Below are 119,679 nucleotides of genomic sequence, written 5' to 3' on the forward strand. Positions count from 1 at the left end.
TTATTATTGCAAAACATGCACGGAACGATAAAGTGTGCTTTTATATATTTATAATGCTCAAAAGCATGATTTTATCGTTTGCCCTTAAATTTAATTTAAAAATGTAATGACATTTTTCTTTTGAATATGTCACTATATTTATGAATGTTTGTTATATTTATTAAACTTATTACTTTGCTTTTGTAGAGAAATTATGCAGACTGCAATATTAATTGTTATAATTACGCACCAGAATATTGTAGATCAATTATATAAGGTACATCTTTTTATCTCAAATAACACTTTGATATCTGATTTGTTTAACACAGTAAATTTTGCTCTCAAATTGTAATACCGAGAGAATGTAAATTTATTGATATTGTCGAAATATTTTGTTCTAGGTACTTGAATTCGTGAAATATGATCTGACAGAAAAAGTTGATGCTGTTAAGAAAAAGATAGAATTACGAAAGTTGGAATGCGGAAAAAAAATCAGTGACTACGGACTCTCTTTTGAACGTTAGTTAATCTAGTTTAGTTAATATTTATTTAATTTAGTTATTATTTTTTATACTGCAAATTTTTGTTAGAACAAATATTTGCATTCTTTGATTAACAATAAATTGTACAAAATTATTTGATAACTACAAATGCTTATAATTCGCACTCAAAAAGGAATTGAAAACTCTGAAGTACAAAGTATGTCTGGGAAGGTGTAATATAATTTGCAAGATAATAATTTTCACGCCAATTACTTACGTTTTATTCTAGTATTAAGCCTAGAGAAAAGAGCTGTAACTATGATTCTTGTCAAATTTTTGTATAGTTTAATACTAATCTTTTAATTCTGTTTCATTAAATTACAACGCAAAAAAAACTCTAAATTGTTTAGTGTCCATTATGAAGTTTATAATATATTAGTACTTGATTAATTGCATTTCATATTTATTTTTTATATAAAATCTTTGTTGATATAAATTTGCTTATTTTTATGTACACTTGGCGTTTTTTTTATCTTTGTAAGATTTTTTTGTATGATCTCACTGTGTTTTTGTCGAAATTATAAAAGTAAAAAGATTTAATTTCTTATGAAAGAATCAAATGTGAATAAGGAACATTAACATATAATAGCACAATTATTGTAACAATACAGTTAATATCTACTATTTTCATAATTAAAATGTACATTTTTCTTTAACATTGCACATTGAATATTAATTGCATTATATTTGTTTTGCAAAAAATATATATACATTTTTAGCATTTCAAGCAAACTGAAGTTCTCTACTTTTTAATTATTAATATCTATTCTGTGCCTTTAATTTAAATTTTCGAGCTTACGAGGTTTCTTTGTTAATTCTAATTGTAAAATAAATGCAAATAGCGATATTGAGGAACAATAAGCATTTTACAAACTTAAATTATTTTTTAAAACTTTTTTCTGATGTATTAATTATATACAATTATATATACTTAAAATGCAGTTCTAATAGTTAACAAAAATTTTCTTCTTGTGCAACACAAGCGTGTTACTTTCTGTTGGAAATTCAGGAGTTTAACTTATATCCTGTGAATATCTGTCCACAGTAAGATTCTTACCTGCTGTGAATAAAATAGAATAATCAGGACGATATAAAAGTATTTTATTTTTATCGTATTACTTTTTAATAATAAATTCTGTGACAAATTTTTGTTAGCAAAGATATTGAAATATTAGTAATTTTCGAAATATTAAAAAAAAAAAAGTTTTTACAAATAAAATTTTCAAAGTAATATATAATGAGTAATGTATAATAAATAACAAATTTACACTTTTTATCTAATTTTATAGTTTATTTTAATAGAGTTTTAATGAGGGAAACTTAGACAAGAATGTATTATATGTTTAAAAGAAATAAAATAGTTACGATAAATAATCTTTTTTCTCACAATTATACTACTTTGATATAAATTGATTAGAAAATCAACATTAAAGGCTGATGCTGAAGCGAAACAATCTGCTAAAACTTTATCATATTTGAGAAATATTATATCTACATCATATTTATATAATTATATATTATATTAAAAATAATAATATTAAAATTCTGTTTATAACATATGAAGGAAACAAACGTTCTTGCACGAGTAAGAAAAAAGTACTTTATCTGATCTTTATTTCTCTTTGACATACTTGATATAATCACTAACAATATATTCGCAGTTGATTAAAATTAATCGAAACACTACATTATTTAGGACGGATCGATACTATTCGATACTTTAATATCTATGCGCAATGATATTTCTTCGATTAATCATCGCGCTTACGTTTAGCATCGACGAACGAATCATACGTCGACAATCTTATCCGCGATCACGCGTAAACTCGGAAGAGCGTTTTTGCGTGCAATGCGTAATGCGAAATTTTGCGTAGATGAAGTCGAGTCAAATAGCGGTGGTCTGCGGCGCGGGTGGTGGCGTCAACGGCGTCCAAGCGTTCGGCTGCTCATCAGCAATTTCCGTATCCTGTCGAGGATGATTGTGATGATGGTGATGATGATGATGATGATGATGGTTAGGATGACGGTCGACAATAGTCAAGTATCTTCTGTCATCGTTTGACTGCACTTCGCTCAAAGCGTCCGTAGTTTGCTCGGCGTAGGCCATCGGGATGTGATGGGGATGCTCCTTAGGCGGGCTGTCGTACTCCACACTGACCGGCGAAGAAGTTTCCGTCTGCGGTAGAGCTTGCAAGTGCAACATTTGCGCTTGGGAATGATGCTGCGGCTGTTGGTGACGATGCTGATCGGGGGTGGTTGATTGCACTGGCGACGCGTGATGGTATTCGTGAACATACTCGCTCGCGTCCGCCGGAGCAATGGGCTCTCCGCTCTGCGGATGCAAACCGTGATGCAGCCCTGTGTGCGGAACGGAGCCGTAAGAAGACATCTGATGATGCAGATGAAGATTTAAGTTCAGATAGGACTGCTGTTGCTGTTGGTGCTGCTGCTGCTGCTGTTGCTGCTGCTGTTGATCTAGCGCGGTAGGATGAATCCAAGAAGATTCAGCGCAATGCCCGCCCTGTTGTTCCTGGGACGGCAAATTTGATGGTACGTACAGGGCGCATCCGGTGATGGTGGTTGCAGTGGACGCGGTGCCGACCACTGCCCTACCCAGTACCGCGTGTGCTGACGACGTCGGCGACGGTGACGGCGATGTCGGCCACTCCTGCGGCGCGGTTGGCGGTAAGCACGTGGAATTGAGATTTTGCAAAGATTCTGGACTACGCGGTGACCAAGCCGGAGCTGTCACGTAAGCCGTGGAATGCAGAAGCGGCATCGGCGTATACGCGTCCGCATGTTGTTCTGGTGGACAGAAAATAATTCAGCTTATCTCTTCTAAATTTTTTTGTTTCGTAGATACACTATATCTTTTTTTTTTTTAAATAACATGTATGTATAATAGAATATTGTATGTTTTCTGTGACATTGTCGCAGATATTAAAATTAGTAATTTATGTTGAAAATATCTTCTTATATAATAGCTATAGAATTTTTAATTGATAAAAATTTCAAAGTTGAATTAAGATTTCAATTAGAAGAAAAAATGGAATTATTTTATTTACCATCCTGAACATATTTGTGTCTCAAGGTGTAAGGCGTTGCTCTGCAGGTGCTTCTGTGTCCGGACGGTGTCGTAACGGTGCACGAATTCGAAAAGTGATTGCTAACGCAAGCCGACACTTGATTTTGCGCCGCGGCTATCGCCGACGCAGTGTTGTATTCGTATCCCATTGTAGGTTGCGGCAGAAACAGCGTACTTGCGTCTGCAAAATGCTATTCGTATTATCAAAAAACACTTGATTCAGTATCTTAAAATTTAATTGTTTATTTGCATCTTTTCACCACCGTAATCACAATCTCCTGCTTTTGTTCTTCTCACTCGTATGCCTGTATTATGTATGCGCCTTACTTACATTGTGGATAAGCTTGTGAATCGGTAGGCCTCTCCTTGGCATCCAGAAATGCCTTTGCGAAAGGATTATATTTGATCTTCAGACTCGTAACTTCCTCGTTCTGATAAGCTGTCACCGCGATGAATTGTGTTTCAGGGAAACGGTACGTGAGAACCTACACGAACAATGAAGTAATCGCAGTTTGCGATAAGGAGAATAATTAAGCAGAATAAAGAGCCATTGCATTCAAAATAATGATACCAGTGACACAAAGAAAGAAGAAGTAACGAAGAAATAACGTACCGTTCTCTGTTCTTCGGCACCCACTCGGACCAAATGAACACGTGGCTCGTACTTGTGCAACGAGTTCAGCATGATCTGCCCGTTGCCGTTCGACTTATTTGTTAGTTTGACTTTGGCGAACGATACTGCCTCCTTCATCCAATGCGCCCCAAAATTCGGACTCTCCGGGTGTATGTAAATCGGATTAGGCGGGGCCACTTCCGCCTTTCCACCTGGCACCCATTCTCCGTTGACGTATTTCCACCTGACATTAATTCGATTAAAGACAAATCATTTCCGCATTTACGCATGATTTATGTGAACGCGAGGAAATGTGTGCATACCAGATACGTTTAGGAAAATTGCACGAACCAATACGGCGAAAAAAAATTCCGCGACTGACAGGAATCGTCCTTTGCGTTCTTTTTCGATCATCTTCCGAGATTGTTTTGCGAAAGCTATTGTGAGCTCTCGAATACCTCTCGCGGTTCGTTCAACAACGATGACGAATCGCCAGTGAGTTAAAAATAACGCTCTAACAAGTTTAGAATCGGCTTTAGCGATGTTACGTGATGCTTGAACGAAAGGGGTACGGTAATTACGACCTGTTAGTGTCCTTTGCGCCCCCCGTTCCTGCTGCTTGCGAGATAAATCAGCGCAAATCGGTAACGCGTCCATCCGTGCATTGCCTGCGCAATATTTCGACGCTGTTCCCTTTATACTCTACTTCAGCTTTGCAGCTTGCACAATGTTATGTTAATTGATTAAGAAGTAATGGAAATTTTCGCCGAATTATTCGAGATTTATACTTTTAAAATTGTAAAAGTGTAAAATGAGAAGAATATTGAGATATATTTGTACACAAGACTCGTGAAACGAAGATTTTATATATGAGTGTTTTTATAATACTATCATTTACTAAATATTCATAAATATCATTTACTTCATAAGTATATATTATAAATTGAAAATAAGGTGTAAAAATTTATTCTACAATACGTAAAGATTAAAAATTGACCTGATCTCAAGCACGGAGCATTTGCTGCAAAGTTTTGTGTTTATGACGTAAGTTTTTTATTTATTACATGAAAAATTGTTCTATTTTGTTAACTTAATTTTTATATTTTCAGAAAAAAGATCTCTTTTATAAAACTCTTAACTTTCGCGAAGGACTTTAAATTATTCGCCTTTTTATCGCTATTTTTTCGTTAACGAAGGATGCAATTGTTTCGTTACCTGTGAGGATCGATTTGGACAAATTCCAGTAGCAGGGTGTACATAGCTGCTGGTTCCAAACCACGTGCAATGACCTTCACCACGGGAAACATCCTCCTGCGGACGAAAGTGACATGTCAAAAACGCATGTCAAACACCAATCGTAAAACTCCAAGATCTGTTGCGCGCTTGGGAAAGATCGACAATCCTCACGGCGTGGATCAAAAGACCGTCTCGCGGACAGTGTGTCTACAGCGCGACTACATTTACGAGGTATGCATTAATAAAAGCGATTACGGTTTGTCGACTGTTGTGCGGATGTGCAGGTAAAAGTGCTTGCTCACAGGCATCAGCACGGCAGGAGAACATTTTACAAGAGGCATCGTGAGCCTCATAAAGTTTTATTGCCGACGGCTGAATCTTCCCACAATAATCTCAGGAAACTCCGTCTTTCTACGGAGATCGAACCTTTATCATTCATTTTGATATCTTAATTGCATGTTTTAGCTACATATACGTACTCTTTTATGCGGGAAATAAATATATTGCGGAGTTTCATGGATTTTATGTGCCAAATGTAAGTTACTTCAAGTTTGATGTTCACATTAACTATATTATGGCTCGATCTATTTCTTTGCAACAAATAATCACAGCTAATGATATTTGGATAATTAAGATAATACAGAAGAGATATTTTACGACTTTTTCAAACTGGCATTCCGAAACTTAGGTATAAAGAAAAAGGTGTTGCAACATTTTTGTCTACACAATAAAATGGACTTTTGACGTTAAGTATTTGTTTAAGTATTTGTTTATGCTTTGTCATTTTTCGAAAATATTTCTGATCGTAAAATCGGCCAACAAGCCTGATTTAGTCTTTGTTTTTTTTGACCGCAGGATTTTCGATCGCAGAACAATGATTATTATTGAATTCTTAACTCCAACTGAGAGAAACGTAATATTAAGACAGCAGAAAAAGCAAGAATTATATAAGATTTATATTTACATTTCTTTTACATATTATCGCTGCAATATTTTAACTTTAATGGCATTTTTTATAACTTTGTTTGCAACATATCAATATGCTACCAATAAGTATACAAATGAGAGACTCCCGTCGGACCGTTATTGCTAAACGCGAAGTATTGATCGGAGTATAAAAATTTCTTTTTTATAGAGATAAAAAAACATAAAAAAATGCTGTTTCAAAGTAAAAATTTAATGACAAAATTTAGGCACTTAATTCTGAAATATTTCTCTTTTGTTAAATCTAATGGCAACATTTCTTGCTATAACAATATGAAAAATTCTCGGAATTAAAAATTATCGAAAAAGATGATACGAGACATCACAAATATTCAGGCAACATTATTTAAATACAAACATAAATTGTTTAATTTCAGTTTCTGAAAATACAGTACATTTCGATCTTTTTTTTTTGGATCTTTTTCAGCTTACGAACTACAAATTAAATTTTGACAAATATATTTTGAATAAAGTGTGTTTATGATAAATTCTTTTTACCAAACATCGGCGATCTAGCTTGTATCTGTCTTCATTGCAAATTTGATTAAGTTATTCTTATCACAAATATTAATAATAATACTAAGGCTCCATTAAATTAACAATTAATATTAGGAGAAAAAGGCGAAAAGAGCCGTTGCTAGTTGTTTGTGCAATATATTATATTATAAAATTACAAAGACAAACGTTTCTGCCTATGTTAGACCCTCATCAGTGTCGTTACAAATAAAAATCATAATAAACGGTTTCACATGTGTCAAAGAGCCTTACAAACAAATAAGACGATATACGTAAGATATTCTTAAACTTTTTGTTGACAAATAATTTCAACAAAAAAACTTTTTTCCATATAGCAAGATTGTTAATTAGCATTGTTTTTTAAGCCGAAACTGTATGTCCAATACCGAACCATGGAAAAGTCAGAGATAAAAAATGTTTCAACAGAATGCCTTTATAATGCACATGGAGAGTTTCTTAAAAATCGTAGAGTCCATGATTAAAACTGAATATATAGTTAAATTAAGTCGGATGGTTAAAATGATATTGTAATAAAATGTAATAATTTGTCTTTATAATTTTTATAACATAATACATTGCACGATCAACTAGCAACGGCTCTTTTAGCCTTTTTCTCCTAATATTAATTCTTATCACTTGTCCGATTAACACATATGTGTACCTTCCGTTTTTCGTGACGATCATCTCATTCGTAATGCACTGGAATCTGGTCCAGAGCTCGCGGTCTTCCAGGGACAAGGACAGCGGCAATCCTTGATTTCCCGAGATCGCGACAGGTGGTCCGAGGCTCTGTCTCGTGATCGCACCCCGCTCTTCACGATCATCCCGATCCTCTTCCGGGCTCATCCGACTTTGCCTTCCGCCGCGCTCCCGTTCGCGATCGCGTTCTTGCTCGCGTTCCCTCTCGCGCTCCCGATCGCGCTCGTGACATCGCGTCGGAGAGCCCGGCGTTCGCGAACCGTTCGCCGGCTGCATCTTCAGCGTTCTCCACCACGTCACTTTTAACTATTTTGCTCTTTCGCTATGTCCAACCGAAACTTTGATGTGTTCAAAACCTTGATGCTTGATCAAAAATCATTAATCGCGAAATATATGTGTTCTCCAAACAAAAAGGCTTTCACAACCGCGAGAGGGTAAAGGTTTTGTTTTTCGGGATTGTTTTTCCTATTAATGGCACGATCGATTCGCGAGTCGAATTTGCGAGGTGTCGCGAGAAAAACGGGCGCGATCACGCGGCGGGGCAGCGACAGAGGGGGGAAAGGAAAATCGTCGGCACCAGGCAGTTTTCGTCAGGATGTAGCCGCGATCGCGAGGAAGCCGCGTCGCGTGGCCGTAGGCTCGTAACACTTGGGCGCGATATTTCACACTAGTCGGTGAAGACTCGCCGAAGACTGACCGGCGGTATATCTGCTTCTTTGTCGTCGCTTCACGCGCCTCTCTCTCTCCGTTTCTCGTGCGAGACGCACCGGTCCGCGTCCGTCGTTCGCGCTCGCCGGGTGCTAATTACTCGCTAAATTAGGAGCTCACGGGTGCAGCATGGCGGTGCCGTGAACGGTGTCCATTGGTCGGGTACGATTTCATCGGTCGTCCGATCGCCTTGACGTCGGGTGACGCCTTCAACAACTTTCCTCGACCAATCGACAGACGAGTCGATTTCACACTTGTACGACGGTTGGTGGGTTCGAAAGTGAACACGACGTTCACCAGTCCGCCCACGCGTGGGTTTCGCCCAGGTTCTCGATTAGTCCTCGCGGACGACGTACGCGGACCCGCACGTGGTGGTTCCGAAACCGAATCGCGTCGCGAGCTTTGATCGACGTCGATGTCGATCGATCGTGATTTTGTCTCGATCGGAAAAAAACGTTGTTATCGATGGAAAAAAACCCGTCTACCAAGGTCGCAGGGAAGTGTTCCTCTTCGTGGACCGAAATCGCGTGATCGCGAAACCGGATCTAGCCGCAGCCGACATGTCACCTCTCCGAGTTAATATTTGCGTCTGTTACGCTCAGGAAAGTATGCATGTTTGTTCCTCGCGAGATAAGTGTTGCTCTCGTTGTCGAGGCGCGACGTATCCGCCAAAAATTCGAGAAACCGTTTCCTCTGTCAGTTTATTTTTATTTGAATGTTTGCCTTCAATCTAGATTGTTCCATTGTAAAAATTGGGCACAAGAATCCTTTATTTGCGAAAGAAAAGAAAATGATATCTTCATATTACTATTGTTTGAAATATAATATTTTGTTATTGTTACTTCGCGTTTAATTGCGCTTTATTTGCATTTTCTGTATTTTCTATCTCTTTTTTGCAATTTAGATGTAGCAAACATTTTGCAAAAATCTCAATAATTTGCTCAGAACATCACCGCTTCTCGTCTTCGTGTCTAAGATCCAAGAGATTGGTTCTTCGCGGTAATTACGATATTTGTCGTTTATGAAAATGGAGTCTCTAACCTATCACGAGACGATCAGAAGGAGACGGGACCATGTTGGTCGTCTGCAGTCAAATGACAAAAATCAACAGAACGCCGTTCGACTGGCCGCGCGACGCATCGCGAGTAGATATTTGAGCAGGACCGTTTCTTGTTTGCCATCGCGCACAGTTTCGGACGGCAACCGGTCGCGGATACGAGACGTCTCGCAACCCCATATCAGTTATTTGTGCTAGCAATTTCGTGTAGAGAACACGTAGCCACGATCGTCCTGATGCGACGTCGCCGGAGGCCAAGCGGAGCCATCTTTATTGAACGAAGGCGGCTGCCGAGGTTGTCGAAGGTAATTACAATTTTCAATGCGCGACTGAACCCACGATTATTTGCAAAAACACTGGCGTCGGTCCTTGAGACGAAAACTGCACGATGACATAAACCGCGCGAGATCTTTTCGAAAGTGCGGAGTTGTCGAAAACGAAAGTGTTGCAGAGTCCTTGAGAGAAGTATTTTATAATCCCGCTCGTTAAAAAGAAAGACATAAAAGAAAATCTTTAGGTCATATAACTGTCATATTATTGAATGTAAGCTTTCTATTAGGGACAGCGACAAATATGACTTCTTCAAATTTGAGGTTAATTGTTTTTAAAGCTAATAACACAAGCAAGAGATTAGATTTTTCTTCCTTAACTACCTGCGATTTTCATCAATACATCATATTTTTGTGTTTATTTACAACTTAAATTTTCTTTATATCTAAAATTAAACTAAAAATCATCCAAATGTCTTTCTCTAACACAAGCATCCTTTTCTTATCTATAGATGGTCTTCGGTATAGCATATATTGGTGCAATTAAGATACATCCATCTTGTCTCTCAATTCCTTTTGTACGAGTTGGAAATTACAGTCATACGACAAGGAAATTAAAAGATTTCCACAAAGAAAAGTTGCCGCCCGTTCGCTACACGGTGGCGTATCATAAACATTTTTTCCTTAGACATCCCGCGCAACCTGCAGCACTGCAGAGGCGTTTATGATACGGACATTTCTTGATTATTGCTACCTGCGGCTAGGTAAGATAGTTTCTAGACAGGAGTCGGAAGGTCTTGGGCATTCATTTACCGCGTTTGAAGGATGCCGCCGCAGTTACGATCGCTTTGATAAACAGCCCCAGCCTTTCGGCTTTTTGTTCGTTTATTTACAGACTGTACAACAGACTATACCTATCGAAAATTCTAAAAAAAGTTATTCATTTTAATCGTCGCGGCAGTAGCTTTTTAATAAAAAATATCTTTAACGGAGATCTTAAATTGTCCTTTAAAGTCAAGGATAAACAATAAGTGAACAATAAGGAAAATTAACATTAACTTACGCACGTGTGACTATTATAAAAAAATTTGTGATTTAATTTAGAAATTATTTATTACGCATTGATCCAAAATAATTTTCTTCAAGAAAAAGTCAACCTATACTAGAAAATAAAGAGCTGGGGTAAAATAAAGAGGGTAGAAGGAAAAAAACTGAGGTAAAATAATAAGAATGTCTAAGAATAAAAATGAGAGAATTTCTGGAAATTATATTTGCGTAAATCACTGTGTCAACTCAATACTTGTATAATAAATAAAATGTTTAAATATTTTGAAAAAATCGCTAGCTACTGACGAAAATATAAACTGTTAATAGTCTTCAATCCTTTCTCTCGCTAGATTCATGCGTGCTCGAACCAACGAGTAAATTCTGATCCCGATCAATCTTCAGATTGACAGCTTCGTTTCCGGATTCTCGCAACGCATCGCGATTTTCAGTTTCATCTGCGATGACATAATTTCGTCGTGCGCGATTGCTGATAATTCTTTCGCAGTCCACATTTTGATTATCAAGTAACGCTAACAATTCCATTGGATGTCCAACCGTCGCTTTCTGCCGAATTCTTTCTCTCTCGCTCGAATGATCCGAATAATCCAGTAAAGCTGCGCAAGTCTGCATCAATTTATCATAGATTCAATTAAAGTTTTCAAAACTCCGAATATATTTAAAAACGTAAGAATTAATATGTTATCTGAACATTAAATTATTTCAAAAGTAATTGCATACAAGTCGTATAATTTTACTTTGATGTATCTTTATATTTGATTTTTGTTTTACTTTTATTAAAAATTATCTAATAACGATTTTTATATAAATTTACAGATGTTTAAGCAATCAATATGTTCCGAATGCCTGCTTCAACGTATTCAATATTCTGCACACTAAATTTAACTGTTAATTTTATTCGAGATTATATTCAATTTTCGTAATATATTTATATATTCAAATCGATATTCTTACCATAAGTTCATCAGGAATCCTGGTTATAGCATGCCCGATTTGCGCGAGCCAACAACATTCGTTAGGCAAAATGCGCGATACTAGCCGTCCGTCCTCTCTGATTCCATGAATGGCATTATTTCCTAGGATATTTCGGGATGTTGATAGGAAAGGGAACAGCATGGGAGTCGTCAGATAGCTTTCCGGAATCAACTGGGAAAAATAAGACACACTAAAGACAAGTTTCATTTTTTTTTCTTTTTTACTGTCGCATAGACATCCGTTTATTCTTGTCATACTGCTCGCGATCGTCCCAATCGAATGACTTTTGTCGACCTCGTATCACAGGACAATTATACCACAAATGCCAATTTATCCTCGTAGATTCTTTTTTTTTTCATTTTGAAAGCACACATTGCGTCTTTAATATTTTTCCGGCATCGAAAGCTTGACATTTGTGGTAACTATTTTATGTAGAACGCTGTAGGTCTGTTGTAGGTCGGTTTGTTTTATCTCTTTTAGCTACCGTTGCTTATGATATTGTATCACACAGTGTATATTTACGTTCTTCTGATTAATTAAACAGTATTCCCCATTTATATATAGAGATTATTTGCATCCCCCTCAGCATGCACAGTACATCGACGCTAAGAAGATTTCCTTACGTCGCATATATTTTATCGATACCTAGTTCATATTTCTTCGATCTTCGTCCTACGGATATAACGTCATTTGCTCGTTATGATATTTATGCGCTCTTTGATTTGACAACCGTTTAAATATGTTCTGCAAGTCGTCATTACGTCCCGTTGCGGGAATAGAAGAGAGAGAGAGTGGAATATATTTTCAATTATATTAATATACTTTCATGTCACTATTCTGTAGAATATATTCCACATGTCGGAGCGGAAATGCGGCGTTTTGCATTCACTCGCGAGCGATCGCGCGAACAGAATGAGGGAAGTTCTTTTTTTTTTTTTTCTTTTTCTTTTACGCGACCATACGTAGGACGCAAGCGCGACGGTGAACGCGACATAAAAGTTTTTCGTTTTAATTTGGTCCCAGCATAGGTACAGGGTGTCCGACACAAATTTATCCCGATTTAACTGGTCGCTAGACTAGACGCAAGTTATAGATATCGGTCGCGTGTTAAGAACCTGCCTGCAAAACGTCAAATGCATTTCATTGAACCTGTTAAGACAGAACGGAAAATGTAAAATAAATTTCTGTACAAAATTAATGCATTAAAAAATAGATATAAATTAAGCTTAAATGCAAACTATATTTAAACGTAATTAAATATAATTTAAGCACCAGACTTAATTGGCAATTAGCATTAATTATCTCAGTTTCACTGGCAATTTTATATAGACATACAGAGGACAAAGTTAATTAAACGTTTAAACGTAGATTCTTAACACGAACCACCGTGCATCTCCCTTCGCAATTATTTTCCAGAAGCGGAAGAGCGTTTACCTGTCGGCTTCTTGGCTTCCTACGCTCGCAGGCGTTCACTTTTATTTGATCGTTTCTCCGCGCGGCAATACGTACTCATCTAAGGAATCTACTAAGTAACTTACTCTCTTCGTCGCGCATATTCGTTCCATCATTACACAAGTATAATATATATATATATTTATATATATTTATATATATATGTATAATCGCTCTCATCGGCGTGTATAACACCGACGACATCTAACAACAATGATGGAAGGGTGCCGATCGAGTGCGGATTCCGTCTCGGCGTGATCTCTTTTGATTATATCTTCCTTTTGGCATACGAGACGCGGTGTATCGTGCTGCTTTGATTCTCGATAAGGCGAGAGAACTCGACGAGAATCCCCGACGCGTCCTCGATCCTCTGAAAGGCACAATCTCGACGAACGTTCGCAGTTTGTCGGGACGTTTCGTACGCCAACATCGATCCCCGACAGCTTTCGCTAATCGATGCACTTGCATTCGTTACGCATGACGCGCGTGTCCTGCTTTTCCTTTCCGAGCGGGCGCTGTGGCTTCCGACAGAGGTTTTTGTCACGGAAACAAATCCAGAAATTGAAACCGGTGCAATCCCGAGCTCATTTCTGACGTTAGATATAGCGAATAAATGTGGAAATTATTTTCGTGCGTCTTCGGCGTAAAAAATCAAATATTTCGGGATTACAGTGGTTTTAATTTCTGGAGAAATTTCCTGCTGGCATATGCAACATGAAGTACGGGCAGTTTCTTGTCATCGAAAATTTGCTACACATCAAAACTACCAATGTTACACTTGCAACTTTTTTCTATCGGAAATGCAATATTGCCGTTCAACCTCGTCGCAATCTGTCACGCGCCGGAAAGCTACGGGAACCGTTTTTAGCCTAAAGACAAGGACAACTGTCCTACTGCAGTCGATCTGTAGCGGTATTTTCTGTATCAACGACATTTGTCGGTATCTCAATTAATTAACCTCAAAAATGCCGCTTGCATTGACGACACAGTGATAAACGTGACTCTTTGCCATCCAATCGTTCTCAAAATATAAAATTCCATAAATTTTCTGCAAATAATACCTCTTGATTCTTCTTAATAGCAAAGACACCGGCAAATGTTGCAAAGAGCTACATGTACCGCGACTGACTGCTTAAATTTCGCTACCTATAGCACCTACGTGTGGACTGTGCCAGCGCGGCGCCGTCGGCTGTCCACAATACGCGCCGCCGACGGCACCTTCGCCGATGGCGAACGTCGCCTGGCTATCCTCGGCGTCGAAGGTCCTGCTGCCGGCGCCGGTCGTGCTGGCCGCAGTGACTGCCGCCGCGGTCGCTAATGTATCGGTTATCGCCGCCGTGGTTGCAGTCGCAGCTGTTATAACCGCTGCAGTAGCAGCCGCCGTCGCGGCGGTGCCGTCTGCCGTTTCGAGCAGCGGACGCTCCCTACTTACGTCGGCGCCGTCGCCGCTGTCGCCGGCATCGCCGACGTCGCTCGTACCGCCGCTTTCGCCCACCATATTCACAAAGAACTCCGGCCTGGAGAACTTGCCGATCTCCGTGGAGCCGAAGGCCTGGTGGAAACCCGGAAGCGGCTGCTTCGACACGGGCTTCTTCTTCGGCTCGAATCGCTCGCTCGAGTGTCGGGACTCGCGCTCTTTCTCGCGAGAAGCCGCACCCTCCTGCGATGGTAAAATTAGCGCGTTTTTAAGACTTTATAACCCCCTAAAAGGGTAATCTAATAAATGGAATCCAATTTTACGGCTGCTTTACCGTGGAAGTTGGCACGAGTTTGTCCAGAGACATGCCGGCGGTGACGGTATTCGGTTCCCATCTAGTCCTGTCCTCCTCCTCGCGCCGATTCATCGTTGTCGTCGAGTCTATGACAGGATCCACCGCTGATTCCAGCAGCCTTGGCATCTACATACAATTCCCTTATTAATTCTCGGCAAATGTCAGATTGACGTAATAGCTTTGCGGCGACTTCCCGCTATCCTCCATCGTTATAATTTATGATCTATTTGTCATACGAAACTTCTGTATATTAGCGAATCACCCGAACAGTGATGCAACGGCTATTTGAATACGTTGAATACCTGATGCTCCGGTGGCGGATAAGATGCACGGATGCTATCGACATTCAATTTGCTCGGAGCATAACCCATCTGCGACCCGTCCTCCGAGAATGCACAGTGTCTAGTCGGCGTGCGATCACGTAAGAAAACCGCGTGTCGCGGGCCTCGAATCGCCGCGTTACGAGCCACGGTCGGGATATCTAAAATATCGTTTGAATATTTTATAAATTATTTTGCAAGACATTAGATCTTCATATTGATATATTTGTGTATTTTTTTCACGTACTATAAGAATATAATCAACCGTGTCAGATAAAATCGGTATCTCTTTAAAATTGCACGATGCACGGTGGAACAAAATGTCGTAAAACTTACGTGGTAATACGCCGTGACAAAATTGGCCCCACGGACCGTGTGCATGTCCATGCGCGTTTGTATTCTGGACATTCGGGTGAAGAATGCCGCCTATTTGCGGTGACGGATGAGGCGTCCTCGGATGTGGATGAGGGCTTGCGCTACTCTGCAACCAGAAATGTCAGGCGATTTTCGCAAACATGGTAATCCAGTCAGAAAACTGCTCATTCATATTTTATTACATAAAACGTATTTTACGTTTAGAATAACAAAGTTTTAAACACGCCTACTTTCTCTACGAAGAGCAAGATTACACATAAAAGAAAGCAAAAATTTTTTTGAAACGATCGAGTAGTAGAATTTTTATTTGTAAAATTAATGAGCGATATTAAGGAGTAGAAATCAAACGTTTTCTCAGTCGGCTCGAAGAATCATTCTCTATATTACTTGATAAGGATGCCATTTCTGGCTGTCGACGAAGTCGGCGTATTCCGCCGCGGTTTCTTGTCGGCGGATTTCTCTCTCTGCCGCTGCGATATCCGGCGAGTAGCCGTTGGAGGAAAACGCCGCCGCGACGCACTCGGCCGCCTGACTTCGCTGGTCCTTGGTGGGCTTATCAATGTCGCGTTGCTGCTGATGCATCGCGCCCATCGCTTGCAGCCTTTCGATCGGATCGCCGCACACGCTTCCGTACCATTCGCCGATTCGCGGCGAGTGCGCGGATTTCAGGCGATGCGCCTGAAACCAGGGCTCAGTCGCTTGATGGGGGCTCACGCTTGGACCCATGGGCACGGGTGTGCAATCGAAACGGTGATGCTGGCTCAAGAAACCGCCGGCCACCGATGCGGAAACGGCGGACCCGCCGCCGATCGCGGCCGTGCGCGCATTTGCGTTCGCGATTGCGTTCTGCAGGATCGACCGCCGCGACAGCTCGCGAGTCTGCTCGCGCATCGCCTTCCGTAGCCTCGCCTCCTTCGGATTGTACACGTAATCTGCAGAAACGTACACACACGATCGTTATTAACGCAGAAATGCAAAATGGCATGCTACTTTCACGCTATTTTCGAATATTTATAATATGCGTATAGATATTTGGGATGAAAACTATTAATATTGACAAACTTTTAAAAGTTGATCGAACGGAGCAAAACAAATTTGCTTAGGAATTATCCAAAATGTGTAAAATTTTCAATATTATATCTACAGTAAGAACATATAGTATGTAAAATCGTATAATTTTTCTTGTAATTAAATTATCTTTTATTGTTAAGAAAAATAATATTAAATTGTCAAGTTACATGTACATAATAATGTGCAGATTTTCGCTAGAATTTTATTCGGACTGTTTTACTGCAAAAATTTTGTTTTATTAAAATAAAATATTTTTCTAATATTTATGTTCAAAACATGACTGCAGGATTCATGATTTAAATCGCGACACGTTCTTGACGATGATCTACCTGTCGGATACATGGATGGTATCGCCCCGTTGTATCGAGCGTTAATGTCGATCGCGTTGGAGATCGGCGCGGCGTCATAGCCGGCGTACACTGTACTGCCATTGTCGTAACAAAAGTACTGCTGCTGCTGTTGCTGCTGATAAAAGTGACCACCTGCCGCGTAAGCTTCGATGTAATTGCAGCAGTCCATCTCGGCGACTTTGCGCGAGTGGACGCCGCGCGTTCAATTCTTCACGTATCGATCTAGATCGTCCCCCACTGCTCAGGCTACGTCCCTTCCGTTGCGCGAGACCCGAATCTATCTCGGCCGCATATGTCATAGAGAAACACAGACTGAACTATGACGTTTCGATCGATAAACGCACTTTGCAGTTTGTCTCTTGAGTCATTTATTTTCCCTCGACGTTCTCCAAAATTGCTACTAATGCTTTTCATGATAGCGTGCGAGTCATCAAATTCTCGTCAGTCGGACTGGACTGTCTAGCTTCTGAATCAATCTCGATATCAATTTACACATATATATATATTTTTTTTTCTTTTCCATATTTTTAAAATCCGACTAAAACGCACGCGTGTCGCATGAATATTCGATGAATTACACTCTCGCTAATTCACAGACGCACATTTTATGAATGTAAATACCGGTGAAATTTTCAGCGCACTCCTTGCCAACCCTGACGCGATTGGCAAACTTTCAAGTCCACGTCACGCGTTTTTCACGCGGGCCAAAACACCGACAATGGTCAACGCGCGGGAAATGAGCGAGACGCGCGAATCTTCACTGAATCGCGGTCTCCAAATGAGAGAACAAGAGAAAGAGAGAGAGAGAGAGAGAGAGAGAAAGAGGGAAAGTCCGATCGATATCTCGATTTCGCGGGTCCACGTCTCGCGCTTCTCTCGCGAATGTAAACACCGCCCGCGCCGGATGACGACGCGCGTGCGACCGCGCAGTGCACCGGCGTTGTTGCTTCTCGTTTCCTCGCTCCGGAGACGAAAGCAGAGTGCGAGCGCGGAATTACCGCCGGCCCCTTCACCCTCGCTGCGAGGTCGCCGGACGCTTACGTGGGAGGAGGACAGCGCGATTGTCGGAGGATGCGTCGGCAAGCGTTCGATCGGGCCTCCCGCATTCCGACGGGAAGACCCAGTGTTCGCGGCTCCATCGCCGCTACCGGCGACGTCGATCTCGTTGTCGTCGTCGTCATGATTATTATCAGGATTATATCGTGGAAAGGATCGTCAGCCGGATCAATAACCGATCGTTGTCCAATTACGGTCGATCGTCCGCGTGTTCGTACGCGATCCGGCGTGTGCGGCGGGCCACGCCATGCTCGCTGCAGCCGCGGCGAGATCGATGACAGAAGCTGCGCTCCTGCTGCACCTGCTGCACGTCCTTCGCGTCTTTTCTCTCTGACGAACGAGTACGTCCTTCTCTTCCGTCGTGCCTTCGTTTATACAGCGTACTCCTACGCGACAAATTCGGTCCTCGCGGTTTTAATTTTCTTAGAATCAATTTTGATCGATAAATTATTTTTTTTTTTTTTTTGAGAAGAATTAATATTTTGTTGGACGATTCGGCGATAAGATGGGACGCAAAATTGTCGGGAAACTTTTCGATGTCACTCGGTTTACGCCCGCTTTAATTTGCCGTCGCTCTTGTTAATTAGTCACTTGACCTAGTCCACGCGACGCATCGATCAGTCAGTTCTAGGCGGTTCTTCCGTTTAATTTCTGCGCGTTTTTTCTCCCCGTGCAACGTCCCCTTTCTAAATGATCGTAATCGATTTTAAAGACACCGAATACTCCTTTTTCTCTCTTACATGTACCACTTATCTCTCCGATACATTTATCTACGTTACTATCACAACGATTTCACGCGCTTGCGTCTATTTACTCTAGGAATGAATGAACGATCGCACTCGGCCGAGTTTGCGTTTTTCGGAGCATTTCCGCGCGATCGTTCACGCAATTGCAATTGCAATGCAACCCTCGTTTTGGCACGCACAACGACCTATTTACTCGTTTATTTCTCACGTCGTCGTCTGATACCGTGTCGCGCTGCTTACTACTCGCGCGCGGACAGAGAGGAGAACGAACGTACGAACGATCAGGCGGGCGGACACGCGCGCGCGCGTGCCGCAAGCGGGAACGGCGGGCCGCACACGGGGAGACCCGCGTTCTACCCTCGCGGTGCACTCCGGTCGCACTGATTTCACCCGGCGGTAGCGGTGGTAGCAGTGGCGGCGGCGGCAGCGGCGGCGGCGGCGGCGGCGGCGGCGGCGGCGGCGGCGGCGGCGCCGCGACGAATTTACGTGCGTTTCGTCATCGACGAGCCGGAGTGGCGCGAAAGGGGGTGGACGAGCGTGGAGGGCGCTTTCCCCACTCTCTCTCTCGTCGCGAGGTGTGTCGGAGCAGGTGGAAGAGGCAGTGGCGGATTTATCGATAAACGGTCGTCTAGGACCCCGTAGAATCCCGAATTATCCTGTGCACTTGTAATTGTCCATTTTTTTTAGAAGTTTACAGTTATATATATTTCGCACGTATTTTTAAATCGTACACGCGTTAATAATAATAATCTGCAAATGACGTAAATGACATTTAAAATTTTTAATATGATTATAAGCTGTAATTAAGAAGATTCGCTTTAATTATGTATATTATAGGGTTGTTGGAATATATTGTTTCGCTTAGGGTGCTTTAAACTTTAAATCCGTTACTGAAGGGTGGTGGGAAAAGAGACGAAGAGTGCCGAGAGCAGAATTTTCCTCTTCTCTTCCACCGTCGTTGCCTTCTTCATCGGCTTCGAGCCGGAGTCCTTGTGCTATGGCTCCCTCGCATCGACGCAGTTTCGCAAGTGGCGTTCTCACCAACGAGTCGATAATTCATCTCTCTCTCTCTCTCTCTCTCTAGCGTTCTCTCGCCGGTTGCTGGATTTGAGGGAGCATCGCGACGGATCCGACTAGAACGCGGAGAATCGGCCTCGGTGCGCTTCCAGAACGGTCGAAGAGGATTAACTCGACCGAAAGAGCTATATTGCATTAGTCGGGCAGGTGCTTCGGCAAATGTGTCTTCCTGGTTCAATGTCTGTTTCGTCGCGAGAAATCATACTCGATTCGTTTCACGCAACTCTCTAATTATTCTCGTTTCTATTAATCCGACGAACAAGCTCGTACTCGACTCCCCGCTTTATCCGCGCGAGCAATTACGCGCGCGTCGGCGGTGCGGGCGCGACGATGCGTTTCGTTGCGTGCGCGACCGATTAATCGCGTCGCCGCGCGCGCGCGCGCGCGCTGCCGTCGATTAAATATTCTCCTATTAACGTCCGCTGATCTCACCGGCGCGCACCGAGGGCGAGATCCATGCATCGGCGAGCGAGACCACCCGGTTTCTCCCTCTTTCGCGCGCTTTCGCCCTTCCTCTCTCATTCCTCTTTTCCCTCGCATCCCTCTCTCTGCCATCGGCATGTCGGTGGATCGATGACCGGCGATCAGCCCGGTGCACACACCGCGACACTCCTCCGCGTACCATCGGCTCGTTCGTGCCGCCTGGATGCAGGGGCCTCGACATTTTGACGGCTTCTCTCGGCGCGACCTACTGCGCGCCAGACCCCCTCTCGCGCCTCCCCCTCGGCACCCTTTCACCTACCTCTTCCACCTAGCCACTCTTCCATCCCCGGTGCACGCGCGCAGATACACGTGAATTCGGTCGACGCGCCGCCGATGCTCGACGGCGCAGGGCGCATCGATGCGGTCCCGCCGCTTTCCCGGTGATCTTAATTGACCACTCGGGGACGCCCGGCCCCCGATAGAAATTAGCATCGATTACATTATCGGCGGACGGTTGAAAATGAGGACGGGGAAAACTGCGCCGGAGCCAGTTGTGAGTGGATATTTCGGAACCGAGATGTGATGAAATGTTACAATAGAGTACGCGGAAACTAAACAAATTTAATTTAACATTATTGCAGTAAGCTGCGAAGTAATAAAAATTCAAGAAGCAAGCTGTCGAGAAAAAATACGATCAAACATTAATTTTTAATTTAATTTGCGTTATATTAGAATGTAGTTAATTAATATTATATGTACTGCTCATTTAAATGCCAAAGTAAAATGATTTTATAGACGTATAGTTATTTAATATGAAACAATAACATAATAGAGTTGAAATTTATTTAAACTTTATGCTGAATTTTTTATATATATCTTTTGAAAAATTCAAACTGTTACACAATGTTTTATTTTTAGCGAGTATTAATTACGTGATTAACAAAGCATTACGTAGAAGCAAATCGTATTGTGCAAAAAATAAAATTACAAGTTTCTATTCTTGTAATTTACGTTTTAAATGTCCGCTAACCGCGTCTGTCGGTGAAACGGCAATTTGCGGTTTGCTCGAAGAAGCGAAGGATCCATCTGAACAGTACCGGCTGTGAGAGACACGGACAAAAATAATACGTATCGATCTAACGGGTTAACTATCTTCACTATCCCTCCAGCGACGCAGCTGTATAATCGGTTTAAAAAAATTGGTCACTTAAACTACTTTCTCGATAGCTTTTCCTTAAGAAAAATTTAGAACAGAAAAATACAAACACATACCTGCGTATCTTTTATTCTTTTGGCCGTAAAAAATGTTCAATTGAGAAAAAGTTGCGGTTTACAAAATTTCAAAGAGCAATTTTAATTAAATTAAATTTTAATTTAAGAAACTGTATTTTTTGCCAAAATTTGTTATAATGGCAATTTTCGCGAAACGTCGACGAGAAAAACGGATAATTGCCGAAGAAGGGAAAAGGCACGTGAAATCGACCGAAAGTCGGAAGCTAGGCGGCACCGTCGGCGACGAGCACACGCGGCGGGCGTGCGACGTTTCTCTCGCGCACGAATGCTCCGCAGCAACGCGGGATATACGAAGCGTAATCGCTCGCTCGCTCGCTCGCTCGCTCGCTCACTCGCTCGGCCTCTCGGGGTGGGTGTAGGTAGGTAGGTAGAGTCGGCGGGGGGTCGTGTATCGGGCAGGTTCCTAGAGTCGCGTCGCAATCAATACCTCCGGTCCCTCTCGCCGCCGTTCCCACCCGCGCGTTCTCCCCGCGTCACTCACCCGAGAATATTTCTCTCCGCTCGCCACCCTGTACCTCGACCCGCAAAACTCGCATCCTCCCTCGTGTCTACCCTCTCGCCGCCGTCGCGAGGATTGCTCACGCTCGTCGTCGCCGTCGCCGTCGTCGTCAACGGCGGCGGCGACCTACAATCGCGTCTTCGACATCTTCGATACCGCCTTTTTTTGCTTCTCCGATTAATATGGACCCCATGAGCTTTAATGAAAATTGACGCTTCAGTTATGACGCTCTATACAAGTCAAGAAGATGATAAGGAATTGTCCGATGATTGATCGATTCATCTTAATCGTATTAATTAGTGGTGGCAATAATAAATACAAATAGTATTTTTGTTTTGATACGAACAACATCACGTTGCGGAAACGTGACGTGATGGGACCAGATGATTCGCACAGTTGAATCAAGAACGATCGGGGGTGAGTTGTCAGTGCCGAGGTTGGCTTCCCGCTTTTCGTCGGCTGATAACGCGCGCCGACTTATCGCCGGCGATCGATATTATCTAATCCAGCCGGGCTATTTATAGACCGTGGCCCGACACTTCGGGACGTCGCGTTCACGCGGCGCAAAAGTAACAGGATTTTCTAATTTAAGCGACCTGTGCCGGCTCACGGTAGCCCGCAACACATTCCGGGCGTTTTTATCGAAATATTTTTCCTCTCTCGCCTGGATTCGCGCTATCCTTCACATCGGCCTGTCCTCGCGAGGATGCAATAACCCGTCACCTATTTGCGGAGCGCGCGTCATGCGCGTTCGGATAAATCGGAAAACTTTGACGGGGATTCGCGTGTAAATAGGGTCACGTTGAAGAAAAATTTTATTTCCTCAGGACATACCAGGATATTTCCTCTTATGCTCCTTGTCCACTTCACGCGCCAGTGCAAAATATTTTTCTTTCACGTCCTTCGACATGTTTTTCCAGAAGATACCTAGCCTAAAGTGATTAAGGAACAAAGCATTTTATTTTCAAAATACAATAGCAAAATATTTAAAAAGGTTATAATTTCACATAAATTTTATTTTTGAGAAAAATATATTACTGTAAAAAATAAGGCTAAACATTCATATTTTAATGTCTGAAATAACAAATAAAAAAATTTGCGATTTACAGAAACATTTGGTTAAATTTTACCTTTTACTTTTTCAAATTTAAGATTTAAAATAAAAAAATTCTTTGTCTAATTATTGAAATCGACATGATAGACATGTTTTTTTTAAGAAGAACTAGCCTGACACTGATGTCTTTATTGGACTCTCGTGGATTTTCAGCGGCGATCTTTCTTCGCCATTCATTGGCGAAAAGCATAAAAGCGTTTGCCGGCCTCGGGATCTTGCGTTTAACTCCGCCCGCCGTCGCCGCATCCGCGAGTCTGCCGCCGTCGATGCATAACAACGTCGGGATGCCGGCGCTTTTGCATCTCGGCGATCGATTCGCCCGTGTCCGCTGCTGTTGCTGCGGAAAAATCTTGTCCGCCTCGCGGTTGCCACGCGATAGCTTCGTCTCGCCGGGCACGCGCTTTTCTCTCGCATTCTTCTTATCGTCGTCATCATCATTCTTGAAATTTTTATCCGCGAGAGAACGTATGGAGGAAGTAACAATGTCATCATTAAGTTTCCTCTTTTTCAAATGCTCAGCGGAAGAGAATGGCTTTGTTTCCGCCGTTGATACCACGACGATGACTTTTCCGCGGTCAATGCAGTCGGCAGTGCAGCGCTTTTCTTCTCGAATTTTATTTCCTTCATCTACGCACAATTTTATTAACTTTTCAATTATACACATTTAACATTAATATTGTTAAAACGTTATTATTTGTTAAATTTTTTTCCACACACGACAAAATTGTTAAAATTTTACAGCATTGTTACGTTTAAATGCTTTGGATATTTTGAGGACATTTCTTACGCGAATGTTTCATATATTGCGCTATTCAACGCGCATTTGGTCGACAGGCGTATTATCATATCATGAAATATTTAGAAGCCAAACTCGGCTTCGCGTGCTTACCTTTTTCGGTAAAACTCGAGACACGTTCGCGAGTCTCCATAATAAAAATCTGACTTTCCTCTGGAAACGGCCGATCGTTGTACAGATTTATATTGTTATGCGCGTTTAATAATGCACCTGAGTCTCTTGATAATGGCGAAACGTGACACGCGAATGTAGGCACTCTTCCGTTGTCGTCGGCATCGCATCGGTTGTTGAAAACATGTAACGATGCGCCGATCGTCGTATTTCTGAGCTTTCTGTCATCTAATGACACGCGACGCCATGAAGGAAATAAAAGACACTCGCCGCAATGCTTGATTAAGTAAATGTCATTATTTGAAAAGACTTGCATAATTTCTTACCACCGCTGCTTTTCGGCATGCCTTCTCAAGCTTCAAAGACAGATCTCAATATAGATACATCGCTTAATAGATGCGCGTGCATTAATCGCAACGTAAATTATTACAAAGTATTGTCAGTAAGCAGGAATTGTAATGATATAGAAATTAAAGAGGCGTAAGAATAATCTTTTTTTAATAAGAATATGACCTCTACATAAATGTGGTGGTAAAGAGAGGAGAAATATGTCTTCTAATAAAATAGCGCGGTTATTTTTTTTTCAGATACCGACGATGCGCTACACGATACAACCCCGCGCGGCAAAAGAACGGAGGCGCCGAGGCGATTTTCGCCTTAGCAGCTGAAGCGTACGACGTGCTCTCAGATCCTCTTAGAAGGGCCGTGTATGATCAATACGGCGAAGAGGGTCTTAAAAATGGTGTGCCGAGACCAGAAGGATTTGTGAAGCCTTACGTTTATCACGGCGAGCCAATGCGAACTTTTAGGTGAAATCAAAAGTTTTTTATTCATTCCATTGAATCGCGCATTTATTTAATTTTATTGTGGCTTTATGATTAAAGTAAAATATTTAAGAAATTTCTTTTCTTGGAAGTAGCGCATTTTAAAAAATATATATTTATTATGCGTTTGGTAGATTGGACTTCTAAAATTAAGTTACTCAGTTGTTGATTCTTTACAAAGGATCTTTAAATTCCGGTATTTTAGAAGCTAATGCCCATCACGAATTTTCTCATCAGAGAATTTTTTGCGGCTGAAAGTCCGTACAACGATCTCCTGAATATTCTAACAGAGCCTCAACCTCTGCTCGAATTTCCCAAGAGTCGGAGCATAAAACAGAAGGAAAAGCCCTTGATCAAGACCTTGTATCTAACTCTTTCGGAGGTATACAACTGACTTATATCGGTTAATTATTTTTTTCATACTTCGGTTCTTCGGGTTTGGTTTTTTATTTTAAAATTCTTCAAAAATTGCAAGTTGCTTGCAAACAATTAATTTTCCTCGAAGGAATTTTATTGTGCAATCTAAAATTTCAAATTTTGTAAAAAATAATGAAAATTAAATTAAACACGAATTAAATATGCAATATATTCTTGAAACAACGGCGCTATGAAAAACGAAATAATCGCACTTTAAACAGCCTTCAAAAAATTTCATCGTAGATATTTTTCGGCGGAATAAAGAAAATGAAGATTCAAAGGTTGGTCTTAATCGGCGACGATAAGTCGACGACGGTGCCGATGGAGAAGATCTTGACGATACCCATTAAGCCGGGAATTCCAACGGGTATCAGAATAGTATTTCCAGAAGAGGGTGATCAGGGAGCTATGAAGATACCCGGTAAGCCCCTACATCGACTTCTTGATCTCCCCTTGAACTCGATTTTATGATAGTAACACTGCTGTCCGTCGCCTGATCATTACAATAATTGCTATAATAAAACAGATGGATTCTTTCTTTGTTCGCTAAAGTGGTTTACTCGCATGTTACCGCAATTTTTCACTTTTATTCTAATTGTAAAAATAAGCAATTGTCTCAGTATCAAAAACACGATATTGATACGCAATAATTTCTTACTTACGGCAGAAGTTTATAATAGAAAATACACCAAAATATTCTCTTCACGGTTTGAATTAATTTTTACATTGCAGAGATAAATTTTATTGTTCCATAATTTATAAAAAAAAAGTATTAATCATAGTTTTAACATTTTGTTCATTCTGTCAACATAAGTTGCCGAAAATATATTACGATGAGAATTCGTAATTGCTGATCAAACGAGATGATCAATTTACGGTCATATGACAATGCGGGCGTCCCGCAGAATAAGGGTTAAAGATTAATCGTAGCGAGGTAGGGTGATATCTTCACTAAGTCCAAGACACGTCAGCGTAGCGGATGTTATCTTCGTCACGGAGGATCGGCCTCACGAAACGTTCCGGCGGGAAGGCTCGGACTTGCACATGACGGTCGATATCTTTCTAAGGGAGGCGCTGACCGGAACGGTGATCACGGTTAACACCGTCGACGACAGAACTCTTCGGATCCCGATAACGTCGATTGTTACGTACGAAAATCTCTTTTTTTTTTATGAAAGCTAATATTACAAAACTGCATCCTGTTCCTTCTGTTTCAACAAAACGCGTTTTGTTGCATTTATATATTTCTCGCAAATTAATTATATTTGCTCTATAGCGAAAAATTATTTGAATAGTAATTTTGCATAAAAATAGCATGTAAGTATGTTAGATAAGATTTTATCAATGTTGATTTATTTTAATATTATTCAATTCCATTTATTTTGTCTTTATTCGAAATTGAGATTATACAACTGATTGTGTGTGTCATTTAAATCTCTCCTGACCTTTTCCAGACCAGATTACACGAAACGCATACCAGGCGAGGGTATGCCCTTTCCTGCAAATCCGAAGCAAAAGGGTGATCTGATATTAAAGTTTAACATCGAGTTTCCGATTTATCTGCCGTTATCCAACAAGAATCAAATTAAAAAAGCTTTCGAGGAGTTTTGTACAAGCATCGAGCGTGACGAGTACACTCTCATATTAACCAATAAAATGCGCAGAAATATCGACGATAACGTTCCATTTCGACGTGGCGATCGATTGGAATTTATATGTGAAACGTGATTTCGAAAATATCTCTTGTAAGATATTTTACGCGTTATTTGACATGCATATCGTATTCGATGTCGTAAATTTTTCGACATTGTAAACTCTACGAGAAATTATGTAAGAATGAAATCTGCTCGAAAATTGTCACCTTTGCGTGCAATTAATTATTTCATTGCAATGCGTAATTAATATTTATAGCTGAACTATTATAAAATGTAAATTATTTTAGACTTGTTATACAATTATTTTCTATGGTAATGTTCAAATGCAAATGTAGACGGTGGTCAAAACAATGTACGACACAGAAAAGTATTAAGTCATTCTTACATGTGTAAATTTAATTTTATATAACATTACATTAATGTTTTATGCATTTATTCTATAAATATTTATGCGCCTGCTTTATCCAAATGTGAAGCAGTTTTGTTGAAGAAAAATTATTTACATGATCGTAAATTGTAGAAGTAGTTCACATGGATCTCGGCTTCTGACGTCATAAGCCAAAATAGCTGATGCTGATATCACTGACCCTTAAATGTGTGATGTGAGCACATCAATATCAACGGACCCGTCGCGCTTTCAAAGCGACCGCTCACTTCTGCATAATGCAACGGGTGTCCCCATCTTACGGTGATCTACCGATGATCTAGCAGTTTTCTGTCGGTACTCCATGATCTATCTCGATCTCTCGCGAGATCTATAATTTCTCGCAGGGAAAAATCTGTATGTGAGAAAATTCATGCAACGGACATTGAAAAATTCTGAAATAATTCCAATGAAAATAACACGAATAAGTCCCCTCTTTTAAAGCGACGCTTAGTAAGAATAGCGGCCGGAAAGCGGCCTCGACCATCAGCCAGCGAGGCTGAGCTATTATCTCGGGCAATCATATGACTCCTCCGCACGTGACTTTATTTACAGTTGACTTTATACTCATGCGAACATGTATGGTGCAGTTACCGCGTGACATGATAGACCGCGAGACACGAGTCTGACGAGAGCAATGCGGTAACTATATAGACGTACGGGGCCGTGGCTTTGATGATGCCGTTGCTCGACAAGTTGCTGCCGTCGAGAAAGAGTAGTGACAGTGCCGAGAGCCCAGTGTCCGGTGCGCGAACAGCTGTGAACGATGGGTGAGCAAGAGATCGGCGTGGCTCCATTTCGGAGCGCGTTTTCCTTATCGCTCGATATTCATAGATGTTCCAAAACGGCTCGCACAGCGTTCGCTGCTGTTATGATAATATTTCTCGTACTGCTGCATTAATCTTTTACATAATTTCATTCCGTGATAACATTGAGAAAGAAGAAGTGCTACGTTTTGAGAAAAAATGGAACAACGAATTTTTTCCTCTGTCGCGCGCGCGCGGCGAGATAAAAATGACAATTGCGTTGAAGGAAAAATTATCAACGACTGATGGAGAACTTGAAATTATTTCGGATAGTCTGATACTTGAGCTGGTTCCTAACCTACTTCACTATTCTTACTCCTCACTTGGCTCCATTCTCTCGTGTCAGCGGCTGTTTTACCAACGCAACTTTGTGGCGGCAGCGCGTCGCGTCTACAACGCGCTTCGAGGCCTTTCCATTCGAGAAAGATATGAAAGCTTTATCGGATTTTACTATACAGGCTGATTCAATTTTTACGTTATAAAATAATTACCGGCTTTTGTTGCGCAATTTTTTAATTTTTGTTTTTAATTTTTCAGATATTTTTTATTTTAATTTAATTCAATCTTTTTTTTTATTACAATTCAATATATACACAGATTGCAACAAATTATTATTTAAATTAATGATACATTGTTACAGAAAAACTGTAACTTAATATAAAATTGTATATACACAGTGTACTGTAACGTAATTATTTAAAATATTTATGTTATTTTATTTTCATTATAAATTAATGTCGAGTTATTTTCGAAAATTAAATTTAATTCAAGAATAAAAGTACATTGCTACAGTAAATGGAATGCAATAATATAATAAATTCATACATTTATTAACTATATTACCTTATTTATCTAGCGTATAAATGAAAAAGTTTTTAAGTAAAAATGTGCATTTTGTGACGTTATTAGAGACTCCGTGTTGCATCTTGGAGCGAATCAAGTGCGGATTTTGCTATTTCGAGAATGCGAATGGCGCGGTAGGAAAGTTCTCTTCGATTCGATGACGGTGCAAAAGCACCGAAGTAAAAGCGAAACCGTGTGCACAGCGGTGAACAACAATGCGGAGGGAAAGTGCGAGGCGTCCTTTAACATAGGAACCACTCGCGATTTCGAGGTAATCGAATTTTGCACGCTAATGGCCATTATATAAAGCTTTTATCAAAATTACGTTATTGGCACTTATATTTTTAGTCTATAAATATTGAATATTGCTGAAGAAATGTAGCATTTATAATTTGTTAGCGAGATAAGACGATCGAGAATGATGTGAGCTTGCTAAGCGAAATGGTATTCGGTACAGTGGCAATGACGTACAGGGGATCATCGTTCAAGGTAAATCAATTTTAAAATAATCGCGTTTAAATCTTATCGCAATGTATACAAATGTATTTCATATTGATTTATTTTCGAAGGTTCATTCGATGAGTTCTCCGCCGTGCATTATGTGTACAAAAATTTTTCCTATGACAGAACACAACACATGCAAATCAAAGTGAGCTATTTTTGATTTTTTTTTTCAAAAACATTTACATCAAATTTTTGATGTATTTTTTTATTATATTACAGTGAAAGAGTTTCGGATGAAGGACTAGGACGATCTATGCACATGGATTCTGTCTCCAGCAACACTAATATGCGATCTCTTTGTAAGTATATCGACATTATTTTTGTTTGTTTCGAGAGATTTGTACATTGAAATACAAAATAAAACAAATAAAAATTAACCCTTTCAGCTTCTCAATTAAATTAAATACATTTTGCAAGAAAAAGAAATCTAAAAAAAGACTTTGCATATCATTTATGACTGATTAAATTACGTTGCTCAAACTATTGCGACATATATTTATTTTACACTTTGGCGATTGAACTATTTAATTATAAAGAATAAAAATAATTAATTAAAAACATTGAAAATGCTACAAGTAGTTGGAAGGGTTGTTAAAGATAGCGTCAGAATAAATTCTGATTAGGTCTCCATCGCAGTCTCCCGGCCAAGCTCTGGCAATCTGTCGGGCACCGATTTGCACGCCGGTCCACGGAAGAATTCAACGTGTTCGAGTATTGGCAGCGGCTGGGACATAGACATAACTCCGCCGACGGGCAGTAAGTTCACGCCAACGAATAGAGCGATTCATTGCCGGGCAAGACGGAGTATGTTCGTAGCTCACGTCGTAACGCGATGCTGATCCAGGTTTGCAATCGTTGGAGAGCAATGGATCGTCCGGCATCGGCAGCCTCACCAGCTTACGTAGAAGATGGCTGAGAGCAGTCTCGACCTCTCTCGGACGATCGGATTCCGACGACGTATTCGGGATGCAGCACTGGATCGAGAACGGAAGTGACGGGCGGTGCGATGGTCACGCGAAGCGTCACAAGACCAGGCTGGGTTTGACGATATTGGTGCGATTGACTCCGGGCCACGAAAGGTACAGAGCTATCTACCTCTTCGATAAAAACAAAAAATATATTTGTAAAAGATGAAGAAAGAGTAATCTAAAAATATATCTAAATATTTTTGCTAATTATTAAGAAAAGATAAAAAATAATTGTATATGATTGGAAAAATTGAAGGGAAAATTGGACATTAAGATTGTTAATCTCCGTTTTACAGCATATATAAAAAGATACACAAATTTTTTTGACACTGTAAAAAATAAATAACTATTAGATGAAAAATATTTGTGATTCACAGCCAGATGCAGACGCGCCTTTTAGAACACATGGCTCTGGTGGAAGGGATGTTGGATCGTTTGCGATACTTCTGCATCGAGAGCAGCAGCATCAATGGTTCAAATTGCAAGGGAATGCAACTGGCGGATAAGATGTGTAAGGCGACGTCTCGATTTGTTGTTTCGCCGTTGCACATACTTCTCAACGCCGACGTTGGCAATCGCACTCCTCTGCTATGGCACGAGGTTCTACTTAACTCCGTGACAGTGAAAGAGAAGACTAATACCTTGCACCGGAGTTTGCAACAGATGTGTCAGTTATTCGACGAGCTTGACACGAAGTCAACAAATTTGTAAGTGCAAGATTATAGATCTCGGACTGAGCGAGTGTCCCGATACTCATTTTAATATCTTTCAGCTTCCTAAGCACCGTGGTGACCGCTGTGTTGACATATCATCTCGGTTGGGTGTATACCGTGCTATCTCCGCATGATCGGCAGATGGTGAGCTTAGAAAATTATATAAAAGAGAAAGTTTCAAAATAGATAAAATATATGAAATTATATCGGATTAATTTTATTGCAAGCAAAAAAATCACACAAAACCAAACTAAACGGCCAGTAGAACGAAAAAAAGGTCGTCTATAATCGATGGAATAAAATTAATAAAATTTTTTAAACATTTATTAAAGACTATTATTTTGCGCGAGAATTTATTAAAACTTTTTCAATGCTTAATTTTTCCTTTCAGATCGAGAAGCTGGGCAGCTGGTATTCTTGCAATCCGCTGTGGGCGCAGCTTGGTGATCTGTACGGCGCGTTAGGCAACCCCGTGAAAGTGGCGCATACCGTAGTCGCGGGCGATTCCCGGAAAAGCGATCTAATTAATTCCGTGCTGTCGTTTCTGTCTTACTTTATTCGCAGCGGACTAATACGGAAGCACCGGGAGTACCGTTGCTCGTTACAGCAAGACGTGCAAAAAGCGACGAACATGCTGGAGCAGGCTCGCAGCAAGCGGCCGTACCTGTTCAACAACAAAAGGCCGACGTGCAATGATCGAGACGTCTCGATCCGCAGACGCGAATCGCGCGTTTTATTATCACGCAAGCCGACGCAATCGCCCGATGCCGGAAACGGTGGTGTTAACGAGCCGCGATGCGCTCCGCAATATCCCGCGGAACGGCCAAGGATCTCGCGATCCGTCAGCCCTCTGAAGCGTAGCGGCACCATGAAAGCCGGCCTTGACGCACTCATGACGAAATCGACCGAGGCGTCGATAGATTTCAAACTTCCGACGAAGGAATCTTCACCGCGCGAAAGTCACGAGAGCGAGAAATACGGGCAGGACAATCGATCGACTGAGAACGGCGAGAAGAATTTTGTGCCGGGCAAGGTGAAGATAATTGTCAGCGAAATCGATTCGCAGGAGGGTGTCACGCCGAAGGGTTATCAGCCGCAAAATTACTCGCAGTATCCCCTGCGAAGTTTTGAGAAGAAGCTGAACGCGCGCGATGCCGACGAGAGTCTCGCGAGCGGAAAGACCGAGCTGCATTCTCAATTAGACAATCACGTGGATCCGCTTAAAATGTACTACAACAGACCCGAATTGCCGCTCGACTTGAATCGCGGATTCGCCGATGAGCTTAAGGAATCGCAGGTCTTTTTCACTCTCGGAGGGGAAGATAAATTCGCGAAGCTGCCGTCGAGACCACGGCTCGGCAACAACTGTCAGTGCTCCCACACGTTCACGAGGGTGCCGAGTACGTCCGCGCAGCTCCCGGAAGGTGTGCTGCGAAAAATCATTCAGCGAAACTTCCCTGAATCGTCGAAAAGCATACAGCCACCTCCGGGAACGGCGTCCGGTATGGGCGCGCGGTCCATAGGCTTCTGTTTGAAGTGCAACGGTCAGGGATACGCGGCATCGCAGAATTACGACGGTAGCAAACAGGTGCTGGAAACGCCGACGAACGCGACGGAGGTGTTGCGTACGTGTGGAAGTTCCGAGGGGGGTAGAAGCACAAGACTGTCACGGTCGAATAGTCTTGAGGCTCTAATGGAAGCCAATAGCGTTGTGGAATTGCCGATGCCAAAGTGAGTCTATTATTGATACACTCACATTAATAACACAAATTTGCTTCTTTAATTTTGTTATTGTAAAATAAACTTTAAATTGGTTTTAAGTGCCCATCGATATGATTATGACTGAAGCAAATTCCTCATATTTGGGAACAAATTTATTTCTTTAAATCGTATTAGAATGGTATCAATACTTTCAATATTAAAAAAAATCTTTGTATTAATTTAAAGCTTCTTCTTGTGATAAAAAATTAAATTAAATTAATGAAAAGTTATGAAACCAATTTTTATATCATCATAATAAAATCGCTTTTCATTTTAACTCTACTGATTTTTGTTGAAAAAAAAAAATCTTTATTTTAATTAAACGTGACTACTGTTACAGGTCGAGAAAAGTTTCACCAAGCAAAGCTGGTTTAATCAAAGAAATGGGTTTCACGAAGACCCTCTTGCGAAATAAAATGACGAATGACGAGGCAAACGTTTTAGATACAAGTTATACTTGGGGCTTGGTATTACAAGGTGTGACCAAGAAAAAGAAGAGGAGAAAAAAGAAGAAGACTTCGGAGGGCGAGAGAGACAATACCGAGGCTGAACCGGAAGAAAAGTGGTGGTCGTGTATGCGGGAGGAAGTTATGGCCAGTGCTCGATTCCCGACGATCGATCAACCAGTCGCAGAAGCGCTCTGTGTGCTGGCCGACTTAGACACATGGCATGTCGGGATCTTGTCGAACAACGCGCCCTGCCAAAATCCACCCTTACCAGTCGGAATGTCGCGCTTAGTGTCGAATATGTTGGAATCTTTCGCCTATGTTTGGCGAAAATATCGCTCCGTTACTCACGTAAGTCCCTTTCCCAACAATTTAATTAATTCTTTATTTGTTTTTATAATCTTTTTCATAAATTGATAAATTTTACATGAAACTGATATTTTAGTGTATAGCAATTCTGGAGGCCAAACTGAGAGAACTGTGGCTGAGAAGCGAAGCTTTGGCAGGGATGATGATGTCCGTGAAAGAGTGCGACGCCAATATAAACAATTTAACCGACGCTCTTGATCTCGATGCAGCCGATATACCGCTCTTGCTCGCGGTCGCGACGACTCATTCTCCGGAAATAGCGCAACGATTTGGTCTTACGCTAACTTAGATATCTACTCGATTGTTCATACTGATTTCTATCTTTACGTTTTTCCATTAACAGGTACTTCTGAGTGACGTATCAATATGTGTAATTGATATTTAGATCGAAAGAAAACAATGATCTTTCGTCGAATACATAGTGCAATATTATGATTAAAATTATGAATAAATATAATAATACATATCTAATTGTAACTTAAATTATCAGAACAAAATATTAAGATTGACTTACGTATTCAACGCTATTACTCGTTTTACTTTTGTAGCGAATTGCGTAATATTCGTACGTACAATTTCAAGTGCGCGGTTGATTCTAACTAATGTAATATGTATTGTCTGTATTTGGTTTTTTACACGATGCTTGCAATTCTACACTCGATCAATAAAATCTGGGTGAGCTTTTTAATCTTGTATTTCCTAACAATTTCTCAATATTATAATTTTGTATCAATTATTTTATATTTAAATAAATTATTCACACACACACACACACACGCGCGCGCGCGCGCGCGCACGTCTGAGATGCGAATCAAATATTACAGATATACACATATGTAAAGATGAGCTTTAATAAAACGAATTTATCCGTTTACTATCGATATCGTCAAGTGATAACGTCACACAACTCGGCCGTTTAGTTTTTTTTCCACTATCCGAAATATCTTAAAATTATGACAATTTAATTAAATTTTTCTGCTGTATTTTGTTGTGATATTTAAAGTGAGACACCGGCACCGACGTAAAACTGTTTAAGAAATCATGGAGATCTGTCCCCCTGATCCGTGAGCTGACATCGCAATAATTCGTTGATTAAACTTCGGTTTTGACATTATACTTCTTATATTCAAAAATTTAATACTTATCTCTTTTAATCACTCATAAATTTTATCACTGCAGACCTAAACGAACGCGGCAGCCGTCGATTATCGAGGCAAAAAATAAAATTCGCGTGAGTTTTGATGTTGCAAAAGAAATTACCGTGACAATTGTATTTGATATACTAATATTTTTTTGCTCCATTCATATTCTACGTGTTCGCTTTTTCTGAAATACGCATTTTAGCTGGGCCATGATGCATGCTGCAACTGTTGCTGCTGTTGCACACCGCAGCCTACATGTTACGTAAGTGATACATTCCAATGTTTGTAGAATTTTATTTATTTATCTGAACTAAAAATTAGAAAACGAATAACTTTTACAGAAATATGTTCAGCCGGAGGTGCCAAAATCTTTCGCCCCCACTAGAGTAAGTAATTAAAAAAAATTTATGAAAAATATCATTATTTTTACTGATTTTCCGGAAACAGCACGATATTATTAATTTTCTGTACTTATATTTTAAAAAACTATTATTTAAAGAATATATCTCTGATTTATTGCATTCATAAATATATTTTTGCTGATATCATTAAAGCCTTCTCTTTTTAGTATTTTCTCCTAATTCCGCTTTAGTATTACTGGAGATCAAATGTGCCCATGGACAAAGATACGATATATCGACTGTCCTACTGGGAGGGTCCCAATACCATAATCGAACCCATTCGTCCCGAAGATAATCTGACTTGTGGCGACGCACCAATGTCTGACGAAACGACGCACAAAGTACAGCAATATTTCGAGTTTATGACAATTTGCCGATCGGTACTTGATTGCTCTTTCAGATGAGTTTTTTCGGCAACTGGTGCGTGAAACCAGATTCACCAATAACGCCTTGCGACAGACAGTGGCTGGGTAGAGGTCCGATGGAAGATGTTACGACACACAAACACGATTATTCGTGGAAATGCGTGGAGCGTGATGAACCTTTCAAGGCGCAGAATAATTTATATTCCCCCTGCGCTGCTTTGTCCGGTAATCCGTGTCAAAGAATGTATATTCTTTTATTTCATAATATGTTGTAATTTATCAAATACAACTTATATTTTGTGCTAATTCTGATGAAATTTACTGTATTAATTAATGTTTAATATATCGGGGGACAGACGATACGACGTATCGCTTGAGCTACTACAATTCTCCCTGCTTGCTTCCGGTACCTTCTTATGCGCCCGACAGAAAATATGTCAAATCGGATGTACCAATGGAAGATTGTACAACGTACAAACTCAGCTATTGGCCAAATGAGCCTCCTGTAAAAGTGAGTTTTGAGTAATCATTCTAAAACCTATTTATTTTATTCAATCTATTTTTTTTTTTTTTTTTTGAAGTTATTACAATCTGTGAATATTTTGATTAATTTTTAAATAATTTTTAACACTCTTTTAAACACTTGTTTTAAATATTTCTTATTTATTCTAAATATTCTAAATTTAAAAATATAAATAATTATTTAAAATATTTATTTTTTTAAGATTAGCTTAGTTATACAAAGATTTATAATAATATAATTATAATTCGTTGCTTAATATTTATTATATACGGTTTCTTACTTTCTAGGAGGAACAACCGTGGAGTCAAAAAAGAGAGTACTGTCGCCCGGTGACGCCGATAGACGGATGTACCACTTATAAACTGAGCTACTGGCCCCCCTGTGGCGAGAAGCCTCCCGCACCTTCCTACAACGAAGAGACCGACAACTTGCTGAACGCCGGCTGCTGTTTCGACGACAACACCACGTACCGGCTAAGCTATTTCGGGTGTGGCGGTGACAAGCCGCCGGATCCCATTCGCCAGCCTAGCAATATGATTTTCTCGCCGTGTCCGCTCTCCCACGACACCGTCAATCGAGTGAGCAAACGCAAAATCGCCATTTCTTCCACGGCGAATTTGATTCGAGGATGATACACTGATTTGGGTCGATAGTTACATCGCCGACTGCATTCTGCGATGATTACGAGGCGATTTTCTCGAATTGCCCAACGGTCGTTGCGTCGTCTCGCAGATTGATTCGATAGTTCTCTTTCTATCACGCTATAATGCTATTGTAGCAAGATGACAATAATGAATAATTCCGTAAAGATTGGAGACAGCGTTCGATTTTATCGTTTCAACATTGCAAATTTGCTTTGAAAATAATCGCTTTTAATTGTAGGAATTTTTATAAGTCAAATTGCTACTTTATTTCCCAATTTTATCCACATTCGAAATTTTTTGTCAGTCAATATCGCTCCCGTTACAGCTGAGTTTCTTGGGTAACTGGTGCGTCAAACCGGAAACACCTATTACGCCCTGCGATAGACAATTGTTAGGCAGAGGCCCGATGCAGGATAAAACTACTCAGAAGCGCGACTTCACCTGGAAACGCGTGATACCGCCGACAGAGCTTCGACCCGAGAACAATCTCACTTTCTCGCCCTTGCCTCTGGATTGTAAGTCTTCATCATAAAACGATTATATTACCATAATCTGCAACATTTGCATTTCTGATATTTCACAGCTGCATTCATTGATCAGGAAATAGCGCTACTTTTTACATTATTTCCATGTCCAGATCAGGTTTCTTCTTATTAAAAAATTTCAAAACGCATAAAAAAATTTTCTTTCAATTTTAGAAGTATCGGAGAAAAGTTTCTTTTGTAAAAAATCTCTTAAAAAGCAACATTATTTGACTTTTAATATTTATTGCATTTTACATTCTATTACTATGTCGTATCTCTATCATTATTTCGTAGTATATCTATTATTATGTGTAATATATGATTGTTGCAGCTTGTACGACTCATCGATTGTCTTACATACCGAACAATCGCGAGTGTCTGCTGCCCATTAAATCGTACGCGCCCATACGCAAGTATCAGACGTCCGATATTCCGATGGAATCCGAGACGACGATGCGACTGAGTTACCAGCTCGTGGAACCAACAGATCGTGTCGAGAAACCATGGGCTGCGATTGTGCCCTATTATCCACCCGTTGATTCCATGGAAGATAATACTACGTACAATTTAAGGTTTACTCCTTGTTCTCGTCCGATTATTTAGCTATATAGAATTTCGGAATTCACACTACACTTTATGTTTGTCTTTCATCAATTTAGGAGTTTACGATTTATCCTCTTCAAATTAATTTTTTAAAATTGTTTTCTTTATTTTTTTGTTTTAGTTACATTCCGCCAGGAACACTTGTCCCACTGTCGTCTTGTTCTGCTTCTTGTTCTTCTCCCAACAACTACGAAGGTAAGTTTTTAAAAATATTTCTTACTCTTTGTGTTATTTTCATAACATTTTTATCGTGTAATTTATTTTAGTGCCGCCGCAACAACCTTGGACCGCGTCGTGAATGGAAAGTAAGCAAATAAGATGTACAAAGTTGTGATAATATTGATACGTTAACATTTATTTTCTTACGATATTTTGCAGAAATTGCATCACGCAAAATTCCACATTCGAATGTAAACGTTTGTGATGTCCTGATAATATTTTTACTTCGATAATAAAGTGTTCTTGTGCACCACGATTTTTCAATATACTGTGTTCACCTACGCAAAAGATCGGCGAACAGTTAAACCAATTTTGCAACCGTATCTTTACAGTCATCGTAATCATGCACGGTCAGTAACGTGTAAAACTTTATTTTTCACTTAACCGCCGCATAATGAAGTAATGATTACGCAACGAGATGATACATTTAATGTATCCTTATTTGACGTAATAGCAACATAATAATTAATATTAAGTATTATGCATGACGATACGTCACGGTTGACATTCTGCGGTAATCGATGATTGGCTTCTCCGTGGCGATATCTTCCGCGAGAGAAACGTCAGAGTATACGTGCAAAAATCTGCATTATTACATCGATCCATGTTAATAAACCGTAGATAAATATAAATATTTAAAATGCCTCTAGACGTAAAAATGAGAATTTTATATGGCTTGGGAAATTAACAACTTCTCGCCAAGATTGCGTGAAAGTAGTTAACATATCTATTTGTTTGCGTAATAATCATGGGGTGTCTTCCTTATACGTCTTCGAAGCAGGAGCGACAATGTGCAGAAGAACCGGGAGAGAGCACATTTATAAGCTAATCCCACTCATATAAACGACCGAATTTTATTGTAGAATTAACTCCACGAATTGCAAAATTGTTTTTCAGAAAATTAGGTAATATATAATAATATATGGTTTTTTTTTTTTTTTTTTTTTGATTGGATGACTTATTCTCCCAATAATTAATATATGCGCGTAACGAATCTGATCAACTCTACTTTCACCAATTTTTATCTCCGCAGCGAAATCTTGATTAGTTAAGCACTGAAATCAAGTGAGTGAAAGAAAAATCAATCGTTAATTATTATTCTCAAAAATAGTGTGCAAATTATCAGAATATCATATCGTCGCTGCGGACGTTTTCATAGAAAGAAACCTTTAATTAAAGTTAAGTAAAATTTAATTAATTTTCTGCCACTTTTAAACTTCTTTAGATACCTTCTAGAAGTTTCGCGCACGAATATAATTATCGCTTAAAGCGCGAAAGATTCTTCTTCTTAATTGTTTTCTTGATAATTATATTTTCTTAATTCTTAACATAATTAATAAAGATACTTTTCGTAATAAAGTAGATAGAAACGCGGGAAAGCAATCCACGAAGGCCGCGAAAGAACAAGCGCATTGCGCTAATCGGAAGCGCAGTCCCAGGCCGTTGATCGTGGGTTGTTGCGATGGCATTATTGCGCGCATTCTGATGCATATGTAAGTATGCATATTAGAATGTGTTCCTCTCCCATTGTCTTGCTGGTCTCATAATTCGTAAAACTACGAAACTGTATGGATGTGGACCCGCGGCTGATCCGCACCCACGATTCTTCACCGGAAGCGATACGAAAGTTTCGAGCGCAGGCATCATTCGTCTGATGACGGTGCAAAAAAGCAACTGAGAAACTCTCTACTCGCTACATTTTATCTGTGAATAGGAATCATCAGTATACTTGATTTGTCATTGTATACACACGCGCAATTTTTTTGCAACACAATTATAATAGGTTCTTAATTGCGGAGAATAAAATTCTCTTCGCGAGGCATTTTAATGTTACCGCTCGATCGGCGCATAATGAACCACAACTGCACAATTTATTAATTAATTCAGTGCGCAGCCGTGGTTTTATTACGGCTAAAATCGAGCGTGACGCGTTTTTGCAAACAATGGAAGTCATTAGTAGACTATTGAGCAGAACAGCCCATAAATTTCAGCCAAGAGTAAGGTCGCGCATACGGCGACGAGATAATCGGAGCAAGACGCTTCTTGGCACCGCGATCTCGGGGAGGATCGCGACGCGATCGCTCGCGGAGGAAGCGACGATCCCACACACGCACTCACTTCGGTCGATATGTAGGCTCCTTGCTGTAAAGCACACGAAGCATCTTACGAGAGCCCATTGCCTCCTCCTCGAGTAGGGATAAAGTGAGAGTCGGTATAAAAGGGGATTTCTTTCCTCTCCTGGGATCGCAGTCGATCTTGTTCGTTTGCGACTATCTCCCGTGCGTTCGCATACAAACCGTCGCACGTTTACACCGATCTGTCTTGTTACGAGGTGCACGTTCTGTGAATCAAGATGAAATACTTGGTAAGTAATCACGAGAGTCGCTTTCCGGAACGTCAATCAAGCGTGAGTTCCGTTTCTTCGGGGTTGAAGAAATAATACGCGTGTTCTTCCATTATTCTCGATTGTATGTTTATCGCGTCGCCGGAATAAAAAAATATATCAGTAATTAGCTTAATCAAAGTTATTAATTGGCGAATAGCGTTAATTGCACTTTTTTATCTAGCTCATTCTTTCGTCTTTTCCTTTAAATTTTAATTAAAAAGTGAATAAAGTCTAAGAATTTAATTAGAAAAGAGATAAAGTTTTAATATAGATTTATTTTTTCCTATTGAAGACAATAATTGATAATTAAAATAAAGTTAACGTTAGCTGACGATGATAAATCCGGCTTTCAGAAATTTATTTTTAAACTGGTAAAGAATTTCAAAAAATATCAAGTAGTTGAAGAATTAAGACAATTAAATATTATTAAATATTAAGTCGGAAGAATTGATGAAAGAATTGATTCATGGAAGATACGGTAGCGAAACATGTGTTCTTTGAAGAATCTTAAGAAGTTGCCATTGTCATTCACATATTGCGGCAACCGGCATTTATTAATTTATATGCGCGAGATGCATCGCCAAAGTGATGAAACAAGAATCGTGTGGGATTAACATACCGAAGATTTGCATAATTCAAAAGATGACACAAGCCTTTATTCTTTGAAATCCTTTTTTTTAATGTCTTAAACAGTTTTATTCACGCCACAGTTTGTAAAAAAATGGTGCAAAAGTTAATTTTTTTTCTTTATTCTTACATATTTTAGTCTGATTTTGATGAAAAACGTAATAAAACGTAGAGTAAAACTAAAAGAAATATATATATATTATTATAAAAGTAATTTCACGATTAGATTAATCGGTAAACGATACCAAACGGAACAGGCAACGCGATATTAAGGAGGGGTTCTCGATAGATCGGGACAAAACGGGACGGGCCCGGTCTCCGAGTTTGCGGGTCAGGAGTTAAACGACCCGCGTTGGCATTTACTTCTCACTTTCACTCATCTCTTGAGAGCGCATCGTTCGATTTCGTAGCAGAGAAACCGATAAATCCACTTTCGGGATTTGTGTTACACTCTTCCGCATCTATTCTCGTCGATCATTCGATCCGCTAATCCGTCCAGTGGATTAGAAAGGGAATAAACTGACGTAATATCTGGACCTTAATGATATAACGTTTCTGCTTAATGACATAATTGCACATTTGCACCGATTGCATTGCTGCATTTTCTCAAGATAAATCTTAATCACGCATTTACCAGTCGGGATGGGAATGTAAAATTTGCAAAATTTTTCAGGCGTTAGCAGTGATTCTGGGACTGGCGGTGGCGCAGGATCCAAATTATCGCAATTATCAGCAGGACGACGGTCATCAGACTGACAGACGACCTACATCCACCACGCCCATCCCGATTCTGCACTGGAACAAACAACAGGAGCACGATGGAACTTATAAGACCAGGTACAATCATATTTTCCACAATTTAAGTCGAAGCGATTATTTCAAAAATGTCAAGAAATATTAGAAAAACAATTTCAGCTGACATTTTTGATAAAAGTAGTTATATAAAATTTCAGACACTTGGAAAAATTTTTTAAATTTCTTTTTTAACTTCATCGTTATACATTATGCGAGCAGAGAGCATTTCACCGATGATCTCACACGTTTGACATAATCGTGTCCGCCGAAACCTTCGTCACACGAAATTCACATAATCCGGTTCCGAAAGTACCCACGCAATACTTGACCGCGGTGTTACCTGAAGTTTCGAATCCGCGCGAGCTTCGCCGGCGCTCATTTCAGCGTTACGCAACGCGCGGGATCGATCGGCTTTCTGGGCCACACGTTTGCGCAATCGATTATTTAACGCACACCCCGTACGACTTGGATCCCCGCAGTTACGAAACGGGCAACAACATCATCGCTGAGGAGAGCGGCTACATTAAGACCATCGGCGAGGGTGAGGACCGGGCGGAGGCGATCGTGCAGCAGGGCACCTTTTCGTACACGAGTCCCGAGGGACAGCTGATCACCATTCACTACACCGCAGACGAGACCGGCTTTCACGCGCAGGGCGATCACATTCCCACGCCGCCGCCCGTCAGCGAGGAAATCCAGAAAGGCCTCGACCTGATCTACGCCGGCATTCGTCAGCAAGAGGTACGTGCACCCGCGACCTTTCCTCTTCCGTTCGATCCTCGCCGCTCCCGTCACTAAGATCCGCGGACGCTCCTTCTATATTTACTTCTATAGAAACCGCACTTTCCATTTCACATAATTCCACGATGCGGACTCCGATTAATTCTGATCAATCTTGCGGCGCATAAATTATGAATATTAATTCAGAATAGCGAGCAATGGAGGGCACTCAAAAATAAAATGTAAATATCTACAATATTCACGCAAGCTTTTAATTCGAGTAACTTGTCGCAAACTTCCATTATCTTGCATTATAACAGATATTAGCTTTTCAAATGGTACGAAACAAAATTATGTATGAGATTTATTATTGAAAGACATAAAAATTTCAAAAGCAAACTCATTCAGAATTCACGCGGCGAGGTAATAACGCGCAAAGTTCTACTACTGCGCTGCACTTTAAAGTCCATTCACAGTTTCTTGTCCTCAATTACCTCATTTACTTCTGCCTTCTCTCTCTCTCTTTCTTTTGCCGCTTCTTATCATCTCTGTGCGTGCTCACCTTTGTCGGAGATATTCTGCGCGATCTTATGGGAAGAACTCCTGTTTCGCCATAGCTGGCATAGGTCACGGTTTCCAAGCAGGCTTTGCGGAAAGCCATTCAGTTATTTGCAGACGATGAACACACTTGCGAGTTCATGATAGCAATCCATATCGATGCGAAGACTAAAGACCGCTGCATGATATGAATGACTTGCGCAAAGCGAAGAAAGAACTTGGTTACTTGCTATCGCATGCAGTTTCCTTTCGATTCTCGTTAATCATCGTGTCGCTACAACCATGCAGCAGCTACTAATTTTCTTCTACTTTTACTGCGTTGGAGTAGAAAACTACAACCTTATGCGCGCCGCAGAAAACACGATATCGATGTGTTCGTGCTGAGAAATCTACATGATTTAAGACTGTAATATACAAAGCTCTGTTACTATCAAGTAAATCCGTTGCGATTCAAATTAATTTTATCCTAAATAAGTAGCAATTTTTTAAATTAGATTGCAAAATAAATAGAGAAATAATAAAAATGCGATTGTTCAAGTGATACGGAGTTTATAATTGCAAATATTATTCAGATACGTGTTTTCTTCAGTATCTCACAATTTCCATTTTAATTCTAGCAGGTCTCACATATTAACATTAATTTTTTATATTAAAAAGCTTTTTTTCTTCAATTATTGTGACATCTGCTTTAAATAAGTCGCGTGACTTCCGACAACAACTATTCCCTTTCCAATGAGAATCAGATTTCTACTCAATCTCTTGAAATTAATTAAGCTTGATGGCAGAGGAACAATTTATAAAAATTCGATACGTTTTAGGAGGAGGATGCTCGCGCAGCGGCCCAAAAAGTACAGCAGCCATTGAACCAGCAAATCGACAGGCGGGACGAGTACAACAGAAAGTACTAACAACTTCCGTCGATGCTCCGGCAATACAGCGTATTCGCAACACTGTATCGTTATTAAGAAGTAGCAATTAAGTTGTTAAGTTACGTTACCCCCCCCCCCCCACTTGCGTCCCAAATACACTTTCTATTGTATGTATGTTTTATTAAGAGACATCGAGATTGGTAAGTCCGACTTTGTTCTACCGATTCCTCCATCACGCTGATCACGTCGATCCTTTCTCAACGTGAGATCCTGACATTCCCGATATGCACCATTAATGATTAATCTCCCTCTCCTTATCTATCTATATCTCTCTCTCTCCCTTGCGGCACCGCCATTGCCACCGTAATTGTGCTCTTCTGAGTGCTGGGAACTGACATTTCTCGTTGTGTGTCGCGATAAAGAAGAATGTCACGGGAGCAGCTCGTACCGGCGAAACTAATCCATCCGTGATTGTTTCTGCGTTTCATTCATGGTGCTATGACTTTTATATGTCGCCGTAGAACATTTCGTTTACAATGTATAAGAAGTTTTATAGTTTCTCCTTTTATATTATTATGCACAGCAAGAAAAAGAATTTTTCTAAAGCACCCTTTCTCTTTAACATTTTAACTGTATCAATTTTTTAACGTTCCGTTTTATACGTTATAATTTATTTAATGTCTAATCACTTTTTCACCTCTGAGTTACCATTGAAAAATGTATCTATGAGAGCATTAAATACAGTTTCGAGAAATGTTTCTCTTTTATAAATATATATCAGTGCAACGCAGCAGTAAGGAATAAAAACGAAAAAGAATTAATAATTGTCGGCGAAAGGAGTCAAATAATTTATCCTCTGAATAAATAAATCGAACTTCTCGCCGATCTCAGTCACACATATCTACGAATGTGTGAATGCGTTATCTCATGCATGTATAAATCTATACACAAGCATGCAGGCACTTAACGAACTTTCTGTGGAATAAAAAGTTATCACATTACGCGATCTATAAACATATATAATCAGCGTATGAGCGGCGAGAGATCTGCGGTTGATTTGCGCTTAATCGTGAAAGGAAAACATAGAATGGCGCCTGTTTAACGTAGCGAAGCGTTTTTATTGTTAGTTTCGCGTACACACAAATCTATAAGGGCGTCAGTCTTCGTGTTCGGAGAGGAGAGAAAGAGAGCGCACTCCGAGACCGGTGAAACTTCTCTCACGAGGTAGCGCGTCAAGGCCGGTGAAACTTTGAATGAGGTACGATAATTGGATAAGCGGATGCCGGTGCTCTTGGGATGCACTGTGCACTGCTATTACGGTTATGCGACATGAGATCGGCGTTCACGCTCCGCGGTTGCGCTGCGTGACGTGATGGATAAATCTGTTTTGTATTTAAATACGGCGCGCGATAATGCTATTCTCTCTGCAGTTGACAAAATATTATAATAATCGAGTACTTAAAATAGTTGACAATTGTTTGGAAATTATTATACAGAAAACTTGTGGATTTATAAAGCAAAAATAAGTGTTTTTCAAAATAAATTTATAAAAGTCATATCATTAAATGAAAATTGCTTTAAATTTTCTTGCAGTATTTTTTTACGGTGTTGCTCGTGGTATCTTCCTTGTAAAATAACATCTTTATGTTAAATATATGTTTTATTTATTTGATTTTTGTGTAAATTATACCATATGATATCACATATTTGACATTCCACGTGCGAACAGTCGTTCACTTTCGCGTTTGTTACACGTACGAAATAAGTTAAGCATAAAACGATATCTTATGCACAAATCATATTCCTTCACTCCTACGCAGATGTTAATGATAATTAATGTCGCTCACGGGGAACTTTAATCCGAAAATCGCAATTGACTACGCGCACAGAGCGGAACGGCACGGTTCTCATCGCCATAAAAGAACGGAAAGTGCGCGGTGTATCCGCTTTTACTTAACAATCAGCACCATTGTCGCGACGTTAACAAGACTTAACTTAACGATTAACTAACACTACGCGGCCTTTTCGTTGTTTGGCACAAGCGGGCGCATTCTGGCCGCGAGAAATTAGTAAAAAGTATATTCGGACACGCATTAATAATTATGAAAGAAGCTACATTATAGCGTCAATAGACTTGGCAATAGAAAGCTATCAAGATTCCCAGATCTGCGGCTCACATTGAGTTAACTCTACAGCGCAAAACAATGCATATTTGCATTGTAATCATTATCTTTGTACATCAGAAATCTTTAAGATGTAATTTGATGATAATATTAATCATCAGATGTTATCAAATTAAAAAAATAGCACATTGTAAAGTTAACGTCCGATCCGTTCATGCCAAAGTGCCGGCCGTTCTATTTTGATTCGGTAAGTGGGATCTCTTAACGCGGGTCAATATTCGCCAACAGTGCAAAAAATCATGGAGAAACATAAAAATGATAAAAGATGCAGAAATTTAAAAATTGTCGCGTAAAGCCGATACAAATAAAATATTTCTTCAAAATCTTGCCGTTAAAAAGTCATATTTTTTTCATTAAATCTCCAGTGAGAATGAATACTTTCTATTTCTAAAGAAAAATGTGGACTGAAAGAAGCTTACACACGATACAATAACGACCGACAGTCGCACGGGTTTGTAGATCGGTGACGCAACTGGAAAAGTTGGCAAACATTGTCCGACGCGATTCTACAGTTTTCTTTTCTTTCCAGGAAAGTCCCACCGCGCTTCCCTGAAAGTATAGTTCAACATGGCATCCTAACGTTGTCTCCTCGCGATATCCGATCATCTGCCCGCGATAATAACGTAACAAAGGCAGAACGATGAATCAGGAAGCCGCGCGCGACTGTTCTCGATGAACAGTCATTGTGTTCATCTTGCCTCTATGTGAACTTCTTTTTTCCCGTTGAGAGACTTCTTCACCCACTGCACTTCGACCATCTTCTGATTCAATCGATTCTCCTTCTTCGTAACACTACATCATCGCGAGTAATACTGGCAACCGTTAACGATGACGCAACGGAGTCGTAATCGGAGAAAAAAAGAGTCAGTCGTGGCACTTGGAGAAATGCTAAGCAACGTTGGTGATCGAGAATCCCCCGCGCCTCATCTTTCAGGCGCGGAAATAGCGATCTGTACGCTATTCTTCTTCCTCCCTTCAGCATTCGTCGATTTCATCGCGACCGGAAAATCGACCACCAACGGAGATTGCTTCGGAGAACATCAGCAACATCGGCGGCGATTCGATCCGACGAGCGGTCCCGCTGCCGAGATCATCGAGTCGAACCGAGGCCGTCCGCAGCGATTGGCAAGACCCAGCGTCGACGCGATATCGGATGATGAGCTGTTCGTGATAAAACGGTGCTACATGCGGCGGCGAAGCGATGAATAACTGAGGGAACTCGGTTACGTGGCGCTCGCAGGGGGGGCTCGCGAGATCCGCGCCCTCGACAGATCGGGTGGAAGCGGATCGTACGGCGTCGCGTTGAAGCCGACGTATCGATTGTTCTTCTTGTGCTGGAATCCGCCGGTGTGCGGATCCGTTCTGTAATATATCACCCGTCGGATGCCGAACGGATCGATGTAGCCGAACGAGCCGACATTGTTGCCGGCGGGTTCGCGCTCCTCCTCGTGATACTGCCGTCTCAAGTAGTACTGGAAACCGTTCGCCGTCGTGTGAGTGCCGTCGTAAGGCGGCAAATCGGCCGTATCGCTTCGCGAAATGGGAGATTGGTAGTTCGGCCTGACGGAGGAGTCTCCGACGGCGGGATCGTAGGGAGTCTCGAGGATCGGAGTCGGTCGCCGAGTTCCAGATCGGCGATAGTAAGCCTGTGGTCGAGGATACGCGTCTAGGCTCTGCAGCCCGGACGAGGAGTAGCTTGGTCGATTCGAATAATAATCGTTGCCCGCAATCGGCGTGTAAAATGGTCGAGGTCTGATGGTCGTCGGTGTGTAATAACCGGAAGTAATGTCGTTCCCGGACAGCGGCACGATAGCGTTGGGATCCGGTCGTCTGTATAGAAGACAATTGAAGGTTTTTAAAAGTTCTTGCAACACTTTTAACAAATTAGTTTTACTAGCAAATTACACTATACAGGTGATAAATAATTTTTTTATATACGTTGGAATAATTTAAATAGCTTCTGTTTCTTACCTGAAAGGATTGGGTGGCCTTCTGGGTCTGGCCAGGACTCCAGTCTGCGCCGGAACTTTCTTGCTTTCCGCCACTGCATCTTGAATGGGCCGATCTTTACCCACGTAAACCATTTTTGATCTGAAAAAATTCCGATAATAAATTCGTTGCTCGACCGTAATTAATGTTACCGGTTAATTTTATAATATTCCTCGTCGGACTACTTTAGTATCCGGAATCCCTCGTGGTCCGCAATGTAATCCTTCAGTCGTAAATATCCGAGAGGGTCCAGCCAGCCTTCGGTGCCGATCACCGTGCCATCGGCTAGCCTTTTTTCTTTCCTGTATTGACCGTTCGACGTTTGATAGCGAAAGAATCTCTCCGGGCCCTCGTCAGTTTGAATGTGATACTGCGTGTTGGGATTTAGGTTCCAGCCGCTCCTCTGTGCCTCGATCTCGTCCGCTGTCAGGCACAGCGCCGAAACCTGCAAAGTAAATCCGCTTTAAATCGTTTCCGCGTTGCGTCGATCACGTTACTGCTTCTTATGGAAAATCCAGGCATCTGGCATCTTATTAGAATTCCATAATACCTGCACGATGTATTTTGAATGGCATCGAGTTAATTTACATATATTACAAGTAAAAGTGGTCGGAGAATTTTGATTATAGATTATAAAATAGAATAACGCTATTTTTTGGGGGGCGCGGAATTAATTAAAGATTATAAATGTAGAACAAATTTATTTTTAATTTTTGCGTTTCTAATTTCAAAGCATAAAGTATATAAGATTTTTGTATTTTAGATAGATAATATATCTAAAATAAAGACTGGTAGATTAATTCATAAAAATTAGAACTTAGCTACGTGAAAAAAATTAAGTTATCTATTCACGTTGCAAAACATGAAAGTGAAACCTGCTGACCAGGTGTCATTACAAATCTAGATACAATCAACGGGTGATTTAGAGTCTACAAGCACGTACGCAAATCTGCAGTTTAACTAATGAGACAAGGACACATCGTGTTCAAGGGACGCGCCGACTACGTGGGGTGTTCCTCTGCGAAACGATTAGTCAGCATCATTTCTCGGACTATGAGAGAGGCCTATCTCTTTTCTTCTTTGCAAACCACACGGTCGTTTGTAGGCGCGGCACCGCATATTCCGCTGCGCCAGTCGGTCATAATCACTCCATTTACGGCGTTACGACCTGAAGACGATGAACGTTCCGTTTTAAGCGTGGTTTCGGACCGGAGCAGAGCTCGAAACGGCGTATTTTATTCCGTCGCATTTTTCACAGCGTTTGATAGCATTCTACACTCTCGCTATTCTCTCAGCTCTCTTCAATGAGCATATATCGCATCACAATGGAGAAAAGAGTAGTGATCGTTAAAAGTTGATTGCGATGCTTACATTCTTGCAAATTTAGATTGCATTTTTTGTAGAAAAATATCTTGTTCGTTGTACGCGTAAATTCTCATTAAAAATGCGTATCGTGTTGCTAATTTCTTCGTGACTTTTATCGAGCTCATGGTCGGTTAATAAGCAGATATAAAAAAAGAAAATATCTTGCAGGTAATTTTTTACAAAAGGAAACACGCGAGTATACGCAGCAAGGAGCTATGAATTCTGATTAAGTGGAACAATTTATCAATGACATCCCTGAGAAACATGACAATTACATTGAGATCGAAACCTTCTTCCTCCGTAATGCAAATTACTCGCAACGTTAACGCCGGCAACACGCATTGTGCGTATCGCGACTAAATTGCTATAAGGACAAAATTTCCATTTCGTTTTTTTTTTTTTTCACTCTTCCCCTCATCATTATCATCAAAGACTCGAAATACTTACGGTCTATGATATCATAATTATTTACGGTTTTCTGTTTTGGAATTAAATAAAAAGTCCGTAAAAAGCTGGGGACCGTGAAGAATTCCATTTTACGAAATGACATCCTAGACCTGGGCCTACTTCGTTATTACAACCAGAAATATACACCACAATGCACCACAATAATCCTGACTACGCGGGGAATGCAATATCTTCCACCGTAGTATCTTTCATAGCGGGGAACATTGCGTGCAAACACGGTGGTCACGTAAGAGATACTTATCCCTTCTATCGCGGATTTTGCGTGGGATTGACCAAGACCACGAGGCCCGCCTCTCGTCGGTCCATATTAAGAGATGTCGGCTTGGCGGTGCGTAAAACAGACGTATTACGCACTGGAGTATTACGTATAAAATAATGATAAACATAATAACAGAAGAAGAAAAAGAAGGAAATAATTATTTTGAGAAAAATAGCGGGAAAATTTGCGACACGAACACGCAAAATAAGAGTAAACCGTCTTCGTTGATTTTGAAATAACTTTCATTCTCGAAAAATTTTGTCTAATTTTTTTTTAACTTAATAGACTGAAAAGCTCGTTTGTCATCCGAGCTTTCTAATAAAATTAAAAACGTATAAGTACAAAGAAAAGTATTTAAAAATGCTGGGCGTGTTGGAAGAGAAAATATGATGTTCTTCTTAAGCGATAAATTTCAGGTCCATAAATTATTTTGCGAATGAAGTTATGTTTTATGGGGGACATGGCTAAGTCGAAGTATACCACAGTTAACCTTGGACCTCCCCATGTATCGCATGTAAGCTTAATTTCCATCGTGTTACTGCATCTCTTGCATCTCTTCGTTGGGAAGAGTTCACACTGAAGATTGCTTTGGTATCCTTGAAACTGGTTCACGGTGTTACACTGCTGCGAGGCGCTTTGACTTGAAAAATTATTGTAGGTGTCGGACTTCAATGTTAGGTCGATATCCTTGGAACGGGCGTACCTCGCATCCTTGAGAATCGCGACACTCTGCTTTTGCATATAAATACGCTCTGATAAAACATCTAACAATAAGCATTTTCTCGATCCACACAAAGCTGATCATGTTCTATTTATATTAGACAAAAAAAACGTACACAAGATGGTGAGTTAGAAAGTCTTTATTATAAAAATAATAGCTCGTTTTTCTGTAATGTAATTATCAAAATATTTCTGCACACTTATTTCAGTAGCTTGACTTTTCAATTTTGCGATAAAGATCTCTTGATCGGGAAATTGCTCATTGTCAGTTATGCTTTGTCAGTCGTATCGCAGCTGTTAGTCTATTATTATATTAGGAAATTCTATCAGCTCTCTTGATATGACGTGTTCGTACGTGCAGAACGCTTTTTTCTGCATTCCATTCTATGGAATTCGAGATAATAGATCAAGAGCCGTATCATAAACCGATGATAGTCGGTTTGCAATTTTGAGAACGAGAACAGATCGCGAAAGAGATAAACTCTGTGAGCCTCATGACGTAATTAATATAGCTTCTATACATAGAGAAGCTTTTCCTTCTCGGCATTCGCAGTTCGCTTTTGTTCTTGAGAGAGAGAGACCGCGGGCGCTTTTCCTCCTTTTGTCTCTGTCAAAATTATAGTGTTTGCAAGCGAGTATTAATTTTCTTCCGCCGGGGAAGTCTTCCTTCTTCAATAGCATCAAAGTGGGAGATCGGATACATATACGTTCAGTCAACAAAAATATCGAATTACTTGGTTCTGCAAGCGTAATAATAAAAGAACAACACAACGCACACATATTATTCACAAATGTATTATTTGTTATTCGCTCGCGGCAATTTTAACTTAAAAATTAAAGCCAGCCGTTCTCATAAACACTAATTATATTTAATTAACGATAACCGAAGCTCAACTGATTTTCCATCTCTCTCCCTCCCTCTCTTTTTTTTTTCAATATGCACAGAGGCTCGGCGCATATGAGAAAGTAATTTAATATCTCGAGATGAGAGAACAAAACGATCCTTGCTCGAATCGCGCCGCAATGAAAGAGTTATTCTAGAGATAATTGCGACCTCAGGCTCTCTGGGACCATAAACAATCGGAATAAGAAATAAATTGCGTTATGTATCAAGGACTCAACACAGTGGCACGAATTTCATTCACAGTCGCACAATAGCGCCGCGATTCTCAGCAGCTTCGGGAGTTCTTTTACGCGGCGCGTTTTTCACCGTGCATCACGCATCAATCTCCGGCCTCTCGAAGGAAAGTCATCGTTTCGGCCGGCGATTCTGCACGAGGTCGTTTCAAGCCGCGCGATTAACCCGCTAAATTATCATTGCACCGTCCATTGTCCGCCGGGTCTCGGGTCGGTCACGGTGATTTCACCTTTTGCACAGAAGCCGCTGTACGACTCCTTTCGCTCGCTTCCGCCGTTCTCCGCCGCGCGCGATTCTCTTCTCTCATTAAGAACACCCACGCTCCACGGTTTCCCACGTGCCTAATCACGTGATATAATCTGGGGATTATAATTAAGTTGCACCCGGGAAATTGGCGACATTGGGTAGCCGACAATGAATTCGTGGGGGTGCTTATGAAAGGAAAATGACTGCGCTAATTGCTCAGGTAATTAATTAGCGAAGTAAATTAATTAACGGGTCCCTCGGTTGATCACTCTCGAGATCGCTCGACAAATAATTAGCTTGGCATTGACATATTTTTATCACTTAATTAATCATGTAAATTTCAGAAGCTCAGTACACGCGACTCTTTATTTTACAGTAATGCGTGAAAGCATAGCGTACGCTTGAAGGAATTCCTTGAAATAAATAAATTAAAAAAAAATAGGACGAACGCAAAATAGCCAGTCACGATAAACACTATAATTTGAATTCCACACTTTTTATTTTGCTACTTAACTATCAGTTTACTACAGCAGCATCATGTTTCATAATGAGAGCTCTTTCTTTAATTCCTGTCAATTGAGCTTAAATTTGCTTCTTTTTACCATTTATTTCTTACTTTTTATATTTTTAATATCATTAAAATTCTATATAATTTTTTTCGGTAATGTGCATTATTGTTCGCGAGGAGTCTTTGAAATCTCAAAAGCGCTCGCGCACTGCGCGAGCGAAGGTGCAGCATCATCGCCGGCGGCGGCGTCTCGCCGTGCGATCCACACGTTGCGTCGCATACAATTGTAATATCGCGGATCGCGATTACAATCGTAGATCGTGTCTCCTGGTATGCGGCTAATGCGCGATCTCGTTTGCGGCTTCACTTGGCATGCGAGGAGCGTCGGTGTTTCATGAACGGCGCATCGCGGCCTTCGCACGAACACGCGCTTATTGATATTCGGAGCGCGCGATATTAATTATCATCGCGCAGTTTCGTCGCGGTATTCACGGCACAAGGATCGGATGAGCTACCCACAAATTCTTTTCAAATGCGGACACCGTGCGTGCGTACCATTTACCAGACCGTCAATTTCGTAACTCATAGCATATGCGGTTAGAGCTGACACTTTGATACCCGAAGTGTTTCAGGCTGCTTCTTCGCTTTCACGTCGTCTCGTCTCGGTATTTTTACTCTCGGAATTTAAGAGTCGGTATCTGCTCCAAATTCCATTGAAATGCAAATAACTTTTTAGGTATTTATTCAGTCGGCGATTACATGGTTAAATGAAATTAGAAATTGCACGCTTCAAGCTACGGCTTTGATAATCTCTAATTATTTAAACTGTTTAAGTTAACAGGGCTGTGCTCCTGCTGTGCTCGGCGTAAATGTGGGCTACAAGGCTGGTCACGCACGCATTCTTATTTGTATACCAGCCGATGCCCGGGAGAGAACGTCCTCCTCTGTTACACTTCTATTCACGCGAGCTTCACGGTACACGCGCTCGTGCGTCAAACTCTCCCGGAGTAGGAATAGAGCCGATGCCTCTCTTTTCACGAGCGCGCGTCCACGAGCGTCGACTTTCATGAACGCCTTCCACAAATCGTGCCGTGTCAGTTTTGATCGAGCGTACATTTTACGCGATGACGTGAACGTACACGTGATAAATTGCATCCGACTGGTGTTCGGGAACAATCAACAGCTTTACCAGCACGAATAATTACGCGAGTAGGCTTGAGCCGTCATCGTTAAATATATGCATAGGTATCATACGCTCTCTCGGCAATACGGACGTAAACACTTTCAGTTTTTAACATTCTGAAGCTGCAGTTATATTCTACATACTTGTACATAATTTATGTAAATTTATTTATTAGTACATTTTTAATAAGTATGCATAAATTGATTTGATCTGCAATCTAATTAAATTCAAATTAAGTTTACATTCATATATGATAATCAAATCTCAATTTTCCTCCACGCGAAATTAATACGGAAGAATTGAGATTTAATTGTCCAATGTCAATACCGTTTTACAGATTCCATTTTTGCGATTCTGAAAATAGTGAGATTACGTAGTTACAACTGTTTTGCCGATTCATTTGCCAGTTACTGCTGGATGATTTAAGAGACCGCGCGTAATCACCAGTTCGCGACCGGCGATTTACTCGACCGAGAAGCGTCAATATGGTATTTCAATGTCAATGCCAATTTATTAAACGCTCATAATATGCAAATCTATTGTAAGGTCAGTAACTGTTAAAGTGATTGTGATTCAAAAACATTTCTGCCAATTTCAATAGCAACATCAAATTTATCTTGGTAATTGCTTGAATATAATTCGCTTCAATAATGAAGTGAAGCATTCCAAATATGAATACACATAAATAATTATTTGTAAATAGTAAATTATTTACTCATAAATCTATATATTTTTGTTAAAAATAATTAAATATTTGAAAAGTAATTAGATATATTAAGTTGCATCCAATTATAATTTAATTAAAATTTATAATTTAATTATAATTTAAATATCCAGATACTTGAAAATTATCCAAAAGCATCTTTAAATATAAATACTTTCATTGAATATAAAATCAATATAATTGCTATATTATGTATCTTTGCAGATTAATCACAAGTCTAATTATGTATTGCAAATTTGTAAAGCCTACCGCTAAGAGATTGAGCCAAAGACAGGTTCGCAAAATCATGGTCACGCCGGTGCTTCGTGAGGTATAATGCAACCTTGCAATAAACGGTCCCCGTTTCCTCGTTGTCGTCTTGCAGTAGTCACCGGTAATCACCGCGAGCCGAAACGTTCCCTTATTTCTTAACCAATAATCGCCCGTTTACGTACATTACAGTCTCCACTGATAATTGCATAAAGAAACTTCTCTCGATCGAATGATCGGGACCTAAAACCCACAAACAGGTATCTTAATTGCAAAGCGAGAAACGAGATATGCAGATATACAATATATGCACCGATGATTCATTTAATTCATTTAATGAGGGAAAAACGCGCGATTAAGCCGTGTTTAAAGGGTCACGAGCGGTAAAAGGAAAAAAACGCGAAGCACCCACTTTCGCGGACCGGATGCCTGACGGAAGCGGAGGCGGAAGAGGCCAGCGTCGACGAGTCATCGGCTGTGTCGACGTCGTCGAGGCGGACCGGGAGGACGCGATACTGTGACTGAGAACCCGGCGGTGTCTCTGCTATTTTCAGATCCGCCGTACGATGGATCTACGCTCCTTCCCTCGCGACCGACCATCCCCCTCCGTAAGGAGCCGCGAGACCGTTTTTCCCGACGACCGAGACCGCGCCCGCCCACCATCGCGCACCGGTCCGACGCGAGTACTCCACATTCGCGTGATGTTCAAAGACGTGTAATCGTTGCACACACGTGATACCGTGATGATCTTCGCCGATGACGCAAAGGGGTTGTGGTTCGGTCCATATAAGCTCAGAACATCTTCAGAAATATTTCTACGATTTGTCACGGAAAGTGGCTTTAGATAGCAATTCTCTTAAAGATGAGTTTTTTATTCCTTAAACCACGGGAATATTAAATTATGGTAATTTATGATAGTCAAAAATCCAAATATAAATCTAGTAGAGTTTAACGGCGATGACGAAAAGTTTCAGAAAGGAAAGTGATAAACAAGCTAGAAAATCGTTTGACGTCATCCAGAAATATTCTATGTAAAATAAAATTTCTTCGCTTTAAACATCGTTCAGTTGTTAACATTGTGCTGGGCTTGGTTATGAGTCTTGCAATTTTAATTCGTCTCGCATGACTGATAACCGCTTACATCCATGCGTAATCGCCAATCACAAATAGCACGCGATCTTGGAGGAGCAACACATTAAGGAAGCTATAAACGGCAGGAAAATCTCACCGTAAGATTTATAGTTGTCTGCGCGAGAAGTTAGAGATCGAGGCCTGGTAAGATAAAGATTTTATCAGGAAGTGTATTACGGACCGTTACACCTTGATACATAATTATTGCTTGTGATAAGGTTACGTGATATGGATACTTTAATTTGCATAAAGTATTCTGAAAAATGATTTTATTAATTTGGTTTAATAGGCTTCTTTTGAATAATGTAAGACAATTAAACAGAGTGTTATTAATTTCACAATATTATAAAATTACATAACATAATTGCATCGCTATTTTTCATATTCAAAGACTTAATATTAAAATAATTTTAATGAAATTCTTTGAAGATTTTATCATAGATGATAATGTTCATTCATGCAAATATAATGAGCTGTGATTACACCAATTATAAATTTTTCAAGAATCCAGGATGTTACCATCAATTGAGTGTACTTTGCATATATTTTCTCAGCTATTAATTAACTTATGCGAGTTATATAGAATTTTAAAATCACACATACACACACACGCACACACACAATTTATACAGATTCTTATGTAAATTTTTCCGGAAAATCCCAAACAATATTGTTGCATTTTGACTAAATTAAATCTCCTTTACATTGAATTCTCACAATATATATTCTTGACATGGCATTTCCTAAGACCTCGACAGTAGCCGGAAGGAAGATAGTAGCTTTATGTCATCTTGCATATTTGCGTAATCTTTGTGTCAAGCAACGTGCCGTAATCATCGTTCGTATTACCCACAATCATCTGACGAAATGAATGCCGCAAACCTGACATTCCTTTTAGTCACCGGGAAAATTTGTCATTTGCGCTAAAAATTGCGTCTTCTCTAACTTCACGTCAATTCCAACAGTGACTAATCGTGTGTATGACGAGAGAGAGAGAGAGAGAAAAATGCATCTTCTTTACATAAGTAGAATGCTAATTATTAAAACCAAAATAGAACGCTATCATTCTTCTTATTTTGCACATTAATTTGCAAACAGCAGAAAGAACAATTTAATAAATCTGTTTTAATTAAATATGTTCCAAAACTAACTCTTATTTTTTTCATTCATAATAAAAAATAAAATGTAATATTTTTAAATAATTACACATGTATTTTAATAAATAGTAATCAAATTGAAATATAGAAGAGCAAAAAGAACTAATGCCAGTTGTTCGTGCGTTTAAATATTATTATTGACACCGAAGAAGATCTGATGACAGGCTGAAACATTTGTTTATTTCATTTCAATATATATTTTTGCAAAAACAACTGGCATTGGCTCTTTTTACTTCTTTATATTTCATATTGATATTTAATTATCGAAGCCTTTATGATTTGTATAAAAAATAATTTTTTTCACGAATTTCTTAGAAAATTCTGCGTGCATCGCATATAATTATAAATTCGTCTCTATTGCAATAATAAATTTTTTCGAATAATAAGTGTCAGTTGAATCGTCTCGGACGAGAAAGCGTAGAGCTTGTAAGAAGAACTGTAAAGTGTTTTTGCTGCCGATAAATAGATGGAAATTATTAACGCGAGGAAGTTGCGCGATAAATAAATGAAGTAAATGGAATTTTCCCTGCAAAATTAACGTCTGTTCAATGATTGCCGCGATCTGAATAAATAATTTTCAATGCGGCATGAAATCTGGTTTTGCCGGAGGTTCCGTTTTCCAGCAGTGAATGGCATTATGTTTAGATGTAAATAATAAAAAAAAATAGCCTAAAGCTCGATGCTCGACGCGTGACACTTTTGACTATTATATTTGTGATAGCTGTCAAATTTCATAAATCATCATGAAAGAAATCAAAAATACAGGTAGTGTATCCCATGCATCGAGAAAGCTCTAAAGTGTTGAGAAAAAGTGCGTGGGATGCAAAGACGTAATATACAATCGCCAGGAGAAATAATCGTTACGTCAGTTAAAACATCCCATAACTTTATCATAAATCTGCTGTCGTGCGATTTTTCTTTTTCATTCATTCGTTACATGACATTGCAAAATAACAAAGAGATCACTCGAAACATAAATGAAGATTACAACGTAGATATCCAATTGAAAAATGACATTGTTAAGATATTTCTACCTTTAATCTGCTTTGGATTAAAAGAATACAGAAGAAAGGACCATCATTAAACACGTTTCTCTCTTTCATCATCGGCAAATTGAAAATTCAGCACGTTTTATCGCGCTTCCTACTTTTAAAAACGTCATGCTGTCGGGACAGAGAGCGGCTGAGAGCGACAATGAGATCGCTCTCGCGATTGTCCGAGACGCGTGGGAGTGTGCCCCATTCCGCGTCCCTTCGAAACAAAGCCTTGAAGGAAGCGATTGGTCTTTTGATCAGAAACCTTTTATTTGTCTTTTATCCCGCCGTGTCCAGGCAAATAAAAAGAATAATTTCGAAAAATATTCTTCGCCAATCGAGCACTAAATAATTATTCGCGAAGAAATTGTTACAACTAAATTTTTCAAAGGGCCAAGTTTATATTCTGATATTTGACAGTTTAAGCATCAAAATATTAACAAATGTAGAATATTAAATAAAAAATTTTTTAAATATAACGGAGTGGTTTCCAAGCAAATTTAAATTTGCAAAGAAAGAAAGATCGAAAGAAAGATTGACTCCAAACTGATGAATAAGTCAGTAGATGAAATTTCATCATTAGTATTAAAGCACTTCCATTCAGAGTCCACTGCATTCCAGGCTGCTGTTTTCACGCCACGCTGGATCATCGATATCGAGACTACTCCACCATGCTCGCGAATACACGGCGAACGAGCCCGGTTCGGTTGTGCCTTCGATCTGACGCTCGAGCGAGCCTACCGCGTATTTTCTCCTTCGTTTGGCGCACTTACGACGCGGCGCTTTCACTTTTACGAGCCGAGAGCAGAGGCGGGCGTTGAATGGATAGGCGCCGGCGTGCGTGTGTACGTGTGTGATAGTCGATTTTTGACAGTGAAATTTCGGAACTGTTCAGCACAAAATTAGCGCCACAACACATACAAAACATTGATTGCTTTCACAATCATGTTTCTGCGATAAATTCGTCTGCGGAGAGATTGAAAAAGATTTGAAAAGAATCAATCAAGAATCAAAGTTTTTTCTATCTTTTAGTGGCTGAGAAGATAAAAAGAATTACAAAAAGCTTTTACATTATATATTTTAATAAGAGACATATAATTAATATTTATTCTGGAGATTAAAATTATTTCTGTAGAAATTTCACAATACAATTTTATATTTTACATCGCTTAATGAAATGTGGGAGTTTCGCACATCTCGTTAGACAATGTGTAAGAAAACGTTAAATTTCTTTTAATTATCATATCTCGGTTATTATATTTATACGTGCAAAGTAATCAAGCGTTATTAATTATTAGCGTCTTGCGTTATTAGCGATTAATACGCGAATAATACATTGGACAATTAAAAGAATTGCTTACGCAAATCACGGAGTGCAATGCATGCAATGAAGCGCGTACAAACGAACAGTTTTGTACTCTGCACGCGACGCAACAAAAAGCATTGTCGCAAAATAATATTCTCACGCTCGGCACACACGACTACACACGCAGATCTTACGCCAGGAAATTGATAAAATCAAACACTCGTAATCCCGATGCATATACGCGATACGTGTCTGACATTGCGCGTATCCGCTCGACATTCTCGTGTCTCCATGAGTGCTGTTTCCTCGTTATTTCCCTTTTTATTTCTTCTCGTCATTCGTCTTATCGGGTCACATTGCCACAAATTATCATTACGTAGGTGGAAAAACCTTGAATAATATTTCTCAGATTGGCGTTTTTATTCGATGATAATAAGCAAGCGCTTTTATTGCACTGATAACAAACTGCTTATACGCGCGGTTCCTAAGAATTGACCGTTTTTTTTTCTTTTCAACTAGCATAATGATTGTCATAATTATAATTGAAAAGAGAATGTAACTTAAACCAAGATAATATTTTTTTAATTTTACATCAAAGAAACTATTATAGCATTTAAAATGTACAATAAAATTAAAAGACATGTGGAACGATATAACATTAGTATAGCAATAAAAAATATGATATATACGTTAACGTTTAAGGCTAATAACAGTAAGAATCGGATTTTTAACAGCGCAGCGCTTAAAATCGCATTAGCGATAACGAAGAGAACAGCAAGACTCACCACAAGCGGCAGAACGGAGACGAGTCTCCGCCGCATCTTGGATCGGAGACTTTAACGACAGACAGAGGGACGAGAGACCACCAGTCGGGTTGCAAATTTCGCACGGACACGAGAGATTGCGGGCGATCTTGTCGAGTTTAATCGTGCCCGATCACTGATCGTACTGAAGCCTACCGAACTAAAGCCGGATCGCACTTACGGCCTACACGTGAAGCAAGCCAAGGCTTCGTGGTTGGCAGGGCAGGCTGGACCCACGCGATTTTCCTTTACGGATGTCGGGCCGACCGTGTGTCGGACACCGATGGCTTCGATGGATAAACAATCAGACATTGATTGGGCGCAGCCTTCACTCTCTGAATACACACACAATAATCGTGGAATAATAGATAAATTTATTTTGCATAATGTGTGCGAAAGCAGTTAAATTTTGGACAAAAGTTTGCAACGATGTTGATGCAATCAATGACGAGAGCGATCAAGAATTCAGCAGCTTGTTGGAAATTTCCTAACACATATTGTGACATAAAACCATTTATGCCTACTTCAAAAGATTCTAAAATAATTTTCAAAACATTATCAACAATATTATAATTTTGAATAAATTTATAATAAATAATATATTTTTAATTATGCAATTAAAATAATAAACTTTGAAATTTAGTAAAGATACAAATACACGTGCTGATCTATTTATTGTAAATTTTTATAAAAATACTATTATATTAATAAAAATTATAAAGGCTTCAATGATTAAATATCAAATATAGAGAAGCAAAAAGAGTCAATGCTAGTTGTTCGTGCAAAAATATGTATTGAAATGAAATAAACAAACGTTGCAGCCTGTTATCAGGCCTTCTTGTCAATAATAATATTTAAACACACGCAATTTTTTCAAAATACATAAACGCACGCAACATACAATACTTACAACAATAATATTAACAAATTGTTAAATAGGTTGCACGAAAACGGTAATAAACAAAATTAAACATTTCGCAATAATGCAATATATATGTATATATGTTCGTATATATTGTATGTTGTAAAATTGCGTGTGTTTATGTATTTTGGAAAAATTGCGTGCATTTACATAAATATTATTATTGACACTGAAGAAGGCATGATGACAGGCTCAAATGTTTTTTTATTTTATTTCAATACAGGTTTTTGCACCAACAACTGGCATTGATTCTTTTTGCTACTCTATATTTCGATTATATTACACAAAGTGTCTAAAAAATCGCAAAATAGTAGAGAACTTTCCCATGATAGATTTCGAATTCTAACTTTATGCGGTACAAAGAGCGCAATTTCCGCGACCGCGACGAATGGCAGTAAGTATAATTCTTTGTCTCATATTTTTCAGGATCCTAATTTATGAGGAAACTTCAAGTGTCGCATTCATTCGGCGTTGATTAACAAGATTACATTCTCAGCGTTTGAATAGCAGCGGCAGCGTGAAATTTTTTAAAACACCGGAAATATTTCCCGTCACATACGCATGAAATTGCAGCTCGGAAAAACGCAGCATAATGATCGCTTTCGCGATCACTCTACGTAAACGTGGCTAACAGTGTGTTTATAAGTATCAGCCGATGACTGTGCTATTGAATAAACATACCATCGGGATATTTGTAAGACAAAAATATCTTTTATGTAAAAAAATTCCTTGGCGCTGGATTCAGATTTTAATTCAACGATTAAATTATTCTAATTTTAATTCGACAATAAAAAAATAAAAATTAGTAAAGCTTGCTTTTCGGAATAATATATTTTTTTCCTTTGTCTGTTCAGCCGATTATAAAGCCATTTAAATCTTTTTTTTGCTTCACGGAAATGTCAACCCTAAACGCCGCTATCTGTTTCATTGTGTACTCGGAGAGAATGTGTCGTTACAAACGCGAACAGTAGACACGTTTTATTATCTTCTTTTTTATCGCGTGTGAGAATATTGCTAAACTGCCGACGAATAACTGTGGGAATTCAGAAAATTTTGGCGCTAATTTATGCAAGTGGATTTACGTCGCGACTGTTACGGTCGAACAGAGCGAAATATTGTTCCATGATAAACCGCCTACTTGCCAAATGGAACTAGATACGCCAGGACTGCCTTCCACGACAAACACTCGCGTCGCATGACGTAATTATTAGACTTTAGAATTCGCACTGTTGCCGCACAAAGTACATACACGGAACTAAGCCAGATAAAATAACGTGGGCGCGTGAATTCTTTATCGTTCTCGAAGACGCCTGCATATTGTCAGCACCGGACGTTCACCCGAGATCGTTGACCGCAGATGGCAGAAGCATAGGAAATTTGTTAAGGTCGCAACCCAAGACTCTGAACGAATATCCTATTTTTATCCTTGCATGACTAATACTCGATTCACAACAAAAAGTCTCAATTGCACTTCAGAAACTCAGACAGGTAAATACGATAAAGTACTTGAGTCCACGGACTCTCCAAATAAGTCGGAGTCGACCGATGAGTCACGTGACTCTCGCGAAGCAAACAATTTTACTACTCATCAGCTGACCATAATAACATAACAGTTATGCAACAACTTACGCATGTCACACGTACGCGCGCTGCATTCATAATTAGACGGAAAGTTTACGAGTAACCTAGTATTAAGAATGTAAAACGACATACAACGAAAACCGGATCTTTCGTACTTTGTGTTCAGTTTGGACAACATGTACGCGCATCTAAAAAAACTCTCGTGTAGTTTTTTTAAAAAACTAACAGATATTTTGAAAAAATACAAAACATATATGCTCCATCGTTCTAACAACATTCGCAAATTCGGCGCGCCGGCAGGAATAAAAATTGTTTTGCATTCTGCCGCATTCAAAAAATTGACAGTTATTAATCATTTTCATACGCTAATATATAAATACACAATAATAGATCATTAACTTATTTTATCTCGCACAAAAAGACCCGTTTAAAATATCCTCGTTTAACAAACCAATCATTACGACATTTGTTCTACAAAAAGCTATCGTCCGCTCGACTGAGCACAAACCCGACGCAACCTCTTCACCGACAAAACTGTCACTCGACACGAAGCAATAGTATCGCTTAATAGAAAAACGTATTGTTCGACCTAACATCCGTCGATTAGTGCTTTTAAAAGATTTCCAAGAATAATTATTCAATGGAAAGAGAGATAGAAAGATGACACAACTAAAAAAGGTATTAATTCATAATCAACATCAAATTAATCCTTTCATAAATAATCGATCTTTTGATAAATTGAAACTTTAAAATTCAAGAGCGAAAGTTTATACATATATTATTAAACAGACAATATGTGTCTTTCTCTTAAATATAAGCAATAATTTCCTAAATAATATATTTTATCTCATATTTGAAGTATTATATTACAATATTACAATATCTTATCATATAGCATATTTCACATTTTAAATAAAATTTTATTATCAGAATTATATGATAAGACACCATAAAATCACATGTTTAATACACTCATTGCTGTTATTAGCATAAAGGTGGGCCTTACTGTATGGAATCGATGATTACATCATCGTTATTCCATACTTCGCACAACTCAATGCCGAACCACTTTGCCTTCACTTTGGCCTTGCTCGCTTTTCGCGCTTACCTAGACCCGCTGGAGAAAGAAGCGCGGGGAGAGATCATTCAATTATGCGAATACCCACGTATAACTTTTTAATTAGCCATAAATATCCACGGCCGACGAAACGATATCATGGGTACATTTAAACTGTTTGTCAGGAATTAATCAGCAATGAAAAAATATTTTCACGACAATGCAAAATTATTAATCCATTTTTATTATTATCAATTGAAATATGAATTTTGGCGATTACGACATATGTTTATAATACGACAAATTGTAATAGCATTTTTTATGTTTCTCATATTACGTTTTAAATTATTAAATTTATAATCTACTTAAATGTATACAAAAAATGTGTACAATGATAATCATATCGATAGCATTATTTCTATAAAATTGAATAAAAAAGATAAATAAAATGTATGAAATTTACAAGTCAAGAAATTGTACATATAATTCTCAACGTGTTTGTGAAACATGACTGTAATAATTATTTATCTTGTTCAAAAGCTAAACGTATTTAAACTTTTTGTTGAATTTTGAAGAAATAATAAGGATATGATATAATGATATGATCTTTATAATATATCTTGTATATATTTAAATAAAATATTACAGTAATGCAATGTTGTGCATTATAGCGGCATGTAAATTTAAATATTTGTAAAATTTATATCTTAACAAGATAATATTACAACATGCAAAATTTCTAAAATATACATTTAATAACAAAAATAAAGGATCATTACATTTCACAGACACGTTTGGCTCCAATGCGACCGGCCAGATTGGACATTTATCGGAAGAGAGAAAATCAAACGAAAAACGTATAAAATATTAAACGAATAACATACAATACGTTAGTGATGAGCAATTACAATCGAGCAGCAATATTGATATGTTTGCCCCTAAGTGGGAAAGACATTATAAAAGCATCAATATTTTAGCAGTGTGCTCACAGTCGAATGGTAACATTAATGTCAACCAACATTTCTGTTTTACGTGGATATCGTTACTGCTGTGAAAATGAGTATAGTGTTCATAATTGTCGCATTAATACCTTTAGTATGTTTTGCTGTAAGTTACTTTATAATAAATTTCCGACGTCAACAACTTTATATGAAAGCAGTAAATGCTTTCTCAAGACCATAAGCATTTTCAGTCATTGGAAGTGCTCATTAGCTTCTGAGAGCAAGCACTGACAAACAAGTAATAACGTATAATAATATGTATAATATATACAAAAGTGAAAGAATTAACATTAAATTAAATTTTACACGACAAAATGATAATCTTGGTATTTTATCTTATTTCAGACTTAGATATTTCTACGCTGTAATTTTATTGTTAATTATTTTTACTTAATGATTACTAATGTGATGTATGGATTTATAATAACAAATAAAAACTGACAGAGAAAGGCTTGATATTCTGTTGGAAGCATTTTATGAAGAAAAATTAACTCAGCAAGACGCACCATCATGTATTTACAATGTTATTCTCTGTATGTGTAAATTTTCGCATTGAAACATACATACATATATGTAAATGTGTAATAAAAAATTTTTTTACACAGGCCAATGACACAGCTGGTGCAGTTAATTTTGTAATCTTTATGCTAGCAAATTTTAAATACAGGTACGTGGAAACTAAATTTATTCAAACACTATAGAATTTATTATTTTTAATAAATAAAATTTATAAACAAATTAAGAGAGTTTCCACAATCTGAATAAATAATAAAATATCAATTTTTTCTACATATTAGAAACGTATTATTTTTGATTATTATATTTCTATTATAATAATATTTTAATATAATTTTAGGAGAAATTACTTTACCAAAAAGGACTGATATCATCATATCTATGTTACATATGCACCAAACTAAAAAACATTGGTCAAATCTTTTGGTGTTTGATCCAGATAAATTTCTCTCAGAAAAAGAAGTGGATTGTTCGAGATATTTTTATGCCGTTTAGTAACGAACTTAGAAATTGTATAGGTAAGCATGAATGAATAACCAAAAATTATGATAAAGTCGCTTTGTATATAATTAACAAAATTGCAGATCAGAAGTCTGCGATAATGTCTATAAAAGTCATTCTAGTAATATTGATACGAACGTTTAAATTCAAATAAAATTATCAAAATAGATGAAATAAAACTTAACATGGATATATCATTGAATATTGTCCTTTAAAAATTAAAATAAAGAAAAAAGATTGTTAATTTATTAAAAAATGTAAAAATTTATATTGACTAAAGATAAAAATAAAATAAACATATAGTATAAACATATAACAGAGTATTATAATATATGTCAAATATCATAGAGTACACTTTTTTTCCATATATTTCAGTGAGCAAATACGAGCAGTATGTAACAATATGCTAACTGATTTTATTACAATTTCATTACAAATTTCGAAACATTGTTCTCATTAATCTTACAAGTTTGTCTGTCTGCATGATAGAGTTTGCTCAAAAACGCCAATCTTGAATGCCGAATTAAAAAACGATATATCAAAAAGTATAAATGATTCATATTATTTAATTATATGTATTTCACGCGATAAAGTTTGCTCGATAAACCAATCTGTTATCCGTTGTAGATTTTTTTAATTTATGTGATATGGATTTTTATTGCTGAGCATTGAAAGCTTATATTTTAAATATAAAAATTATTTTGAATGTTAAAATATACATTTTATTAATTTTATACTTTAAAATCTGATGTCAACATTTGATAAGCATTTTAGAATTTACATTTTTTTATTGCTTTACTGCTTTGAAACCTTATATTTTAAACAAAGAAGTAATTTAAAATGTTTTACTCATCAATTATTTATTTGCTGAAAGTATGACAATTGATAACTAAAAGTCGAATATTGTCACATATGTAAATAACTATTGATTAAAGTACATTGCTCTGTGCCACTTTAGATGATGTATACTTTAGACAACGAGCTTTACTGTATATGCTATTTTATATTGCATTTATGTCACCAGTTTTCAATATTCAAATGTAAATATTAATTTTGCGTATAAATAACTATTGCGCAGCATAACCACATCTTTTGATAGTCGATACACTTATAAATACATCGAAGATATCCGCCCGTCACTGACCTCTTTTAGGAGAAAGTATAAAATCACGATTACCCTATATAATGGTTCACGTAAACATTAATCGCGACGTTGTATTTAAGAACGACAATATTTTTTTTAATTAAACATATATTATAATTATAATTATGAGAATTGTGTTATAATGTTAATATACGGTACAATGAAACGTGAACTAAGTAGTAAAATTAAAAGTTATAGCAGTGAGCATTCACTTGTATAGAAAGCGACACGATATAGTAGCACTTTCAAGAAATAAACTATCAAGAACAATACCAAGGCGATTTTATTTAATTGTAATTAGCGCAAAAATAACAAACAATAGAATAAGAAAAAAAAAATTCTTTTAATTATTTACTTTCATAAAATATAATTATGTTGTAAAAAATATATGTAATAATATTATAAAATGTAACTTGTTAAAATTAAATCAATGTTTTATATATTTTAATATATATATATATAACAAAATATCAAATACTGTGCAAAACAATCCCAGTCACATCAGTAAATGCTGAACAATAAGAGGAAAACAACAAATGCGGTTCCAATTCGAATATTAACTGTAAATTATAATTAAATCCCCAGTTCTATAAAAAGAATAACAGTTTCAAAAAAAATAATTACTTAAACATAAAGAAAGAAGCAATAAAACATTAAAATAAACATTATTAATTACCCATCTAATGAAACAATTATATTATAGAAGTAACATAATTATAACACAAACTATATATGATACAATATATGAACTACATGATATATTTGGATAAAACTATTCATAACATTATTCGATTTGATGAGACATTGTTTTTAGAAATGCGGTAAAATCTTCCTCAGGCTTCAAATGCAAAAGCCGACAAGATAAATCCCACAGTTTCCTAGCGTACCAATCATCCCTCGCTCTCCATTGTGGAGTTGCAATATCACAATTTCTGCCAAAAGTGGAATTAATATTATTAAAAAATTTTGATTTAATTAAAATTTTTTATTATTTTCTATATTATTATTATCATACTTGTAATAACAATAATACAATGCATTTCTTACGAATAATAAAATCCGGTCTCTTTGGCCGCTTTCTCGTCCACCGCACAATATATTGTCGTTTGCGCTCCTTGCACTATATTCTTACAGAACATCGCTGTAAATAAATTATAACAAAACTGCGCACCCGGAAATAGAGTCTTGTTGCCATGCCGAAATATATCCGTTGGAATTAAACCAGGATGCAAAGAGTATACGTTTATTCCATGAATGTTTGCCTCTAAGAATCAAAAGTAAAACATAATTACTTTTACATATATTTTTGTAAATCAGTAGTATACTAAATGTTACAATACACTCTAAAATGTTTTCCACTTAATGCAACAAACTCTGTCATGTCTTATTAACAAGCAATTAATAATTATTAAAGTTTGTATTTGTTACGTAATGACACTCGATCTTTCATACAATTACAAATAATGATTGCTTTTCCCAAAAGTTTTTTTCTGCTGACCTTTCAATCGACGCGCGAGTTCTTTAGTGAATAGAACGTTTGCCAATTTGCTTTGTACATAGGCTTTCCATGTTCCATACGATTTTTCCAGAGAAATATCATCAAAATTTATATCACCAACTATAATAAAAGTTGTTATATATATTACATAACAAACAAAACTCAAATGTGAGTTGTGGAAATGCATATTTTTTTCTGAAGTTAACAGCGGTTTTACATACAAAGATGCAACATAGATGAGAGATTGATTATCCTACAGTCGGAAGAAGACAAACGCATTTTTGGTAAAAGCAGAAGCGTCAGAAGGAAATGACCGAGATGATTCGTTTGAAATACCACATCATGTCCGTCTTCTGTTTTTTCGAAAGAAAGTAATGCCACACCAGCATTGTTTACCAGTATATGAATTTCTGCTTCGTTTCTCAGTAAATTTTTAGCGCAATCCTTCACGCTCTTCAGACTACAGAGATTCAATGAATAAATGACTAATTCACCCGTACTGTTCAGGAATACGGATTTATCAATTCTGGAAAAGATCACAAATTATGGGGTTTTCTATAGATTCAGTTAGAAATAATTAAACTAATATGTTTTAAAGAAATAAGTTTAAATATTTTCGTAATGTGTTTATACCCTGCAGGTGGATTATTCTTTATATCCTCGACTGCTTTTTTTGCCTTCTCCATATTCCGACAGGCAAGAATTACCCTAGCGCCTAAATAAAAATTTTATTTTAAGCAATTTATTATTTTAATTTCAAAAATCTTTTAAGTTTAAAATAATTTAATAATTAATACTTATAAAATCAAAGATATATTAACTAAAAGAGTTTATCTTTATTTTATAAATAAAGTATTAAGCAAAAAGTAAAGCAAAGTTTGTAATTAACAAAAAATTTACGTTTTATATTTATATTGATTTATTATATACTTTATTACTTTCTTAAAATTAATTACTTTCTTATTTTTATATTGAGAAAAATACAATTTTTTTGAAAAAATGTCACTTTATTTTAATTATTTTTTATATAAGCCAAAACATTATACGTATTCCATTTTATTTAATTTTTTTCTTTTTTCAGAAAAAAAGTATTGTTTTTTTTTATTAACTTGTAACTATTAATAATAATTTTTATAAAAAATAATCGTCACTTAATCAGATTGCATACATACATATGTTTATTACATATTTTTTATAAAGTAAATGAGAAATGATATATGTATTATCATAAATGAATATCATGTATATGTAATAAACCATTACTTGCGAGTCTAAGTTGAGGCTACTGTTCAAAAGTGCATATTAAATAAATATACGTATATTTAAACTGATTAAGTCTCACATCTGTAAAAACTTATTAATAATTAGATTAGTTAATAAAAAAAATAAAATTTATATTTATTTTAAGAAATTATAAACATACATTTTTAGTTTTGTAATATAACATAATATAATGGGAAAAAACAACAATACGTTTATATTATTGCAGACTGTTTGATAAGTATTAAATTTTTTTAATATTTAGACATGGTATCAACGTTAAAAATTAAAATAAAAAATTTTTTTCGAATATTTGATAGATTAATATATTACAGAATAAATAAATGACACAATTAACAAAAATATTTTTTAATTATTTTAAGTTATAAAAAGAGTTTAAAAAATTTAGACATATTTAAGCAACTTTTCAAGTTATTTTCAAATTACCTTAAAAAGTATCAATACGTTTAACACATTACAATAAAATATTATTCAACACTATCTTGAACTGTAATAATATTCTGTAGAAAAAAATATTAGATATTTGTGTATAAAAAGTGTAACTAAAATCACAAAATAAAACAACAATGTAAAATAAAATAAAAGTAAGAAATCAAACGCTCAGATTTTGACTAATTGTTGATCCATAAGTTTGTTTTATACGTGTACTTCTATTTAAATTTCTTAACTTAAATTTTCATTTAACAAATTAAATATCAATTTACCCCTTCTGTAAAAATCTCTGGCAGTCTCCTTGCCAATGCCGCTGTTTGCGCCTGTTATCACTGCAGTTTTGCCGTCAAGACGCACATTGCTCGTACACATCTTATTGAAAAACCACATCTTATGTTTGATGCCTTTTTGTCTACAATAGTATTAGCGTGCGTTTAAAACTCTGTTTCTTTTTGCACTAAAACTTGCTTCGTTTGGCTTTCTACTAATATAATGCGTATAATATTCACTCTGTTCTATATTTCTAGTGCCCATATCGAAAAAATTACGCATGTTACGCAAATTATGCAACGTAGTGGGATCGTATAATTCGCAGTAAGACAAAGCTGCTATAATTAGATACAATCAATATTGATATCTACGTGACTCATCACTTTACAGGTACACAACAACAAGCACACATGACTTGAGTTAACTAATTGCTACATAAAATATCCGATCAAATGTTTATTAGATCTTATTTATATATAACTCTTATATTACGTTAACACATTATTTTATTACTCAGTTATTTTGTCAAACTTAAAATTGTGTTTTAATTTTAACAGAACGTACAAATAAATAAAAAGCAATTAAATTTTAACTATTTTAAATTGTAATAAATATTGATTTGAAAACGACAGAATATAATTAAATGCAATTTTCTATTGACATTCAATAAAAATCTATAAAAATGAATATAACACATATTTGTCTAGAATTACTGATAACTAATTTTGCACATGTTATCATTCATTCAATCAAAGTTCAATAGACTAATAATAAGATTCGCATGCAAAGTAAGCTCAGAACTTGGGAATAACTAATTAAGACAAGGTACGCGTGAGTATATGTAATAAATTAATATATTAACGCAAAGGACACAAATTAAAAATTTAATTACTTTACTAATCAAATATGCATATGCATGGCGCAAATTGCATTACTCTTCAGATTGATAGATTGATACAATATAATATTTAACAATTAAAAGAATTAGGACTTAGACGAGATGTATGGAGTGCAATGCGTGCAACAGAATACACGCAAATGTACAGTCTCTGCTCACGATGCAATAAAATAAGCATAGTTGCAAAATAATATTTTTATAATCAGTTGTATGCAGTTTGTCGAGAAATTAATAAAATTATGCATCCGTAATCTTTCTCAATGCATGTATTAGTGACGGATTTAAAGAAAAAGGCCCGATCCGCAAACGTTACAAGGAGCCAATTTTTATGTAGGTAGGACTCGTTTTTGACACTTGTTAACGTGTTCGCATATTTTAACGAATCTCAATTACGTTGAATCTGATGACTAATGACTAAATTTGCTTTCAAAATTTCTGTCTTTCCCATTTGTAGCTTTTAAAATTTGTTGCCTATTCCAAATAAAACCAATCTCAATCAGCCTGAAAATGAAACGTAGCGAGTTGATACTTTTAAATGCGTTTATGTTCTTTGATAATAGAATTAGAAGTATCGTAGTCTATTTCACGATTTTACGCGTTACACGCCGCCCCGGGTTACTTTAAATGTTAATAAATAATTTTTTTAAGGGGGGTTCTTTTCGAGCCGGGGCGGCGGAGGCCCGGTCCGCAAATGTCGATTTGCGGACCATTAAATCCGCCACTGGCATGTATATAATATCATTATTACAAAATTAAATTAACAATTATTTCAAAATAACAATAAAAGTTGAGAGGATATCAAGGCTAAAAAACGCAAGTTGTTTATTGCTAGTTTTACATATTTTGTAGATCCTAATTCTTCGTTACATGTCAATGATAAATCTTCGACGAATTATACAATGTTATAAACGTTTCGGTCAATTTGACCATCTTCAATATATTTTAGCCCGAAATTATCGTAATGTAAACCGATTCTCAATTGAGGTCATGCTATAAATTACAAAAATTAAGTGCTAAGTTATAGGCCTAATACGATATTAATAAGATAAATAATTTGAGCTCTCATACCTTTAAGACTGTGATATTGTTCTTAGACTGCCGATTGAGTACCTGATCGACTGATTGAGGACAACTGTGAAGCGACAGGCATTGAACTTTATAAGAAAAAAAAGAAGGTAATGTAAAAGAGGGGGAAAATTTAGGAATAGAAAGAGAAAAACATTATATTGTGGTTTTATAAAAGCTAAGTATTAGTGTGTAGAAATCGGGAAGGAGTTTGGTGTCAACACTCTGCTCATTTAAATCTTGTTTCAGTCTTTTGATATTTACCATTTCAAATGTAAACATCTAGATAAACATCTTGATGATATCGACCTTATTCAATTCTTATGACGCCAATTATATATACAATATATAATACATATATTACAATATGTTTCAATTTTATATGAAATTAATAGACTGATAATAAATTTAGCTCGGATTAATCAGCAATTTGACGTGAGATAGTATTCAATAATGCAACAAGATTTTCCTCGGGCTCCAAGTGCAACAGTCGACAAGATATATCCCACAACTTTTTGCTATAATCGGCATTCATCGCTCTGCTAGGTGTCATGGCAGGACTGCAATCACTAACAAAAACAAAGAAAAATCACAATATAATTAATTTTTAGATATAAAAGATTTAAATAAAATTATTATATAAAATATATTCATATATATAATATCATATAACGCTTACGAATAATAGAGCCCAGTCTCTTCGCCCGCTTTTTCATCTATCGCGCAATATATTGTTGTTTGTGCTCCTTGCACCACATTCTTAAAAAACAACCAAGTCCAAAAAGTATAACATTTGTCCGCACCATAAAAAAAAGTGTCGCCGCTATGACGTGATATTTCCGTAGGCATAAGACCAGGATGTAAGGCGTAAACATTTATTAGCCTATACACAGAGTAAACTGGCAAATGTCCTATTTACTAAAGAACTCGTGCGTCAATTGGCAAGTAAGTCAAAAAAGAAGATTGGATAAATTATCGATAAACAATTAGTTTTAGAGTAAAATTCTTTAATTATTTATTATATTATTTACTATCAATATATGATACGTTGTAAAATAGTGTAAAAAGATTGCAATACTTTATAAAATTTAGTAAATATAAATTGCAATGATATGTTTGCATACAATTACTATTAAAATATTAAAATAACTATAAATAAAATATATAAAATTACTGTAAAAAAGCCTGAAAGCTATTTAAAAATTTATACTAATTAATATTCGATTTCCAGAGGCAAAGATAATAGGAATAAATGTTTACGCCTTACATCCTGGTCTTATGCCTACGGAAATATCACGTCATAGCGGCGACACCTTTTTTTATGGTGCGGACAAATGTTATACTTTTTGGACTTGGTTGTTTTTTAAGAATGTGGTGCAAGGAGCACAAACAACAATATATTGCGCGATAGATGAAAAAGCGGGCGAAGAGACTGGGCTCTATTATTCGTAAGCGTTATATGATATTATATATATGAATATATTTTATATAATTAATTTTTAGATACAAAAGATTTAAATAAAATTATTATATAAAATATATTCATATATATAATATCATATAACGCTTACGAATAATAGAGCCCAGTCTCTTCGCCCGCTTTTTCATCTATCGCGCAATATATTGTTGTTTGTGCTCCTTGCACCACATTCTTAAAAAACAACCAAGTCCAAAAAGTATAACATTTGTCCGCACCATAAAAAAAGGTGTCGCCGCTATAACGTGATATTTCCGTAGGCATAAGACCAGGATGTAAGGCGTAAACATTTATTCCTGTTATCTTTGCCTCTGGAAATCGAATATTAATTAGTATAAATTTTTAAATAGCTTTCAGGCTTTTTTACAGTAATTTTATATATTTTATTTATAGTTATTTTAATATTTTAATAGTAATTGTATGCAAACATATCATTGCAATTTATATTTACTAAATTTTATAAAGTATTGCAATCTTTTTACACTATTTTACAACGTATCATATATTGATAGTAAATAAAATAATAAATAATTAAAGAATTTTACTCTAAAACTAATTGTTTATCGATAATTTATCCAATCTTCTTTTTTGACTTACTTGCCAATTGACGCACAAGTTCTTTAGTAAATAGGACATTTGCCAGTTTACTCTGTGTATAGGCTTTCCATGGTCCATAAGATCTTTCCAAATTAATATCATCAAAATTTATATTGCCCACTGTTAAAGAAAATTTGTGTTTTTAATGGCAGCAAGTATAAAAAATGTAGAATTAATCAAATTACTATACTAGCCTAAAGTTTAAAATTTTTCTCAACAAATGAAAAGTTAGTCAGCTAAAAGTTATCGTATAAAATTATGTAAATTATAAGATTTTTAATAGAAACTAATTATTCAAAATTTATTAATTATTCTATAAAATTACAATAAAACTTGTTTTAATTTCAAATATTTACTGTATTTTATGTGCTTTTTCTGCTGGTTTGCATTGCAATGTACAATAAAACTTACACCAATGCATACAAGACGATACGTTGATTATCCTACAGCCAAAACCAGATAATTGCAATCTCGGTAATAGTAGCAGCGTTAAAAGAAAATGTCCGAGATGATTCGTCTGCAGCTGCATCTCGTTTCCGTCCACGGTTTTCTCGAATGGATACATTGCAATGCCAGCATTATTTATAAGAATATGTATCACTGGTTCCTTTGCTAGTAAACTTTTAGCACATTCTCTTACACTTTCGAAACTGCTAAGATCCAGTTGGTAAATCGCGAGATCACCTGTATTGTCCTCTTGCTTATCCACTCTTGAAAGTAACATAAAATTTTTATTATTTTATATTTATTGTATTATTTTATCAAACAAATAAAATGCGCAAAATCAACATTTTTTTACATTTCTGTAAAACAGCGCTCGGAATTAGTCAAGATCTATAGAGAGAAGGTTACCTCACGCGCGAAGAGGGACGCGCGGCAAGAGGAGCACATGCTGAGCGGGGTGAGCGGCAAGAGGGGCAATGATGATCTCATCGGCTAACAGTAGCTGTCTCTCTCGCACGCTTTAGTGTTTTCTCTCTCGCTCCTTTAATATAGAAATGCTTTGAGTTTTTATCGAAAAAATACTTTTATTTTGTAAAATATTGATAGCACTGGAAATTGCGTAATAACAATTGAAAAGTAAATTAGAAAGGCGCTATAAATTACATATATTGCAAATTATAGCGCTAGATATTTAACGTTTATAATATGTTAAATATCGCTGCAACAGATGCATTTGTGATACAAATTGCTTTGTACTCGTATTTAGACTGTAATATCAATGAAAATAAAATATAATTTGGGGATATACACAAAAAACATCATTTGTAAAGTAGTAAAATAAAAGAAAAAATAGTACATATTTAAAAATTATTTTTAAAATAATATTTACTGTTTATATGCATTATTTACAAAAAAAAATAATATAAAGAAATTTATTTTTTATATTTAATTGTGAAAACCTCAAAAATTGTCAAGAAATTGTAACTGAAATTCAAATGTAAGTACAATTCTAGGATAATATAAAAAGCATCATACAGAAATTTATTATGATACAAACTTAAATAATGAAATTGTAATATATGTTTTAACGTTTCAAATGTGAATATATATTTATATGATAAAATTTACAAAGTGTTAACAATTTTCAAATATTTGCTAATAAAATATTATTGAAATGTTTCTGTTGAAATCTTAAAATAATTCTTTAAAACAAATATGATGGGGTATATATTAGGGATCATTAAATATGCGGCAACATTGTGATTATAAAATTTTATAAGTATCTATAATAAAAATTAAGTATAATAAACATAATAAGTATATAAGTATAATAATAAAATTTTTATAAGTATCTATAATAATAAAAATACATATATGTTGTATTAATCTGTTAATATAAAAAAATTATTAATTAATTTAACGCAAATAAATTTCTTTATATTAACAGATTAATACAACATATATGTATTTTTATTATTATAGATACTTATAAAAATTTTATTATTATACTTATATACTTAATATGTTTATTATACTTAATTTTTATTATAGATACTTATAAAATTTTATAATCACAATGTTGCCGCATATTTAATGATCCCTAATATATACCCCATCATATTTGTTTTAAAGAATTATTTTAAGATTTCAACAGAAACATTTCAATAATATTTTATTAGCAAATATTTGAAAATTGTTAACACTTTGTAAATTTTATCATATAAATATTCACATTTGCAATGTTGAAACATATATTACAATTTCATTATTTAAGTTTGTATCATAATAAATTTGTGTATGATGCTTTTTAAATTATCCTAGAATTGTACTTACATTTGAATTTCAGTTACAATTTCTTGACAATTTTTGAGGTTTTCACAATTAAATATAAAAAATAAATTTTTTTATATTATTTTTTTGTAAATAATGCATATAAACAGTAAATATTATTTTAAAAATAATTTTTAAATATGTACTATTTTTTCTTTTATTTTACTACTTTACAAATGATGTTTTTTGTGTATATCCCCAAATTATATTTTATTTTCATTGATATTACAGTCTAAATACGAGTACAAAGCAATTTGTATCACAAATGCATCTGTTGCAGCGATATTTAACATTATAAACGTTAAATATCTAGCGCTATAATTTGCAATATATGTAATTTATAGCGCCTTTCTAATTTACTTTTCAATTTTTATTACGCAATTTCCAATGCTATCAATATTTTACAAAATAAAAGTATTTTTTCGATAAAAACTCAAAGCATTTCTATATTAAAGGAGCGAGAGAGAAAACACTAAAGCGTGCGAGAGAGACAGCTACTGTTAGCCGATGAGATCATCATGCTCTCCCCTTCCTTCGTCGCCCCTCGCCTACAAGCTATTTCTAGCTCCCCCCTTACTTCATCGTCCCTTGCCTACAACCGGTTTGCCTGAGGTAACCTTCTCTCTATAGATCTTGGGAATTAGTTGCACATTTCTGGCCGATTTCCGAGACGACGCCTCCTGTTCCCCCACTACCGCCCGGCCGCTGGCGGCCGAGCCGCCGATAGTTCTGGCTCAGGAGCGTTTTATATTAGAAATAGGCTAGATTGTTTAGGCATCATTCAGGAAATTGTAATATTTTCTTCACTACATAAATAATGTTTCTTTTTATTAATACATAATATATATATAGTTGAGTTGTTGAGACACCTCTCAGAAAATAGTAATATTTATATATATATTATATATATATATATATATATATATATATATATATATATATTTATATATATATATATATATATATATATATATTTATTAACGAAAATTATTAACAAAAATAAACATTATTTATGTAGCAAAGAAAATATTACTATTTTCTGAGAGGTGTCTCAACAACTCAGCCTCTTTCTTATATAAAACGCTCCTGCACCAGAGCTATCGGCGGCTCGGCCGCCAGCGGCCGGGCGGTAGTGGGGGAACAGGTGACGTCGTCTCGGGAATCGGCTCGAAATGTGCAACTAATTCCGAGCGCTGCTGTAAAATAATTAATAAATTACAAATATTTTAATATTGTTTCTTACTAATAATATTTTAATTACAAGTTCTGATTATCTTACGGCTTATAATTATAAATTATAGTTATAAATGTAATTTTGCTCAATATTTCTAAATATACATTGATAAAATTCTATTATAAAGATATAACATAATGCTTTATCTAGAATTATTAATAACTAAAGTTTACATGGTATTTATTGAATCAATCCATGTTGATAGTTTAATTATTGACATGTAATTATATAGGTATGATTTTTATATTTACTTTAAAAATGGATTTCTCTTTATGTCTTCTGCTGCAGCGTTTGCTTTTTCTATATTACGGCAAGCCAAAATCACCCTGGCACCTAAAGGCAAAAATGGTATTCATATTTAAATATACCTTTTGCATTATCAATTTAAGCAAACATGGTTAAAAATAGTGCGGAAAGTGTTTAATTAATACTTATATATATATATATCAGGAGTACAAATTAGTTCGGTCCGTTTTTTTGTGTTCAAAAATGCATTTATTTCAAAACAAAATGAATGAACAGATTAATTAAAGTATTGTCCATCGCTGGCTACTACTTTTTCCCATCTCTCAACCAATTTTTGAATTCCATCTCGAAAAAATGACTCGTCTTTGGAGGCGATCCAAGTTTGGAGCCAATTTTCGATTTCTGCGAAAGAAGTGAACCGGTGACCTGCCAAATCGTGCTGCATCTTTTGGAACAACCAGTAATCAAAAGGAGCAATGTCCGGAGAATACGGCGGGTGCGGTAAAACATCCCATTTGAGCGTTTCCAAATATTTTTTTACGACTTTTGCGACATGAGGCCGAGCGTTGTCATGAAGAAGAATAACTTTATCATGTCTTTGCTCGTATTCCGGCCGTTTTTCTCGCAATGCACGGCTCAAACAAACCAATTGAAGCCGATACCGATCGCCCGTAATGGAATCGCCAGGTTTCAGCAGCTCATAGTAAACAACACCCTTTTGATCCCACCAGATACAGAGCATGATCTTCGAACCATGAATGTTCGGCTTTGGTGTTGATGTTGAGGTCGATGGCAATGATTGACCGGGCTTAGCGCAGTATTTTTTCCTCTTGGGGTTGTCGTAGAATATCCACTTCTCATCTCCAGTCACAATCCGATGCAAAAAATCTTTTTTTTGTTGCCTTTGAATCAGCAGCTCGCAAGTGAAAAATCGCCTTTTAACGTCTCTCGGTTTGAGTTCATAAGGCACCCAATTTCCTAGTTTTTGTATCATTCCCATGGCTCTCAATCGTACAGAAACGGCTTGTTGAGTTACTCCCAATGATCCTGCAAGCTCCTCTTGCGTTTGACTCTGATCTTCTTCGAGTAATGCCTCTAATTCTTTGTCTTCGAATTTTTTTGGCTGTCCAGAGCGAGGCTTGTCTTCAACGCTGAAATCTCCATCCTTGAAACGTCGAAACCATTCCCTACATGATTTATCAGTTGGAGCAGTGTCACCATAAACTTCGACAAGCATTCGATGGGCTTCAACTGCACTTTTCTTCCAATTAAAGCAGAAAATTAAAACCTCCCGCAAATGCTGCTTGGTTAGCACAAAATTCGACATTTCGAACACAGTAAAAATCAAGGTTTTTATATGAAACTCAAAGCGATATAAACTGAATATTATTAGCAGATGTCTAACCTCTCTGAAACCGCCAAAATCTGCTGTCACTATGGGCGGTATTCATAGTCCGTTCTTATATTCAAGATCGTCTTAAGCACGAACTTATATTCGCTCTCTTCGTCAGACACAATCTATGTGTGACGAAGAGAGCGAATATAAGTCCGTGCTTAAGACGATTTTAAATATAAGAACGGACTATGAATACCGCCCTATGAACCATTCACAACAGCCAGAGCTATCTTTTGAAAAACGGACCGAACTAATTTGTACTCCTGATATATCAAAATAATCAAAATTTATCAATAGAGCATTCTATCTTTTTCATATTGCAGTAAAAAGTTTTGATGATCCAACCAAGATCGAGTGTTGTATTGATAAATTTTGAATAACCAACAAAATTTATTTTTTGATCTGTATGTGGCACAATTTGTAGATCTTTCAGTAAAAGTGTTCTTTCCATGTACAATTTGCTCTCACTTACCTCTTCGGTATAAATCTCTGGCAGTCTCTTTACCGATTCCGGAATTTGCTCCTGTTATGATAACAGTTTTGCCTTCAAGGCGCGCTGTACTACCACACAAGGTATTAAAAGGCCACATTTTCTATATCATGCTCAACTTTCACGACACCGCTGATATGCTCTTAAAAGTAACGGGTTAAAGCCAATGCAAATAAATCAATATCACACAAAATATATATTGGTATATAAAGAAGACTCGGTCAGATTTTGATTCTCATTAGCATAAAACTGTTAGTATAGCATAAGCGTAAATGCATCTAATTGTATTCACAAAAAAAGCCAAAAATACTAATGTTTCTTTACAAACAAATATACTCAGCGAAATTTAGGTATTTTATCAACAACACAAATTTTGTTGCTATCTGTTGGATATTTTGCTAGAAAAATAAAGGCTATCTCAAACATATGCTTACTACTACAATATCTTATTCTGAGTAATTGGGGAATCAATGTATAATGTACGACATCATGTGTCAATTATATGTAGATAGTCTAATTACAATAGATTGCACAAGCGTACAAAAATAAGGCATATTTCACATGTCCCAACTATCACATCTAATAATAAAATAGCAACGTCGATTTCGTTAACTTTTAAAGAAAAATTCTTTTTTTTCTGTGCGCTGTTATATAACAAACAAAAATTAAAAAAGTAATTTATAAAACAATAGAAAATATAATTGTCATCAGTTATTGTAATTTGAATGTCTATCGTACAAAAGAAAAAATAATAAAAATACAAGGAAAACTCATGCTGCTATGATTAAAGATTGATTAGAGCAAAATTGGCAAGGTCTGCTGGCAATACAGAAGAAAGCAAAGTGGATGGTTCATTAAAAGAAAAAAGTAAAGATTTAAAATCAAGATTATTTAGTTATTTGGGCATTAAAAATATAATGTATTGTAACCTAACAAAATGTTGCGTAAATAGTGAGATAATCACTTTTGGATTTGTAAAGCTAAGTTAGAAAGATAAATTAAAGAAAAAGTTATTAAGCATTAACGCATTCCAACTAAACTAACCAAAAAATAATGAGAAAAAGAACAAACAAACCTTGTAATCAGAGTGAGTACGTAGCTATAAAATTATAATGAATAAATTGCAGAACATTTAACTATAATAATAATAAATTAAAATTACACAATAACGTAACTCATATGAGTATAATGCATCTGATCAACCGATACATCTCAAGACTCATACTCAACTGACTTCAGAAACGTCTGAAACCGGTGGAGCAAGGCCTATCTTTAGATGTAAAAATGTGACCTTGTATTTTGAAGTAGTGTATGTTGAACCGCGTGAAAGGCTGCCTACGCTTACAACTGCATTTACAAGAACACTATTTATGTTGATATATGATACTCTATGAAGAAACTGAAGTCAAGAAACTGAAGAAAAACAACTTGATAATAATGTTCAGCCGGACCAGCTTGTTGCTGCTCCGTGAAAATTTATTTTAAATAAAGGTATAGATTTACATTCTAAGAGCTCAAAATTTTTTAAATTAGACATGTACAAATTTACTTCTAGATAAAAAAATATAGTAAAATTATTGGCGATCATGTTAGTTCATAAAAATTCATTCAAAACCCTGAAATTCTGCCTTTAATTTTCAAGAATTCTGTTTCCAAGAAGACGACCGTGATGTAATCATGTGAGACGAATGGGAGAGAACAGCACGCATAATACTCGAAAAAAAACCGAATGGTCGTCGCTCACCTGAAAGACTCCTCAAAAGATGAAAATATAGTTGGCAATCCACCTCATAAGAAAACCGGTACCAGTAACTTCGGAAACAAACAAATTATTAGATCTCAAATAAGAAGAAGAAGAAGAAAAAGAAATCTTCTTTATTAATATAACTTTCACAAATTTAATTTTTAATGTTGCAAATATCAACAAATATTACAAATAAACAACTCATCAATTTTATAATAATTTCAAATTTTATTTATTAACAGCTTTTTTAAATATATTATTAAGTTCGATTGTTCTCATCATTGAACGTCGAACGTATATGACACGTCGCAATAAGTTTAAAGTAAGTAAGAAAGATAGAAATACTTAATATTTAAAAGTTTAAGTATTTAGAAGTTAAAATTGCCAAGTTCTGTTGTAAATTATGATTATAAATTGATGTCTTGGTCATTCCTCACTTGTTTATTATTCGTCAACGTTCGAAGAAGAACGTCTTTAGCAGTTTTAACTTATAAATATTTAAACTTTTAAATTATGACTTCCTAATAACATCTGTGTTTCAATAAAAGTTAAGAGCTAACAAATATGAATTATGTCAATTTTTATTTCTATCGAACAAACACTCAAGAAAAAATTTTAATACGTACTAAGAAATTACTTACAAATGAATTTCGGAAATATAAAGTGACATCATATAGAAGACAGTTTCGTCCTTCCCTATCGTTTGATTGTGTTTTCGGCCTACAAAAAACTAAATGTACTAAGACTTAACAATTGAATGCGTTCTCACACATTTGCGTTATCAAATCCTTATTAAATTACCGTACACTAAGGAAGGCCGAAAACAATGGCCGAAACGTCTGTACTCTTAATTTGAATAAATAATTGAGCACGTAAAAGAATGCAGCTCTGGCTCTATCAGCTTATTTATTAATGTAATTGATTATTGAATAATAGAAGACCCCGTCGTATATTCTTAATTTAATTTTTTATAAGCAAATGTTATTAAACAAGTTAATTGAAAATGGTTTTTAAAAATGAGGTAAGATTTTCTTTTGGTTTTAAATCCAGAAGTCGGCAGGTGTGATCCCATAAAACTTTGGCTATTTGATCATCTCTTGCCCTCCATTGCGGAGATTTAACACGGTATTCTCTATTATAAAAGCATAGCATACGATAAAGAATAATACACTGATGAAGATATATGTATAAATATATGCAGATATGTACAGACAACAGATTCTTTAGAGAAAAAAGTATCAAAAATTAAAAATTTCTTATATTGTGTATAACTAATATGTTTGTTATAATTTGCAAAAAAAGTTTAGTATTATATAATTTGTGCTTTATATTTGTGCTTTTTGTATTATACATTTGTGTATTATATAATTTATAAATATATAATAAAAATTGGTCTCATTAGTCACTTTTTCATCGATTGCGCAATTCGTAGTTTGTAAGTAGTAGTAATCGTAACTTTACATCGTAATTTGCGTTGTATTATACATTTGTGTATTATATAATTTATAAATATATAATAAAGATTAGTCTCATTAGTCACTTTTTCATCGATTGCGCAATTCGTAGTTTGTAAGTAGTAGTAATCGTAACTTTACATCGCAATTTGCGTACCTTATTTTGCATTCTTGATGATAAAACTTCGGTAAGACATCTCAAGAAAAAGACTTATATTTGTCTATTTATCTGCTTACATTTGTGAAATATTTTAGTTTCTTGATTCTGTCCCCGAACCTGACTTTCTCGGAAATGATAAGAAATACAGACTTTTGTACAGTCTCATTCGACAAGGCTTTTCAAGATCTTTTGGACAAGACTTATGTTTGTTCATCTGTCGCATAATATATCAGAAGAAGAACGTCACACCCGGAATTATCATTTTATTGCAGTATCTACCTTATTCGGTTCTCATGACGCCCCTTATATTGTGTTTCAATTTTACATGAAACTGGTAGAGTGTAGTAAAAACTGTAACAATAAATTTAACTGATATTAATCAGCAATTTGACGTGAGATAGTATTTAATAATGTAACAAAATTTTCCTCGGGCTCCAAATGCAACAGTCGACAAGATATATCCCACAACTTTTTGCTATAATCGGCATTCATCGCTCTACTAGATGTCATGGCAGGACTGCAATCACTAACAAAAACAAAGAAAAATCACAACATAATTAATTTTTAAATATAAAATAATAAAATAAAATTAATTTATATAAAATACATTTATACATATAAAAAGAATTTTTTTAATTAGGCTCAGTTTTTCAATTAAAACTTTAAAATGGTGATACACGCTTATTTATTGAGCCTTAGCTTGTTCTAGGTGCTATTTATTAATATATTTTACATGTGTTTGTCGTATATCTTACATCTAATTGTCGAACGTTTCGGCACCTTTTTTTGGGCCTTCTTCAGCGCTATAACGGATAAAATTTACATTGTTTTTACTACTGAAAACTTACATATAAATTGACTACTTGTAATTTTTTGGGTCTTCTTCTGCCCTATTGCTGTTTTTACTTACAATCTAATTTTTGTTGCGTCTCTTAGTCAAAATTTAAACTGGTTGTTTTTTTTTTTTTTGGTGTAGGTCTCTTTTGTCCATTTTTACGAACTTTTTGTCCACCCCTTGCTTTTTCCTCGTGTGTCAGACATGGCAACTGTTGATTTTTATTTATTGGTTTAATGTTCTTAGTTTGACTGTTCTTATTTAATTAAATTGTGTGTGCTGTTAGTCGTTCTCACCTTAATTCTTCTGACTGTCTGGATTGATTTTTATTGTGACTTGTTACTTTTGGTGTTGTTCGTTTCTTACTGAGTCGTCTTGTCTTGAGAGATCGTTACTGATGGTATGATTATTTGTTGATTGGAGGGAGTGATCTCAGTGTAGGTAAGTAAGTATTTGGTAGGAAATCCGTATCACTCTGTTTATTTATTGCTTGTGTGTGTCTTTTTATGTGTATCATTTCTGATATTAACCGTTTTCTGTATGTTGGTTCCTTGTCTAATATTTTAACATTGTCCCATTCAAATTCATGGTTATACTTTATTTTATGTTCTGATATTACTGATAGTGTTCCCGTTTTTTTATTTATATCTTTACGGTGTTCTTTTATTCTGATTTGTAATTGTCTACCTGTTTGTCCTATGTATGTGGCTTCACATTGATTGCAATTTATTTGATATACTATGTCATTTTGTTTTTTATGTTCTAATTTGTCTTTACCGGTTTTTATGTATGTATTTAATTTATTGTGGCAACTATATGCGGGTGAGAATCCGTGTTCTTTGATTTTCTTTTCTAGTTTTTTTGTGTCATTTTTCATGTATGGTATAGTGAAATATTTCTTTTCTTTTTCTTCTGTTTTTTTGCTATGTTCTTTGTTTACCGTACTTTTTTTGTCATTATTATATTTGTTAATCCTATTTCTCATGTTCTCGAAAATAAATTTTAGTGGGTATCCGTTTTCGAGTAATGAGTTTATTGCTTTATTGAGGTTGCTCTTGTGAAATTTGTGATGTGACAATGTTAAGATTCTATCTGTCATATTGCTAATGATTGCTCTTTTATGTTGTATTGGGTGGTTTGAGTTAAAATTTAATAATCTGCCTGAATTTGTGGGTTTTTGGTAGTGATTGAAAATTATTTCATTTTGTTCTGTTGTAATGAGGGTGTCTAAAAAACTGATTGAGTTGTCTGGTCTTATTTCTATGGTGAATTTCAGTCTGTCTTCTATTGAGTTGAAAACGTTCAATGTTTCTTTGAGTTTGTCTGTTCTTGTTGCAATTAAGATGTCATCTACATATCTTATGTATATATTGGGTTTGTAATTTAATAGTTTAATTGCTGTGCTTTCTAAATCTTGCATTACCATGTCTGACACGATTGGTGACAATGGTGAGCCCATGGGTGTGCCATAGATTTGTTTATATATGGTGTTGTTGAATGTGAAATAAGTGGAATTCAGTATTAAATTGATTCCTATTAAAAATTCTTTAAGTGGTATGTTAGTTTTTTCTTTTATGTGGTCCCATCTTTTGCTGATGCTTTCATTAACTTTTTCTATTGGTATGTTTGTGAATAGTGATATTACGTCAAATGAAGCTAAACTATGGTCTGTGTTAAATTTTTGTCCTGTTAGTTTTTTTACTAGTTCATAGCTATTTTTTACTACATTTTCTGGTTTAGGGATGTTGTCGTTCAGAATTTTATGTAAATATGTTGCTATTTTGTATAGAGGGCTATTTATTGTAGATATTATGATTCTGAGTGGATTTCCTTCTTTGTGAATCTTTGGCACACCATATGCTCTCGGGAGAACACCATCGGTTTCTAATAGACATCTGTATGTTTTTTCATCAATGTATTTTTGGTTTTTCCATCGTGTTAGTACGTTTCTTAAATTTGTCGTTAATTTATTTGTTGGATCTTTCTGTATTGTGTTGTATGTGTTTTTATCATCTAATATTTTTTCCATATCTATTATATATTTTGGTTTATCTATTGCCACCGTGGTATTCCCCTTGTCTGCTCTTGTAAATATTATATTGGGGTGTTTTTCGATGAATTCTTGTGTTTGTTTTTTATATTTGATAATTAACTTTTCCTTGTGGTTTATTTTTTTGTTATTGTTCCATATGTTATTTATTGTTTCTATGGTCTCATTTCTCACCACACTCTGCAATTCTTCGTCTTTTCTTTCTATGTTTCTTTCTATATTTTTGATGAGTTCTATGGTATTTCGTTTTTTATCGTAATTCGGTAATTTTAAAACATTTATACATATAATAACATATAACGCTTACGAATAATAGAGCCCAGTCTCTTCGCCCGCTTTTTCATCTATCGCGCAATATATTGTTGTTTGTGCTCCTTGCACCACATTCTTAAAAAGCAACCAAGTCCAAAAAGTCCAACATTTGTCCGCACCATAAAAAAAGGTGTTGCCGCTATGACGTGCTATTTCCGTAGGTATAAGACCAGGATGTAAGGCGTAAACATTTATTCCTGTTATCTTTGCTTCTGGAAATCGAATATTAATTAGTATAAATTTTTAAATAGCCTTCAGGCTTTTTTACAGTAATTTTATATGTTTTATTTATAGTTATTTTAATATTTTAATAGTGATTGTATGCAAACATATCATTGCAATTTATATTTATTAAATTTTACAAAGTATTGCAATCTTTTTACACTATTTTATTAGGACCTTGAATAAGTTCTCGCTGTTTTTTTTGTTAAAAAAAAAACATTAATTTAAAATATAAGGCTTACAATAACTTTACTCAAAGTATTGTCCATCATTAGAGACCACTTTCTCCCATCTTTCTGGCAGTAATTGAATCCCCCGTCGAAAAAACGATTCATCTTTTGACGCAATCCATGAATCGACCCATTTTTCGGTTTCTTCGAAAGAATGGAAGCGCTGCTCGCTCAAACCATGCGCCATCGACCGAAACAAGTGGTAATCCGAGGGGGCTATGTCCGGTGAATACGGCGGGTGAGGTAGAACTTCCCATTGAAGCGTTTCCAGGTAAGTTTTGACTGGTTTTGCCACATGTGGCCGAGCATTGTCATGTAACAAAATGACTTTGTCGTGTCTCTGCCCGTATAGTGGCCGCTTTTCTTTTAGAGCTCGACTCAAACGCATCATCTGAAGTCGATAGCGAGCTCCCGTGATAGTTTCATTAGGTTTCTTCGTCTTCAAACTTTGTCGGTGCTCCAGAACGTTCTTTATCTTCAAGGTCAAAGTCATTATTTTTAAAGCGCCTAAACCAGTCTCTGCATGTCGTATTCGACAGAGCATTGTCACCATATGTTTCAACAAGAATTCTGTGTGCTTCAGCTGCAGATTTCTTTTGAATAAAGCAGTGCAATAAAATTCCCCGCAAAAACACTTTATTTGGCACAAAAGTAGACATTTTCGCAATAGGTAATTAAACACGTGGTTGACACTGTGGTAAACTGTATCTACTAGAATTTGAGGTTACATATAGTACTACTTAGCTGATGCGTTTCCGTACGAAATTCCATGCACAGAGTGCCGCTACGCCATCTTTTAAGAAACAGCGAGAACTTATTCAAGGACCTAATACAATGTATCATATATTGATAGTAAATAATATAATAAATAATTAAAGAAATCTTTTAATCTAAAACCAATTGTTTATCGATAATTTATCTAATCTTCTTTTTTTACTTACTTGCTAATTGACGCGCGAGTTCTTTAGTAAATAGAATATTCGCCAGTTTACTCTGTGTATAGGCTTTCCATGGTCCATAAGACTTTTCCAAATTAATATCATCAAAATTTATATTGCCAACTGTTAAAGAAAAGGATAATTTGTATTTTTAATGGCAGTAAGCATAAAAAATGTAGATTTAATCAAATTACTATACCAGCCTAAAGTTTAATATTTTTCTCAATAAATAAAAAGTTAGTCAGCTGAAAGTTATCGTATAAAATTATGTAAATAATAAGATTCTTAATAAAAACTAATTATTCAAAATTTATTAATTATTCTACAAAATTACAATAAAACCTGTTTCCATTTCAAGCATTTGCTGTATTTTATGTGCTTTTTCTGCTGGTTGCATTGCAATGTACAATAAAACTTACACCAATGCGTACAAGACGATACGTTGATTATCCTACAGCCAAAACCAGATAATTGCAATCTCGGTAATAGTAACAGCGTTAAAAGAAAGTGTCCGAGATGATTCGTCTGCAGGTGCATCTCGTTTCCGTTCACGGTTTTCTCGAATGGAAACATTGCAATGCCGGCATTATTTATAAGAATATGTATCACTGGTTCCTTTGCTAGTAAATTTTTAGCACATTCTTTTACACTTGCGAAACTGGTGAGATCCAGTTGGTAAATCGCGAGATCACCTGTATTGTCCTCTTGCTTATCCGCTCTTGAAGGTAACATAAAATTAGTATTATTTTATGAAACAAATAAAATGCGCAAAATCAACATTTTTTTATATTTCTGTAAAATAATTAATAAATCACAAATATTTTAATATTGTTTCTTACTAATAATATTTTAATTACAATTTCTGATTATATTACGGCTTATTATAGTTATAAATGTAATTTTGCTCAATATTTCTAAATATACATTGATGTAATTCTGTTATAAAAATACAACATAATGCTTTATTTAGAATCAATAATAACTAAAATTTACACTTTATACATTGAATCAATTCAAATTAATAGTTTATTATTAATATGTAATTATATGGATATAATTTTTATATTTACTTTAAAAATGGATTTCTCTTTATGTCGTCCACTGCAGCGTTTGCCCTTTCCATATTACGACAAGCCAAAATCACCCTGGCACCTAAATGCAAAAATGGTCCATATTTAAATATACTTTTTGCATTATCAACTTAAACAAACCGGGTTAAAAAAGTGTTTAGTTAATACTGATATGTATATTAAAATAATCAAAATTTATCAGTAGAGCATTCTACTTTTCTCATATTACAGCAAAAGCTCTTAGGAAAATTTACTTTAGACCGGCCTAAAGTTTATTATTCAGTAGAAGTGTTTTTTCCGTGTACAATTCGCTGTCACTTACCTCTTCGGTATAAATCTCTGGCAGTTTCCTTACCGATTCCAGAATTTGCACCCGTTATAATGACAGTTTTGCCATCAAAACGCGCCGTACTATCGCACGAGGTATTAAAAGGCCACATTTTTTATATTATGCTCAATTTTCACGACACCGCTGATGTGCTGTTAAAAGTGACAGATTAAAGCTAATACAAATCAACACCACACAAAATATATATATGGGCATATAAAGAATTCAGTTACATTTCTATTCTCATTAGAATAAAACTGTTAGTGCATTCACAAGAAGAGCCAAAAATACTTATGTTTCTTTACAAACAAATATACTCAGCAAAATTTAGGTATTTTACCAACAACTAAAAATTTTATTGCTATCTGTTGAGTATTTTGGTAGGAAAATAGGAGCTATCTCGAACATATGCTTACTACTTTATTCTGAGTGAGTGTAGAATGTATACTGCAGATCAGCGCTTGGAATTGCACATTTTGAACCGATTCTGGAGACGACGCCTTCTGTCCCCCCACTACCGCCCGGCCGTTGGCGGCCGAGCCGCCGATAGCTCTGGTTCAGGAGCATTTTATATTAGAAATAGGCTGGATTGTTTAGGCATCTCTCAGGAAATCGTAACATTTTCTTTACTACATAAATAATGTTTATTTTCATTAATACATAATATATATATATTTAATTATTAATGAAAATAAACATTATTTATGTAGCAAAGAAAATATTACTATTTTTTGAGAGGTGCCTCAACAACCGAGCCTATTTCTTATATAAAACGCTTCTGCGCCAGAGCTATCGGCGGCTCGACCGCCAGCGGCCGGGCGGTAGCAGTGTTGCGATATGGGACCGGTTGTATGCGCATGTGCGGCTCTGCGCATGTGCAGTGATGGAGATCCAGTGCCGTTATATGTTATGTGTTGACCGTATGGCGGGACGTTTTGACATGAGAAGGTCTGGTGACTACAAATAAGGTAAGATTTATTTATTTACAAGCATGGAATCTACGGAGCCAGCAGCTAAAAAACCAAGAAGTAAAAAATTTCAATCAATTTCAAAAAATTTAGAAATATTTTTAATGTAGCGGGGTAACGGTGCCTTGTTTAATTTGTATGAGACACTGTACTGACGCCGTATTGCCGCACATGCGCATACAACCGGTCCCATATCGCAACACTGGGCGGTAGTGGGGGAACATTAGGCGTCGTCCCTTGAATAGGCCTGAAATGTGCAACTAATTCCGAGCGCTGCTGTAGATAGAATGTAAATAGTCTAACTCGTCTAATTACAACATGTAGCGCATGCGTACAAAAATGAGGCATATTTCACATGTCCCAACTATCACATCTAATGATAAAATAACAACGTCGATTTCGTTAACTTTTAATAGAAACATTCTCTTTTCTTTGTATGCTATTATATGACTAACAGAAGTTAAAAAATTAATTTATAAAACAATAAAAAATATAATTGTTATTAGTTATTGTAATTTGAATGTCTATCGTACAAAAGAAAAAATAATAAAATTACAAGAAAAATTCATGCTGCTCTGATTAAAGATTGATTAGAGCAAAGTTAGCAAAGTCTGTTGGCAATACAGAAGAAAGCGTGGATGGTTCATTAAAAAAAAAAGTAAAGATCTAGAATCAAGGTTATTTAGTTATTTAAGCATTAAAAATATTATGTATTGAAGTAATCCAACAAAATGTTAAGTAGTGTGATAATCACTTTTGAATTTGTAAAGCTAAGTTAGAAAGAAAAAAATTACCCAGACAGCACAGAATATCCAAAAGACGTTCAGAGGATATCTCGAAAATGTTTTTGGGACGACAGAATATCCTCTGGATATCCTTTAGATGTATTTTGGACATTGTGCTGTCTGGATAAAGAAAAAGTTGTATAAGTTATTAAGCATTAATGCATTTCAACTAAACTAACTAACAAAAAAATAACGAAAAAAAGAACAAACAAACCTTGCAATCCGAGTAAGTATGTGGTCATAAAATTATAATCAATAAATTGCAAAACAATTAAACTGTAATAATAATAAATTAAAATTACACAATAACGTAACTCATGTGAGAATAGTGCATCTGAACAACCGATGTCTCTCAAGATTCATACCCAACTGACTCAGAAAGTTGGAACTTCTAAAACTGATGCACAGTGACCTTTAAATTTAAAAATAAATATGTGACATTGGAATGTGAAGGTAATGAACAGTGTGCAAAAAAGCGAGGTCACGCTATATACTACACGCTAGTTACATAAACATTATTCATGGTGATGTACAGGGTGTCCTATTTTAAATGATCCAATCAAATAACTCAGAAATACCGCATTAAATCGAAAAATGTTTCAAATAAAAATTGTAAGGTTTAGAGGGGGAAAAAAGATAGGAATATTAGTTTGATCTTGATGAAAAAGCTTTAGAGATTTAAAAGTCATCTTTATTTTTTTAAATAAAACTACTCTAATTTTTTTATATAAATCGATTCCTTGCAATATTCGTCGTAAAAAGTTATAACGGTAAAATATTTCATATCAAAAATTTGATATTTCATATCAAAAATTGAATAGTTTACGAGATATTTTATACTTTAATTTGGTATAATTTTACATAAACTATGAAATATCGCGTTAAATATTCATTTTTCAATTATCTTACCTTAACACTTTTATACACAAAATAATGAAAGAAATCAATTGGAGTAAAAAAAACACGTTGTCTTTAAGAAAAAATATATAGCAAATACAATCATATCATATTTTTGAAATATTATATCATATTTGAAATATTTGAGTGGATCATTTAAAATGGGACACCTTGTATGATGCTCTATCACGGAAAAATCACTAACAAGGGAACGTTCACAAGTGTCCCCTCCCGATTTGATTCTTCTTGAAATATGTTGTAAAACATACAATTTGAGGAGACACGTATTTTTTTTTAGCGTAGTTTTTTATAGCCCTAACTCAAATTTAAGGGGTAAAATACCCCTTTGAAAAAAAACGGTTTTTTTCTTTGTGTAATTATCGCCAAAACCGTAGGAGATATAAAAAAATGTTTCAAATAGAAGTTGTATGGCTTGTAATGGGCTTTATAACTGTGTAGTTGGATTTTCAAAAAATGTAATTTTTTTTAATTTACCCCTACCCCTTGTTATTATTTTTTCAAATTTCAAAATTTTTGTAATGACAAAAGTTGTAGCATTTTTTACGCTGAATTCAACCATATATGTTCCGAAATCGCATCTTTCAAAAATGAATCATTAGTATCACACTATATGCGTCACGCTGCATGACGCATCACTTATACCGCACTTGTGTTGCGCAATAGTCGTTAAATAAATATAAAAATAACATGTTATCACATATTTGAGGAAGAAAAGTTAACTAAAATTGTTGCTAAAGCATCTCTTCCACTTATAATACAACCCAATATTATGTTCCAATTTTATATGAAATTGGTAGAATCTAGTAAAGACTGATAATAAATTTATCTCGGATTAATCAGCAATTTGACGTGAGATAGTATTCAATAACGCAACAAGACTTTCCTCGGGCTCCAAATGCAACAGTCGACAAGAAGTATCCCACAACTTTTTGCTATAATCGGCATTCATCGCTTTGCTATATGTCATGGCATGACTGCAATCACTAACGAAAACAAAGAAAAATTACAATATAATTAATTTTTAAATATAAAATAATAAAATAAAATTAATATATAAAAAATGTATTTATATACATATATATATACAGGGTGGGCTATTTTAATCCATCCACGCAAATAACTCCGTAAGTAAGCCAAATACAGAAAAATAGTTCAGACAAAAGTTGTTCAGGACAATGGGGGTCACCTATTTATGCTAGTGACTTTGACCTTGAAGTCAATTTTCAAACCTTTATTTGAAGGTCAGAGTTATTTTTTTAAATGGAAACCCCTATTTTTGATTCCAAAATCTAATAGCTGGTGTCAAGAGCTTTTCAAAACACATGAAGTTATTTTTCATTAAGTACTTTTCGAGTTATGAGGCTTGTAAATTACAGTATTTTGACATAAAATACAAAATATCTTGTAAAATATTCAATTTTTGGGAATCTTACCTTAATACTTTTATGCATAAAATAATGAGACGAATTAATTGGTATAAAGAAAACACATTGATTTTTAAAAAAAGTATGCAGTTGCATGTTGCAAATTACATATTTTTTCTTGAAAGCAACTATGTGTTTTTTTTTATACCAATTGATTTGTCTCATTATTTTATGCATAAAAGTATTAAGGTAAGATTCCCAAAAATTGAATATTTTACAAAATATTTTGTATTTTATGTCAAAATACTGTAATTTACAAGCCTCATAACTCGAAAAATACTTAATGAAAAATAACTTCATTGTCCTGAACAACTTTTGTCTGAACCATTTTTCTGTATTTGGCTTACTTACGGAGTTATTTGCGTGGATGGATTAAAATGGCCCACCTTGTATATGTATATATTATATATCATATAACGCTTACGAATAATAGAGCCCAGTCTCTTCGCCCACTTTTTCATCTACCGCACAATATATCGTTGTTTGTGCTCCTTGCATCACATTCTTAAAAAACATCCATGTAAAACAATTGAAAAGTTTGTCCGCACCATAAAAAAAGGTGTCGCCGCTATAACGTGATATTTCCGTAGGTATAAGACCAGGATGTAAGGCGTAAACATTTATTCCTTCTATCTCTGCCTCTGGAAATCGAATATTAATTAGTATAAATTTTTAAATAGCCTTCAGGTTTTTTTATAGTAATTCTATATATTTTATTTATAATTATTTTAATATTTTAATAGTAATTGTATGCAAACATATCATTGCAATTTATATTTATTAAATTTTATAAAGTATCGCAATCTTTTTACACTATTTTACAACGTATCATATATTGATAGTAAATAATATAATAAATGATTAAATAATTTTAATCTTTAATCAATTGTTTATCGATAATTTATCCAATCTTCTTTTTTGACTTACTTGCTAATTGATGCGCGAGTTCTTTCGTAAATAGAATATTTGCCAGTTTACTCTGTGCATAAGCTTTCCATGGTCCATAAAACTTTTCCAAATTAATATCATCAAAATTTATATTGCCAACTGTTAAAGAAAAGGATAATTTGTGTTTTTAATGGCAGCAAGTATGAAAAATGTTGATTTCATGAAATTACTATACCAGCCTAAAATTTAATACTTTTCTTTACAAATAAAGGTTAGTCAGCTGAAAGTTACCACATAAAATTATATAAGATTTACAATAGAAACTAATTATTCAAATTTTATTAATTATTTTACATAATTAGTTAAAAAACTTGTTTCAATTTCAAAGCATTTGCTCTATTCAATGTATTTGTATTTGCATATATATTCTATGTCTTTTCTGTTGGTCCGCGTTGCAATATGTATTCAAACTTACACCAATGCGCTATAGATGATACGTTAATTATCCTGCAGCCAAAACCAGATAATCGCAATTTCGGTAGTAGTAGCAGCATTAAAAGAAAATGTCCGAGATGATTCGACTGCAGGTGCATCTCGTTTCCGTCCTCGGTTTTCTCGAATGGATACATAAAAATGCCGGCATTGTTTATGAGAATATGAATCACTGGTTCCTTTGTTAGTAAACTCTTAGCGCATTCTCTTACACTTTGGAAACTGCTGAGATCCAGTTGGTAAATTGCGAGATCATCTGTCTTATCCTTCAGCTGTTGCCCATCCACTCTTGAAAGTAATATAAAATTACCAGTATTATTTTATCAAACAAATAAAACGTGTAAAATTTTTTACATTTCTGTAAAATAACTAATAAATCAAAAATATTTTATTATTGTGTATTATTGTTTATTACTAATAATATTTTAATTACAATTTGCGATTATCTTACGATTTATTAGAGTTACTAATGTAATTTTGCTTAATATTTCTAAATATACATTGATGCAAATTTATTTTAAAAATACATCATAATGCTTTATTTAGAATCAATAATAACTAAAATTTACATCTTATTCATTGAATCAATTTAAATTGATAATTTAATTATTAATATGTAATTACATGGATATGATTTTTATATTTACTTTGAAAATGGATTCCTCTTTATGTCGTCCACTGTAGCATTTGCCTTTTTCATATTACGACAAGCCAAAATAACCCTGGCTCCTAAATGCAAAAATGTTATTCATATTTAAATATACTTTTTGCATTTTCAACTTAAAAAATCATGGTAAAAAAAGTGCGGAAAGTGCTTAGTTAATATATATGTATATACAGGACTGAACAAAAAATATTTGAAATACAAAATGCAAAATACTGTCAATCTTAGTATTTTGATAGAAGATTGATAGATTTTTATATTTTGTATTTGATAGAAGAATGATAGTATTTTATATTTTAAATTTTAAATACTTAATGATGTATTTGGCCCAGCACTGACTAAGATTGACAGTATTTTGTATATGTATTTCAAATACTTAATGATGTATTTTGCCTAGCCCTGTGTATATATATCAAAATAATCAAAACTTATCAATAAAACATTCGACCTTTTTCATATCGCAACAAAAAGTTTTGATAATTCATCAACCAAGATCGAGGGATATTCTCTATTGATGAATTTTGAATGATCAACAGAATTTATATTCAGATCTGTATCTGGCTCAATTTATAGATATTTCAGCAAAAGTGTTCGTTCATTCTCACTTACCTCTTCGATATAAATCTCTGGCAGTTTCCTTGCCGATTCCGGAATTTGCCCCTGTTATAACCACAGTTTTGCCATCAAGACGCGCCGTACTATCGCACATGATATTAAAAGGCCACATTTTCTATATTATGTTCAACTCTCGATACCGCTGATGTGCTCTTAAAAGTGATTGGTTAAAGTCAGTACAAATAAACCAACACTACTGCATTATTAATATATAAAAAATTTGGTTATATTTCGAAACTCATCAGCATAAAACGATTAACATAATGTACTCACAAAAAGAGCGAAAAACGCAAGGTTTGAATTAAAGTAGTAAACTTGAGTACTGTTAGTCGTTTTATTGGCAGTGAATAGCACACACTTAATGTTCGGCAAATGAAGGTTTATTACAATAAATGTAGAGTAATATATCTAATATATCAATATAGAAACGTTCAAAAGAATTCGTAGCACTTGAATATAAGAATGTTGATTATCAGAAGTTTTCTAATTTAACAGACAAATCAAGTATTAATGTTCTCGCTAAGACCGCTTGCGCATAAATGCTTGAATGAATTCAATTTTATTCAGGTATTAGTCTTTTATTTTGTTTTAATTATTATTCTTATCCAATAAGTGCAAAGTTCATACGAGAAAAAGAGATTTGCTGATGCAACGTTTATTGTACTGTCGTAGCAAAACATATTATTATACAGGGTGTCCCATTTTAACTGACCACCCCTGTAACTTCGCAGGAAATAATCAGATAAAAAAATATTCTCTACAAAAGTTATTAGGTTTGGAGGGGGACATCCGATAGTAACATTGGTTTAACCTAAGGTATACGTGCCAAAGTTATATGGTGGTCAATTTTGTTTTTTTAAATGGAACACTCTATTTTTTATTCCAGAATCTAATAACTGGTGTCAAGAGCTTTTTAAAACACTATAATAAAATTATTTTTATTAAGTATTTTACGAGTTATAGAGCTTGTAAGTTACAGTATTTTGACATAAAATACAAAATATCTTGTAAAAGCTCAGTTTTCGGGAATCTTACCTTAATACTTTTGTGCACAAAATAATGAGACGAATCAATTGATATAAAGAAAACACATAATTGTTTTTTAAAAAAATTATGCAGCTGCATGTTGCAAATTACATATTTTTTCTTCTGACCATTTTCTGCGAAGTTAACAGGGCTGATCAGTTAAAATGGGACACCTTGTATATGGACAGTAATATTACAAATAATAATTTTATCTGCTAATCTTTTAAATTAAAAATATTTTTATTTTTTGATAATAAAGATATTAAATATTAATATTAGTGTAATATTTTTTTTTTATTATCTCTTAATTCTTTAATATTATTTTACATACAGATATAAGCGAGCGATGATACATTGACTATTGTGCAATTAGAAGTAAACAGCTGCATTTTGAACAACAGCAACAATGTCAAGAGGAAATGTCTGAGATAATTCGATTGTAATTGCATCTCATGTCCGTCTTCAGTTCTTTGACGAAAATTCATCATTATACGAGCATTGATTATAAGCAGATGTACAGCCAGTTTTTTTGTCAATGAATTGTTATCACATTTCCCCTCAAACTTTTCAAGCTGTAATGATCTAGCTGATAGGTTGCAAGCTTACCTAACTTGTCATTAGATTTTTTTTCTGTACTAACCATGAACGCAAACAAGGGCGTATTTAACGTCGGTGCAACCGGTGCAATACATCGGGATCCGTGGGCCCCTGGTGCGTGGTGAACATTTATGAATTTTTATGATTTCTTTTTTTAATAAAGAATTATAAGGGAATAACACATTTTAAATGTGGCACTCAAATATTTTTGTATGAAAATACTCGCAATACTTGGGAACCGAAAACTGTGGGAGAACAAGAGAGGAACAAAATCTAATGATCAACTAGCGCTCGGAAAGAAGTGACTGTTTTATTTTATTTGCACCTTGCACCGAAGCTTTAATGGCCTTAAGAACGCATCTGAACGCAAATCGTAATTGCTCTTACAAATGTTTTTTTTTTGTTTTTGTAATACGATATATGTATTGGGGCAACAATAATAATGTAGATAATAGTTTACAACTATCATCGTTGTCTAGCTGCTGCCGCCAATATTTCATTAATCTCGTTGAAAATACTTATAATGACAGATATACGCATAAGCTAATGCAGTACTTGAATTTATTTGCAACGTTTAGCAAATTATAAAGTTTTTAACATGCTGAGCACTTACAACAAAATGTCTTTCTTATACTACAGTCTATTATCAGATATAGCATCATATACAGGGTGTTTCATAATGTCTGTGCCAACGCTCGTGTGCGAATAGAGTGCAGTAAACTAAATAGAAAAATCCTTTACTGTTTTGCAATTTTCGCAATAGTAATTGAGATATTAATTAAAAAGGATTGACGAATAATCGCGCGTTGCGCGTAGCTAGATCGTGGGCTGTACACTTTAAATGTGATAACAACGAGGATCGCATGGCAACGAAAAATAAGACGTAGCGAGAGCAGGAGTGATATGCGTTGTTATTTTTCGTTGCCATGCGATTCTCATTGCTGTCACGCCTAAAGCGTACAGCCTACGATCTAGCCGCGATCAACACGCGATTATTCGTCAATCCCTTTTAATTAATATCTCAATTACTATTGCGAAAATTGCAAAACGGTAAAGGACTTTTCTATTCAGTTTACCGCACTCTGTCCGTACACGAACGTTGGCACGGACATTATAAAACACCCTGTATAATTTATCTGTGGTATTTGGAAAATGAATTATTCTTTATATCTTTTACTGTATATCTTTTGCTTTTTCCGCATTCCGGCAGGCCAAACTCACTCTTGCATCTAAAAAAAACATTATTTGTATAATTGTATTTTTTATTTGATATACATTATTTATATTTCGTTAAAAAATATTAATATTATAATTATATTTATTTATTTAAACAGTTTGTATAATGAGAACATCGGGAAAAATTCAAGATATTATTTTTTTAGGTGTTTCCTAAATATTGAAAATTTTTGAAAAGAAAAAATTTATTACAATATTCCAATATTTGAAGTCATTGTTCTCTATTGAGTTTTGTACAAGTTCTATTGTACACTTTTTTACTAATTTTTATATAAAAAATAGTTTTTATTTAATTATATTAAATTACAATGTACATTGTACATATATTTTATATAATGCAAAAAATTAACTAAAAACTCTAAACTAAAAAATACGTAAATAATTATTATTAAAAACCGATCTTAATCAATCCATTTAGTGTTTACGAACATAAATAAAGATAATCTACAGTGAAATCCGTTGTGTTAAGACTTGATCAAATACATGCTTCGATAAACTTTTAAAATCATTTTTCTCGGAAACAAAATCTCGTATAAAAAAATTTTATTCTGCATTTTCGATTCAGTTAATTATGTAAAATCACTATCTTCCTGCTTGTACCACCAGTTACATGACACCCTGTATATTAATGTAATAATTTTATACTAATATTAATTAATAGAAGAAATAAGTTTCTTAAGTTTCAGTCCTTGAAATCATCTAATTGTAAGACTTATAGTTGTAAATACTGCAATGCTCAGAGAATTGAATGTGGAACACAAATTACTCACATTGCACATTTATTAGCACTAAACAGATGTGTAATACAAAAGTAATAAACAAGGAAAAAGAATTTACAATTAACCTGCAGGCGTGACAGCAACGAGGATCGCATGGCAACGAAAAATAACAACGCATGGTGAGAGCAGGAGTAATACGCGTTGTCATTTTTCGTTGCCGTGCGATCCTTGTTGCTGTCACGCCTAGAGTGCACAGCCCATGATCTAGCCGCGCCCAACGCGTAATTATTCGTCAATCCTTTTTAATTAATATCTCAATTATTATTGCGAAAATTGCAAAACGGTAAAAGACTTTTCTATTCAGTTTACCGCACTCTACCCGCACACAAACGTTGGCACGGACATTATGAAACGCCCTGTATATATTATATGCTCCATATTATCTATATTCATATCAAAATATCTATGTAAAAAATTAACACCATTTTGTATACTGTTTTTATAATAAATGTATATGATATATACCACATTTTTTATTTCTAAAGCATGAAATATAAAGATATTTTTAATTTCTTGTGTCTACCATTTGTAAAAAAATCTTGATAAAAAAAACAACATTAATTTTGCGACTTGCAATAATCTGTTTCAATATATGTTTCTTTTAAATATTTAAAATTAGTTTTATTTTATGTGCTTAGCTTGGTATTTAAAATACATATCAAAATTGGAAATGTATTTCTATTACAGTAGAAAAGAAACATTGTTGTTTTATAACAGAGAAAAATGGCAAAATATAACATTGTCTAAAGTACAGTCCAATAAAAACTGTTAAAATAATATATTTTATAAAATCACTGTGATTCATGAAAAATCGGAACTATTATTTTAAAAATATAGACATATTTTGACTGTGCGTTTTAAACTGCACTACACATTCAAAAATCATAAAATAATTTACTTTCTGCAAAGTTGTGTATAATGTCAGTGGAAAAGTGATTTATTTGTTATAACATATACATGATATTTTATCATTCCACTCTGTTGTAAGATTACAATGTTTCTTTTCTACTATAATAAAAATAAATTTAATATTTTGATGTGTATTTTAGATACCTCTGGTAAAAAAATTTCTCTGAAAATGTCTGAAAATGTCAGCGATTAGTGTGAAAATCATTTCCATGTGTTTGAAAGTTTCTGAATATACTGTAACAAATTTTACAAAAATCTTTGAAAATCGCTAAGTTAATCAGAAAGTCTCTGAAATTACACTGAAAATTTCTCAGAAAAACTCTACAACATGTTCGAAATTACGGACATTTTCAGGAACATTTTCAGATTTTTTTCTAACATATTTTCCGAGAAATTCAAAGAATTTTTTTCACCAGGGTGTTGGCAAAAATCTAACAGAACCTGCCGTCACAATTTAAATGGAATAGCGAGATTTAAATGCTTTATTACAATTTTATATTTCTCGTTTTGCTTATTAAAAATAGTAAGTAAGGTATGCAAAGTATGTAATATATATTTGCTTTAATGGGACAAAAAAAATACTTATGTTTTAATAAATTTATTAGGCTTAATCCTGAAATCACTGCAATATTGGGTCAACTCGCGGCGGATTTTTAATTTCAAAAATCAGTTTAATATTCTGAATCTTCTATAGGAATTGTATCAGATTATTGTATTAAACTGATAAGCTTAATTAAGCCACTGGCCACACTTTATATGCACTGTAGATGAATCTTGAGTACGAGTTTATACAGGGTGTTCGGTAAATGCTGAATTACCTCTCGAGTGCAGATAGAGCGGGTTAAACCGAATAGAAAAATCCTCTACCATTTTGCGATTTTCGCAATAATTAATGAGGAATTAATTTTAAAATATCGGCCAATTCGCGCGAGTCTAAGCGCGCGGCGAGAAGAGACAGCCCATTGTTACGTGATCGCTAGGACGCAAGGATCTAGTAAGGCACTATAAACGTGAGTATTATTCTCGCCCATTTACCGCTGAGCTAACAGAAGTTAGAAGTAAGATAAATTTCTTAGCTCAGCGGTAAATGGGCGAGAGGGCAAAGAGTGGGGGAATGAACCAAAAATGGCGCAGACGTGAGAATACCTACATCTTTAGTGCTCTAAATCTAGCGTTACGCACCGCTCGTATGTTGCCGTTGTCATTTGTAGAGCGCTCCTCCCAACGATTTATCGCGCGCTTAGTAACTAAATAACAGTAAGCTGTATCGCCACGGGTCTCTTCTCGCCGCGCGAATTGGCCGATATTTTTAAATTAAAATTTTAATTAAAAATCGCAAAATGGTAGAGGACTTTTCTACTTGGTTTAACCCGCTCTACTTACACCCGAGACGTGATTCAGCAATTGCCGGACACCTTGTATATTAAGAAACACGCCACATAGCGGCAAACAACATCAAATTGCACTGCGCAGATTTTGCTCGATTTCTGCCGCCAATCTGACATCAAACTGCGTTGCACAGATCCTGCTCTATTTCTGTCGTCAATCTGACATCAAACTTGTGTTGCGCAGGTCCTACTCGGTTTCTGCCATCAATCTGCTGTAATAATTCCGAGTAATCCTGCTCGGTTTCTGCTGTCAAATTATGTCAGTAGGTGTTTTAATATTTCTGCTGACATTCTGCTATCATCATCTAATGTAACAGGTTTTGTATACAATCTGCAGTTCTTTTGTTGACAAAAATTTGTAGTAGACGTTTGGCAATATCTGTTCGAACAGACTTTGCTGACTGGGTATTCAAGTACACATGATTTTAAGTACATACATATGTATTTGTTAGTGATTATGTTATAAAATTAAACAGATATTTAACAAACCACACACATTTGTTATATTTTCAATGTAATTGCAAATTGCATGACATTGCTTTTTTAATTATCTGGTTCGACACTAAGATTAACGAAATCTTTTATGCATTCTTGTGCTTTGTTCGGAAAATTTCTACAACAAAAATAATATTTTTTTTATATATAGAGAATGTGAACATAAAAATTATAATTTTACATTATGTATTAGTTGCAACTGTTTATGTTTTATTATATTTTGCAATATTTTATTTGCAAATATTATGATTATTATTAATATATATTGATTGAATCGCTATTTATGCTATTTACCTAAGGAACGATAATAATGGTATCACACGAAAAGGTATACCTCTTTCTCTGTAATTTTTTCTTTGCGCATCAATTATTAGTGAAGCAGCTTCTTTTGGATATAGTGGACTTACCAAACTGGGAAATCTATATTGACAAAAATATAATTAAATTTAAAAAAATTATAATTTATAATATTGTTCTGGCGTAAAATATTTATTATAACGACATATTCTTAAATACTTACTTTATTATTGGCTTTTTAAACATTCTGTTAAACACTACAGTTGGGAAAGCGGTAGTGAATTTAATCAAAGATTTTCCCTTACTAGATAAACGCAATTCTTCATTAACAGCCTCCATAAGTGCTGAAATATACATATCACAAGTTAGGATATTATCAACATGAGCAGCATTAGCAACATTCTATAGCTTGTACTAAATACTTAAAGATATCCCAACAAACACACGATGCATAACAGCAACAGTGTTGAGTGGGAAATTATAACATTACTGTTATGTTACTGTTGATTAGTGTTTGCTGGGATAATTATACATTATAAATTATTCTAAATATATATTAAATTACTATACGAAAGATTGTAATCTCTTAATATGAGTTGAATTACCTCTGACTGCGAATTTTGTAGGAGAGTAAACTGTCGAATATATTGACGTTGCAATTCCTAATCCTGATGACAACGCAACGACATGACCATGGTTGCTTTCAATCATGCTTGGTAAGAATGCACGCAACATCTGAAAATAATTTCCCCTTGAATAATAGCAATACCTTATTAAGCTTCTGTAGAGCTTTCAACTTGTACTTCAATTACGAGTTAATTTAGCTATTTATAATTATTTCCAAACATATAATAGTATAAAGCACATTAACAATTATTTCATACATTTTACAGCTTCTAAATAGATGTGCTGCGAGATATGTTACTTACCCAATAATGCGCAATAACATTCACATTTATGGTTCGCGTAATTTCATCGTCGCTATAATTTAGAAGTGTTTTAACAATTCCTAGGCCAGCATTATTAATTAAAATAGTAACGTCGCCCACTTCTGTTCTTACTTTTTCGGCCATCTTGAAGACTTCTTCTCTGTTTGTCACATCGCATCTGTAAAATGTGACCATAATTTAATCAGTATGGAATATTTAGCTTATAATGCACAGACAAATTATCTAAATATTTTTTATATTATCAGATATTCGTAAGAAACAGAGATTATTAGCTAACCGATATGCATGTACAGAGTCTGTTCCCATTTTTTTAATCTCGTTCTTTGTCTGTTGGTTGGTTTCTTCATTGATGTCCCAACATACTACTGTGGCTTTTAACAAGGCGTAACCAATTGCTAATTCTTTTCCTATACCGCGACCCGCACCTGTTACCTATTGCAATATCTATTGATGACAAATTTTTTCTATAGCTATACATATGTTGTAAATTTTGTATATACCAGAACAATTTCACCAGCCACACTTTTTTCCTTTACTGGAGCAAATAATTTATATACACTCTCACAGATGTAATAGAGAACTTTGAAAAGAAGCACGAATATTTCTGCTAAAAGAAACATGCCATTATATAGCTTCATACTTGCCTGGACAAATAATTTTTTTAATAAAAATTATTTTTGATGGCTATAGTACTTTGAACATATTTATAGATAAAAAAACTTGTTTTATTTACATAATTGTAATTCACACTATTCCGTTATGATATATTTATTCTTGTTTCGATCTGCTTTGTTAAGATGTCGGCGACTAGCTGTTTCAGATTAGATATAAATGTAATATAGATTCTTGTTGTGCATCCGTGTTGATAATATTTAATGTTTTACTCATATAATGTTATAATATAATGTTTCACTTAATGAATCATTTTTCTTGTGTATTTTCCTTGTGTAGAAAATTGAATAAAAGAGGAAAAAGATATAGTGATATTGCAGACATTTTGACGGCAGGATGACGGATTAATCATCACGTTTTTTATACAAACGCTTGAAAAGGATTACATATAAATCCTATGTCAAAAAAGTCATGTAAAGTTGATACTTGCATTCAACTTGTAGTATCTTTTCCGCGATTTTGATTGGTTATTTCGATGCGGACTGTGCGTTACTTTGTGTTATCGAGCGGTATTATTGCAAAAGTTGCATATTCTAACGGAAAATTAGTACAGGTATTTTTTTAGTACTTTTATGTTTTATAGAAAATATTCAAAGTGTCTTCTCAGCGTTATAATATGTATTTTTGTAATTAATACTATAAATAGCGCGCATATAGCGTATGCCTAGTAAACATACGAATCAAATGACTGGTCCTGAATATGTTAATATAATTTTACAGATGGATAGTCTTCTATAACTATTTAAAACATTTTTTGAAACGTTGCAATTACAGAATGCAACAATTCTCTTTAATTCTATAATGTCAACATTAAATCGCTAAAACATGTACACTTACAAGGAAAATGACGCAAATGTCCGTCTTCGATTTTTACGGGCTTTGAATATGTAGAGTAACTCAAAATAAGAGACTTATATATAATTTTTTATCTACGTTCTCGCACGTTTAGAGATTGAAACAACCCCTACAAGCTAAAGCGGTATATTTGATTTTGAGAGAATATCATCAAAACTTTAAGAGATATAAAAACATGTTCCCAATAAAAGTTGTATGATATTTTATAAACTTTATAATCGCGTATTTGAATTTTTACAAAATATCATATTTCTTTAGGTCCACTTTTTGTTATACTCTTCAAAAATGTTAAAGGATTACTTGACTATGGTTGAACAAAAGACAATTTTCAAACGGTTGTAACTTTGTTACAAGAAATAACCAAACATCTGTAGATTAATAATCTTGTTTGTTTTTTATTTCAAATCACTGAGTATCCAGATTTTATGGGAGCCGTAAGACGATGAACGCTCGGAAACGTCGCGCTAATATTTTTATAACTATTACAATTTTTATTATTTTGACTTAAAAAAATTACTGTTTATAAATAAAATATGTATTATTATGTGTATGAAGTTTGAGATAAATCGTCCGTATAGTTTTTAAGAAAACAAAATTTATTATGATAGATTTTTTCTAGTCCTTGAAACGTTAATATTTCCTTAGGATAGGAGGAATAATTAGCCGAACTTTGTATCTTATTGTTAAAATAAAAATGTATTTTTTTAGTTGCTTATTATTTATTGCAAAATAAACGCTTGATGTAGATACTAGCAGATACTGCACATGTACTTTATGAATAATAAATTATCGATGCAGCGTAGTAAAATAAGTAAATATATTAGTTCTCGTAATGCGCGCAATCCAAGAAGCTATCTAATAATAGATTTTTTCTAGTCCTTGAAACGTTAATATTTCCTTAAGATAGGAGGAATAATTAGCCGAACTTTGTATCTTAAAATAAAAATGTATTTCCTTAGTTGCTTATTATTTATTGCACAATAAACGCTTGATGTAGATACTAGCAGATACTGCACATGTACTTCATGAATAATAAATTATTGATGCAGCGTAGTAAAATAAGTAAATATATTAGTTCTCGTAATGCGCGCAATCCAAGAGGCTATCTAATAATAGATTTTTTCTAGTCCTTGAAACGTTAATATTTCCTTAAGATAGGAGGAATAATTAGCCGAACTTTGTATCTTAGAATAAAAATGTATTTCCTTAGTTGCTTATTATTTATTGCAAAATAAACGCTTGATGTAGATACTAGCAGATACTGCACATGTACTTCATGAATAATAAATTATCGATGCAGCGTAGTAAAATAAGTAAATATATTAGTTCTCGTAATGCGCGCAATCCAAGGGGCTATCTAATAAGATGTCTAAGGCAACTTATAAATCCTTCAGTTTTTAGCACAAAATGACAGCTTTTCTTAATAAACATTAATATATTTTAGTTTCTAATTAATGGAAGATGAACATTAAAGAACAACAACCAAAAAAATAACACCACATAATGTGTTTTTTTAAATAAAAAAACTTTTGCCTGAAACATTTTCTTGTATCTTAAAAAGAACAAAAAAAGGGATTTAAGTGATTCTTTTTATGTATTACCTTACCCTGTATAAATCATCATATGTCATGAAAAGTATGCAGTAAATAAGAGATTAGATGAAGATAATGAATCCACTATAAAAATTGATTGAAAGATGTTAACGAGTTTTGCTCTGGAAGAATGAATAGCATTTTGAATTTGTTAGTTAAAATTATAATTTTATAACTTATAATAAAATTAATTAAATTAAAGAAATTATCTATTTGGACTTTTTTAATTAACAAATTACATATTAAAAAATAGCTTTTCTAGCCCAGAACTGAGTGTTGGTTGTTCAATAAAGAAAAGTTAACAATTAGTTAATTCATACGTTTTGGCTCATTTTATTTGGCCATCTTCAGTGAACGATAATTAACAAAAAGAAAGTTACATAGAATTAATGAAAATACGTATACGTATACGCCTTTTTAAAAAACAAAAAGATGCATATACATGGAGATATGTAGAGGTAGACGACTGGGCGGACACCCTCGATGCACAAATTCTGTCATGTGTAAAGCAGTCAGATTGTCAGTGGTCTGATCGAAATCAGATTGAAAGGCTGAGTTCCTCGACAGTTAAAGACTTTTATGAGTGTCACCTTAATTGTGTATCTATCGAGTGAGAACTGAGTTAAAAAAAAAAAATAAAATAAAAGGAAGGGGAAAAGATGTGGAATCATTGCGAGACGCTTCACAAGTCAAAGCACATTAGTTCGAGAGTTCAAACATACTCGACCGTTGAAGTGGATAGGTGCGTTAACTATCTAGACCGGTACACAGCGTCATGTGAAAAATTTTTTTATATATCTAAGACAACACAAGTAAGATTAGTTTTTTAAAAAAGAATTCCGACATTTCCAATTTTATATAGACTTAGCGTCAACGGCCGAATTTCGTAAACAAAATGCGATAACCTTGCGGCGTATACGTATTTTCATTAATTCTATGTAACTTTCTTTTGTTAATTATCGTTCACTAAAGATGGCCAAATAAAATGAGCCGAAACATATGAATTAACTAATTGTTAACTTTTCTTTATTGAACAACCAACACCCAGTTTTGGGCTAAAAAAGCTATTTTTTAATATGTAGTTTTATAGTAAAATAATAAAATAGATAGAATCTTGATTATATTAAGACTTTAGTATCTGATCCATGCTCGATTTTGATGAAATTTTACAGGTACGTAGTACTTATTAAATGTAGTCAAAAAGAGCACACACTGCCGATCAGATACTTGGATATTTCCTGATCGGACACAGTGCCAATCGGACACAATAAAAAACGGACACACATTGATTGCCTTTCACTTTATATCTCTGGACTGTTAACTATCCCCACTTTTCTCACTGAAACAATGTAAAAAGTTACGATCCAGCGCTGCCACATTCTGTAAAGCAAGAAAAATTCGAATTGATTTAAAATTAAGATTAAAAAAAGATAACAAATTTTATAATAAAAGAAATAAATAGAAATAAAGGGTGAAGTTCCGAAAATGCCACATCTCCGATTTGCTTCAAACTACGTTTTTTATTGTATTTTCGCGCTGATTACGAATATGACCATGCTGATTGGCGACAAGGTCATTTTCAAAGTAAAAACTCAAAAATTATCGCTTTTTTAAACATTATTTTTTAACATTATTTGTTTTTTTGTCAATGAATTGTTAGTACATTCCCTCTCAAACTTTTCAAGCTGCAAAGATCTAGCTGATAGGTCGCAAGTTTACCTAACTTGTCATTGATTTTTCTTGTGTATTGACCATTGACGCAAAACGTAATTACTTTTACAAATGTTTTTTCTTTCATTTTTGTAATACGATATATGTATTGGAGCAACAATAATAATGTAGATAATAGCTTGCAGCTATTATCGTTGTCTAGCTGTTGCTGCCAATATCTCATTAATTTCGTTGAAAATATTTATAATGACGGACATACGCATAAGTCCTTAGGAAAATTTACTATTTAAAACTTAACAAAAATAATTTAAGAAAACTTTTTAATTTACAATAAAACTTTTTAAAAGTTTTGAAGAGTAAATTTGGACACTTTAAAATAAAATTTACTCTTCAAAAACTTTAAAAAATGTTTTTAATAAATGAAAAAGTGTTCTTAATTTATTTTTTTATAGTTTTACTATATATAGTAAATTTTCCTAATATTAATATTAGTAAATACAAATGTGTTAACAGAAATAATAAACAAGGAAAAAGAATTTGCATTTAAACTGCAAGTTAATTGCAAAATCTTGCAAATTCTTGCAAATTCTTTTTCCTTGTTTACTACTTCTGTGTTACATATATGTTTAATGCTAATAAATGTGCAACGTGAGCAGACGCAGATTTACATATTTGCCGCTTGAGGCTAAAAAATAGCTGCCGCTCCTTATGTAAAAGTCTATGTCCACGATGCTGCAAATTGGTCCGAGAAATGTATAATCAAATTGCAGTTTTTATGGAAAAACGGCAATTTTATTGGCTATATGTTTTTCGATCGAGATTTCAGACTGATTTCTAGTATCATGGACCTAAAGAGCAGTGAAAATTAGAATGTTTACAAGAAATTTATAACGCGATCTGAGCATGAATGACTTCCAAACGTAACTTTTAATCTAATACAGCCTAATGTGTAAAATAAATTCCAAATGCAACATATACGAATCTGATTCTGCCGCCCCTATATATTGCCGCCCTGGACTATAGCCCATTAAGCCCATACCTAAATCCGCGCCTGAACGTGAGTAATTTGCGTTTCACATTCAATTCTCTGAGCATTGCAATATTTACAACTTTATGTCTTAAATGATTTCAAGGGCCAAAACTTAAGAAACTTTGAAGCCTTGAAGTTACTTTACACAAACTTTTACTTACTTTTACGTCAACTTTAAGTTACTAAACTCCACCATTAAGTTACTTCACATAAACTTTTAGATACTTTTCATGTACTTTATGTCTTCAATAACTAAAGAAGCAAAAACTCAAATTTAAAAACTCTGAAATAACAAACAAAAATTAAAATTTTTATAGTTACTTAAAAGAACTTTTCAAATTTTTAAAGTTACTAAACAAAACTTTAAGCCAGTCGAAAGTAAATTTTCTTAAGGGAACTAATGCAATATTTGAATATATTTGCAACGTTCAGCCAATTTCTACGTTTTTAACATGCAATTAAGCACTCACAGAAAACGTTTCTTTTATACTACAGTCTACTGTTATATGTAGCATCATATATAATTTATTTATAGTATTTGAAAAATAAATTATTCTTTATATCTTTTACTGTATCTTTTGCTTTTCTCGCATTCCGGCAGGCCAAAATCACTCTAGCATCTAAAAGAAATATTATTTGTACAATTATATTTTTTATTTGATATGCATTATTCATATTTCATTAAAAAATATTAAAAATAATTATATTGATTTACTTAAACAGTTCGTATAACAAGAACATCGGGAAAAATTCGAGATATTATTTTCTTAAGAGGATGCTGGAGTGCCTGACGAACTCCGACGCGAAAGCGCCATCATTTCGATGGAACTAAAAATGAGAGTGATATTATCGGCATAAGTCATAATCTAATAGCGTTTTCGATTATACAGGATTTGAACGACCCAGGGTTGATCAATCACTATTTTACTATAAATGCAAGTCTTTCATTGGTGGAGAGGTTGCAATGACGTCATTAACCAACCCTGGGTCGTTCAAATCCTGTATAATCGAAAACGCTATAAGTATGAATGTATTGTGTATGCGTATGTGTGGTGCGTGTATATATTCGCATATTATTGTATAGCGCCTCTCTGATATTATCCTGGAACTAATCTTCTGTTATTTTTTCATCTGTTATACGATATTGGACGCACACGTATGTAAAAATAGTCGGACAAGAATATTTTTTACATTAGACTTTTCAGCCCAATTCTAATGGTTCCATAACATTCTATTCTGCAATCCGCAATTTGCGCTGCTCTTATTCGGTGTATTTAAATCGTTAAATTTTTATAAAAAGCTAAAATTAATAGCTCTAAAAGACATGTTATCCTAAGAGTATGTCAATAAAAATTAATGTTATAAATAACTTTATTTTTCCGAATTTTTTCGACCAACGCGAATTCCCTTTTTGTGTGCTCTTTAATCCTGCAAAAGGATTTTTAATTCTATGCAGGCAGAAAAAAGCTGTATTTGTTAGAAAAAAGTCAGGAAAAATACAGCATTCATGTGGTAAAACAGAACTCCAGCATCCTCTTAAGTGTTTCCTAAATATTGAAAATTTTTGGAAAGAAAAAAATTTATTACAAATATTCCAATATTTGAAGTCATTTTTTTCTATAATTGAGTTTTGTACAAGTTTCATTGTATATTTTTTTCAAAGAAATTCAAAGTACGTAAGAAAGATGCAAGGATTAGACTCGTAAAACTGCAAGCTGGAGTCATTTATTTCCTCTTTTTTATTTCCTCGATTCGCAACCTTCCACAAAACAATATAACACCATTTTATATATTTAAATTACTGTCAAAAATTCAAACTGATATCATGCACTAAACACCACGCATCTTTGACACGCATATAGCGTTTTCGATTATACAGGATTTGAACGACCCAGGGTTGGTTAATGACGTCATTGCAACCTCTCCACCAATGAAAGACTTGCATTTATAGTAAAATAGTGATTGATCAACCCTGGGTCGTTCAAATCCTGTATAATCGAAAACGCTAATACTATAGTATGGATTAATTATTCGCGGCCCCGTTGCCACACAGTGTCGCCACATATCTTGGCTACCAACGTGAAGTTGACTCTAGCGGTCCATATTTTCATAGTCAAAGTAAGGCACTAGATATGTAGGTATTCTCATCCGCCATTTTGGTTCCTACTAGATGGAGAATTATAGCGTATATAGTATAGTATAGCGTACATGTGTAACACGTCAATTATTAAAAATGATTCAGGACTTTTTTCGACTCATTTTTTGGCAAGGAATAACGCTATGTACTTAGTGGGCAGTCTTTAATAGCGTTTTCGATTATACAGGATTTGAACGACCCAGGGTTGATCAATTACTATTTTACTATAAATGCAAGTCTTTCATTGGTGGAGAGGTTGCAATGACGTCATTAACCAACCCTGGGTCGTTCAAATCCTGTATAATCGAAAACGCTATAAGTGTCACCCTGTATACGCTATAATTCTCCATCTAATAGGAACCAAAATGGCGGATGAGAATACCTACATATCTAGTGCCTTAGTCAAAGTGACAAATAATGTAGTTCCCAAGAATACTAATATGTAATAAATATAACCTTTTCACATTATAATTTTTTGGTAAACCTGATAATTTTTTGATAAATATATAATTTCTTAAATGATCTTTGAACATCTTAAAAAACACGCAAAAATGTCAAATAACACAAAATACTACTGTGACTGTACTCAAGATATGCTTATCGAATTAACTTCAATTTTTTGCATTTGCGACGACTAAAAATTAATTATTTTAAGTTTACGCTTACAAATTGCATTTTACGAGCAACGACCTATATAAACGTTTTTTTGAAAATACGTTTTTAAACAGTTATTTAATTAGAAATTATTACGCACATATAAATTGTCACTTTTATCTTAGATGTTAGTAGATTATATATTAATGTTTATCTCTTATAGAAATCTCTGTTAGTCTCTTTGCCGACACCACTATGCAAATCTATTGTAGATCCACATCTGGAAATTTGAATAATATTAATTTATGCTATAAAACCGATATCATCTCAAATATGTAATATATTTGAATAATTTTTTATAGCATTATTATAATTTTAATAATTAAAATCGTATCTTTGTAATTTTAATGATATTTGTTTAAACCATCGATAATAGACATTATCATATTATTAATCATGAATTTGGATTGTTTTTCAGTATAAATTTCTACGAAAAACACATCATTCAATTTGACGCGAAACAGTTTTTAAAAATACAGCAAGATTTTCATCGGGTTCCAAATGCAAAAGCTGACAGGTTTTATCCCATAGTTCTTTAGCAATTTGCTCATCTTTTTTCTTCCACTGTGAAATCGCAACGCGGCATTCTCTGCAAAAAAATACAATACAATATAAAAATATTGTGCGAAAAAATATATTAAAATATAAATATTCGCTCAGACGTTAATAATATTATACAACTAAATTTCTGATAAACGACAACGTAAGATCATTTATTTTTTGATAAAAGTATATTATATGAAACATTTTAAAATATTATAGAGTTAAATTTTATTGCATTTATTGATGGACTTTATAGAATGTACAATAAATAAAACAAAGTATTTGCATATTTTTTTATAAATAATTTTACATAAAAAAGAATTATAAAATATATCCATTAAAATGCATCGTTTTTATTTAAACAAATTATCTCGTTAATGTTCTTTATGTCTCATATCAAGACAAAAATATAAGAAAATGTATGGCTATATATCCTTGTATAATATGCAAATACTTTTGTTATCCTGTTGCTTTCTTCTTAAACTTCATCTTACGTGTAATAGAAACCAGTTTCATCTGCTGTCTTCTCGTCCACTGCACAATACAATGTCGTTTGCGCACCTTCCTCAGGATTTTTTACGAATGGTCGCAGCCAGCGAAGCCAGTGAAAAACAACGCTTGCCCCGGGAAATACTGTTTTGTGAAAATGTCGACCTAACTCTGTGTGTATAATGCCGGGGTGCAAGGAATACACATTTATCCCGTTGATATTCGCCTCTGGAAAATAAATTTCTGTTTATAAAATAATTCTTACAACAATCTCTCTATAAAAAAATCTCTTATTTTTTTATAAATTAACAATGTAAAACAAAAATTTCCCTATTATATTGCATAATTTATATAATTATATAAAAAATTGTTCCTGAAAACATATCTAAACTAGTGCAATCCTTACAATTCACACAATTTATAATTTTTAATGTGTCATCTAACAATCTAACATATAATATTTAATTTATTATCTAATAATTATTTTTACCTACCTTTTAATCGACGAGCGAGTTCTCTGGTGAACAATACATTCGCCAATTTACTTTGCGAGTAAGCTTTTAAAGGAGTGTATGTTTTCTCCAAATTTAGGTCTTCATGTATAACACCATCTGCAATAGAATAACAGTCATTAATATCAATTATTATAACTATTATTAGTTATAATAATTGATATAATAATTATTATTATAGTTATAAATTATAACTATTATTAAGTATAAAGTAATTTTTTATTAAAGAATAATTTGGAATCTTATCATTATAGATAAAAATTCCCGGATATAATAAGATATAAAATATAAAATAAAGATATATTTTTACAATAAGAGATAAAATTGTATAATTTTTGTAAAATGACATGATTTTATATATCTATTAGTACTGCAAATTTGCCGAGTTTCTTAGTAAACATGCAGTGTGTGTTGATACCATAGATATATTACATATAGATAGAGCCATTGAGTAAAAAGAAACAGGAGGGAGCATATACTAGCCAGGACTAGGTAAATCCGCGGACGGATGTACGTCATGGCAGCCATCTTGAGCGACCACTTTTTGAAAGTGAGAGGGAATGCTCGAGCATAGCGGCAAGCGGCATACCGTACGCCGTACGCATTAATATGCAGTGTATAGTCTTTTATGCAACAGTGTATGGAAATAAACGATCAAAATGGTATACTGTAGAGCTTGTGGCATAACAGCAGCAGCTCGAAATCATGGAATAACGTTTCATCGGTTAGTATTATCAACAATAATGAGATTTTTATTTTGGAGATTATAATCATATGTATAGTATTGTGAACTTGTAGATTCACAATAATTACTAAATAATTTTCACTCACAAACAGGTTTCCGAAAAATCCGGATTAAAGAAATGCATGGATAAATTTTTGTAAGGACGAAGGATTTAATATAAATTTAGATTTTAGATTTTAACATTGCTCTTATGGAAATACTGCACGAGTGCAATCCCAATGAAAAACGCCATTAAAATTTGGTATTATTGTTGCATATTATAGTTATTTTCTTTTAATTGTACATTATTTCCTAATTAAACATAACAAGTCATTCAATATTGGCGCCCTTGAGCGGCCATCTTGAGCGACTACTTTATATAGTCACTTCCGTCCGCACTTTTACGACCAAACGCTCCCTCCTGTTTTTTTTTACTCAATGGATAGAGCTTTGGACCATTTTTGCTATAATGCAACACCTGCCAAGATAATGACGGTTTTTCCTCCTTCGCGCATGCGCATTCGTATAATTATCTCGGCAGATACAGCACTTTTACATAAAATTAGGTTATATCCTTGGCTGTCATGGATAAACACTTCTGTTTTTTGAAGATAAATGCGTGATTGCACATGCGCGAAGAAGGAAAAGATAATTTTATCTTGGCAGGCGTAAGATTCACAAAGCTCTATCTATATATAATATATCTATGGTTGATACTTTATATTAAAATCTAAATATGCCTTATTAGTAGATATATCGTATCCCCACAAAAAAGTGACACAAATCAAGAATATAAAATTCTTCAGGAAATAAGAAAGTTCTTTATAGAACTAGAAGTTCATTATATAATAGAACATTATTCGAATTGTTATAGCGACACTAGCGGACTCACGTGGGAAATATTTCAATTTAACTTGTTTTTCACATTGAGCTCTATTCACAGAAATCAACAGCTTTTCATTTTTCCTGATTGAAGACCGATGTATTTAGAATATAATTCGTACCTAATACAAAATTCAAAAAATTTTGACTTGTGTCACTTTTCTTGCGGAGATGCGATATTTAAAGTAATAAAATTAATTCTTAGATGCAATCCCAACGAGAAATGACTCATTGAATTGATGTCGAATCGACATCAATACGATGTAATATCGATGATTTCGACGTCAATTAGACATCGATTTGATGTCGATTGATAGGTCACTTCTCGCTGGGATTATGTTTACTGTCAAAAGTTTACATACAAGACTGAACACGCGATGACACATTCACTATCCTACAACCAGGAGCAGATGCCTGTATTTTTGGCAGTAGTAAGAGCGTTAAAAGAAAGTGGCCGATGTAGTTTGTTTGTAACTGTAAATCGAATCCATCTTCGGTTTTTTCCTGCGGACACATCATTATGCCAGCGTTATTTATCAGCAAATGAATGGCCGATTCCCATGTTAATAACTTTTCAGCGCATTCTTTAACGCTCTTTAATTTGCTTAAATCCAGCTGATAGATCACAAGCTCACCTGGCTCACCTTGAAACTGTTCCTTATCTGCTCTGAAAGTATGCGCTTTTTTTTATTACACAATACTTGCCACATTTTTCTACATGCAATAATTGTCTCAAAAGTTTATTGAATCAGAATTAAAAATATAGATTTCACGAATGTTTCTGTTACGAAATAAAGCCGACATAATCCACTTTGCATAAATCCACTAGTTGTAGACGATAGGTAACTTTGACCTATTTATAAACAAATACAATTATGACTTACTCAATTAGATTTAACTATCTACTTGAAATCAATGTAACTCTTTGCAAAGCTATCGAAGTTTTTACTAAAAAATTTTAATAACAACCCTTAAAAAAATTTACTTTAGACTGGCCTAAAGTTTATTAAAGTTTTGTTTAGTAACTTTAAAAATTTTTAAAGTTTTTTTTAAGTAACTATAAAAATTTTTAAATTTTGTTTAAGTTATTTCAGAGTTTCAAAAATATCTTTGAGTTTTTGCCTCTTTAGTTATTGAAAACATAAAGTTCATGAAAAGTATCTAAAATTAACTTAATAGTGGTAACTTTATGTGAAGTAACTTAATGATAGTGTTTAAAAACTTAAAGTTGGCGTAAAAGTAAGTAAAAATTTGTTTAAAGTAACTTCAATACCTCCAAGTTTCTTAAGTTTCGGTCCTTGAAATCATCTAAGACTTAAAGATGTAAATACTGCAATGCTCAGAGAATTGAATGCGGAACACAAATTACTCACATTGCTCATTTATTAATATTAAACAAATGTGTAATACAGAAGTAATAAACAAGGATAAAGAATTTGCAATTAACCTGCAAATTATTCAATCACAAACGAGTTATAAATACCTTGAAGGTGGATTATTTTTTATATCTTCAAGTGCATCATTTGCTCGTTGCACATCTCGGCAGGCCAAAATTACTCTTGCACCTGATTAAAAATATCGTTCACATTTTTAGTTTTATATTTCAATAAATGAATAAAATTACGTACACAATAATTATTTGTAATTTATAAACAGGGTTATGGAACTAATGATACAAGCGGAAAGGTGGTGATTCTACATGAAAAACTGAATCGATAATATAGAATAAAATTTTTTCATACAAAGTTTTGTTTTCGAGAAAAATGACTTTGAAAGTTTATCGAGTACACTTGATCAAGTCTTAACTCAACGGATTTCACTGTAGATTATCTTTATTCATGTTCGTAAAGACTAACCCAGGGAGAAATACAAGTCGAAGAAACGTCTAATAGACATCTAATAGACGTCTATAAATGTCTAATAGACATTTAATAGACGTTTCTTCGACCTGTATTTCTCTCTGGGAAATGGATCGATTATGATATCGGTCTTTACAATAATTAATAATTAACTGCGGCCAAAGTTTTGCCATTACATACATCTAATACACGAATCGTGTCCGTATACTCTCGATTGCTATAGACGATTGCTAGCTTGCATATAGACATATTGACAATATAATAGAAACTAAGAGCTCAATTCGATAAGCGTAAGAGAAGAGTACGAATGATACAAAAAAAAACATACATTGACGGTATTTACACACATCAAGTAGTATCATAATGTTTTTCAAAATATTAAAGAGTAAAGATAGTGAAATTCGTTGAGTTGAGACTTGATTAAGTAAGTACACGCCTACTCGATAAACTTTCAACCTCATTTTTCTTGGAAACAAAACCTCGTATGAAAAAATTTTATTCTATACTTTCGATTCAGTTTTTCATGTAGAATCACCACCTTCCCACTTGTACCACCAGTTACATGACACCCTGTATATTAATGTAATAATTTTATATTAATATTAATTAATATAAGAAATAGATTAGACGTCAAGTGCTAGCTACAATTAGCTAAAAATAAGATAAATTTATTTTTTTTTTAAATAATCTTTTTTTCCATGTTTAAAGTCTTAAAAATATTCTGCTAAAGTTTTACTATTGAAATTTGATAAATTGACAGTCACAAATTATTAAAGATCATCGTGTATACATAGAAAATAGAACACGCAGCAAGATAGACTCATAGCATAAATCACTCACGTTTTTTATTTTTTAAGAAAAGTCGCTTAAAATTCTATTCTTTTTTAGGGAAAAATCAAATAAAAATATCAAATTAAATCTAATTGTAAGAAATCAGTTCTAAGAAATTCAAGAAATAGGTTTAAGAATTTATTTATTCTTGTTGAAAAATTTAGAAATTGTAATATTACGTCGTAAAATTACCTCTTCTGTAAAGATCTCTGGCGGTTTCTTTCCCAATTCCTGTATTCGCTCCCGTTATAATAACAGTTTTGCCTACAAGACGCACTTTACTGGTACACCAACTGTTCCACATTTTCACGACGTCTTCTTCACACGGCTTCACTAAGAAGTATGTGAATAACTAAGGAACTACTTTCCAGTTACTCGTCAGCCTTACCAGTTACATTCGACTGCCAGTTACACTGCCTCGACTGCCACAGTGTATGCGTTCAAGGTCGCGTTGCAGTATTTTATTCACTTTGTGCAATCAAAATCTTTCATGTTGTTAAAAATAAAAGAATAAATTAATTTTATACAAATTGTATGTACGGCAACACTTTGCAATACGTATTATCCGACACATATTCATGTATAAAGATCATGGATCAAGCGATCTAATTGGAAGATGAAAAGCATTGGACTTTCGCCACGTCATTGAAACCGAAGCGAGCAGACGCGAGTTGAGAAAGAGAGAGACATGCGAAGAGGAATAGATTATTCGTTACGAATATTGTAATTTCTTTTTGTTATGCTTATAATTTTTTTTCTTTTACAGTTGCGTAGTGTCGGCTTTGTGCGCAACTCTGTATAATAAATCAATTATTTTATTCC

At 35.1% G+C, this 119,679-nt stretch overlaps 13 protein-coding genes and 1 long non-coding RNA gene across 34 annotated transcripts; 4 read left to right on the forward strand and 10 right to left on the reverse strand.

Annotated features, from left to right (window-relative positions):
• Nucleotides 1–1,998: 1,998 nt before the first annotated feature.
• Nucleotides 1,999–9,099, reverse strand: LOC105672565 (T-box transcription factor T). Its single transcript, XM_012367594.2, has 6 exons — nucleotides 7,617–9,099; nucleotides 5,435–5,530; nucleotides 4,220–4,463; nucleotides 3,938–4,091; nucleotides 3,587–3,787; nucleotides 1,999–3,326 (listed from the first exon to the last, which is right to left on the reverse strand). The coding sequence occupies exons 1-6, from the start codon at nucleotides 7,928–7,930 to the stop codon at nucleotides 2,407–2,409; spliced, it is 1,929 nt and encodes a 642-aa protein (XP_012223017.1). The 5' UTR covers nucleotides 7,931–9,099; the 3' UTR covers nucleotides 1,999–2,406.
• Nucleotides 9,100–9,581: 482 nt separating this feature from the next.
• Nucleotides 9,582–34,601, forward strand: LOC105672553 (folliculin-interacting protein 2). Of its 4 annotated transcripts, none has more exons than XM_067360796.1 (16): nucleotides 9,582–9,724; nucleotides 24,771–24,992; nucleotides 25,213–25,389; nucleotides 25,668–25,845; nucleotides 26,401–26,572; nucleotides 29,219–29,423; nucleotides 29,552–29,641; nucleotides 29,722–29,801; nucleotides 29,876–29,955; nucleotides 30,293–30,412; nucleotides 30,501–30,735; nucleotides 31,002–31,331; nucleotides 31,397–31,481; nucleotides 31,729–33,068; nucleotides 33,439–33,895; nucleotides 33,990–34,601. In XM_067360796.1, the coding sequence occupies exons 3-16, from the start codon at nucleotides 25,219–25,221 to the stop codon at nucleotides 34,200–34,202; spliced, it is 3,756 nt and encodes a 1,251-aa protein (XP_067216897.1). In that variant the 5' UTR covers nucleotides 9,582–9,724; nucleotides 24,771–24,992; nucleotides 25,213–25,218; the 3' UTR covers nucleotides 34,203–34,601. The 4 variants fall into 4 exon arrangements, with proteins under 4 accessions (XP_067216897.1, XP_067216894.1, XP_067216900.1 ...); XM_067360793.1 differs by lacking the exon at nucleotides 9,582–9,724 and adding an exon at nucleotides 24,409–24,663 and having other exon boundaries at nucleotides 25,245–25,389; XM_067360799.1 differs by lacking the exons at nucleotides 9,582–9,724; nucleotides 24,771–24,992; nucleotides 25,213–25,389 and having other exon boundaries at nucleotides 25,705–25,845; nucleotides 26,396–26,572.
• LOC105672573 (uncharacterized) lies at nucleotides 10,878–18,426 on the reverse strand. 2 transcript variants are annotated; one of them, XM_067360817.1, is made up of 8 exons: nucleotides 17,048–18,426; nucleotides 16,035–16,579; nucleotides 15,609–15,753; nucleotides 15,255–15,433; nucleotides 14,932–15,078; nucleotides 14,613–14,840; nucleotides 11,708–11,899; nucleotides 10,878–11,359 (listed from the first exon to the last, which is right to left on the reverse strand). In XM_067360817.1, the coding sequence occupies exons 1-8, from the start codon at nucleotides 17,235–17,237 to the stop codon at nucleotides 11,066–11,068; spliced, it is 1,920 nt and encodes a 639-aa protein (XP_067216918.1). In that variant the 5' UTR covers nucleotides 17,238–18,426; the 3' UTR covers nucleotides 10,878–11,065. The 2 variants fall into 2 exon arrangements, with proteins under 2 accessions (XP_067216918.1, XP_012223031.1); XM_012367608.2 differs by lacking the exons at nucleotides 10,878–11,359; nucleotides 11,708–11,899 and having other exon boundaries at nucleotides 11,930–14,840.
• On the reverse strand, nucleotides 18,572–24,499 carry LOC137001845 (uncharacterized). Its single transcript, XM_067361033.1, has 3 exons — nucleotides 24,166–24,499; nucleotides 23,390–23,903; nucleotides 18,572–23,094 (listed from the first exon to the last, which is right to left on the reverse strand). The coding sequence occupies exons 1-3, from the start codon at nucleotides 24,497–24,499 to the stop codon at nucleotides 22,986–22,988; spliced, it is 957 nt and encodes a 318-aa protein (XP_067217134.1). The 3' UTR covers nucleotides 18,572–22,985.
• A 233-nt stretch (nucleotides 34,602–34,834) lies between the features above and the next one.
• Nucleotides 34,835–38,590, forward strand: LOC105672539 (stabilizer of axonemal microtubules 2). Of its 3 annotated transcripts, XM_067360923.1 has the most exons (13): nucleotides 34,835–34,977; nucleotides 35,093–35,144; nucleotides 35,258–35,317; nucleotides 35,397–35,441; nucleotides 35,648–35,797; nucleotides 35,857–36,046; nucleotides 36,178–36,332; nucleotides 36,632–36,922; nucleotides 37,314–37,503; nucleotides 37,844–38,084; nucleotides 38,237–38,310; nucleotides 38,382–38,420; nucleotides 38,494–38,590. In XM_067360923.1, the coding sequence occupies exons 1-12, from the start codon at nucleotides 34,955–34,957 to the stop codon at nucleotides 38,411–38,413; spliced, it is 1,503 nt and encodes a 500-aa protein (XP_067217024.1). In that variant the 5' UTR covers nucleotides 34,835–34,954; the 3' UTR covers nucleotides 38,414–38,420; nucleotides 38,494–38,590. The 3 variants fall into 3 exon arrangements, with proteins under 3 accessions (XP_067217024.1, XP_067217020.1, XP_067217028.1); XM_067360919.1 differs by having other exon boundaries at nucleotides 38,237–38,590; XM_067360927.1 differs by having other exon boundaries at nucleotides 34,873–35,015; nucleotides 35,258–35,441; nucleotides 38,237–38,590.
• A 509-nt stretch (nucleotides 38,591–39,099) lies between these two features.
• Nucleotides 39,100–45,113, forward strand: LOC136996949 (endocuticle structural glycoprotein SgAbd-2-like). Its single transcript, XM_067361075.1, has 4 exons — nucleotides 39,100–40,699; nucleotides 42,021–42,184; nucleotides 42,622–42,883; nucleotides 44,239–45,113. Exons 1-4 carry the CDS (start codon nucleotides 40,688–40,690, stop codon nucleotides 44,326–44,328), a joined length of 528 nt encoding a protein of 175 aa, XP_067217176.1. The 5' UTR covers nucleotides 39,100–40,687; the 3' UTR covers nucleotides 44,329–45,113.
• Nucleotides 45,114–45,386: 273 nt separating this feature from the next.
• Nucleotides 45,387–60,893, reverse strand: LOC105672594 (uncharacterized). Of its 3 annotated transcripts, none has more exons than XM_012367648.2 (5): nucleotides 60,735–60,884; nucleotides 55,322–55,564; nucleotides 48,647–48,906; nucleotides 48,444–48,563; nucleotides 45,387–48,302 (listed from the first exon to the last, which is right to left on the reverse strand). In XM_012367648.2, the coding sequence occupies exons 2-5, from the start codon at nucleotides 55,358–55,360 to the stop codon at nucleotides 47,696–47,698; spliced, it is 1,026 nt and encodes a 341-aa protein (XP_012223071.1). In that variant the 5' UTR covers nucleotides 55,361–55,564; nucleotides 60,735–60,884; the 3' UTR covers nucleotides 45,387–47,695. The 3 variants fall into 3 exon arrangements, with proteins under 3 accessions (XP_012223071.1, XP_012223062.1, XP_012223080.1); XM_012367639.2 differs by lacking the exon at nucleotides 60,735–60,884 and adding an exon at nucleotides 55,734–55,881; XM_012367657.2 differs by lacking the exon at nucleotides 55,322–55,564 and having other exon boundaries at nucleotides 60,735–60,893.
• A 2,073-nt stretch (nucleotides 60,894–62,966) lies between these two features.
• On the forward strand, nucleotides 62,967–67,218 carry LOC105672545 (uncharacterized). Of its 2 annotated transcripts, none has more exons than XR_001100840.2 (5): nucleotides 62,967–65,551; nucleotides 65,659–65,846; nucleotides 65,919–65,980; nucleotides 66,170–66,347; nucleotides 66,414–66,665. It is a non-coding gene; the product is annotated as an uncharacterized lncRNA (long non-coding RNA). The 2 variants fall into 2 exon arrangements; XR_001100839.2 differs by lacking the exon at nucleotides 66,414–66,665 and adding an exon at nucleotides 66,706–67,218 and having other exon boundaries at nucleotides 64,819–65,551.
• Nucleotides 67,219–67,903: 685 nt separating this feature from the next.
• LOC105672530 (retinol dehydrogenase 11-like) lies at nucleotides 67,904–74,460 on the reverse strand. The gene is made up of 8 exons (XM_012367540.2): nucleotides 73,598–74,460; nucleotides 72,922–73,487; nucleotides 70,958–71,097; nucleotides 69,606–69,687; nucleotides 69,194–69,498; nucleotides 68,973–69,092; nucleotides 68,522–68,738; nucleotides 67,904–68,406 (listed from the first exon to the last, which is right to left on the reverse strand). The coding sequence occupies exons 3-8, from the start codon at nucleotides 71,073–71,075 to the stop codon at nucleotides 68,259–68,261; spliced, it is 990 nt and encodes a 329-aa protein (XP_012222963.1). The 5' UTR covers nucleotides 71,076–71,097; nucleotides 72,922–73,487; nucleotides 73,598–74,460; the 3' UTR covers nucleotides 67,904–68,258.
• Nucleotides 74,461–74,578: 118 nt separating this feature from the next.
• LOC105672518 (retinol dehydrogenase 11-like) lies at nucleotides 74,579–82,442 on the reverse strand. Of its 2 annotated transcripts, XM_067361057.1 has the most exons (5): nucleotides 81,708–82,442; nucleotides 80,615–80,774; nucleotides 78,752–78,833; nucleotides 75,404–75,702; nucleotides 74,579–75,112 (listed from the first exon to the last, which is right to left on the reverse strand). In XM_067361057.1, the coding sequence occupies exons 2-5, from the start codon at nucleotides 80,730–80,732 to the stop codon at nucleotides 74,967–74,969; spliced, it is 645 nt and encodes a 214-aa protein (XP_067217158.1). In that variant the 5' UTR covers nucleotides 80,733–80,774; nucleotides 81,708–82,442; the 3' UTR covers nucleotides 74,579–74,966. The 2 variants fall into 2 exon arrangements, with proteins under 2 accessions (XP_067217158.1, XP_067217163.1); XM_067361062.1 differs by lacking the exon at nucleotides 81,708–82,442 and having other exon boundaries at nucleotides 80,615–81,698.
• Nucleotides 82,443–82,939: 497 nt separating this feature from the next.
• LOC105669716 (retinol dehydrogenase 11) lies at nucleotides 82,940–92,086 on the reverse strand. 10 transcript variants are annotated; one of them, XR_010891603.1, is made up of 9 exons: nucleotides 90,701–90,784; nucleotides 90,392–90,604; nucleotides 89,970–90,127; nucleotides 89,648–89,729; nucleotides 88,997–89,295; nucleotides 88,581–88,700; nucleotides 87,183–87,399; nucleotides 83,988–84,516; nucleotides 82,940–83,508 (listed from the first exon to the last, which is right to left on the reverse strand). XR_010891603.1 is itself a non-coding variant. In XM_067360845.1 (8 exons), the coding sequence occupies exons 2-7, from the start codon at nucleotides 90,085–90,087 to the stop codon at nucleotides 84,748–84,750; spliced, it is 882 nt and encodes a 293-aa protein (XP_067216946.1). In that variant the 5' UTR covers nucleotides 90,088–90,127; nucleotides 90,392–90,761; the 3' UTR covers nucleotides 84,377–84,516; nucleotides 84,746–84,747. The 10 variants fall into 10 exon arrangements, 5 of the variants coding, with proteins under 5 accessions (XP_067216932.1, XP_067216946.1, XP_067216950.1 ...); XR_010891604.1 differs by lacking the exons at nucleotides 90,392–90,604; nucleotides 90,701–90,784 and adding an exon at nucleotides 91,943–92,086; XR_010891602.1 differs by having other exon boundaries at nucleotides 90,392–90,756.
• LOC105676414 (retinol dehydrogenase 12-like) lies at nucleotides 91,989–98,560 on the reverse strand. 2 transcript variants are annotated; one of them, XM_067360973.1, is made up of 7 exons: nucleotides 98,396–98,560; nucleotides 96,724–96,881; nucleotides 96,098–96,179; nucleotides 95,434–95,738; nucleotides 94,998–95,117; nucleotides 94,495–94,711; nucleotides 91,989–93,629 (listed from the first exon to the last, which is right to left on the reverse strand). In XM_067360973.1, the coding sequence occupies exons 2-7, from the start codon at nucleotides 96,839–96,841 to the stop codon at nucleotides 93,479–93,481; spliced, it is 993 nt and encodes a 330-aa protein (XP_067217074.1). In that variant the 5' UTR covers nucleotides 96,842–96,881; nucleotides 98,396–98,560; the 3' UTR covers nucleotides 91,989–93,478. The 2 variants fall into 2 exon arrangements, with proteins under 2 accessions (XP_067217074.1, XP_067217070.1); XM_067360969.1 differs by lacking the exon at nucleotides 98,396–98,560 and adding an exon at nucleotides 97,003–97,253.
• A 3,648-nt stretch (nucleotides 98,561–102,208) lies between these two features.
• On the reverse strand, nucleotides 102,209–105,451 carry LOC105668045 (short-chain dehydrogenase/reductase family 16C member 6-like). Its single transcript, XM_067361050.1, has 6 exons — nucleotides 104,684–105,451; nucleotides 104,386–104,563; nucleotides 104,062–104,191; nucleotides 103,680–103,800; nucleotides 103,454–103,579; nucleotides 102,209–103,277 (listed from the first exon to the last, which is right to left on the reverse strand). Exons 1-6 carry the CDS (start codon nucleotides 104,710–104,712, stop codon nucleotides 103,208–103,210), a joined length of 654 nt encoding a protein of 217 aa, XP_067217151.1. The 5' UTR covers nucleotides 104,713–105,451; the 3' UTR covers nucleotides 102,209–103,207.
• A 6,469-nt stretch (nucleotides 105,452–111,920) lies between these two features.
• Nucleotides 111,921–119,334, reverse strand: LOC105673325 (retinol dehydrogenase 11-like). Its single transcript, XM_067360987.1, has 6 exons — nucleotides 119,050–119,334; nucleotides 117,651–117,732; nucleotides 116,530–116,834; nucleotides 114,544–114,660; nucleotides 114,055–114,277; nucleotides 111,921–113,606 (listed from the first exon to the last, which is right to left on the reverse strand). Exons 1-6 carry the CDS (start codon nucleotides 119,159–119,161, stop codon nucleotides 113,459–113,461), a joined length of 987 nt encoding a protein of 328 aa, XP_067217088.1. The 5' UTR covers nucleotides 119,162–119,334; the 3' UTR covers nucleotides 111,921–113,458.
• Nucleotides 119,335–119,679: the final 345 nt, after the last annotated feature.

Source organism: Linepithema humile, chromosome 1 (genome assembly GCF_040581485.1).
Source record: "Linepithema humile isolate Giens D197 chromosome 1, Lhum_UNIL_v1.0, whole genome shotgun sequence".
NCBI classification, from domain to species: Eukaryota; Metazoa; Arthropoda; class Insecta; order Hymenoptera; family Formicidae; genus Linepithema; species Linepithema humile.

What these genes read in the sequence shown, in the direction of transcription:
- LOC105676414 (XM_067360973.1), bottom strand. Translation starts at nt 96,841, where the DNA reads ATGTGGCCTTTTAATATCATGTGCGATAGTACGGCGCGTCTTGATGGC. An exon ending in CAGAGATTTATATCGAAGAG is followed by an intron (nt 96,180 to 96,723) that starts GTAAGTGAGAAT and finishes TTTTGCATTTAG; the next exon opens with GAGCCAGGGTTATTTTGGCT. An exon ending in AAGAGGAATCCATTTTCAAA is followed by an intron (nt 95,739 to 96,097) that starts GTAAATATAAAA and finishes ATTACTTTCAAG; the next exon opens with AGTGGATGGGCAACAGCTGA.
- LOC105672539 (XM_067360919.1), top strand. Translation starts at nt 34,955, where the DNA reads ATGGAGATCTGTCCCCCTGATCC. An exon ending in GAGATCTGTCCCCCTGATCC is followed by an intron (nt 34,978 to 35,092) that starts GTGAGCTGACAT and finishes TTATCACTGCAG; the next exon opens with ACCTAAACGAACGCGGCAGC. An exon ending in AGGCAAAAAATAAAATTCGC is followed by an intron (nt 35,145 to 35,257) that starts GTGAGTTTTGAT and finishes TACGCATTTTAG; the next exon opens with CTGGGCCATGATGCATGCTG.
- LOC105672518 (XM_067361057.1), bottom strand. Translation starts at nt 80,732, where the DNA reads ATGTGGCCTTTTAATACCTTGTGTGGTAGTACAGCGCGCCTTGAAGGC. An exon ending in CAGAGATTTATACCGAAGAG is followed by an intron (nt 78,834 to 80,614) that starts GTAAGTGAGAGC and finishes TTTTGCCTTTAG; the next exon opens with GTGCCAGGGTGATTTTGGCT. An exon ending in AAGAGAAATCCATTTTTAAA is followed by an intron (nt 75,703 to 78,751) that starts GTAAATATAAAA and finishes GTTACTTTCAAG; the next exon opens with AGTGGATAAGCAAGAGGACA.
- LOC105672565 (XM_012367594.2), bottom strand. Translation starts at nt 7,930, where the DNA reads ATGCAGCCGGCGAACGGTTCGCGAACGCCGGGCTCTCCGACGCGATGT. An exon ending in GTCCAAATCGATCCTCACAG is followed by an intron (nt 4,464 to 5,434) that starts GTAACGAAACAA and finishes AATTAATGTCAG; the next exon opens with GTGGAAATACGTCAACGGAG. An exon ending in GTGCCGAAGAACAGAGAACG is followed by an intron (nt 4,092 to 4,219) that starts GTACGTTATTTC and finishes TTGTTCGTGTAG; the next exon opens with GTTCTCACGTACCGTTTCCC.
- LOC105672573 (XM_067360817.1), bottom strand. Translation starts at nt 17,237, where the DNA reads ATGGACTGCTGCAATTACATCGAAGCTTACGCGGCAGGTGGTCACTTT. An exon ending in AGAAATGGCATCCTTATCAA is followed by an intron (nt 15,754 to 16,034) that starts GTAATATAGAGA and finishes TTCTGGTTGCAG; the next exon opens with AGTAGCGCAAGCCCTCATCC. An exon ending in ACAGCGGCGACGGCGCCGAC is followed by an intron (nt 11,900 to 14,612) that starts GTAAGTAGGGAG and finishes TATTTTTCCCAG; the next exon opens with TTGATTCCGGAAAGCTATCT.
- LOC136996949 (XM_067361075.1), top strand. An exon ending in GATGGAACTTATAAGACCAG is followed by an intron (nt 42,185 to 42,621) that starts GTACAATCATAT and finishes GGATCCCCGCAG; the next exon opens with TTACGAAACGGGCAACAACA. An exon ending in CCGGCATTCGTCAGCAAGAG is followed by an intron (nt 42,884 to 44,238) that starts GTACGTGCACCC and finishes GATACGTTTTAG; the next exon opens with GAGGAGGATGCTCGCGCAGC.
- LOC105672594 (XM_012367648.2), bottom strand. Translation starts at nt 55,360, where the DNA reads ATGATTTTGCGAACCTGTCTTTGGCTCAATCTCTTAGCG. An exon ending in GAGGGATTCCGGATACTAAA is followed by an intron (nt 48,564 to 48,646) that starts GTAGTCCGACGA and finishes GAATTTTTTCAG; the next exon opens with ATCAAAAATGGTTTACGTGG. An exon ending in AGGCCACCCAATCCTTTCAG is followed by an intron (nt 48,303 to 48,443) that starts GTAAGAAACAGA and finishes TCTTCTATACAG; the next exon opens with ACGACCGGATCCCAACGCTA.
- LOC105673325 (XM_067360987.1), bottom strand. Translation starts at nt 119,161, where the DNA reads ATGTGGAACAGTTGGTGTACCAGTAAAGTGCGTCTTGTAGGCAAAACT. An exon ending in CAGAGATCTTTACAGAAGAG is followed by an intron (nt 117,733 to 119,049) that starts GTAATTTTACGA and finishes ATTTTTAATCAG; the next exon opens with GTGCAAGAGTAATTTTGGCC. An exon ending in GTCATCGCGTGTTCAGTCTT is followed by an intron (nt 114,661 to 116,529) that starts GTATGTAAACTT and finishes ATTCTATTGCAG; the next exon opens with ATGGTGTTATACATGAAGAC.
- LOC105672530 (XM_012367540.2), bottom strand. Translation starts at nt 71,075, where the DNA reads ATGTGGTTTTTCAATAAGATGTGTACGAGCAATGTGCGTCTTGACGGC. An exon ending in CAGAGATTTTTACAGAAGGG is followed by an intron (nt 69,688 to 70,957) that starts GTAAATTGATAT and finishes ATTTTTATTTAG; the next exon opens with GCGCTAGGGTAATTCTTGCC. An exon ending in GAGACCGGATTTTATTATTC is followed by an intron (nt 68,407 to 68,521) that starts GTAAGAAATGCA and finishes CACTTTTGGCAG; the next exon opens with AAATTGTGATATTGCAACTC.
- LOC105672553 (XM_067360793.1), top strand. Translation starts at nt 24,527, where the DNA reads ATGCCTTCTCAAGCTTCAAAGACAGATCTCAATATAGATACATCGCTT. An exon ending in GATATAGAAATTAAAGAGGC is followed by an intron (nt 24,664 to 24,770) that starts GTAAGAATAATC and finishes TTTTTTTTTCAG; the next exon opens with ATACCGACGATGCGCTACAC. An exon ending in GGGAGCTATGAAGATACCCG is followed by an intron (nt 25,846 to 26,400) that starts GTAAGCCCCTAC and finishes ACGTCAGCGTAG; the next exon opens with CGGATGTTATCTTCGTCACG.
- LOC105669716 (XM_067360822.1), bottom strand. Translation starts at nt 87,219, where the DNA reads ATGAAAAAGCGGGCGAAGAGACTGGGCTCTATTATTC. An exon ending in GAGACTGGGCTCTATTATTC is followed by an intron (nt 87,109 to 87,182) that starts GTAAGCGTTATA and finishes GAAATACCATAG; the next exon opens with AACTCATCAAAAATATAGAA.
- LOC105668045 (XM_067361050.1), bottom strand. Translation starts at nt 104,712, where the DNA reads ATGGGAACAGACTCTGTACATGCATATCG. An exon ending in ATGTTATTGCGCATTATTGG is followed by an intron (nt 104,192 to 104,385) that starts GTAAGTAACATA and finishes AATTATTTTCAG; the next exon opens with ATGTTGCGTGCATTCTTACC. An exon ending in CCATTATTATCGTTCCTTAG is followed by an intron (nt 103,278 to 103,453) that starts GTAAATAGCATA and finishes TTTTTGTTGTAG; the next exon opens with AAATTTTCCGAACAAAGCAC.
- LOC137001845 (XM_067361033.1), bottom strand. Translation starts at nt 24,499, where the DNA reads ATGCAAGTCTTTTCAAATAATGACATTTACTTAATCAAGCATTGCGGC. An exon ending in CTCGAGTTTTACCGAAAAAG is followed by an intron (nt 23,904 to 24,165) that starts GTAAGCACGCGA and finishes AATTGTGCGTAG; the next exon opens with ATGAAGGAAATAAAATTCGA. An exon ending in AATAAAGACATCAGTGTCAG is followed by an intron (nt 23,095 to 23,389) that starts GCTAGTTCTTCT and finishes TAATCACTTTAG; the next exon opens with GCTAGGTATCTTCTGGAAAA.